The following is a 144179-nucleotide window of genomic DNA, read 5'->3' as shown; positions in this document are numbered from 1 at the left end:
GGATCACACCACGGGAAACAATGGGCATAATGATTTCCACCGTTGAAACCATAATGGGCCCAACAGTGATGTTTGTTTGTTATCAAACCTATTCATAAGATCATACAGACATGGATTAATAGAAAAAACAATTATAAGCTTGATCCGAAACTTCTGTAGCCCCTAAGAAATGATCAACAATAGAAGTTCAATTCAAAATTTCATTTGGTGTGGTCCATTTGAACATTGGATAAATTTAGATTTATCGGCTCAAGCCATAAAAATATCTGTTAAGTTCGCCCCGCTGATTGTCTAGTTTGCCCTGTTGAATTTCATGTTTGCCCCGCTCAATTTCATGTTTGCCCCGCTGATTTCCTAGTTTGCCTCACTGATTTTGTAGTTTGCCCCACTGATTTTCTAGTTTGCCTCGCTGATTTTCTAATTTCCCCTGTTGATTTTCTAGTTTGCCCCCCTTAATTTCATGTACGACTGAAAGTTGGGCGGGCTCAACCCGACCGACCTGTGACCGACCCGACATTGGGTTAGGCTCGGGCAGGATATATCAGGTCCGATCTCAAGCTTGGGCTACACAAACACCAACCCGATAAAACTTAGGTTGGGTTTGGGTTGAGGTCTCAAGTTGCTTGACCCAACCCGAACCCAATCAATATATTAGTTACTTATAAATTATAATTGAGTGTGGATTGTATGTGTAGAAGGTACACTAGTGATGTCGGGTCCCATTTGTCCACGTCATTTCCAAGGACTTAAGCTAACAAGATATGTCGGATTTCTCTCTCCTAAATAGACATGTATACACTCGACCAACCTAATCAACCCGTCGAGCCCTCTTGGGTTGGGCTTGGGTTGAGAATTCCCAACCTAAGATTGGGTTGGGTTAGGTCAAAGTTTAGGTATAAGAACCTTGGGTTGGGTTAGGGTTGAGCACCAACCCGAACCAACCGGCCCGACTTTCAGCCCTAATTTCATCTTTGCTATGCTCAATTTCATGTTTTACCCACTAAATTTGTAGTTTTCCTCACTCAATTTCATTTTTGCCCCGCTAAATTTTTAGTTTCACCGCGAAGTGATTGAAATTGACCACGAACTGAATGAAATGGATTTTCGACCATCGACCCGATGGAATCTTGGGAAATAACTAGGTTGGTTGGCTTAATTAGCTTCTCCTACCCCAAAATTATATGTGGTACGTTAAGTAAATCGTTCAATTTAGGAGATATGCTTGTTAAATAAATAGACAAAGAAATGAATTGAAAGATAGAAATATATATATATATATATATATATATATATATATATGCATATTTGCTTAATTATGTATTAGAGAAAAATGTAAGGAAGAAAAAGTTCTGCATGCAATAAAAAAAATAAAAAAATTCGGACGGCGGCAGTACTGCCCCCCAGCCGGCGGAAGTGCCGCAGTCCGTGACTTTTTTTTCTTTTTTTTTCTGCGATGTTACTTTTGTAGGTCCCATCATGAGGTCTGTGTTATATCCAAACCGTCCATCTATTTGGCGAGCTTATATTAAAGCCTGAGACGAAAAATAAGATAGATCTAACTATCAAGTGGACCACACTGTAAAAGGCAGTGGGGAATTGAACGTCTATCATTGAAACCCTTTTAGGGGTTACACAATTTTGGATCATTATGAAATTTGTTTTTCCTCTTCACAAAGACCTTTGTGACCTTATGAATAGATTGGATGGAAAATAAATGTCATGGTGGGCCCTACAAAATTTTTAACGGTGAAAATCAATTTTCCCGCTGCTCTTTGTGGTGTGGTCCAGTTGAGCTTTGGATATGATTTTTTTTTTACTTTTTTGGGATAATGCTCCGAAATGATCTCGAAATATGGATGAACGTTGTGGATATAATAAATACATAGCTGTGGGGCCATGTAACTTTGATCTCTTTTGAGCCGTTCGTACAACTCTCGGTTGGAGGAGCGTCAGCGCTCGTCTTCGAAAGGAAGGTGGGGGTATATTCGTCCCGAAAGACTCCGTGCGAGGAGGTCCAAGTGCGTATTCTAAGTTTGTTTTGTTTCCAAAAAACCACGGGATAAAAGGTGGGGTCCACAGTCGTAAATTTCTCGAAAAAGAATGGCTATAAAAAAAATAAAAATAAAATTAAAAAAGGCCGAATCTAAGATGGATTTGATAATCAGATCAGTCTTATTTTGCATGGTATCCCTTGAAATATGCTCCAGCTTAATGGATGGTTTAGATCGATCTCTTGTACTGTCCAAGCTGTCCAATGCTAGTAGGAGCGCTATAACTTATGAATTAAAAGTCCTGAGAGGATTGGAGCATTTATCAAATATATATATAAAATACCAATATTTCTTTCTAAATCGAATAATCTGAGCCGTTAGATCTCCCTTACTATTACCACCACCAATCTCCGTAGTTGCCATGCATACACATCCATTGCCTTGTCCTCCACCATCAAATCTCGGAAAAGAATGGCTATAAAAGTTTTGGATGAAGTTGATCTTTGTTTTTTCCCTTCATCTGGGTCTGTATGACCTTATCAACATATTGGATGTCAAATAAACAGTACATTGGTCCTTAGGAAGATTTTAATGGTGGATATCCAATCGCTATTGTTTTCCTATGGTGTGGTCCACCTGAGATTTATATTCCTATAATTTTTGGTATAAACGGATGAATGGACTGGATGAATCACATACATCATGGTGGGGCCACAGGGCACCGCCCACCAGCCCGGGGAGTAGCCAATCCCTTCACGCACACCATGCGCAAGATATCATTAATGCGTAGAAGTACAAACCATGCTGAGTGTGCAGCACATGGGAACAGCAAGTATACGGAAGCGGATTGGCTAGTGTACCTCACACCAGCTTTATAACTGTTGGATTGAGGTTAGCAAATTCTCTGGGTCTAATCATGAGGCATGTATTATATCCAAACCGTCCATACATTTTACTATATCTTCTTAAGGCTTGAGACGAAAAATAAGACAGATATAACTATCAAGTGGACCACACTGAAAAAACCAGTTGGGAATTGAACGTCTACCATTGAAACCCTTTTTGGGGTAACAGAATTTTTAGATCAATATGGAATTTTTTTCCCTATTCATTCAGGTATTTTTTACCTTATGAACAGATTGGATGTAAAATAAACGTTATGGTGGGCCCTAAAAATTGTTTAACGGTGAAAATCATTATCTCCACTGCTATTTATGATGTGGTACAGATGATCTTTCGATATGATTAATATTCTCCAAAATAATGTCTAAGAATAGATGAACGGTGTAGATATAATAAATACGTCACTGTGGAGCCCATGTAACTTTGATCTCCTTTGAACCGTTCGTACAACTCGGAGCTCGAGGAGCGTCGGTGCTCGTCTTCGCACGACACGTACCTACAGCAGCTATATAGCTGGTGTGAGGTACACCAGCCAATCCGCTTCCCACGTATACAATTCCTTGGAAGCGTGTGGAAGATCACACGTGCGCAATGACGAGACTCGCCAAGCTAAAAACCAATGGCCCACCTCATCGACCGGATCGATCTCAGATTCTCAATCACAACGATGCTCGAAGCATGGGCTTCTGTGGGCTCAAACCGGATTTTGTAGCCCTGGCATAGCCCATGGGCTTATGTGGGCTCGAGCATGGGCTTCCAGAGGTGTGTTGCTGGGTAGGCCACCATGCTTTCCGATCGTGGTGAGCCGAGTCAGCAACGGCATCAGATTAACCGGAGAGGATTCCAACGGGTAGATTGAGAGCGGTAACAAGAAGTAGAGGTGACCTGTCTCGAGCTGGGCCTCAAGTTCGAGCCGGAGTTGCAAGCCTGACGAGGACAAGAAGTGCTCAGCGATGTCGAGTCGGTCACGGATAATTTTATGGCTAAGATGGACCAGAGAAGGCCTGATCAGAGGTGGAAGTGATCCGAACCGTCAAAACATTAAAACAGGCATATCTTGCAAATCAGAATGAGTTATTCGGCGTATTATATGTGATTTTGAGACAGTAGAAGCTATTTTAGCCAACCAACCTGGCTATGCTGGGTAAACCCTGCTATGTTGGGTTGCCCACACCAAATTTGCGAGATTCCATCGTATCGATGGTTGAAAATAGTTTTTATTACCGATTTTACTATTTATAGTAAGTTTTAGTTCGATCACCTATTGAGTTTTAGGAATTGTGTCTAACATGAAAAGTACTTAAAAAAATTAAGAGAATAACATGTTAAGCCAAATAGAACTATTACTATTTTTGGCAGAAAATTTATTTCTATTTTATCTCTCTCCTCGTGGATTCAAGGAATCTCTGTGAGGAGCGGAGAGATGCTTTGTGGATTGGGAGTAATTATCCCCTGTGGAAGATGGTGCTCGATCTCATCACGTCCATCCTGCGACACTTAGCCAACTTGCTGGTGACTAGGCTCACCATGGTCGGCTCGGTGAAGTCCTCGACGTAGCCATTGAGGTGGACCATATGGATGGAATCAAAGGACGGTGTTGATCTATCTATATGAGTCAGATAGATTCATGGCAGTGATCTCATGGGCCGATGGACCATGAACCAAAAATCTCCCAGAACGGAAACTCCTATCATTCCAAGCTTTGGCCCTTCCCCACCCCCCCACCCCCCCCACACACATCATTGCTATTTTTCTTAACCGTCTAGGACACTGATCAAACAGTCAAGATCTTACAATTGGTGCATTTCCCAACCATGCAAGGCCCATCAGATCAATGGTTTGGATCGAGTCCCACCTCCATGGAGCTATGCACCACGACACCATTCACATCGATCCCTATGCATTGTAGCAATGAGGGGAGATTGTGTTGGAGCAATGAGTGTAGTGCTAAAATTCAAAATGAAAACAGAAGACAAATTACAAATCATATGTAGTGGTTAGAAACTATATAGACAGATAATGAAAGAAACATCTGCTTCTCTTTCTACAGCATTGACTGAAGAACCTTGACTACTGGCTATAAAAAATCAGACAAATACATCTTATCTGCAGCTCTTCCATCCCTGACGTCATATAATGTGTTGGACATAGGCTGGTAGTTTAACTTATTTTTGTTAATTATTTTTCTTTCTTTCTATTGAAATTAATTACAAATTTAACTTTAAATGAAGATTTAAATGAGGAGATAAAAATAAAACTGGATAATATTTGGTCTTATCCAAAATTTCATCGTTAATAAAACATTTGTCCATCTAATTTGTCATTTGAAAGATTAACATTTGTCCATCTAATTTGTACTTTGAACGATTTAAGTCATAAACCGTAATATAAAGCCATCTATACCGTAGAATCATAGAGGTGATTAGACCCACTTGGTCCAGTAGTGGTTAGGTGGATTGCCAGACTTGGACTGTTCATCCTCGCCTTTGTGGATGTTGTAATAAATATCTTAAATCGAGTCTGTTACAGGGCCTGTCAGTGTAATCGATAGACTGTTCGATGTCATTGTTGATGGTATCGAACAATGCTCGATCCCATCAAGATTTTCCAGATTTCTCCCGTTGGTTGTTGGACTAACTAGGCATCTTTTCGATGCCATCGAAGAACTATTCAATGCCATCGAACATGGCTCGATGCAATTGGAGAAAATCGGAACTTCATGTTATATTGCCAAATAGTTTGGGTGTTAGTTCGATGTCATCGAAGAGTGTTTGATGCCATCGAATTGTTTGTTGCGTATTTGCAGGATTTTGTTTTCTATTTTGATTGCGCTTCCTCCAAAGGCTATATATTGGAGTGCAATCGGAATTGTAAAAAAATTGAAGGGTTATAGGATTTCCAAATTGTCCAAGGGTTTCAAATGGTGCACCAAAGGTGAGATTCAAGGTTGTTTGAATCGAGTAAGCTCTATACTTTGTAATTCTGCTTTTATAATGATCATCTATCACTTTCCCCGAAAAGATTTTTCCATGTTAAATCGCTATGTTCTCTTTGTGTTTGCTTGGTGCTATTTGATCGCTATCCTAGATTCATCTCTGTGTGTTTCCGCGGTTCTCTTGTAGTGGAGGTCCCATATCGTGTAGATTGTCGGATCTTGAGGGCCCACTCTTCTGCACGGACTTTCAGCACGCAGCATCCACAAGCCATGAGACGATCATTGCCTTTCTCGTTAACCATTCTGGAAGAGAGGTTCGTCTCTTTCTTTGGGCCTGCCTGAATGCATGGGAAAAAATCAAAATTTCCTGGGATCTCCACCACGAACGGCTCAGATCAAGAGGACCTCATGGACATTGATTCATCGTTTGCCCTTCTAGTCAGTTTGCTCCGGGCAGTTGTCGTTAGTATGTTGTGCTGCTTCTCTGGACTTGGTCTGTGGGCTGCTGTAGCTGGCTGGCTAGAGGTGTGATTGGAAGCAGATCTGTATGTGGTTAGATTTAGTAAGATGATTCTCTCAAGAAGCTTCGCTACTGTCAGTGCTATGCTGCCTGCCTTGTTCTTCATTCCGGCCGGGCAGATGTTGTGTTGGGGTTGTCACTGAATAATAAGAGCTGCACACGAGCCAAGCAGTCAGCAGCTCGAGCCAAGTTCAAGTCAAGCTTCAGCTCGATGTTTCGAGCTGAGTTCGAGTTCAAGCCTACACGGTTTTAAAGTTTTTAATATATATAATATATAATTTATTTAATATATATTTACAAAATATTTATATTAAGTGAACCTGATCCAAATTCAATCGATTCGCCAAGTCGAGTCGAGCTCAGTCTAGCTCGGACTTGGCTCGAAATTTTTTTGAGCTCAAAAAATTAGTTCGACTCAGCTTGAACTCAGTTTCGAGCCAAGTCAAGTCGAGAGAGTTAACCAGCTAATTCAGTTAGTGTACTATAATTGTTAGGGGTCGTTTGGATGTCTGTAAATGGTTTATGTGGTAAATGATTTATAGGTATAAATCATTTAGCTGCTCCCTTATGCTGGGTAGTGATGGATGCTCGTATAAATCATTTAGCTGCTCCCTTATGCTGGGTAGTGATGGATGCTCTCATGCACGTGTGAATGAGGTTGTGGTGGCTGGGTGCTGTGTGGACGTCTGGTGCATGTAGGCTGCACCATTCTAGAAGAGAGACTTGAATGCTTCAAGTCTAGATCAACAGTACCATCTTCTTTTAGAATTTCAATGGCTCCTACCCTTCTCATTGAAAGAGTTAGACATCTAAACAAAAGCTCGATGATCATCTGGCGCAGGAAAGGATGTGATGAGGTCGATCACCATCTTCCTCAGGGGATAACTACTCCGAACCACAGAACTCTCTGGACTCCCTACAAAACTTCCTTGAATCCGCGAGGGGTAAAAGCAATAATAATTCCTGATAAATTCGAAATAACTTGATTAATGATAAAAACGAAATTAAAACTCTTTAAATAAGGAACTCAAACTTAGGATGGAGTTTTAGACTTAGACTCCAACTCAAACACGTTAAAAACATGACTTACTATAAATAAAACTTACCATTTTATAAACAACCTCTATTCCTACTAGACTTCCTAGTTTTGGGCCAAAAATAGTAAGTGGCCAATGTAGCCCAACCATGTTATTCTCCTAACTTTTCTAAGCCTTTTTCATGTTGGCACAACTTGTACAACTCAAATGATCAAAAGTTATACTCAAACTAAAACTTACTTTGACCATTGATATGATGGAATCTCGTAAATCCGGCATGGGTAACCTAGCATAGTAGGGTTGGTTGGCTTAAGTAGGTTCTTCTACCCAAAATCATGTATACTATATCAAAAAACTCATCAGAGTTATTTAAGGTTTTGACGATCCAAATCGTTTCCACCTTTGATGGGGCCTTTTTTAGTCCATCTTTGCCATGAAAGTGTTTGCGACCTGCTCTACATCACTTGTGCATTGCAAAATATGCAAATTGGTATTCAATACCTGCAAATCAATATTCAAATCCAACGACATTTTTGGTATTCCTGTGGCAGCCAAATCCACTGTCTTTACATTACTGGGCAAGTTTGGTTGGACTTCTTTTCAATGTCCACTAGAAAATGTCCCATATCCCATGCTGCTTATATCCCATTAATGTATTCTCACCACACCTTTTTATAATGGCTACATGGATTCCCACAAGAAATGTATCATATACCATCATCAATGGTTCTGCAAAACATTTGTTGGATTCCATACACTTTCATAATAGCATAGGAAATCATAAAAATGCCTATGAAGAGTAGACAATAATCTAAAATTGCCCATTTTGAAAATACCCCAGGAAAATGCACAAACTAATGCGATTAATGGAGGATTTAAAAATAAATAAATAAATAAATAAAATTAATAAACATTCACTCTTACAACGCAGACTCGTTTATGGGATTAAAAAATTACACTCGAGAAGAGTAACACAGCAAGTAGAAAATGGAAATTGAAAAAAATTATTAATTTGACTTTCCATGAAGTTGCAGAGGGAGGATATCACTCTTATAATGCACAATTTGCTTTCCAAACATATATACAGTTTATGGAATTAAAAATTTTACTCTAGAAGAGTAACACAACAAACATAAAATAAGAATCGAAGAAATTTCTTAATTTGGCTTTTCGGTATTTTGACGGGTCCCACATTTGTGACTGTTCTTGAAATTGTCGTGCTTGTTGAAATATTTAAGATTGAATTTGATGATAGATGTATATAGGTCTAATATAGAAAATGAAAATCGAAAAAAATTATTAATTTGACTTTCCATGAAGTTGCAGAGGGAGGATATTTGAAGGTTTTTTACTAATAAACATCCACCCACTCTTATAATGCACAATTCACTTTCCAAACATATGTATAGTTTATGGAATTAAAAATTGTATTCTAGAAGAGTAACACAACAAAGATAAAATACGAATCGAAGAAATTTCTAAATTTGGCTTTTCGGTATTTTGACAGGTCCCACATTTGTGACTGTTCTTGAAATTGTCTTGTTTGTTGAAATATTTAAGATTGAATTTGATGATAGATATATATAGGCCTAATATAGAAAATGAAAATCAAAAAAAATTATTAATTTGACTTTCCATGAAGTTGCAGAGGGAGGATATTTGAGGATTTTTTACTAATAAACACCCACCCACTCTTATAATGCACAATTCACTTTCCAAACATATGTATAGTTTATGGAGTTAAAAATTGTATTCTAGAAGAGTAACACAACAAACATAAAATAAGAATCAAAGAAATTTCTTAATTTTGGCCTTTCGTTATTTTGATGGGGCCACATTTGTGACAGCTCTTGAAACTGTCGCGTTTGTTGAAATATTTAAGATTGAATTTGATGATAGATATAGGTCTAATATAGATTCTTGAATCCAATTGACATAGTTGGCCACATCTAAGTCCTAAATCAAACTAGTATCTGTCGCTCTATTGGCGGTAACATGGCTACTACCATAGTCGAGCACTACCATAGTCGAGCTTCTGTGGAGTACGCTCGGTAATGGAAGCTCGAGAAAATAAAATAAAACATGTATGAGTAGAGATTATGAGAAGGCAAAATAAATGAAAGAGATGAATTGATGATGACTACACATGCTGAAATATGAAATGCATATGTAAATGCACGTGGGCAGGGCATATGTGTCTGTCATATTGTAATAGGTGACCCATGTCAAGGTGGGTAAAATCGGTTATGCTTCGGCCGTAACACGATACATGTCTGAAGTAGAGAGGGGGAGAAAAAAAAGAGCTGTAACGGCTGTTACGGTCCCCATGTCGGTAGTTACAGGTCATAACAATGATGGCTTTTACATGCTTCTGCCCGTTCTGCAGCTACTACAAGGGCTTTTGTGCCTGCTGCAGCTATTACAAAAGCTGTAGTGTTTGTTGCGGCTGCTACAGGGGCTTTTGTGTCCGCTATCTCCTCTCTTAATCTCTCTCACTTTTTTATTTTTTACTCTGCTAGTTTATGATCCTATGTACTTGCACTATTTCTTGGGGCCCACCCTGATATGTGTTGTATATCCACACCATCTATCAGTTTTTTTAGATCATTTTAGGGCATGGTCCCTGAAATGATGCAAATCTAAAACTCAAATGAACCACACAATAGGGATTGAATGCCTACCCTTAAAAACATATTAGAGCCCACTATAACGTTTATTTGCCATCCAACATATTGATAAGGTCACACAAATCGTCATGAAGGGAGAACACAAATATCAACTTGATTCAAAACTTTTGTGGCCCCCTGTAAACACCCCCCCAGGATGATGAGTTGATGAAATTGGACAGTCCTGATAGATGGATAAATCAAAACTGTAAACCTTGAACCAAAACTTAGGACTTCCAAAACAACGTTTAACTGAGTCAACTAACCGAGTTATTTCAAGCCGACTCGCTGACTCATAACCTAGCCAACTCACCTAGTCAACTCAACTTTAAACAAGCCCAAGACCAAGCTTAAAAGTCCAAACCCATAAGCCCAACAGAGACTCGCAGCTGAGACAATAAGTGAATATCACAACAACCAAAGATCCCTTACACATGTGGGAGACCCCTTGCCAAAAGGAGGAGAAATTATCACAACAGCCAGAGATCCCTTACACATATGGGAGACCCCTTGCCAAAACAAGGAGAAATTCCTGCCTTGAGCGGCAGTCTGACCGCCGCTCAACGCGTCACGGACCCCTGTTTCGGGGTTGGATCTGATCACCTGCTTATTCTTTTCACCCTACTACTACTTATAAGAAGGGCATTAATAATGCAGTTAATAAAAGAAAGTTTTACAACAAAATTTCTCCATGATTCCAATTTTACCAAATAGTAACCCATAATATTTCCTAGTCGTCCTTTTTTTAAGGAGAAATTACACTATCGTCCTTAATTTTATTTTCTTTGCAAATGAAAATCCAAAATTGTTGGGCTCGTCACATCCAACCAATCCAACAAGTGCACACCAACGCTATTATTATGTCAACCGAATGTACTAGGAATTCAGCCACAAGATGGATCAAACCATAAGAGAAAATATACGCCAATCATATCCTAATCCATAGATCAAGTGGCAGAGTGAGTGAAAGATACCTCTTTTCAACACTGAGGTCTTGGCATAGATCCCTAGTAGGGGTGGCTAACAGTGAAGTGTGAACTGACAGTGAGGTGTACTAACAAGCTAACAATACACACACACACACACAGGTCTAAACATCCAAATTCAAATGTAGCTCATCTAATGATTTGATTAGCTTGATTTTGCCCATACCATCACCATGGTGGGGTGCATATATTAGATGGATTGGATGTCTTACACATACCACGTGGGCCCTATAACTCTCAATTTTCATTAATTTTTAAAGAAAAATTCCATAAAAGTATTTTTGTAATTTCCTTCTTCAAAAAACACCTTCCTATGACTTTGAAGCATTATTTGGTAAAATGTTAATTATTGAGGAATTTTGTAGTAAAAATCCCTTATTAAAATGTACATCCCATGCGCTCCACAAATGCGCCATATGGCCTATTGCTCGTCCTCGTGAATATTATACCTCGCCAGACCACCATTTACGTAACGAAATCTTTAAACAATAATAAGAATGTAAGAAAGGGTCTTATGTAAGCAACATTTCAATTCAATTTCACTATCAATGCAAGAATAAAATAAGTTTTTTAAATAGAGCTTCTACATAAAAATTTTAAAAATAATTTAATATAAACGGGCTGATGTATGTAGGAGCCTTGTAATTTATTAGTGTTACGGTAGCATTGGAGCATTTGTCATATATATAAAATACCAATATTTCTATCTAAATTGAATAATCTGAGCCGTTAGATTTCACTTTGCTGTTGTCAGTACCACCAACTTCATAGCTGACATGCTTACACCTCCATTGCCAGGCACTCCACCATCCAATCTCAATATTATATGGGCCATGTTTGGCTGTCCACATGAATAAAAGGAGAGCTTCTTTGTCAGTGATTGAAAGGAGGATAAGGTAGGATATAGAGCAATGGGCCAAGATCATGCGGTCCCGGATAAGGCATGTATCCTGCGAGAAGACCCTTTGCAATTGTATGCATTGTGATGGTGATGGTTCGTCTGTTACAATGGTGGTGAGTCTGTTGACTCGTCTATTTTACACGTGACATGCCTATGTGGAAATCTGGACCGTCCAAATTGTGGTTCTAGTACTGGATGGACCATAGCATGAAAATCGTGCTGATCAGACAATCCTAGCCATTTGAATTTGGACCGCTGAACTAATCGTTTTTAAATCGCTGTTATGACCATTTGGGTCAGTGTGATTTTCGGGACAGGCTCCTTGGCCCTGCCCAATTGTGCCCCCTGATGGATGGTCCAAAATCACCACCCTTAAAAAAAGGCCACGTGTGGAAAGGACAACAGATTCACGTTACTCAACCAGGTGATGAACTAAAGTTAATGGCCTGATCAATGCACACATATACAACCCACGGAACAAAGGGTTGGGATTGCTCAGATGAAATGATGAGTTTAAACTATAGGAGAAGAGCCATCGTGAAAGATTGAGCAATTAGAATTGTGAACAAAGGGTTGGGATTGCTCAGATGAAATTTTTAGTTTAAACTATAGGAGAAGAGCCATCGTGAAAGATTCAGCAATTAGAATTGTTTGCACTCATTTTCGATGCCCAATATGGATTAATGGAAAGCGGCCACATGTTGACATTAGGAGTTCCGTGTTTAGGGAAAGTATAATCGCACTTGGCAGTATTTTCGATTGATCTTTTTTCGGTGATACATATTTTGTTATTAATATGGTGGCATAGAGCTTTACACATGCCTCTAAGGAAGCAAATCGTTGCATGCCACATGGCCACAATTAGTGGGCCAATTAATGCAACAATGTGCCCAGCATGTCTATAAAGACCCACGGAGAGGTAGAATACTATCAAGGATCTAATTATGATATAATCTGTGAGGTCATCTCTTATAATTCTAAAATGAAAGATTTTCCTAGAGATGTTCGCAGAGTTCCCTATACTCATGAAGACCCAGAATATCCAAAGATTGAACTGATATCCAAACAAATCCAGCTATAGGTTGGTCCTAAATTATAAGAGACTAAATGTCAGGAGAATTGGGTCCAATTTTGTGTATCAATTGGAATTAAGAGAATGAGATAGCTTGACGAAAGATCTAATCTGTCCAGTTTGATAACGGATCAGTATCAAGTGGTTACAATTTATCTAATCCCTTAAGCACTCTAAACCACAAGGGAGCAAGACAAATGCAGGAGGTAGGCTACTAGATGAGTGGACATGATTGATTTGAGGTTTGGGATCAACGATCTCCTTATTGATCTCGAATCTAATTAGTGGGCTACGAGCATCTCCTGTAAAGGGATCAACTACAAGAAAAAGATTTGAAAAGCCATCAATTTTGGATATATTTGGAAAGTTTCCTACTCGGAATGCATGCCGTAAACATGGAAAATCCAAGATCGGTGAGGTAAGGCAGTGAAGGTTTAGTTGCCTCGGCAACCTATTAAAGAAGCACGTGAATCCAATTGATCTTGAATTCAATTAGTGGGTCACAAGCATCTCTCGTAAAGGGATCAACTATGAGAAAAAAATTTGAAAAGCCATCAATTCCGGATATATTTGGAAAGTTTCCTACTCGGAATGCATGTCGTAAACATAAAAGATCCAAGATCAGTAAGGAAAGCCAGCGAAGGTTTAATTATCTCGACAACCTATTAAAGAAGCACATGAAGAAGAGATCAAGACCCCACGCCAAACACATCTATTTACTTTTATCGTTTATCTTTTGTCTATCTTTATTTTTATTTTAGCATAGCCTATTTGTAGCTCTAGTATAAATCGTTATTGTCCAACTTTCACTACTACAGTATTATATGATTAGATTAAATGTCCACAATACTAAATTGTTGAATCCCGATCAATTGAGTTGTTACTTAGGCAATCACATCTCTTTGGTCTCCTAACCATTTACCTTGATCACATGTTTTTATTAGCAGATCATGTATCTATCTCTCTTTTATTTATTTATTTGGTTATTATGATACTCTATTAATTGTAATAAGCCATACATTTAAATTTTAATAAAATTAGCATTGTTTAGCTTTCTTTTTATTCATATATTCATTTCTATTCCTTTGAGAAATATAAAATTGAATTACTAGTGAAAGAACAAATCATTGGTATACAAGGCAAAAAGAATCTATTTGAAAGGGCTAACCCCTATCCTTTCACAAGTCACATAATTGTTGGTCATAATAAGTGGTTGATAGGATAATTGGGTTCTGCATCTAGTCTTTAATCAGTTTGAATCATCAAGGGACCGCTGGCATTCAATTAAACGTTGAGTCGAATAAGATTCTAATACACATGCACACCTTAAACCGCATACGAAACCTAAATACAAGCTCTTGACCGCACATGTAGCCTTGTGTTTGATTAAATTCAGTCAATAAGAACTATATATAAAATTAATGTAGCCAACTAAAATTAATGGTCTTGATATCATAAATGGTTTGGATATTGTACATATGTTTGGATGACAAGGAAAACCATGAAAATTCATAAAAATGAAGAAGAAATTCTAAGAAGATGAGTTTCTGTGTTGCTAGGATACCATACTTAACAATCGTTATACTTTTTTCCATAATTGAAGTTTAAAACACAAAATATGAGTTAACTATTATAAGGAAAGTGGATTGAATATTGTCCCGCCTAGACTTCTCCCAGAAAATTAGAGAACTGTTCTTCTTCTTCCTCTCTTTATTTTATTTTTTTTGCATATTATAATGTCGTGACCATGACGATGGCGCACACGCATGCAAGATTGGTATGATGATATATATATATATATATATATATATATATATATATAAAGATTCAGATTTTTCATCATCTTTTCAATGTGAAACTAAACTAAACACAATTAAGCAGGTAACTATGACATAGGACAGAAATATGTTTTTAAAAGTACTCAATTTTTTTTAAAAAAAACAGATATTTGGCCAGGTCTCTTTGGCAGCAACCTGAGTGTCCAATCAAATTCTACTGTACGATCAAGGTAGAGAAAGCTCAATCAAGGTGTCGCAGTACCTAAGTAAATAATCCTTCTCCTATTATAAAAGGAATATTAAATTTTCAATTGCTACCCATGCCATACAAGATCGCAGAAAGTGAGGTCCATGGAAATCCATGATCCTGAATCCATTGTAAATTTATTTCCCTTTTTCACAATTTCTTTTCCACGAATCAATCAAACCATTAGATGTGACGTTGCACTCAACTGCCCACCAATCATCAATCCTCTTTTACCGCGTCTCTTCGAATACCCATGACAAAATGCCAATCCAGACGGTCCAAACCACGATACCTATATGGATGAAACATAGCTGGAGATCACACTGATAAGAAATTTTGGTGGGCCATCTAACGGACGGTTGAAAAAAAAGTGGTCAAAGTTCAGATCCAAAGGGCTAATTGAAGTGGGAAAGATAATCTTATAGCGTGATTTTTGTGACCTGATGCATCCACGATGGGCCCAAGAAATTCAACGGTCTGGATTAACATACATGTATGCCACAAGATCAGTAAATGAACCCTGCACTTGGGAGAGTCTAACGTACGCGTAAGGTTGTGTGCGCTTGACATGGGGCTTTGATGGAAGTGGTATTTGAAGTGCAACCCCATTCAAGGGTGGGCCCACCGAAAGAATGGTCCGGATCTCATGTATCTATGCCACGTGTAAGATGAGAAATGAACATAAAAACATAATCATAACACCATTCTACATTAGATTCTGCTGTACAAAGGTAGATTAAGCCCACTACACACCATGCGCAAGATATCATTAAGGCCCAGAAGTACAAAGCATGCTGAGTGTGCAACAAGTATACAATTCCTTGAAAGCGTGTGGAAACTCACACGTGTGCAACGACGAGATTCCCAGAGTGCCGCTGAACAGGATGCGATATCTGCGTGGAGATAAAAACCAATGGCCCATCTCATCGACCTGATCGATCTCAATCACACCGATTCTCGAACGACCGCTCTTCTATGCTTTCCAAGATCGGTTTCCACGATCGGACGGTCAATAACACGTCTTCTCCACACAAGCCTTCGGTGAAACCAGATTTTGTAGCGTTGATACTGCCCATGGGCTTATGTGGGCTCGAGCATGGGCTTTCAGGGGCCGTGTTGCTAGGTGGGCCACCACGCTTACCGATTGCTGTGAGACGAGTGGCCAACGACACCAGATCAGCTGGAGAAGATTCTAACCGGTAGATCGAGTGTGGCAACAAGAAGTAGAGGCGACCCGGCTCGAGCCGAGCCTCAGGATCAAGCGTCCGTTGCGAGCCCATCGAGAGTAGATGGGACGACGAGCATAAGAAGTGCTTAGCCGGCTTGCCGGTGACTTGGCTTACTGTAGTTGGCTCGGTGAAGTCCTCAACGTAGCCATTGAGGTGGACCACACGTATGGAATCAAAGGACGGTGATGATCTACTGGAGAAAACACAGCCCATCTCTCCCGCACATACACAGAAACTCTGGTGTATCTCTCTCTCTCTCTCTCACGCTCTCTCATAGATACGTCCATATATACCCAATAACCATTGACTTAGATTTTAAAAATCATTTAGTTTTTTTTTTTATGTAATTTATTTGGAGATAAGATAGGTAGCAGCCTCTGATGACGTGGCTCTTTTACACGTCCAACATACGAGGGAGTTTTGTGGGGCCCACCGTGATTTAGGAGTTCCATCCAGCCTTCCATTATATTCTCCCCTTCATGTTGGGTATGCATCGGAAAATTCAGCTTGATCTATGACTTAGGTGGGCCACGGAAGAGGGAACAACGGGGGACATTTGGAAGGGTGACGCCCCACTATAGTGGGGTCCACGGTGTTTTGTATATGCCATCCAATCCATTCATCAGGTAATCAGCACTAACAGGATCAAGAGTCGAAAAGGAATTAAGGTATTCTGACAATCAGGTGGGCCACACGGAGTGAAAATATAGAGGTTGTGGGTGCCTTGGTGTGTCCCACCTGAGTTTTTTTATTAGTATGGTTCTCGGGATATATGGTAAATGTGAAGAGATTCACCAGATGAACGGTTTCCGAAATCATAAAAACAGCATTGGTGGGCCCCACACAGCTAGAACGGGAAGCGGATTGGGTGGTGACGCAGGGCCATCCAGTTAGATGGTGTTGGCCGCTGTGGGGCGCAACGTGATGTATGTCTTTAATCCACGCCGTCCATCCATTTTTACGGCTTATTTTATGACTTGAGCCCAAAAATGAAGCAGTTCCAAATCCAAGGTGGACCACATGGTAGGGATATTTGAATGCCCACCGTTAAAATCTTCTTAGATGGATGGCGTGGATATAAAACAGATACATCATGGTGGGTCCCACAGCGTGGTGTTGGGGTCACCACCCAATCCGCTTCCGCTAGAATGGATGGTACTTACATTCGAACGGATGGTTATCATTCCCCTAATTGAATTTAGGTTAGTGTACAATGTTGTTCTGGCTATCCGTTTGTGCAAGTGGGGTCCATGGTTGAGTGATCCGGGCAATTAATATTATGGGCCTCACTCCTGATGGACCATGCGTCAAAAATCTCACAGATCGAAAATAAACCTATAGTTCGCATTAGGCTGAAAATGTCAATTATTCTACGGATAGGATCTTCCAATATAAGGAAGATGTGGTTCATGGTACACCCACGAAGAGATTTCACATCAACGGTTTGGATCACTAAAGCAGAGTGACGCAAAGAAGGACATGAGGTCGAGCACGGTCGGGTGATAACTGCTCTGACTCCAAGTAACTTATTTGAAATCCACGTGAAAACTTCAGTATATGTTACAAATTGATGTTTGGATACATCGAAAAAAATATATAAAAAATTATTTCAGCAGGCTGAATCATGTATAGAATACGTTTTTCTTAAAGCTTGATTCGCCCCCCTTATCAATTGTAGATGGGTTATAAGCAAATTGCTTTCAGGATAAGATAAGCCTATTATGAATCCAACGTGCAGCAACCACGATGGGTCCACTATGGAACGTTGTAACACAATTTATTTGTTCTGCCAGGATTGGATAGAGAGAAATGTTCACAGTATTTACTAAGGAGATTTGGATGTTTCTGATGGGGGAGATGGTGTGTTAAGATGATGAAATCGGACTGGAATGGTCCAATTTATATAGGCATCAGGTATAACACCGTTGTTGTGTGGTTATTCAATAGTCCAGAACATTTGAAAAACGTTTCTGGCCGTTGACAATTAATCCCAAACGTTTCTAGTCGTCAAATCAGAAGATGTGATCGTTGGATCATCCTGGCCCGTCTGTTTTTAGACTGTTGTCGAAGTATAAAGTATGTCATCTAGCGTTACTAGAACCACAATGCCCCACTGCCCACGCACGTGCCCGAGCCTGAGCGCGCGTGCGTGCATGTGTTCCAGTGCGTCGAGTATCACCTCTTCCAAAAACTCCAAGTAAGAATACTCTTCACAATTTCTCATATAAAACATTAAACTTTTCTTTACATTTCTAATGTGGGACAAAGCACACACATCGCACTTTTGAATTCAAAATTTTTAAAAAGCGTTTTAGCAGGAAATTCTTGAAATTTTGAAAATTCAAATTTCCTTTTTCAAAAAACTACTGATTTTCAACAGTATATGCAGAAAAGAAAATAAAATTAATTTTAAAATAATTTTATTAATTATGAAAAATGAGTTTATAACTCTTTAAATAAGCTACAAACCATACGAAGAAGTTTCGAAATCATACCATGCTATTATCCTAATTATTCTAACTACTTTTCATGTTGGCTCAATTCCTAAATTTCAACGGATGAAGAATTATATTTAAAATAAAACTTACTGTTAGGGGTGTACATGAACCGAGCTAGCTCGGTTAGCTCGCTTGACTTGACTTGAAAAAGCTCGATTTGACTCGGTTCAATGCTGAGTTCGAGCTGAGTTGATATGATTTTTTGAGCTCGAAATTGAGTTCAAGCTGAGTTCGAGCAGGCCCTAGCTCGACTCAACTCGAATCGAATCCAGCTCGAATCGAACTCAGATCGAACCAGTTTGGTGACTTGGTTACTTTGCCATTGATGTTGCTCACCAAGTGTTTGATAAAATGACTCAATGAAGTGTGGCCGGTGACAATGAAGGTTATGAAACAAATACCATTTTTTTTCTTGGTTTTTATATTGCTTAGAAGTTGTTTGATAAAATACCTCTAAAACCATTGCTTCTGTTTCACATAGAGATGAGTTTTGAATCTGTAGTCCAGGTGTTTGTGGAAATGTCTCAATGGCAAACTCGGCCCAAGCTGGCCTAAGCTACTGGCCAAATCGAGCCAAGCCAGCCAGTCAAGCTCGAGGATCAAGTTGAGCTGAGGCTAGCCAGTGGCCTAGCTGAGTCAAGCAGAGGCCCCAGCTTGACCCGCTTCAACTCGATGTACACCCTACTTACTGTAAATTGTTAAAATGAAATTAAAATAGCAATTCGGCCGTTGATATGTTTGATGGCTCATTTCGGTTCACCGAGTAAGTCTATTTTAAGTTCTAAAGGTGTGGATCACTTCTATTATCGACTGGCCTTTTCTTATCCATCTTGGTCATGTAAGTGTCCGCAAACTGCTCCACATCACATGGCCCCACCTGTAAGAACTCTCAGATATCCATCTGATTGTGGCCAAAACAAAACACACCCGTTTTTATAGTGTGGAACACCCAAAGTAAAAGTTCGCTGGGGTTGAATCTTATGCTAACTATTCGTGAATCTACCCAATCGCATCGAGAATGGACGGTTGTGGGCCCACTTGATTCGGTTCGGTTACCGACTTACCGACATCGACATGAAACAGGTGGGGCCCACATCTAAGATTATTCAACCATGTAGGAATGGTTGCCGACCAGACATTTTTGGTAAAGATGAGGGATAGACATTTTTGGTAAAGATAAGGGATATTTTGGTCATTTTACACAAGCTATGATTAAAAAGCACCCGTCGTCACCCTCAATCCATTTTTCCTCCGTCGCGACTGACCATCCAACCTGTACTGCCACTCAATGGACCCACATGATTATATTTATTATGATTTAAACCGTCCATGATACTTTTAATGTCAATATGATCTGGAATTTGATTTTAAGATTTTAATTCAAGCCCTTGAAAATCTTTTTTATTTTCATTGTCCTAAATTCATCTATAGATAAGGAGTCACAATTCAGTTCATGTAAATTTTATTTATACAGTTAATAGGATATATTAAACAACATGGATGGTTCTGATCACAGGAACACTCTTCATGTGGGCTCCAGTGCGCAACGACAAACGCTGAATTCTGAGTCGCGACAGAGGCTAAAACGAACTCAAGTTCATGCAAGTTGCACTGATCGACCCAAAAAGGCCCCGTTCCTTATAATATTAACGGATAGACCTGCGGACACGAGCGGAGAGGTTTGCTCGACCCACAAATGAACGGCCAGAATATAAAACATGGTGGGCTCCACAGTTATTAATCCACCAAGCATGCTGGTTTCCAAATCAATGAATCCAATTTCCTCCATCAGCATTTAATCATCTCTGCCCGAGAAAAAGGAAAGAAAATAAAAAATAGAAATATACTGTTAAGGTACATGAGGGAGCACATACTGAATTTGTGTTCCTATGGTGGGGCATGCACACAGATGATCTGAACCATTCATTCGATCGGATTACAAGTAATTCAAATTTAACCTTTCAAATTCTGGGCCCAAGTTTAGATGCATCGTGATAAGAAAAAACTGTGGCAATTGAATTTCTAATTATTAGATTAGTGGATATCAATTGCACGTTTGAAAATGAAAAAAAAAAATCAAATGGTCTTATGTCAACCAACAAGTATCACGAATCAGAGCCTGGGTTCAGTTCCGCTTAGTTAAAGCCTCACTTAGAAGCTAGTGTCCGTACTCTTGTGGGCCCATTTAGGCCTCTACCTAAAAAATGTGGATTAGGTGATGACTCCACTGTGGGGCCCACCGTGATGTATGTGTTTTATCCATGCCGTCCATCCGTTTTCCAGCTCATTTTAAGGTATGAGCCAATAAGTAAATTAGATCAGAAGATTAATAAGTGGACCACACCACAGGAAACATTGATGATTGAACACTCACCATTAAAAAGTCCTTGGGACCCACAAAAGCTTTGGATTAAGCTGATAATTTTTATTTCCCTTCATCAACGTCTATGTAACCTTATCAACGGGTTGGATGGCAAATAAACATAACAGTGGACCCTAGGAAAGTTTCAATGATAGGGGTCATTATCCCATTGTTTCCTTATGGTGTGGTCCACTTTAGCTTTGAGTCTGTTTCATTTTTTGGCTCATGTGCTCCAAATTAATGGCAACATGGATATAGAACACCTACATTATGATAGGCCCTATGGACCTGGGTATTTCTGGGGCCACCCCCTAATCCGCTTCCCACCTACAATTAAGGTGGGCCCATCACTTTAAGATTCAGTGATTCAGATCGACCCTTCATTCATATAAAGTTGGCCCAGTCAAGCCCACTAGCTCTCTATTTTCAATTCTGATACATGGGGCACGTGGTTCGGTAATCTAGACCGTTGATATATTGATTCACATCTTTGATTGAGTATAGCAAAAAAAAAAAAAAAAAAAATCATCATTGGAAAATTTTAGCCACGTGTATTGTCATTGAGCCTTAACCATCTAGTTGTTAGGTTCTACTTTCCAGATCGGGCTTAAATAGTCGTTGGTCGTTGGTCGTTGGCTTGGTGGGCCATCACAGCTGCACTCGAAAGCTACAGAAAGTGACTTACAGAAAAATAAGATTCCTTCTCTCTCTTTCTCAGATATGAACAATTAGAAAGAAAAGCCAAAGTCCTCACATTCCTTCGGACAAGCCAAAAACTTTGATACTCCGGTGAACTGGATGAATGATACACATGCACTCATCTGGCTGTCTATGCCACGTGTTAGATGAGAAATTAACGTAAAAACATATACATAAGGTTATACTATACAGGTAGGTTACAGGTAGGTTACGCTGGTACACACCATGCGCAAGATATCATTAAAGCCCAGAAGTACAAACCATGATGAGTGTGCAGCACATGGGAACACGTATACAATCCTTGAAAGCGTGTGAAAGTTTACACGTACGCAATGACGAGACCGTCGGTGAACAAGATGCCAGCTCTACGGCGAGTTAAAAACCACAATGGCCCACCACATCGACCGGATCGATCTCAATCACACCGATGCTCGAACGACCGCTCTTCTATGCTATCCAAGATCGGTTTCCACGATCGGACGGTCAATAACACGTCTTCCCCACACAAGCCTCTCCTCAAACCAGATTTTGTAGCGTTGACAGAGACCATGGGCTTATGTGGGCTCGAGCATGGGCTTGCGGGGGGTGTTTTGCTAGGTGGGCCACCACGCTTACCGATTGCTGTGAGACGAGTAGCCAACGACACCAGATCAGCTGGAGAAGATTCTAACCGGTAGATCGAGTGTGGCAACAAGAAGTAGAGACGACCCGGCTCGAGCCGAGCCTCAGGATCAAGCGTCCGTTGCGAGCCCATCGAGAGTAGATGGGACGACGAGCATAAGAAGTGCTTAGCCGGCTTGCCGGTGACTTGGCTCACTGTAGTTGGCTCGGTGAAGTCCTCGACGTAGCCATTGAGGTGGACCACACGTATCGAATCAAAGGACGGTGATGATCTACTAGAGAAAACACAGCCCATCTCTCCCGTACATACACAGAAACTCTGGTGTATCTCTCTCTCTTTCTCTCTCTCTCACGCTCTCTCATGGATACGTCCATATATGCCCAATAACCATTGACTTAGATTTTTAAAATTATTTAATTTTTTAAAAATGTAACTTATTTGTAGATGAGATAAGTAGCAACCTCTGATGACGTGGCTATTTTACACGTTCACATTACGTCAAATACCTTAAGTTCGAGTTTTGTGGGGCCCACCGTGATTTAGGAGTACCAACCAACCTGTCATCATCTTTTCCGGTTAATGTTAGGTGGAAGCGGATTGCCTACTGAGTAAACTCTGTGGGGTCCACCGTGATTTATGTATTTTATCCTGTTTGTCCATCCATTTTACAAGATAATTTTAACACCTTAACTCAAAACCGTAGCATATACATTGTTAAAATGGACCACACTACACGAAACAGTGTGAATTGAATTTATACTGTTGAAAAATTCTCAGGGGTTACAAAAGTTTTTGATCAAAATTACATTTGTTTTTTTTGCCTTCATCTATGTATTTTTTGATCTTATAAACAGTTTGGATGAAAAATAAACAAGGCATAGAAAGGTTTCAACGATGGAAATCATTATTTCCACTGTTTCTGTGATATGGTCCACTTGAGATTTTTATAAGCCTCAATTTTAGTCTCAACGCCTAAAATTAGATGAAAAAGCAGATTGAAGGTGTGAATAAATCACATAATTACGCAGTGTGCCCAACTGAGTTTACTCAGTACGATAAGAACCTGCTGAGTAATTCAGTAGGCATTTCACGTTAAGTATACACTAGAAAATTCGGTTTGATCTGTTCAGAATACGACATGCGGTCGATGGAAATTCATAATTAAAGGAATCGCAGAATTATTCTTCACATCTAGAAAGAAGGTAATCCCTGATCAGCCAATGCATGTTTGAAACAGACACTAAGAGAAACTTAGTCTCATGATCTCTTGAGCAAAACGGATGAGCACCACGGATATACACAAATATCTGAAATGGGGCCCACAGCTACGTTGCGTCCAACCCTGCCTGGACGGAAATCCATCCGGGCGGGGCTCTGTGGGACCCACCATGATGTAAGTGTTTTATTCACATCGTTTATCATTTTTCTCAAATAATTTTAAGGTATGAGCCAAAAAATGAGGCATGTACTGGGCTTAAGTGGACCCCAAGGTGGGGATTGAACGTTTACCATTAAAAACTTCTTGAGAGCTGGATAAGCTTTGGATCAAGCCGATATTTGTGTTTTCACTTCATCCACGTCTACATGAACTTATGAATAGGTTGGATGGTAAAAACAACATCATCGTGGCCCTTAGAAAGGTTTCAAGGGTGGGTGTCATTATCACTGCAGCTTCCTCTGGTGTGGTCCATTGGAGCTGCAGACCTGCTTCATTTTTAGGATCATACCTTAAAATTGTCCGATAAAAGCAAGGAACGGCATGGACAAAATACTTACATCACGGTGGGCCCCACAGAGGGTAGGACGTGCATACCGAAAGTGGTGTTACCCGATCCGGCCGAATCCGCTTCCGGCTTCTGCGTACGCAGATTGCATGGTGAAATTGCGAGTAGTGACTCGCAACGCTCCGTGGGCCCACCATCATGTGTGCGCATCCATTTTTGCTAATATTTCTGGTATCCTTCACACAGATCTGCATGACGAAATCAACAATGTTGGATGGTGAATAAACATTGCAGTGGGCCTTAGAAAGTTTTGAATGGTGCCGTTCAATCACTTGTTTTCGTTTTTTTTTGTAGTGTGGTCCACTTGAAATTTTGATACGGTTAATTTTAGCGTATATGCCCTAAAATAACGATCCAAAATTAATGTAAGGCATGTATAAAACAATTATATCATGATGGGGCCACATATCACCGTCGAGTTGTTACAATGTCACCTCGCTGGCGGTGAAAATATGCAATCCGCGGCCCGTTCCATCAGCGTATCACTCGAATTACGCTGCGTGGCATCCAAAAACGTCGGTACTATGTACTACTGAAAATGGATGGACGGCATGGGTAAAATAAGAATCTGAATCCTCTAATTTAGTAAATAGGAAATTTTTGTTTGTCTTCATTGTAATTGATCTGTGTCATTGGTTACATTACGAGGATTTACTGCTAAAAGCTTTCATAAGAAGTTCATGTGCTGGAAACCTAGGCGGGCCACAGTAATTAGGACGGTACGCGAACCGAGTTAGCTCGCTTAGCTTGCTCGGCTTGGCTCAAAAAAGTTCGATTCGACTGGGTTTGAAACTAAGTTCAAGTAGAGTCGAGCTGATTTTTTGAGTTCAAAAAAATTTTGAACCAAGTTCGAGGTTGCCCAAGCTTGACTCAACTCGGATCGAACCCAACGCAAATCGAACTCGGATTGAACCAATTCGATGACTCGGTTACTTTTGTGTTGATGTTGCTCGCCAAGTGTTTGAAGAAATGACTCATTGAATGCCAGTTGTTGGCAAGGAAAGTATATATATGAAACAAATACCCTTTTTTTTTTCTTGATTTTGATGTTGCCTACAATGTGTTTGATGAAATACATATAAAACCACTTATGCTGTTTTACATACAGTAAGAATTTAAAGGTGCACTCCGTGTGTTTATGTAAATGCTGCACAGGCGAACTCAGCTCGATCTTGTCTCGAACTCAATTCGAACTGGCCCAAGCTGTTGATTGAACTAAGCCGAGCTAGTTAGTCAGGCTCGAGGAGCGAGCAGAACTGAGTTCGAGCTGGGGTTAGCTAGTCGTCGAGCCCAGTCAAGTTGTGTCAAGCTCGACTCGGTTCAACTTGTGTACACTTTTAACTGTAATGTTTGTGAGAAATCTATCCTGTCTATTCATTTTTTGAGATCATTTTAGGACATACTACTAAAAATGAATCAAATCAAAGACTCAAGTGGGCCGAAAACTCAAGGATTGAACGTATACAATTGATATATTCATGGAGCCACATAAGTTTTGAATCAGGCTACTATTTGTGTTTTCAGTTCATGTCAGTAGGATTGACGTCGTGAACAGTGTGGATGGCATGTAAACATCACTGTCAGCCCAGGGAAGTTTCAACAGTAGGAATTTTCCTAACTAACTTTTCCTTTAGTGCTGCCCACTTGAGTCTTTGATCCTTCTAATTTCTAAAATGATCTAGAAAAATGGATGAACGGGATAGATTTCTAATAAACATTACAGTGGGCCCCACCTTGGTTTCCAGCGCAGTAACATTGGTGGTCCATTAAATCCGTTCATGTTGCCGCATTAAATGCATGTGGCCCAATTAAGTTACAATAAACATAAATTTCATGTTTGCAGCAAGTCAAGGGATTGAAATTTATAAAATCAACACATTACGGTGGGGCTCATGTAACTTTTCCAATAGCACACACTACCGGCGTCGGTGACGCGTGCTACACCACGCAATCGAGTCCGGTACGGTGTGCTACAAGGGCTCGGCTTCAATGGATCCGGGATCCATCGAGGTGCGTGAGACCCTGTGGGGCTTACGTTCAAGCATACGACTACATTAATGCTCTTCATCTGTATTGAAAACTCATTTTAGGATATTATTTTAAAAAATAAAGCAGATTCAAATCTTAGATGAACTATGGTATAGTATATAATAATAATTGATCATTAAAAAATTATTATAGGCCACGATAGCTTGTGACCTTATCAACTGGCCTACTACATGAAGTTTTTAATGGCGGGGTAAGACGCAATCCCCGTCACCTGGAAGTAGGGCTGAAAGTCGGGCGGGTTGAGTCAGGTTGGTGCTCAACCTTAGCCCGACCCAAGATTCCTATACCTTAGCCCTAACCCAGGAATTTTCAACCCAAGTGAGCTCGGTTAGGTTGGTCGGGTGGATACATATTAATATTTTCGTTATTACATTAGTCTAAATTATGATTTTATTAATTATATATGTAGTTATTTATCATAAAGAACTTCATTTTTTTCTAAACAAACAAGCTAAAATACAGGACAATTAGTCTTTCAAAAGTTGTGTTGTGTAGCATGCAATCTACTTGGGGAGAGAGAAATCTGGTACATATTGTTAGCTTGAGTCATTGAAAATGACGTGGACCAATGAGACCCGACTGCACTAGAATTTCATGTGCCTTCAACATAGATGATCCGTACTAAATTATAATTTATAAGTAACTAATATATTGATCGGGTTCAAGTTGGATCAGGCAACCGGTGATCTCAACCTGAGTCTAATCCAAGTTTTATCGGGTTGGTGATTATATGGCCCAAGTCCGAATACGATACATCTTGCCCAAGCCCAACCCAATGTTGGGTCGACCGGGTTGAACCTGCCGAACTTTCAACCCTACTTGGAAGTAAAGATGTACACAAGTCGAACCGAGTCGAGCTTGGCACAGCTCAACTCGGCTCGACCACTAGCTGACCCCAACTCAAACTCGGCTCGGTCCTCGAGCCTAACTAGCTAGCTCATCTTGGTTCAGTCAACAGCTCGAGCCAATTCGAGCCAAGTCCGAGCTAAGATTGAGACGAGTTCGCCTATGCAGCATTTTCACAAACACATGGACTGCACCTTCAAATTCTCACTGTATGTAAAACAGCAACAACAGTTTTACGGATGTTTCATCAAACACCTTGTAGGCAACATCAAAATCAACAAAAATGGGTATTTGTTTCATATACATACCTTCATTGCTACCAGCCAACACTTCGTTGAGTCATTTCATTAAACACTTGATAAGCAACATCAATATCAAAGTAACTGAGTCACCAAACTAATTCGATCCGAGTTCAATTCAAGTTGGGTTCAATCCAATTCAAGTCAATATCGAGCATGCTCGAAATTGGATCAAAATTTTTTCCAGTTCAAAAAATCAGCTCGAATTCAGTTTCGAAGTAGTCCATTTGAGCTTTGTTGAGTCGAGACCAACAAGCTAACCGACCTAACTCGGTTCGTGTACAGCCTACTTGGAAGTTGAAAAATGATAATACTAAAGGTTAAGGAGCATTGAAATTACTTAGTTAATGGATGGAAATGATGATATCTAATGGTGACAAATCTGACGTCCGTCATTTAACATATAACGTTAAAAATAAAAATAAAAAAACCAACACATCAGAAGAAGCTTCCACGGCCCGTGATGACAACGATATGGAAAAGCAAATTCAGTGGATCTGGCCAACTACCGAGCTCAATGAATCTGGTCCATCCGTGGTCCACTGTGATGTATGCATTTTATATCCGCGCCGGTCATCTGTTTTTCCAGCTCATTTTTGGGCGTGATCCCAAAAATGAAAATGATCGAAATCTCAAGTATCCCACAATAAATAGTGGTGAGTCAATGCCCACCGTTAAAAACTCGTTGGGGGCCACAGTTTTGGATAACGCTGAAGTTTGTGTTTTCTCTTATTCCATGTATTTCTGACTTCATCAACGGTTTGGATGAAAAGTAAACATTGCAGTGGACCATAGGAAGTTTTTTTTTTTATGGTGGGCATTCAATCACTTCCTGTGGTGTAGTCTACCTTGGATTTGGATCTGATTCATTTTTGGAATCATTTCTAAAATGAACTGGAAAATGGACGGACGGCGTGGATTAAAAAATACATCACAGTGGGTCCCACCGTTGCGGATCCACCAAGGTCGTGGTTCCCGAGGTCCACCCAATCCGCGTCCCACTTATACACAAGCACTCAAGGACAACGAAGTATAAATATATCAGCATCATCCGCATCATACGGAGAGATGTTTCAGTGTTATTGGAGCATGGTAAATTATAGTGCTCTTAGGCGTATTAGGAAACTTGGACAGTCTCATCGATCCATCTGAACTGTCCATTTGGTGAAGGATATATTGTATGGGCCACCGTATAAAAATCACATCAATCAGACAATTCTAAGAAAAGGAGTGATGGGTTATAAAATGAGCCGTTATGATCAGTTCCAGCGGACATTCCTAAATCTCGTCCATGTCTGGAAAATGAATAACTATGAAAGACAACGCCAAAGAATAGATGGATGGAGCAATCTGATGGATGCGATTTTTGTTTGGTAGCCGTTGAAATGTGATTTGCACCAAGTGGAAGGTCTGGATCCATTGATTGGACTGTCCAAGTGTCCAATTGCAACTGGAAACACTATCAACTTACGGTGGAGTGGATTCGGTGGATCCACGGAACTACCTGTGAGGCCCACCGTGATGTATTTATTTTATATCCACTCCGTTTATCCGTTTTAACAGCTAGTTTTAGTAAATGAGTTAAAAAATTATGTAGGTCTAACTCTAAGGCGGACCACATCACAAGAAACAGTAGTGATTGAACATCCACCGTTAGAAATTTTGTAAGCCGGCCCCTGCGCAATGTTTATTTGCCGTCCGAGCTACTAATAAACTCACACAAACCCAGACGAAGGGAAAACACAAATATTAATTTGATACAAAACTTTTGAAGGCTCCCACAAAGTTTTTAATGGTGGGCGTTTAATCACTACTATTTCTCATGGCCTGGTCCATTTGAAACTTCGATCTACTTTATTTTTATAAACTATTTGCTTTAAAATGAAATAGCAAAACAAATGAAAAGATGAATATAAAACACAAACACCAAGGTGGGTTCCACAATTATTGATTTGTGTTTCCTAATCCAATAATCCAATTAGCTCCAGGTCCTTACACTTGCTCCAGTGGTAGACTCCCAGGAGTTTCAACACCGGGTTCGAGTACCCATAGGTAGGGTTGTACACGAGTCAAGCTAGCTCGAAAAACTTGCTCGACTCGGCTCGACTTAGTTTAGATTGACTCAGCTTGAAAGGCTGATTTAAGACGAGTCAAGCTTGTTTACTAAAGCTCGAGTTGAGTTCAAGCCAAGTTCGACCATGATGTATTTTAACTCGACTCGATTCAAAGCTCGAGCTCGAGCTCGTCTCAAGTAATATATTTTAATAATATATATTATATTAATATTAAATATAATATAATATTATATATATATATATAAGTTTTTTTTTTTAAAAAAAGTTAAAACTTAAAATTTTTTACTAAAAAAGCCCTACCTGACCCTACCCGTCCTCATTCCTTCTTTTTCTTTTCCTTACCCTACCAGGATAAACTTGACTCGACTCGAGATAAATTTGACTCGACTCGAACCACTAGCTCAACTCGAACTCGACTCAAAAGTTTTGGCAAATAAGCCAAGCTTCAATGTTGAGCTCGAGCTTGAACTCGAGTATAGCATAGACGAGTCAAGCTGAGCTTGGCCCACCTTGACTCGACTCAGCTCGATGTACAGCCCTACCCATAGGTGGTGAAATCCCACTCGGCGCGAGTGTGTGGTGGTGTGTGTGCATGTGTTAAAAAAAAAAATCCAATTTGCTCCATCAGCATGATATCATCTCTGCCCGAAAAAAATTAAAAATGTAATGCTAAGGTCCATGAGGGAGTAGATATTGAAGTTGTGCTCCCATGACAGCATATGCACAGGTGATCCACGATTTTTTTTTCTTTTCATTTTCAATGTGGGACAAAAGCACACACCGCGCTTTTCGATTTGAAATTTTAAAAAAACATTTTAGTTAGGGGTGTACATCGAGTCGAACCGAGTTGAGCTGGCCTTAGCTCCACTCGGCTCGAACAATGGTTGACCTCAGCTCGAACTCGGCTCGGCTCGGTCCTTGAGCTTGACTGGCCAACTCGGCTTGGTTCAGTCAGCAGCTCGGGCCAGCTCGAGTCAAGTTCGAGCCAAGATCGAGCAAAGTTCGCCATTGAGGCATTTGCACAAACACTTGAACTGCAACTTCAAAATCCAACTGTTTTACAAACAGGGGCAATGGTTTTACATGTATTTTCTCAAACACCTTCTAAGTAACATAAAAAACCAAAAAACACAAGGGGTATTTGTTTCATGTACATACCTTCCTGACTGTAGTGGAATTTCATGTACCTTCAACACAAATGATCCGCACTAAATTATAATTTATAAGTAACTAATATATCGATCGGGTTCAAGTTGGATCGGGCAACCGGAGATCTCAACCTGAGTCTGATCCAAGCTTTATTGGGTTGGTGATTATATAGCCCAAGTCCGAATCCAAATCCAATACATCCTACCCAAGCCCAACCCAATGTTAGGTTGATTGGGTTGAACCCGCCAAACTTTCAGCCCTACTTGGAAGTAGAGGTGTACACGAGTCGAACCAAGTCGAGCTTAGCACGACTCAACTCGGCTCGGCCACTAGCTGACCCTAGCTCGAACTCAGCTCGGTCCTCAAGCCTGACTAGCCAGCTCAGCTCGGTTCGATCAGCAACTCGGGTCAGTTCGAGCCGAGTCCGAGCCAAGTTCGCCTGTACAACATTTTCACAAACACATGGACTGCACATTCAAATTCTCACTGTATGTAAAATAGCAGCAACAGTTTTATAGGTATTTCATCAAACACCTTGTAGGCATCATCAAAATCAAGAAAAATGGGTATTTATTTCATATACATGCCTTCCTTACTACCAGCAGACACTTCATTGAGTCATTTCATTAAACACTTGGTGAGCAACATCAATATCAAAGTAACCGAGTCACCAAACCTCGACCCAAGTTCAATTCAAGTTGGTTTCGATCCAAGCCGAGTCGAGTCGATATCGGGCAAGCTCGAAATCAGTTCGAACGTTGTTCAACCTAAAAAAATCAGCTCCACTCTGCTCAAAATCAGTTTTGAACCAAGTCCAATTGAACTTTTTCGAGTCGAATACAGCGAGTTAACCGAGCTAACTCGGTTCGTATACAGCCGACTTGGAAGTTAAAAATAATAATAAAGGGTAAGGAGCATTGAAATTACTTAGTTGATGGATGGAAATGATGATATCTAATGCTGACAAATCTGCGTCCGTCACTTAACATATACCGTTCAAAAAAAAAACAAAAAAACAACACATCAGAAGAAGCTTCCACGCCTGTGATGACAAACTGTAATGTATGCATTTTATATCCATGCCGTTCATCTGTTTTAACAGCTCATTTTTGGGTGTGATCCCAAAAATGAAAATGATCCAAATCTCAAGTACCCCACAATAAATAGTGGTGATTCAATGCCCACCGTTAAAAACTCGTTGGAGGCTACAGTTTTGGATAACGCTGAAGTTTGTGTTTTCTCTTAATCCATGTATTTCTGACTTCATCAACAGTTTGGATGAAAAGTAAACATTGCATTATGGTGGGCATTCAATCACTTCCTGTGGTGTAGCCTACCTTGGATTTGGGTCTGATTCATTTTTGAAATCATTCCTAAAATGAGCTGGAAAATGGACGGACGGCGTGGATTAAAAAATACATCACAGTGGGTCCCACCGTTGCGGATCCACCAAGGTCGTGGTTCCCGAGATCCACCCAATCCGCGTCCCGCGTATACACAAGCACTCAAGGACAACGAAGTATAAACATATCAGCATCATCCGCATCATACGGAGAGATGTTTCAGTGTTCTTGAAGCATGGTAAATTATAGTGCTCTTAGATGTATTAAGAAAATTGGACAGCCCCATCGATCGATCTGAACTGTCCATTCGGTTTAGGATATATTGTATGGGCCACCGTATAAAAATCACATCAATCAGACATTTCCAAAAATAGGAGTGATAGGTTATAAAATGGACCGTTATGATTAGTTCCGGCGAACATTACTAAATCTCGTCCATGTCTGGAAAATGAATAACTATGAAAGACAAGGCCAAAGAATAGATGGATGGAGCAATCTGATGGATGCGATTTTTGTTTGGCAGCCGCTGAAATGTGGTTTGCACCGAATGGAAGGTCTGGATCCATTGATTGGACTGTCCAAGTATCCAATTGCAACTGGAAACACTATCAACTTATAGTGGAGTGGATTCGGTGGATCCACGGAACTATCTGTGAGGCCCACCTTGATGTAATAATTTTATATCCACACCGTCTATCCGTTTTAACAACTAGTTTTAGATAATGAATTCAAAAATGAAGTAGATCCAACTCTCAGGTGGACCACATCGCAGGAAACAGTAGTGATTGAACATCCACCATTAGAAATTTTGTAAGCCCACCCATTATAATGTTTATTTGCCATCCTTTCCATTAATAAGCTCACACTAACCTAGATGAAGGGAAAACACAAATATCAGTTTCATTCAAAACCTTTGAGGGCTCACGCAAAGTTTTTAATGGTGGGCATTTAATCACTACTGTTTCTCATGGCGTGGTCCACTTTGAGATGCCGATCTGCTTCACGTTTTCGGACCCATGTCCTAAAATAAGCTGGAAAAATAAATGGACGGCTGAATATAAAATACATACATCAAGGTGGGCTCCCCGGTTATTGATTTGCTTTTCCTAATCCATTAATCCAATTTGCTCCGTCAGCATGATATCATATCTGCCCGAAAGAAAATAAAAAAGAAAATTTAAAAATGTAATGTTAAGGTACATGAGGGAGCAGATACTGAAATTGTACTCCCATGACAGCATATGCACGGGTGATCAGAACCGTTCATCCGAATACAAGTAATTCAAATTTAACTTTCCAAATTATGGGGCCCAAGTTTAGATGCATCATGACAAAAGTTGTGGTAATTGGATTAGTGGACATCAATTGGACGGTTGAAAATGAAAAAATAACCAAACGGTCCTATGTCAACCATCAAGTATCACGAATGATAGCCTAGGTTCGCTTACTTTTTTCTTCTGTTTTTTTTTCCTTCCTCAGCTTGTTAGTCCACCCCACTGTCAGTTAACACTTCACTGTTAGCCGCCCCCAATAGGGATCGATACCAGGACCTCAGTGTTGAAACCTAGGTTCGCTTACTTAAAGCCTCACTAGAGCATACTTTGTGGGGCTAATTTAGGCCTACCTAAAAGGAAGCTGATTGGGTAGTGACCCTGCTGTGGGGCCCACAGTGATGTATGTGCTTTATCCACACTGTCCATCTGTTTGCCAACTCATTTTAGGCATAAGCCAAAAAATGAAGCAGATCTAAAGCTCAAGTGGACCACACCACAGAAAACAGTGATGATTGAGCATCCACTTAAAAAATTATTGGAGCCAACAAAAGTTTTGAATCAAGCTGATACTTGTGATCTCCCTTTATCTAGGTCGGTGTGACCTTATCAACAAGTTGGATGGTAAATAAACATTACAGTGGGCCCTAGGAAGGTTTCAATGTTGGGTGTCATTATCCTCATTTTTTTTCAGTGGTGTAGTCCACTTGAGCAGCCAAAGGTGCCCTCTATTTTCAATTCTGTTACATGGGGCACATGGTCCGGTAATCCAGACCATTGATATATTGATTGGCATCTTTGATGGAGTATGCCAAAAATGAAAAAAAAAAAAAATCATCATTGGAAAATTTTAGCTGATACATATGTACTGTCATAGATCCTTAACCATCTATTTCTTAGGTTCTAGTTTGCAGATTGGGCTTGATAGTTGTTGATAGTTGGTTTGGTGGGCCATCGACAGCTGCACTTGAAAACTATAGAAAGTGACTTGAGAGAAAAATAAGCCTCCTCTCTCTTTCTAGCTACCTAGAATGGCTGCTTGACCTAACATTGCCAAAGATGAACAATGCGTAAGTGAAGCAAAAGTCCTCCCCTTCCTCCGGACAAGCAAAAACTTTGATACTCTGGTAAAGTGGATGGATGATACACATGCACTGAAAAGTTACTTAGAAATTAAGGATACAAGTAAATCAAATAAACTGTCCAAATTAAGGTTCTTAACCTAGATGTATTATGAACCAAAAATTACACCTATTTGATTATCCGACTATTGGATTGATGGACATTTAATGAAAGATTAAGAATGAAAAAAATCCAATGGCCTTCTTTCAAAAATCAAGTCTCCATGAATCAGAGGTTGGGATCATTCAACCAATGTGATATTGATGAGACTGTGAATCAGTGGCAACAATGAAATTTAGCCAGTTTAACATCATTTAATGTATGTCATGTATACAATTTTTGAGTGCATAGATCAAATATTGTAGCGATGGGGGTATCTTATTACTCCTTACATGTCCCTCTTTCATGCAGTCAATGAAAGAGAAATGAAAGCATTATCAGGAAGAGCTAGGCTCATTTTTCTCCCAAATCTCTTTCAATAGTTTTCCACGGGTTGGTTGAGCGAGGTTTGTTCAAGCCTAAGCACATTATGTAAAACCTGGACCAGCACCTAACTCGTTGATGTAGGACAAGTTTAGGACAATCTCATGGACGGTTAGATTTAAAAGAAATTGGGCCAGAGAGTTCAATCAAAGAGCTTAGCATGTCCTTTGCTTTCAATAATCGATTATTTGTTTCGCACATATTATATGTAGGTTGGGAAGTTGGGTTCGAGTCCTTGCCTCGATTGTAGATTCTCGGGAGTTTCAACATGAGGTCTTGGGTTCGATGCCCATAGGTGGTGAAATCCCACTACGATGCGCGCGCGTGTGTGTGTGTGTGTGTGTGTGTGTGTGTGTGTGTGTGTAAAAAAAAAAAAAAAAGTTGGAGAGCTATTAGCAGGCTTTTTGCCCTCATACAAAATTTCAAAACAAAGTTGGTTTAAGGGTTAATTTTAGGCTAAAATTGGATTTTACTATTTTATTAAATTATAGTTTTTTTTATATATATATTTTTAGGGTGTTTTAGAATTTAAGTAAATCTAATTGATACTTAAAGTTCTTATTTAAGTCACAAGAAAGAGCTTAAGTTAGTTTAGAAGTTGTTTACTATATATTTTTTTTAATTACTATTTTGTACAAATTATAAAATTCTATTTAGAGCTTATATAAGTTATATGAAAGACTTTATAAGCAGACATTATCATATTTCTCAATAATTCTCTTATAGAAAATTTTCTACCCTGTGAATTCAAAATTTATCTTAGAAGAATGAGACAATAATCTCTTCCTCCCCCTTTCCATCAAGTGCTTACCATGCCAATCTGACCATGAATCTGCCATATGGCCCAAAACATGTCAGGGTAGGCCAAACAGATAGGCTTTTAGACATGGTTTGAGCCAGCTTGATTAATAAACATGTTTAAATCTAAGCCACACACCAAGCTTGAAAGGCCGACAACAAGATAATCAGGCCCATGGAAAACCCTAGATACTTGAGTCTGCACAAATAGAGTGCCCAAAAACTTTTCTTCGACTCTAGGGCCAGTTTTTTTTTATTGAATGTGGTCTGCTATCGTTTTTTCTTCTTCTTTCCTATTTGCCTGTCAATAGGTCACAATTACAAATGTTGAAATTGTCCCATCAAGGATATTTTTGAGCCATTGTTACAGCACACATTGGGTATCTGCAATGAAAAATCATTAGCATTTTTTTTGCTTTAAAAACAAAAGAAGATACACCCACATAAAGCCTTTTTTGAGGTGGGTTCTTTACAACTCAAACTCATATAAAAAGCTTTAATTTATAGTAAATCAAGAGCAGGCTCTTTTCAATATATTTGATTCTTCCTAAATGATGAACAAAGAAATTACAACCAACATAATCAAAAGAAAAATGGAAGGTAGCCGAAGTCGAAAATGTATTACAGACAACTTGTGAGTGGTAAGGATGATCTTGTGTGTCAATCCAGCAGTGTATCGTTTTCACTCCTATTTAAAGGCTCAGATGGACTATTGATGTGGACAAGTACATTACTAAATCAAAAGAGAGTTATATAACTGTCTATCATAGCCAAGATTGGCTGCAACATGCAAAGGGGTGTAAGATGTTTGCAAGTGCCAATTTTCTAGCAAGACTACTTGCTTTTACTATTCTCTTTTGTCACACTATTCTAAAGTTAACACAATGTGGAGACTTTTTTTGTGTACTTTTAAACTCCTGGATTACTTGTTTGGATTGCAAATTACATTCATGATGTCCTGTAAAAGGATGGTCATTACAATTTACTGTAATCGTTAAAACAAGTGATTCTGTGGCCAATTACCTATGTATTAGAAGATAGGTATTGTAATTCGTAATCATTACAATATCATATTGCATTGCATTGCAATGGAAATCTCTTATCCAAACATGTATGTCATTATATTTTTCTCTGTGATTTGTGATTGAAATAATATAAAAGTGTCCAAGCACAGAAATTCTCATTTAAATTACCTGTTTTAAGGAAATCAAGTTGTTCATAATATTATGACAATCTTCATAAATTTGATCTTAATCTAGCTAATTCGACACCTGAGGCCATAAATATTTAGTTTGATTCAAGTTGAACATGGCCATAAATATTTAGTTTGATTCAAGTTGAACATGACCCTAGCAATGCCCGACAACTAATCTAATCGCATATGTTTACTCGAAATCAGGCTATTCATAATATCATAACAATCTTTATAGATCTAATCTTAATCAGGCTAATTCGGCACTTGAGGTTATAAGCATTTACTTTGATTTAAGTTGAACACGACCTTGGAAATGTCCGACAACTAATCTAATAGCATTTGTTTACTTGATATCAGGTTGTTTGTAATACACATGGCCACATGTCCGGATTGAACCACAACGCAACCAAACAGCCTTTATGATGCTATTATTTTAAGTATTTTAATCTTTTTTCCTAACTTGGGTAAAAGAAAAGGATATGGTCAAATAATTTTCTTTAAAAAAAAAAAAAAAAACTGAGAATTGTATTTTCTAAAAGAAAAAAGAAAAGAAAAAGAAACCAAACACACCCTAAATGAAGGGTTGGCAATGGGCTGGGCCAGGCCCCCAGAAAAGTTGATATTTCAAATAGGCTCGTCCTGATAAACCCAACCCAACCAGTTCAAAATGCAGGCCTGAGCCGACCCATTGCCAGGCCTACCTAAATGTTGAAAATGAAAGTGCCCCTTTTTCATTTGATAGAAACCAAACACGCCCAAATGCAGGGTCGACAATGGGCTGGGCGAGGGCCCGAAATTCCATATTTTGAGTAGTCTGGGCCTGATGAACCCGACCCAACCAGTTCAAAATCCAGCCCGAAGGCCGCCCATAGGCAGGCCCACTTAAATGTTGAAAATGAAAATGCTCCCTTTTCTTTTAGTTGATATTTGTACGTTTTTGTTTTTTTTTTTTTTTTCACTGATCATGAAAACTCATATTTGCTTACGTGGAAGACTCTATCCATACAAGTTGGGTCATCTTCCAATTAATCCAAACCGTTCATTTCATGGGTTTTGTCATGGATATGGGAACACCCAAACAGATCACCCAGATTGGAATAATTCCAAATCGTTGATCATTGAACTGTTTCCCAATACGAGCTGTGTCCTTAACCGTCCTTTATTGGGGGGCTGTTGATTGAAGGGTTTGGGATCTTCCAAACATGAAAGTTCTTCTACGCAACCCCATCGACTGCTCTCATCAGATCAACGGTTCCGATAACAGACTCGTGGTCCCAACATGTATGGAATCAAGCATAGCCGATGAAAACTTCTTAGGCCCACCTCAATGTTTATTTGCAAACTGTTCACAAAATCACATAACTCCGGATGAAGTAAACGCAAATATCAGCTTGATCCAAAACTTCTGTGGGCCCAAGAGGTTTTCAACGGTAAGCGTTCAATTCTCACTGTTTCCTGTCGTGTGGTCCAGTTGAACTTTGGATCTGCCTCATTTTTGGGCTCATGCACTAAGATGATCTGGAAAAATGGATGGACGGCGTGGATACAATACATACATTATGATGGGCCAACAGAGCTTGGACACCAGCTCCCTGGTTGATGGTGGGGTCATCAGCCAACCAGCCGAACCAAGTCCCCTGAGAACTCTCTACAGGCTGCAGTCCACCTCTCTTCCCCTCCCCCAACAACACACACCCCTCTCTCTCTCCAATGCCATCTCCTTCCTCCCATCTTCCCAAAATACCCTTCTCTTCTTCTTCTTATTCCAAAAATCTCTCCAAAACCACCATCCAAAACCTTCTCAAAAGCGGTTTCAGTCCCACCATCAAAGCCCTAAACTGCCTCCTCCTCTCCCTCTCTAAAACCCATCGATTCCAATCCATTCTCCACATCTTCTCCCAGTTGTCTTCCAACAACATCAAAGGGAACTACCTTACATATTCAATCATCTCAAAAACCCTCCTCAAGCAGAGCAGATTCGAAGAAACAGAGCATTTCATCGTCCGGATGTCGAAAGACGGCTTCTTTCCTGAAAAGGGTGTATACAGTTCTCTAATTCAGGGATTCTGCAGTGTAGAAAAAGACCCAGAAAGTGCTTTCTCCGTGTTGCATCGATGCCTGAGAAATCACGGTATTTTCCCCTCTCGTTCTGCTTTCTACTCGTTGATTTTCAGCTTCTGCACTCAGGGTAAGATGGATAGAGCAATTGAGGTCTTGGAAATGATGGTAGAGGCCAAAATCAAAAACCCATTTGACGATTTCGTCTGTAGTTCGATAATTTCCGGGTTCTGTAAAATCGGAAAGCCCGAAATTGCATTTGGGTTTTACGAGAATGCAGTGAAAAATGGGTTTTTCCAGCCGAATGTTGTAACTTACACTGCTGTTGTAAATGCGCTCTGCAAGGAAGGTAGAATTGAGGAGGTTTCTGATTTGGTTTGCGAGATGGAGAAGAAAGGCATTGTTTTGGATGCTGTTTTTTACAGCAGTTGGATTTGTGGCTATTTTCGGGAAGGCGTGTTAGACGAGGCGTTCCGGAGGCATAGATTGATGGTTGAAAACGGGATAAAGCCAGATACTGTTAGCTATACGATTCTTGTTGATGGGTTTTCCAAGGAAGGAAATGTGGAGAAGGCGGCCGGGTTCTTGAGTGCGATGGAGAAGGACGGTCTCGTTCCGAATTTGGTTACATATACTTCAATCATGCGGGGTTTTTGCAAGAAGGGGAAGTTGGAAGAAGCGTTTGGCATTTTTCGGAAGGTGGAGGAAATGGGGATTGGTGTGGATGAGATTACATATGCGGTATTGATTGATGGGTTGTGTCAGGAAGGGGATTTGGATCAGGTTTTCTGCTTGCTTGAGGAAATGGAGGCGAAGGGGATTGGAGCTGGCATTGTCACGTACAATACTGTGATTAATGGGTTGTGTAAGCTTGGGAAAACCCATGAGGCGGACAGGATCTCGAGGGGTATTTTGGGCGATAATTTTACTTATAGCTCATTGATGGACGGTTACATTAAGGGAGGGGATATAGCAGGGGTTTTGGAAACAAAGAGGAGATTGGAGGAAGCTGGTGTTTGTATGGATGTTGTTATGTGTAACGTACTTATGAAAGCATTATTTATGATGGGGCAATTTGAAGATGCTTATAAGCTCTATAAGGGAATGGGCGAGATGGGCTTGGTTGCCAATTCCATTACTTTCTGTATTATGATTGATGGGTCGTGTACATTAGGAAGGATTGATGAAGCGCTTGAGATATTCGATGATTGTAGAAGAGCTCCTTCGGTTTGTAGCACCACAACTTATAATTCCATCATTAGAGGACTTTGTAGGGAAGGTATGGTAGATATTGCGATTGAAGCGTTTAATGATCTCACCAGGAGAGGTTTAGATCCTGATGCTACTGCTTACATGACCTTGATCAAGGCAAAGTTTGAGGGAAGTGGCGAAAGAGGTGTTTTGGAGTTTCTAGATGTGCTCTCGGAATTAGAGCCGAAGACGCAAATCTTGATATGCAACAAGGCGATTTGTTTCTTATGTAAGAGGGGTTGTGTTGATGCTGCCTCCGACGTGTACATGTTAATGAGGAGGAAAGGCTTGGTTGTGAGAAGCAAGTCGTACTATCAGATACTCAAAGGGCTTATCTGTAAGGGAAACAAACAGCTGGTTCAAGTGATGCTGAACTCGTATATTAAAGAATATGGCATTTTAGAATATAGGATGAACAAGATTCTAGTTCGGTACTTGTGTAAGAAGGACGTGAAAGAAGCGCTACAGTTTCTTGATGAGGAGGAAAATATATCTGTCAGTGTGTTGACTGAGCTTATCGATGCGCTTACAAAAGAAGGTAGAGTTCGAGATGCACATAAGCTTGTTATGGAAGCTGAAGGAAATGGAATGAGTTTGGATGTAGTCGTTTATTCTATTGTAGTTGATGGGCTATGCAAGGAAGGGTATCTTGAAGAGGCATTAAATCTTTGTGTGAGCATGAGAAAGAAGGGAATCCAGCCGAACATCGTCACTTACAATTCAGTGATCGATGGTTTGTGCCGGCAGGGATGTCTTGTGGAAGCGTTTAGGCTATTTGATTCATTGGAGAAAAATGATATGATCCCTACTATCATAACACATGCTATTCTCATAGGAGCTCTATCTAAAGAAGGTTTTTTAGAAGATGCCGCCAAGCTGTTTGAGAAGATGCTTCTCAAGGGTTTGACTCCAAATACCCACATTTATAACTCGCTGATAAATGGGTATTGCCGATTTGGTTCGATGGAGGAAGCATTGAAGCTTCTTTCCAATTTGGAGAGAAGTTGCCTACAACCGGATGCTTTTACGGTCAGTGCTTTGATTAACGGCTGCTGTCGAAAAGCTGACATGGAAGGTGCCCTTGGGTTCTATGGCGAGTTCAAAAGGAATGGAGTTCTCCCGGACTACTTGGGTTTCCTTAATTTGATAGGAGGCCTCTGCACAAAAGGCAGGATGGAAGAAGCAAGGAGCATTTTGAGAGAGATGCTTCAAAGCCAGTCAGTGGCAGAGCTGATAAACAAAGCAGGTGATGAGATCAATATTGATTCATTAACAAGCTTTCTCAATCTTTTATGTGAGCAAGGAAGCATTCAAGAAGCTGCCCATGTCCTTGGTGAAGTAGGATCTTTGATTTTCCCTTTGAGGACCTCTACTCATAACACTGGACCTAAAAAGCTCAAGAAGCTAAACGAAGGGGAGGCTATGAGTAGGGATAGCCAGAGATTGGACTCTGAAAGTGGCGGTGGTGTTCCTCGATTGGTTGAGAAATTGCCTAGAAATTTTGGTAGTGGTTTAGGCTCAGAGTCTATAACCACAGACATGGATGATTTGGATTTTAAACACCGCAAGGAGGAGAAAGAAGATGGCCGTAGGGAAGATTACGATTTGATGGGAAAATCGAAATTTGGCAACTTCATTGCTTACTATTCCGTCATCACATTGCTCTGTTCGAAAGGAGAGCTACAAAAGGCTAATACAGTAGCAAAAGAAATGCTTTTGGATTTGAAAGAGCTTGGTTGATTCAGCCTCTTTGTTACGGACTGACTCCAGAAGGTAACTGCTTCCTCCATGCTGGGGCGGGACAATAAACCATGCCAACGCAAACCACAGGTATTTAAAATAACAACTTGAATGCTGCTATGGTCTCGTAAGAATGTTGCTCTCATCCCCCCATGTTGTTATGGTATGCTCATTTGATTGGTTTGCTGTTGATGAGCTCCTCAAGCTCGTGCACATCTCTACACATGGCCACATCTGAGGCATGCATCAGGCAGGCCCCACCATATAGACACTGGGCTTGAAAATATTGCCTGTTGACTCATCCAGTGATCTGCACATGTATGGAATGATTGGCAGTTTTGAAAATTGCTAGCTATCCACCAACGGTTAAAATCAGGGTATTTATTAGCTTATCATCCATGACTGAAAACCGATATGTATCAGATGATGCCCACAAATTTCATACCCACGAGTTTTGGTAAGCACCAAACCCAAAATCCCACAGAGAGGGAGGGTGGGAAGTAGGGAACTGGTTTCAGGTTCTATTTCACTTCCCGATGGGGATTCTTTTCACATTTACCTCTACACTATCAATCACCCAAGAGTATTTAACCTTGCAAACTGGTCCTTTCCAATTCACACGGGATTCCACGTGCCCCATGTTACTCGGGTCAAAGCGTAAATCATGCCAATCAACATTTCTGAATACTTAATCCCCTCAAATATGGGCTTGTAATTGGTGAACTGGGAAGTTCTTGGTGTCACCGACTTGTATAGTTGGGCATTGAAATTGAGAAAATTGTTGTCCACATTCAACATACACATGTTGCTCACCCAATGAGTTGACCGGCGTGATTTTGGGCCAGGTCATTGATAAAACAGGCTGCTGGATGCACTGTTCCGATATGTGCTGCTTGTTGGCCATGTGTATAGGGTTTTGGGTGGGTGTGAGAGGTACATTTAGGCTTAGAAAACTATGTTATATATATATAGGAAAAAGAAAGAAGAAAAAAAAAACATTGTTCGACTTTCTTGGACATTTTATTAGGAATTCTATCGCTTCGAGCTTTATAGAGTCCTGAAATACCCAAAAAGAAGATTCATTTTCTTTAAACACTTGATCAATGTCATTCATTTCTTGATTTTCGACCTTTTCATTTCCCATGTTTTAAGTGGGCTTTTTTTGCTCTGAGATTTCGTATATTATTATTAAATTTTTTTTTTTAAAGTTGCATTTTGCATTTGCATACAACCAAAGCGCGCACAAACAGTAGGCTCAGTTTTGCAACTCTCTTTTTAAAAAAATAATAATAATAACGAAACTGCAAGGGGAAAGAATTTCCAATAAAGAGAAACAGGCCATGTTAGCGTTTTAACTGGCAGACTATTGGATGATTGGTGATTAACCTTGGAAATTCTGCTAATTGATCGGCAGGTGTGGGATGACTACTACACATGAGGTTGGGAAGAATGAGATTCAACGCAGCGGATGTGATGAAGGCATCAGTTATGGGACTACATGTAGAGCTGCTGCTTTGTCATGAGCCATGTTGATGTGGAATGAGGAAGAGATGCAAGCAGGCACAGAAACAACAGAGAACAGAATGACACGATCAACAAGACCTGCAATTAGACGGAAATCAAGTCTGATGGCATGCATGTATGAATCTTCTGCAAACTTCGAGTTTCACTGATTCTATACTTACCTTTACGCGTAGCGCATGTGCTAGCGTGTGCGAGATGTGCAAGATCCTAGCTGCCCATCAAATGCGCTCCGTATCTATATGCAATGGCCCATTAATCAGTATGGTCCATTAACTAGGATGGCTACCCTCGCGGATTGGATTGGTCTGTCAGCCCTCTATTTACCTCATCTTTTTAACTATCAATTGTTTGTTGTATGCATCTCCCTCCACCTTGTGGGGCCCATGACAGTCCAAAATTGGCCATTAAACTGTACACTTGGTATATTTTACCATGGAGCAATAAAACTAATGGACTTCTTGAGATTGATTGTTACTAACAGCGTTCGTGCAAAATTGTTGCTCTGAATATCACAACGTTTGTGCTCTCTCATTCCCTCGGCGATCAGGTTCATCATCACCATAACCAAGTTGCCAAAAAAAAATAGAGAGAGAGAGAGAGAGAGAGAGAGAGAGAGAGAGAGAGAGACCTCTACTGCAAAAGAGAGAGAGAGAGAGAGAGAGAGAGACCTCTACCGCAAAATTCCTTATGAACTTATATTTCGCAAATTTTTGCAAAAAAAGAGCCTGGGCGATTAGAAATTTCAGGGAAATGCTTTTTAGGAAATTACCAAAATGTACCTTGTCTTCTTTTTTTTTTTAATTAATTTAGAAGGTAGTAAAGTCAAGATTTATGGGAGCCCACATGATGTATATAATATTGAAATGCATCCCACCGTGGTGAGCACAAGAACTAAAAATCTAGCTGATTGAACATGAAATAGGCTTCACTTGAATTTGGTGCTTTTGAGTGCATATTATTATTTCATGGTTTGGCCAACATTATGATTGGATCAGCCATATTTTTGGTTTGTTTCGAACAGGTGGAGTGCATCTGTTGGATAGATTGAATGGCAGACATACCACATGGACCCCACAATTCTCAATTCTCCACTTTTCAAAGAAAAAATGAGGGCATTCGTGTAATTTCCTTATTCAAAAAGCACCTCTTGGAAATTTTGCTTCCTCTGGGTACCATTTAGTAAAATGTGAATTCCATAGGAATTTTGCAGTAAAAGTTCCCCCCCCCCCCCCAAAAAAAAAAAAAAATCATTTTTATTAAAGAGGGTATTTTAATCATTTAACTTATTTTTTTATCAATAACTTTTAATCAAGAAAAAAAAAAAAAAGTAATGCGTGTAATTAGATGATTGATAGGCGGATAACTGTAACTATAATTAATATAAATACAGGTGTTTGAATTTAAATTTCCCTTGTTTAAGTATCCTTTATTTGGTAATTAAATATAGGGTTGATTCAAGTCTTCTGGTCAACACGATTCAGGGCCAAAGTTAGGTTTTTGAACCATGTTGTACACTGAGAAGCACTTCATGGAGCTTTCAAAAAGTAAATGCTACTAAAATTAAAATTCTCCCGGAGTTTTGCCGTAAAAAAACCACAGGTCATTTTCTTAACAAACTCACCATTTTGCTTCGAAATCATGCCCTACTGGGGCTCACCATTTAGATGGTCCAGATTTTGCGATGTTTAATAAACAATGAGGAAGTTCAAGAGCAATCCCTTTATTTATTTATTTATATTATTAATTTTTAAGATGGCAATGTCTTTAATTTTTAATATCTCCCTAAACTAAAAATTCCATGGTTACTTTGTAAAATACCAGTAATCTGTAGCACCACATGTTGCCGTAGTATTCTTCAGAGCTTCAGCCTTTGTATCTACATCCATCTTCAAATGATCCAAACCATTTATTTGATGGGCCTCATCTTGGGCTGGGAATAGCAGAAAAAATAAAAAATCTTTAACTTTTGATACTTTCCCATTGAATATGGATGGTCTACCTTAACCTTTGATTGATCCCAGTGCTGAAATATTTCAATATGAGAGTTCTTTTGGGTATCCCTGTCCACGGTGCAGCGCATTACATGAACAGAAGGACCCCTGTCCAATGGCCAAAGTCCCATTGTACCATACTGCAACTTCACATGTTTGGTATACAACGCTAAGCCATTCATCGAGTAGAAAGCTTTAAGACATAAAACCGCAGATTACACATCATTTGATCAGAAGTCTCAAAATACAAACAAATACTAACGGATTCAATGTTCTTAGTGTACAATCTAATCAAACAATAAAACAGTTAAAACAGATTACCAAAATTTTCTATTTCTATTTCTATTTAAAAAAAAAAAAAAACAACACAACATAGAGAGAGAGAGCAAAACAATCGCCTCCAATGGGCACTGTAAAGATCAGTGCAGTGAGTTGGTGGCCAGCTCAGCCCTGCTCATCATTCATTGCAGCATAACCCTGATTGCTCGGCTGATCATCGTCTGTTTTTATGCATTTGATTAGGGGGCTTGAGCTATCTAAAAGTTTGCATTTTACAGTGTTTAAGGGACCGAGGATGGAGACCAAAAGCCGAAGATCGACTGAAGAATTATAATCACAGGGTGGTCCGCTCACATACTTGTATAATTCGAGAAATATTGCATCAAGTTGTCAAGTGTTTCGGGGTAGAACTTCCTTGCAAATAAATAGCACGGCCGCTTCAATCCGTTCCACAGGCATGGCTTCCGCTGCACTTCCTTCTGCAGGTGCACATTGCACACCAAAGACCTTTCTTTCAGCAGAATAAATGCATTCAGAAATTAAACATAAGATTTAGATGTCTAAAATCTTTTGGAAGCATGCCAAACATGCCTCTTGTCAAACATGCTCTGACATGATTGGTGGGAGAAAGCTGTAATCATTATTATTATGTATACACACGCGCACAATAAAGCTCATGTACACACCACACGTACCAGCATGGCACCATAGGTCCGAGATTGAATCCATCATCAGAAAGGAACCACTATATTGATGCCCTACCCCAAAAATCAGGTTCACCCCCAGTTTACAAAACAGTGTGTGCCTCTGAAAAACTTGCCTGGAGTTCTCTTACCTGTCTCCTTATTCCCAATATTGGGACCCACATGCTGAGTGGACCAGATTCATTTTTGTGAAAACATGTAGAAAAGGGAATGACCAACCTGATGAATGGATTGGATCTTGCACCCATGGGTGGAGTGTGCATGAGCTTTATTGCATGCATGTGTATGCTTAGCAAAGCTCTGTGTGTGTGTGTGTGTGTGTGTGTCTATATATACATATACCTACCAACCCTGGTGCACGTGTGGCTCAGTGTTACCTGGACACATGGCACTGGTGCCAAGTGTCCGGCAATGCAAATTCCAAAAAATATAGGGACAAGTACACTTCTATACACAAATAAATAATTTTTTAATCAGTTAAATCATCAATCATCATCAATCATCATAGTCATCATCTAAGCCTATCACAACAAATTGGGGTTGGTTCCACGAATCTTGTTCTACCATTCCACTCTATCAAAGACCATATCCTTAAATAAAACAAAAGAACGAAAACAGTACAAATAAAGGAAATTAGTAAAGAATATTCACATAGTAGCTAAGAAAACCAAATAGTAGTAATGTAAACCAATGAATAATCAATTAGCTGGAACATCAGATTAATGTCAGGAAGAAATGTCATAATTTACAGACTTCATGAAAGTGTAGGAACCAAGTTATTCCATAACGATAACGGTGACCATAACAGCTACCACCGTTACCATTATGATACAAGCCGTAATGACCATTACAGCCTCTCTTTTTTTTTTTTTCCTCTTTTTTTGAAAAAAAAAAAAAAATGGTTTTGGCCCCATTACGGGGCCATTACGGGCCTTTTTTTTTCTCTTTTCTAACAGCCACTTTGGCTCCCTAACGCATAACAATTACCACAGTTACTGTTACATAACCATTTTGGTATACCATGTTAGGAACCAGTCCAAGGCATTAGAGATGCAGCTGATTGTAAATTTTGGAAAGGGATAGAATCAGCAATCGAATCGGGTGAGTTTACAGCATTACTTCCAGAAGCTCACAGGTCCAGTGGAGCATCGTTTCCTACCTTCTTGCAGCCTACGGTTGCCTCCCATGCATTGTAGCCTTCATGTGGACGGCAGACAAAGAAAGGATTCTTGATGTTGATCAGCTCAAGAAAAGAGGTTCCTCAATGCCCAACAAGTGTTATATGTAAGAGGGAAGATGCATCCATAAATCACCTTCTGCACAATGGCCCGCAAGATGGTCTGTGGCTTCTTCAAATTGTTTGGGATGTATTGGCCGATTCGGCAAAGGGTGCTGGAAGTGTTGGAGAGTTGGTCCAAATGTCTTTTTAATCAAGGGCAGAATTTTGTAGAAGATCTTGCCCCTAGCTCTGTTGGGAGTTTGGCTCAAAAGAAACAGACAATTTTTTTAGGGTGAAAAGTTGCCTGTCCTTGAGATTGCAGAGAGAATAGCAGCAAGCAAGTTTTTTTTTTTTTTGAAAGATAACAATTTTTTTTTATTAAAACAGGAACCAAACCAAGCTGCAAAGAAGCCAAGCTGAGCCGCTGAGATAGTGGCCCAGCTACACCCCAAGAAAAAGAAGATTACAACCCTTAAGCTTATCGATAGTGGAGGCTCACTCGATAATTAACAACCTCGCCCTTTGAGAAGTAGCCTCCACCGACTTGCTCTCATTACGAAAGCACCTACCATTTCTTTCTTCCCACATGGACCACCATACAGCAAGGACACTCTCCATAATAATGTCCTTTGTTTCCCCAAATTCATTCCGCAAGTTTTCTCATGCATCTACCATTTCTTTCTTCCCACACGGACCACCATATGCAAGCAAGTTTTCTCGTGCCCTAAATCACAAAGACTTCACTGTTATCTCTTTGAGAAAGCTGTGGAGGAATTGGAGGAACATTCTGTGGAGTTCGCTGTAGTTTAGAGCGACCATAGTTGGAGAGGCTGAGGCCAAGAAACACTCGGGGAATTTTCAGTTTGCAGTTAGCTGCAGTTGGCAGAGAATACAAACACAGTTTTCTTTCTTTCCCTTTTTTTTTTTTTTTTTTTTGGGGGGGGGGGGGGGGTTGGGGGCCAATTTACCAATCAACATGTAAAGAGGTCAACCTGAAATTACCGAATGGGCGAAAGGGGAGATTCCTTCCTTTGGTCTTTTCCTTTCCTTTTCAATGAGATTAGTTCCCTGGCTGCCAGGATAAACATTCTGTCTGCCCTGGCAGGGAGTGGAACCAAATCTCTGCTTTTTTATCTTTGGCATTGTATTTGTATTTGTAAAGGCATTCCCTTATTTTGCAAGAAGACCAAGAACTGGACCAGTTAGGAGTTGTACAAGTAGAAGCCTCTAAAAGGGCAAGGAGAAGGCCCAAAGGGACGTAGGTGGAGGCAGTAAGAAAAAACTTGATGACCTATGGTCCAACTGAAGTTATGGCGCTTGATAGACTGGAATGGTGGAAAAGGATACATGTAGCCAATCCCCAATTAATTGGGATAAGGATTAGATGATGACAATGATCCGATAACTTTCTCAAAAAAATTTAAAAAAAAAAAGTTTAAAAAAAAAAAATAGCCAAACATGAAAATCGTGCATAATCATTTCAAAAGACAGTAGTTTGTGTGAACACGACTTGAAATTAGGAAACCACAGTGAAAGAACAAAAGAGCAAGAAGACAACAAAATTTGTGCTGTTTTGCTATATGGGTCATTGTACCTACAAGTCTATAATGAAAAAATGAACTAACATCTACAGAGTGGGGGGGATGTGAGGAAAGCTTCGTGAGAGATGCTTGGACGCCTGAATTTAAGTGTGACGTCACTAGGACATTTGTCATACAGATGACATGCTTTGCTGTGTCCGGGAGTGTCCAAGTGTCTCCAAGTATTGGCCCAGCAAAAACCCAAAGGGTATAAGTGTCCAGTTGGTATAGGTGTCTGGGTGTATGTGTCTGGGCACACACACAATTGGTTGTATCTTTAAATTGCAACCAGTTTTCTATGGGCAAAACTGGAAACAAGATTTACGAAGTAATCTAAGCTATAAAAAATAGTTTGCATGTTAACCTGACCGGAAACTGGTTGTAGGTGATCATTGCTCCTATGTATGTACATAGTTTGCTTGTATTTTGAGGGGAATTTTGCAGGCAATCAGGTCTGAGTGGGCATGGTTGGGATCACTAGAGATCATGTGGCAGGGTAACTCAGTATTTTCAGGTCGAATTGGGATTTGCAATTCCAAGGTGGAGATTAGGGCTCTATGCTTTGGCCATAAAGAGCTTATGAGCAGTTTCTCATGCTTATCACTGGAAGCTGACTTGTCGGCAGTGGCAATTCTCCATGGAAGCTACTGAGATTTTGATTGAACAGATATGTTTACTTGTTCTTTCTGATACTTCCTTGGATGGCTAACATTGATATGGAGAAATGCATGGCTACTTGGTAGAGTGATCTTGAACGCCTACTCTCGCAAGATCTGGTTCATTAATCAGGTGCCGTTGCCCAAAATCAGGTTGTTCTGGTAATCACCACAGGCAACATGTATAAATTAACGGAAAAACAATTGACAGAAGTCCACATTTGACGGCACTGATAACCCATCTGATGACCTGATCAGCCTGATTAATGGGCAGAGCACCACGCATCTGGTGGAACAGCGAGGCCTCACATGCACGTGTAGCATTGGCATGCAAGGAGAGCCAGAGTTGAAATCCAACTTTTGAGAGTAACCATAGGAGGGCTCTCTCAATTTATAATCCTGGTGAAAATACTTTGTATTGGATAAAGGCAATAACAAATGACTCTAAAAGAACATGCATACCTTTGCATCGCTTGTAACATGCATACTCTCATCAATAGACTGCAGATATCATAAAATGAAACATGTGACCCATCCACTTATGCGTAGCCAAAAAAAAAGTAAATCAATAAAAACATCTAAGCAGAAAACAGAATCATACTGTTATATTCTTCAGGAGTTCAAAGGTAACATCCTGAGCCCTATATGCTCTCGGATGCCATTTTCCTTCAGACCAATCCACATGTGTCACTGACCAATTAGCAATTCCACTGGGATCAATCATCTGAAAAGTAGCCCCAGAAAAACTCAGTAATCAGCAATTAAATACAAGACCAGATTGGTAAAAAAAATAACAAATGATTTGTCGAAGTGTATGGTACAAATAGTCTTATGTGCTAACATGGAAAAAGGTAGGCAAATAGTGTTCGTCAGCATAGCAGTTGCGGCCCTCCATACCTGGCTGTGGAAATCGAACATGATCGACATCAGTATGATGCCTCAAGAGACTCAGTTCACTAATTCTATATATCCAGCATCATATACAAGTGATAAATTTTCAACATGCACTGGAATATAATGTAAAATAAAATGGGGAGAAGGGAAATAAAATGCAAATTGAAACATTCTGACAGATGAGTGAAGAATCCTTTGTGAAAGTAATGAGTAAAGGATAAATGATGTGCTCCCAGTAGACAAAGATAGTAGGCTGTGGGACACAAACTACACAGCCTACTAAAAATTCTGACGGTCCAGCAAAGGATCGCAGAGCACAAGTGGGGACTAATTAGATCAGGTGCACAAAATATGATTGTTAATAACAATTTAAGGAACCATGTCTTGCAGTCTCACTAAGGTAATGCATTCCAAAAGGGGCTTCTGATGCAAAGGTTTTCCCACCACACACATGATCCTTGTTTTGATGAGATTGTGAGATTTCCTTAAATTCTTGTTTCTTAAGGCTATTTTGGTCATTTTCTTTTGGTTGCCAGTTGTTGGTTTGGGAGTTACAAACGGTTTTAGAGTTAGTTTCTGTTAGTTGTGATTGGCACACTAATCACCAAGATTAGTTAGAGGTTAAGGTTGTTCTACAAATACTCTATTTGAGAGAACTGTAAAGGACTCTTTGAAATTATGAAATGAAAATTGATTCTATTGTAAGTAGAGATAGAGAGAGAGAGAGAGAGAGAGAGAGAGAGAGAGAGAGAGAAGATGAGGAGAAAGAGAATCTCATTCTCTTGTTGTTGCTCAGATTGAGTTCGATCGACGCTTGAGGTCCTCATTAATTGTCTGATCTTGGAGGATAGTGATGGTCTATGCTAGAGCTGCTCCCTAGATTTGGATTCCTCAAAGGAGGAGGTTGCACCGTGGATTTAGTGCATCCCCTTCCCGCATCAAGTGGTATCAAAGCCCGATTCATTCTCGGAATTGTTGATGGATTGCTAGATCCTTAGCAAGGTCGACATAGAGAAGTCGGCATAAATTCGTCCACAAATATCAATGAATTGCCAGATCCAGGTCTTGCTCATTGGAAGATTCTATTGAAGCTTCAAAGTGCCATCTTGCTCGATCCAAGGTATCATCATCCCTTTTCCTTTTCATCACAAATTTCTACCACACCATCCCTATCTTGGCCATTCTATACCTAATTACAATCATGTCAAGACACCTATAACAACAACAATCTCCCATCACCTATTTCCACTTGATTTCCATTCAATGACCATCCAAAACCACACCCATCACAATCCTCCATCCAAAACTTATCACTCATGTGTTTCTTTGGTTTCCCGAATTCGTTGAAGGCTCAAACCTGTTGCAAAAGACACAGATTGAGTCCCTAAGACAACAGATCAAAGAATTAACACAATGCATCAAACCCCAAGAAATACAATGGCAAAGTATGACATATCATAGAATGCATTGCACATCTTGGTGATCAAAAGTTCGGTATCAATAGAGTGCATTACACATCTTGGTGATCAAAAGGTTGGTATTTTGGGCCTCCATTCCAACAGCTCGCCCCGCAATTCATTGATTGTTATGTGTAAATGGGGAAGAATTCAAACCTGTGGATAACACCACATTGCCCGAAACTTCTGAGATTTTGTGTGTGTGTGTGTGTGTGGGTTAAGATGTGTTCATCATACATGTTGACAAGGTGGGATCCTGACAAGAATCCAATCTTCGAAGATGAACCAGTTGTGTTCCAAAGCATCGTTGGAGACTCAATCTAAAATGGAGAGTCAGTCGCATCTCAAGGCCTCATGGGAGACCTGATCTTTAATGCAAAGATAGTCAAGTTACCAAGAATCTTGGAATCTCCAATTTATGATTATTATGATGAGGATGGGAATGATAAGATCTGGTGATGTCGGCAAGATTTTGGTGCATCGTAAGAGCCTCCCAACACCGGAGCAATCTAAAGCCAAAAAAAGCCTCCCCTGTTGGTGGTCACCTTTGACGAAGAACTGGAGATTAGCATGATCAACAGTGACTGCGGGCAGTTGTTTGCTACTGTGCCAACGTTTGCTTACATAGGCAAGCCTGTGGTGATTGTCTTGATTCATGTCAACAGAATACCAACATTGGACGATTCTCATCCAAGTTACTGTGCCAACATTTGCTGACATAGGCAAGCCTGTGGTGATTGACTTGATCCATGTCAACAGAATACCAACATTGGTCGATTCTCATCCAAGTTATGATGACAGGTGTATCTTTGCTAGTCCATGAACCAATCATCATCATTATCTAAAACCTACCCCAATTACTTGGGGTCAGCGTAGTCCATGCACTAATCATATGTTGGAATTTTTTAGATTTCTATGCTATATGCATGAGCCATGACACATGTGGCTTTGGTCGTGAGGTGTTTGACGCCATGAGACTCAACATCGGTCAATACTCTTCAGGCAATAGCATCCAAGCCACGGCTATATCTCATTGTCCATCTCTACAGAGGTCCTCATCACAATCCATTGAGTGACTAATCTACGGCGATTAGACAGCGGAATGGGGATGGTGGAGCCCTTTACCGCCCCATGGGCCAAATCTGGACACATGGACAAACCTAAGCACCAAACGTTAATGACGAAGAAATTATCAACTCAAGGGCAAGCTCTCTTTAAATGGGGGAGTCTGATGCAGGAGTTTTCCTGCCACACTCAATCCTCTCTTGCTTTGACAAGATTTTGAGATTTCCATAAATTCTTGTTTTCTAATTCTATTTTGGTGGTTAGCTGTTAGTTATAGAGTTTATAATAGTTGTTCGAATTAGTCTCAATTAGCTAAGGGTTAGTTGTGAATAGCACACTAATTGCCAAGGTTTGTTAAAAGTTAGGGTTACTCTATAAACACTCTATTGAGAGAATTGTAAGGGAGTTTTCAGAATTTTGAAATAAAATTGATTTTCTTCTAAATAGAAAGAGAGAATAACAGGAACCCCTTCTCTTGTTCTTGATTAGGTTGGGTTTGACAAACACTCAAGATGCCCGTGGATTATCTGATCTTGGAGGATTCCAGCAATCCGTAATAGAGCTATTCGCCAGATTCAGATTCCTTGTTGTAGGAGGTTGCACCTTGGATTCGGTCTCCTTCCTACACCTTCCAAATTGTGGCTGCAATGAACAAACACTGGACAAAGAGATCCTAGGTCTTTCATTTTAGAAGTCCAAGAAGAAGCCCCATTTTTTGACATCAAACAATCTAAAAATGCTACTAAAGTGTACAACTGGATGGCACATACGGTTACCTTTCTAATGGGACCAAGAACACATGATTCCGAGAAGAATTGAGGAAGTTATGACCTACCTCTACCGACATGAAGAAATTTATTGTTGGCAAAAAGCTAAAGCCATTTGGCCTAAAGATGGAAACAAAAGTATGGCGTTCTTCCATCGATTTGCCAATTCATAGAGAGGTAGAAATTATATAGCTAAGTTATGGGGTGAAAGATAAAGTGAGTGACGAGATGGAGAAGGAGATCATAGATTTATTATGTAGCATATACTAAAAAATATTAAGAGGTCGCTTCTTGATGATGCTTCTTTCAAAACCATCCCCGTGGAAAAAGCATATTGATTTGAAAGGGAATTCCAGCTGGAAGAAGTAAAAAAGGTTGATTGTGGATATTAAGGGGGACAAGGCTCTCGGGCCCAACGTGGCTTTTTATCATAAGTATTGGGATTTAGTCCAAGGAGATGGAGGTAGTCAAAAAAGACTTGATAACCTCTAGTCTGGTCGAAGGTATGGCCCTTTGAGTGGCATAGGGAATGGAAGACCCCAATTAATTGGGATAAGGATTAGATGACGACAACGACAACAATGATTGGGATTTAATTCAAGGAGATATGGTAGCAATTTTCAATGAATTCTGTGCCAGAAGCTAGGGTACAGGGTTGTGATGGGATTTGGGATTCAATGTTGTCATGTCAGATCCGTTGAATGTTGATGGATGGTTAGGATAAAGTTAACTAGTCAGTATTTGCTATAAATTGGATTTCTTAGTTTCCAAGAAGTTCCGCTAGTAAGAGTTGTTTTGAAGTGCAATTCAAGAAAAAAGGAAATTAAAAGAAAGTTGCAAAAGGTTCTCTTCTTAATCAACAAGTCAACGGTGATTGCAACCACAAATTTTTTTATGACGACAAGGTGTCCCCACCCCTTTTTTAAGGCAAGACTCCTTGCAGATGCACGCGATCACCTGAAAACCACGCGCATCAGGTAAATCGAGAGGAGGGGAATTGAACTGGCGTCTGTGGGGAGCAACCATAGTTTATGTCCTAAGTCTGGTCAAAATAGTAAGATTGTGTTGTCTTTTTGATAGATTAGCTCAGTTCATATCCGAGACCTCAATGTTGAACAACAGGTTGTCTATCAATGACCTATTGGGGGGGGGGAGGAACATCTGGTGAACAACATGATAGAACAATTGCAAGGGTTCTCAATCATGTTTTTTACTGCTCATGCTACTATTGACGTCTCACTTTGTGAATTTTTTAAAACATTAGTTCTTCAAGAGATTTAGATAAATATATTTGCAACAATTTTTTTTGGTACTTAGCCTTATAACATTATCTAACCTTTCTCTATCCCTATATTGCTACAGTTTACTCAATGATGGGGACATCTCGCGCACACGCACTCCCTCCCTATACACATAAAAGGAGGAGGAGGGCCCCACCATCGATCCGGATTGATGACGACGTCCAGGGAGGGCGTCCTCATTAGAGGACTGTGTTTTGGTTCCTTTGAGTGGATCCGATCATCATGTGGATCCCACCATTGGATCTCATGATCATAGCCCACTACTCTGGATGATCTAATACTTTAAATTTTGCTTATTATTGTTATTAGGAATATCATGGACAGTTTAAATTATTTTAATTAGTTGTTATTTTTGTTACTTCATCTCTAAGTAATAGGGTGCGCACATGGCGCGGCTTTTAGGGTATAGGTTTTTCTTATAAACAGGCAACCCCTTGTAGGTTTTTTTTAATTGAAAATGATGAATAAAATTCTGCGTTTTCCTGCTTCTCTAATTCTTTGAGTTGTGGAAATCCAATTGGGTGCGAAACTCTCCCTTCTTTGAAAGGCTAACTACCGTGGTGCGAAGCCACACCCATATCAAATCGCCTCCATCTCCTACCATCCATAATCAGCACCTCTTAGAGCCATCCACTCTTCAAATCCACCTTTATTTTGCAGTCAATCCTTCTCTACAGCAGATTTCTAAAATCAGGCCCTGCAGGATGACTGAAACTTCGGCAGAGCATCATGCTCAAACCAATCATCCGTTCGATCTGAAAATTGGTGTGTGGGTGGCCCACCCCTGGCCGACTAACCCTTTGCTGACCCTTTTTGGGTTTGTGGGCCCTACACACGTGCGGGCCACACTCCACGCACGTGCGTCAGGCCCGCTTGCCGCCCACACGCGTGGACTGATCGCAGGTTCTCTCTTTCCTCTCTTTCACTCCTCTCTCACTATATTTCCCTAGCCCTAACCCTAGATTATCCTAAATCCCAATTTTTATTCCCCCTTTTTCAACACTAGGGTTTCCCGAATTGAAACATGTGAACCCCTTTGATTAGGGAAATAATCTTTTACATGTGTGGATGAATCTACTCTCCTTTGATCATTATTTGGTCTATTATTTTAATTGATCCTGCTCTAGCATGTGTAGGCTTGGACCCTTGTAGATTCCCATTGATTGAATGCTTGACTTTATGCGGGATGTGGAAGTTTTGTGAATGTTTCTAAATTAGTATGATCTAAAGTCTGAAATCTTGTAGCTCATGTTTAATTTCCGTGTCCTGCATCACTCAATTGTTGAGATTTGAAGCTTTTGAGGTTTCAAATTGCATCGAAGGTGCCACCTATGTATAGAAATGTTGTTTGTAGTTGTTGTTCCATATCAGGGAGACCTCACTCATGCTACTACTGACGTCTCACTTTGTGAATTTTTTAAAACATTATTTCTTCAAGAGGTTTAGATTAATATATTTATAAAAAAAATTTTGAAGGCACTTATAACATTTGATAACCTTTCTCCATCCCCATATTGCTGCAGTTTACTCAATAGTTGAGATTTGAAGCTTTTGAGGTTTCAAACTGCATCAAAGGTGCCACCCATGTATAGAAATGCCGTTTGTAGTTGTTGTTTCATATCAGGAAGACCTCACTCATAGGTAGTAAAACATATATTGACCAGTGAGATGCAATGCTTTTTTACACGGAAATAGGCAAAGTTGACAAATGTCTTCATTAGCCACTTCATTAATGAATCATTTGGGGCATACTTCATGCTAAAATGGCCCAAATGTCCAGTCACCAGCACTTTCTTAGCAGATTTTCTTGAGAAATGTCATGAAAAACAACCACAGAATGTCTAGCAAAATTTACTTTCACAGCATTTCTAGCATTTAGATGTACCAGTATCTTTCTTGCTAATACTAGAATTGTTTTGCGCCCTTTGTCTGTGCAATACTGAAACCACATCAACGCCTATCACAGTTCTCTGAGAACGTCAGAACAAAGAATTGTTTTGCGCCCTTTGTCTGTGCAACACTGAAACCAAATCAACGCCTATCACAGTTCTCTGAGAACATAATAACAAGTTGTTCAAATGATAACAAAATGGTATATAGTATAAATCATCCATTTTTTCTTGTTACTGGAGCAGCTATTGACACTAGAGTTCGGAAGGAAAAAATAGCAGATCATGTGATTAATTAGCTATAGATCCTATCTGCATCTGCTTAACAAACAGAACATCACAAGAAAGCGAATTGTTACTGGCACCAATTTTGACTGATGAAACACCCATCATTTCTACTTTTGACGATATAGTAGAACACCTTACACTACTGTACTACCAAGAGTAGAAAGGGTGTGTGTATTGATCACTCAGAGAGAATGTCCATAGTTTTTGTCTTCTCAGTGAAAGTAAATAGTGATTCCCAGAGAAAAGGAAAGAAGAATGAACCATATTTAGCCACCAATATACCTTGCAGAAATGCTTGAATTTCAAGTAGTAAAGGGTGTCGGCCAAAACTATCAAAGCATGCTGTCGCTTCATTGAAAACCACTGCCACATAAGTAGGAGTTAAAACCCACTGCCAGGGAGCATACGAAAAGCCTACTAATTACTGCATTTCTATGCATCTGATTGACAAACTATTGAGGGTATAAATATGCTGCAGTAAAATGTATCTTTTGAATAGGATAGTTGACAAAGCAGTGTTAAAATAAAAAAGGAAGTGTGTGCTTAGGAAAGGAAATTTATATCTTATAATTTATATCCAATCAATGGGAAAAGGTAGAGACATTTTAGCTCAATCTATCTGATCGAAGTAACTAACAGCTGGATTATAAAATGGATGTATTACACGTGAAGGAATATTTTCTGGAGATCTTTTTTTTTCCTTTCTTTCTTTTTTAAAGGGGTGTGCAGTGCGTCTGGCCCAAGCAGTAGGGCAATGCAAGGCCAACACTCAAGGGCCCCAGTAGCAAGCTACTGTGGTGGGCCCTCCCCTACGAGAAATTAATTTAATATCACATGAGTCGATGGCCCACTTATTTTTCTGAAGATTGTTGACAGCCTGGGTCACTATGTTAAACACTTTTTTTTTCCTTTATATATATATATATATATATATATATATATATATATATATATATATATATATATATATATATATATATATATATATCATAAAATGTTGAGGACAAATAGGCAGGCACAAAGGTACCTGTGCACCCTTCCTCCAATCCTTCTTTTCAATCTCAGGCAACATATGGTCTGAATACCTGCCCGCTCCATGTGGACCAGGATCCTCGAAGCTGAAAAGAAAGGAATATGCCACAATATGAGGAACATGGAGTTTTTTACCTCGTGGACCCAATAAGAAACTGAATAAGTTTTCTAAACCCAAATAGCATAAAACACAGAAAAATGCAGTTTAACTGATACGAAATAGGGTTGCCAGTTTCATCTTGCACAAGCAAGTTTAGCAATGGACCAGTAAACCAGAAGAGCTACAATATGAGTTCTACGTTATAAGGTACCGCTAGCTTACCAGTCAATAAAGCTGATATTTATATCCATCAGATAGCTATACACATAATCAAAATCATGCAGTGGTACACAACTGCAATGCACGAAAAAGAATCATTCAAAATGACAATCGTAGCACCATACAAGCATTTCAACAAGAAATGAGGAATTCAATGCAATTTTATAAGCTGATTACCTGTCGGAAAGCAAAACGAAATGCTGGTTATCAGTGTCTAGGAGTGCATTTGCCAAAAGCCGCTTCTCTGCATCGACCATGGTAATTTTGCCCCAGCTTACCTGCATGTATTTCAGTTATATCATCCATCTTCCAAACCAACTTCGGTTATCAAATATGCATGAGATATATCCTTGAAACAGCTCACTTACTCCTGAACCTTGTTTTAAATCGGAAAGAAGAAAACACATCATTTCAACAACCATAATTCACAAATATTATGTTAATCCAGAAGTCTTGGTTTGGAAGTCAAGACACTATAACATCTCAAGAATTCTGCCCAATCTTTTCATCTGTATCTGTAAACTTTATGCATGCAATGCAACCTACACTCTTTAAGAATGTGTTGGATCATCTGCAAAGCATGCATTAACTGCATGCATTCAGTGAAATCTGCAAGGATTGAGAATGCTGCACATGCACTGCTATGGTTATTTGAAGCAGACATCACTATGGAATGCCAATCCAGCAAGCTTTATCTTGGGTTTAAACAAGTTTTGTTCAACCAAAAGTGCTTAAAAGTTACAAAAAACACAAACTTTCAAAAAAATTAGAGAAGACCCTCTTTTCTTTTTCTTTTTTTGAAAGATACTGATTTTATTGAGACCACAAGGGGCAAAAAGAAAGGAAAGACAACAAAGGAAAAGAAAAGGGAAAGGAAAAAAAAAAAAATACTAAAAGAAAGCAACCCAAGCGTAAGGAGCCCACTCCCTTAATGATCATAAGAACACATTTTTAAGGATCATAAGAAAAGATATGGCAGAAAGAACCACAGAAGGGTAGTCAGGAACAGCATGAAGCAGCCTAAACCTCACATCAGTGGCATATGCCACACAAGCGTCTATTTTATTTGCAAAAGAAAGTGGCTTGGGAACTGTTGCCTTGAATCGTGTACTTCCAAACTGTAGCTTCAAACACACAGACAGACAAATACCCTGCTGGAAACTTGCTTTCTTTGGGGGTTTTGAATTAGATGCAACTGGAGCCACATATATGAAATATTTGATATATATCAATTTATTTGGGAGAAGATTATTGCCCCCTTTCATGATTGATAAGAAGCAAGCCTGTGACTTCACAGTTTTAACACAATTGCTAATTAGTGATTCGCCAATTAGTAGTGTCTAATTTTTTATGGAACACAAAGAGGTCATTTATCTTTCCAGAATGTTGTATTCCGGAAATTTGTTTAAGACCATTTACGCTTCGACTATCACACCAACAACCATTTTAGGTTCCTAATCTACATCAGAACTAGCCTCACAAATAGTTTATGCATTCAAGGAAAAGCAAATGAATAAAACATGAGTTTCCAGTTTCAGAGAAGCCATATTAAGAATTCGCAAACGTCCATGTAAATATGAAATGAAATTTGTAAAAATACCTTCTCGCTGCGAATGTCTCGATTCATAAATAGAGGACTTTCATGTTCAGGTCTTTCTTTAGATGCATGAACGTAGATGGAGAATCTTCCCTCATGGCCCTGGCCATACATATGGAAACATATCTGCTCAGAATACCTATAAGGAAGGCTTTACCAGTTAAGCAATACCTTTAATCAACCCTGGAAATTGCTATCATTTGTATTCTGTAAGATGGAAAATCAAAGAGTCGATAAGAAGATCTTTACTCGCAAGAAGCATTGCTATACTATGTAATTGATCGCTTGCATGCTTCTGTGCTGCATTTTTGCAGCTTTCACATACTTCTGTTGCATCAACAGACAACCATGTGAAGCATTACACGAGGGGGAAAAAAAAAATCTCAACGTGCAAAAGGGTTTCAGACCAGGAAATTGTTGCCGAATGCTGCTGCTCAATATGTTCTGTAAATAACTTGTTTGTTCTTCCTACAACACTCTACATGCATCTTAAATTGCTTTGCATGAGTTTTCTTTCATGCTTAATGCCCACACCTTTTCCTTCTACTTCATGCTTGTTTCACACACTTTTTTATTGTTAATTGGATTTATGATGGATGTGGACCCTTCTCTTTTTTTTGACTAGACAACTTTGTGTGTTCCATCTCTATTTGAGTCCAAGCTGCCTAAAAGTTTCTTATTGTCTAGTGAAGATTAGAAGTAAGACCTAAAGGCGTGAACAAATTATGTGTGTTGTTGTGTTTCAACGGGAAGATTGAGAATCCAAACAAAAGATTACTCAACCGTCATCATCATAGGCTTGTCCAAGCTATTTGAAGACAATTACACAAAAGATAATCTAATGTGTAACGTTGATGTTCACCTTTTGTGTAATATCTTTAAATCACATTTTATATTTATTGTTAAGTTGGTTTAGTTCCCACTATATATTTTATGGAACCCAAGACTTTTGCCTGTGTACAGGATTACATATTCTCTGGCTTGTGAATCTACTGAATCGAACATAGCAATTACTCATACGAAGAATCATATAAAGACAAAACCTGATAATAAAAATTGGGGGGGGGGGGGTGGAAGAGCCAGGTACAAAAGGATAAGCACATTTTTTGCTAACTAAATAACCAACAAAATATAGTTGAAACGGGAAATCTTACACGAAAGAATTTCTCCCAAAGCTTCTCAAAAGGCAATCGACCTGGAGTCAAGAACATGAATGCAATTTTGGGATTCTTTGACTGAATATTTGGAATGTCCAGAATGTCCTTAATGACGACGCGAGCTGCAATCTCATCATCGGTAAAGACCCTGGCAGGTGCAGGTGGAAGCCATTGCTTAAGAGGACTACAAACGCTCGAAGAAAATAAGTAACAAGGGGTATGTTGGCGGGGTGGATAAACATAAGCCCCAATCAGTGACACACACACCAAAGAAACCAAGATAATAATCCACAACGGCCTCCTCGAAGGAGGTCTGTGGCGCGGCGCCAGCATGACCTGCATCTCTCCAATGCCTAGCCACCACGCCTTAGGTATCTTCATCCAAAGAACCTCATCAGAGCAGTTTCCCAATACACATTCCTTCTTTCTTAAGTTCTCAACTCGCGTGCATCTTAACTACAAAAGGGTTATTATCCAATGACTTCAACCTCCAAGCTTACAACCAAGCGATGTGCAAAAGAAGCTGAAAAAAACAAACAAGAAGGCATCCTTAATTAGTAGCCAAATTACAAAATCTAAGTTTTTTGTAACCCAACGGTGCATTCTTCCAACCAGGGGAACAGAGCTATAGACATCCAAAAAGCAAAGTGCATGTAATACAGTCCGCGAAGGGAAGGATAATGCATGTCCTTCCAATATATGCACAAAGTGTATGCAGCATAGCTGTATTTATGAACTCATATCGCAGTGGATCATCTCTTTATTCATTGTTCTTTTGTTCAAAGGGCTGGAATAGCTTCTTCAGCTTGTTCAGAACAGCACGGGTTTCACCAAGGTCGCCAGGAAGAAAGTTTGGCACGTCTATTTATTAGTTAGGATATGTTTTCTTTGGTTGGAAAGGAATAATAGATGTTTTAGAAAACAGAAGGGGCAAGATATGGAGGTTTTCGATAGGGCCAAATTGCATGTTATGGAATTGGCGATTGCTTCAAAGGCGATTGGCAAATTCCCTGTTAGCTAGATGAATCTGTAATTTGTGTTTTTCTTTTTCTTTTTGTATATTTTGTAAGTCTTTAGGCTTGGCCTTTTGTTAATAAAACTATAGCTGTTCATAAAATATTGCATTTTACATATGAAATGCTGAATGCTACTATTATAGGCCGCAATGCCTACTATTGTAGTAAAACTGAATAAATAAAAATAGAACTTTGCTAATGTCCCCACCTTCATGGGGACTTTTAACAATGTCCCAAATTCTTTTAAGTGACACATGGAGTGTCCAATGACTGATTTGGGATGTTCATTCATTCATACAGTTGGGAGCAAGCAATGGTGAAAAAATCACATGGCTCGGATGATCCTAAACACATGATCAATAGCATGGAAAATGGACATTCAAGATTGAGTAGAGGAAAAAAATAGATCCAAACATCTTTTTTTTAAGAGATAACATCCACTCTATCGAAAAGCTCGTAAGAAGCGAGAAAAGAATACACCTCAAACACTCCCTGCCAATCCAAACTGAGATGGATCTCAAATGAACACCAACTCCCACCTAACTCAAGCCCCAAAAAACAAATCAAGCTTAATAAACAAGCAATTCCTTCATCCTTCAAAAAAAAAAAAAAAACAATCAAGTCCTTCTCACGTATTCTTCAGCTGCTAAACAGCAAAATCCAGCAGAAGTTCTCGACATTCAGATTCAGAATCCCGACCGAAATCAAACTAACCATTTTAAAAATAAATGTATTGGGCTTGAATTCCAACTGCCAAACTGAAAACTTCGAACCAGCTTCTTGGTAACAAGGCATGCCAAATTACAACAACCAAAAACAAAAAACATTGACAGAGAAATCTACCCACAGAAAAAAATAAGTTCAAAAGCCAACGTCATTTCCAGAACTTTCAGCTCTCAAGCCACGGAATCGAACTCAAAATATGGAATCAAAACAAGAAAGACCAAATCCAGCTCACTTTCCTCATAAAAACGAACTCAAAACCAATCCCCCGCTCAAAAACCAAACAAACGATTCGAAACCTACGTATCTCATCAAAGACAGTGAAAATCCTACTGTTCTCAGCTGCAAAGATAATGGAACTCGTTCCCTCACCAAATCAACCACTACAACTCATCAAAAAACAAGAAATTTCTCATTAAAAAAAGCGGAAATTCTGGAAAAAAAAAAAAAAAAGAGGATAATACCAAATAATCCGAGGCGGAGGTCGTCTCAGAGATGAAGAGATTCGAAGATCCAAGGAAAATTGGAGAACTTGTCGAAGATCCTTATCTAAGATTGCAGCTTTTCAAGATCTAGGGCAGGAGAGAAACAGAGAGAGAGAGAGAGTTCTAAAAGAAAAAAGAAGAAAAACACCGTCCTCTCTCTCTCGCTTTCACAGTAGGAGGAAGAGTTTCGCTCGTTCCAGCGATAGAACACATGAGCCGGCGATTTATTATTATTATAATACATATTGTGATGTAATATCTTCTAATAGAATCAGGAATACAGAAATTCTAATACATCCCACCTTCCAACTGTACACGTATTGGGAGGACCATGGATCTTCACCGTCCAAATAGTGGGCCTTGACATAGATTAAACAATAGAATAATCTATTTCTTACTAAAATTGGATAATATGTGGATAAAGATGAATTACAGTATATGCCAGGATTTGCTCCATTTCATGATGGATTCTAATACTAAAAAGTGGGCCCACATTTCAGTAATCCAGACCAAATGTAGGTTTCTTGACACGGTGGATGGACCATTTCTCAAAATATCCAGACATTTTTCAGTTGAATGTCGATTTTTCTATATTTTCATTATTAACGGTACATTTTTAATCCATCTATCAAAGACCTTACCGTTACTTTTTCAAGGAGATTTTTTGGACGTGGTCCATCCATGTTAGGAAATAACAGACACAAGTGACGGATTTCCAAATCATGGACTTAGATTGTCACTCTCCGCAGACGTATTATACTATGCAAGGTCATCCATCGTACAAGGGCTTGTTTGGATTTGCGTTTAGGGTGTATTGTATTGTATTCGGGTATGGTTTATGTATATTTTGAGTGATTTTTAGAATATATCCATCAGAAATATGCCACTAACTAATGTTTGGATAGGAGGTATTGTCCTATCATATATACAGTTTCTTGTATAGATCAATGTTTGGAAACGACGTATAAGGGCCACATATTGTATACACATAAAAATATCGGTAGTCTGTGTAGTATGAAGCGTAATTGTAAACTTTCATACATTATATCCCAGGCGGGGCCCAGTGTTGTTGTTGTGATTAATCATAACCGTCCATCACGTTCTAAGTAAATACTGATGATCATTTATCCATTGTCCTTGACTTGGATTGACGTGTTTAACGGTATGGATGTCATCAAAAATAGCACAGCATCCAAAAAAATTCCACACGGCATAGATAGACAAAATTGCGACTCCAAACACTGTTGGATGAGGAGAAACATTCACGAAAATTTGACCATGGGCCCCACTTGGGTTACCATCCATTTTCAATAATCCCAACCGTTCATCCATTGTCACCCTGTTCGATTGACGTGTTTAACTGCATAGATGTCATCCCAAATGGCTGTTATTGCTGCAAAGGAATAAAATCGCGGCCCAAGGCATATGTTGGAGGGGGGAATCGTTCACTACCAGATTCACCTGTGGGCCCCACTTCAATTTCAAGCCGTAGAATTTGCTGAAATAGGTGGAGCTCACATTCAATGACCTGAGATGTAAGAAGAGGCGAAGTGGGTCCGACGTTAAGATCATCGTTCATCCATGTTGACCATCAAATAACAGTGAATATATTTCAGAAAATGGAAATTTAAAAAATAAATTACAACAAAATTTAAAAACATCATTAGTGAATTTGTGATCGGATTATCCATCCCGATCTGAATGTCTCACAAAAACAAACCATGATACAGTCTTCAATCCCAACCATGATGTTTACAAAAAAAACATAAAAATAATTTTTTTTTTAAAAGAGTTAAGATTCTCCTCAGCCTCACATATACTACAACCGAAAAAACAACCTGATACTTGCATATAAAATCAACAATCCAAGCAGCAAACGAAGAAGCGGAGTCATGCATGGTTCATCTCCAACAGCAACAACAGGCACTCTCTCTGGGTTGCCATCTTCCCAGCCATACCTGGTGCCAATTTGGGTTCGATCGGTGAGAGCAGCTACACAGTTGCCACTGTCTATTGTTGAGAGACGATGAGATGCACGAAAAATGAGATGTCCAGTTGTCTGTCGCGTTGTTCGATCGGGGAAAGTAGTCTAAATGATATAGTAAACATTAAAAAATTCTGTCAATCAAGAAATGGATATGATGTAATCTTCACTGCTTTAACTAAGAAATTTTTTTATCTATGAAAAAAATAGTATCTTACATACCTGGTGCTGATTCCAGGCATTTGTAGCATCTTCAAAAATCATGAACGACTTGTGTTTACATCCACTGAAACCGTTAACTTGAGCATTGCAATCATCCCATGTCGCATAGCTTCCGGGATTCCTCCCCACAAACACCACATAATACCTTTGCTTCATTTCGCTGCAAGCAATAATCAATACCTTAATCAGGAGGATATCATGAAAAAAAATAATAGTCTTCCTTTTGTCTCTAATTCTACTATCTAATCTCCGTATCACCTATCTTTCGAAGATGTGGACACCAAATTTCGATTCTTTGGCAAACAGGTTAGAAATTGATCCTCACAGCCAACCTTGCAAAGAAAATGAATTGATCAAGTCAACCAACATGGAACAAATCGATCACGTCATCGAAAAATTGGGAAATCTCCTTACCACCTCGATATATATCCAAATATAGGAAAGCTTCAGTAAAACCCGGATTTCAGGGCCCCGAATTCAAAATTAATCTGTCAAGATTAATTCAAGAGAAAAGTGTATTGGTTCAAAATTAAATATTCGTATTGACATTCAAACAATATAACCTTCTCAATAGCAGAAACATTACCAGTAATAATCTGAATTTCTTTACAATAAGCCGAAGTAAACCACGTCATTTACACATAAGCAAAAAGCGTATCAGTCCTACATTGAATCATAATCAGCAGAGCATTGTATAATCCAAAAATAAATGATCGAGGTAAAAGTATATCACAAAAATTGGCAGTTTTCAAATACATCTACTCCAGTGACATCATCGCAAGGTTACATTTCAAAATAACAAATATTTAGTTTGTATAAGTAAAACCCTAAATCAAAAGAAGTAATTCAAAAGTAATATGTCAAGATTAGGCCATACAGAAGAGTTCTAATAGAAATAATCACTTCTGTCAACACTAAATATGTCCACTTAAAAATAAAAAAGAGACAAAGTGCATTCTGTATTAGTGAGCTTTAGTAAATCCTCAAACATAATAATCCAGGTGAAATTACTATTGTATAATGAAAACTGTATCAAGTTAGAAACTGAATCAGAATATCAGATATCAGTTAAAGTCAGAACCTGCAACATAAAGAAACATAGCAGATTCAATATACAGCAGTCCATGATTTTTAAGTTTTAATTGCTGCTCCAGCGGCAAACAGATCATCCACAGAGTTGCCAAAAATTTAAACCCCCAGACCGAGCCTTCACAGACTCGAATAAAGTAGTATCCACTACAAACGCCATAGAAAAAAGTATCTCCACAACATAACAGTACACAGATAAAGCACATGGCCAATTTTCATTATGGGCCACTACGAGGAAGGATAACTTTCTTTATCCATTCCTTTCTTCATCCATGTCCCAGCTTCATAAAAAAACCTGCACAGACTAAATCAGTTTACAATACCCTTGCAGCCCGAATTTGGTCTTCATTGGAAAGACCATCCACCTCCTCAAGCATACCCAACAGCCACTGCACACTCGTCATGCTCTTCCCCTACGCCATTGTAATGGTCAGGTTGTTCACGGCTTCCGCGACCTCCCCCATCCTGTCCCCGATGTTTTCACTCGATTTACTCTTCTTACGGCTTATCTCACTCCCATCGGCGTGACTATGGCGAAGACATGAAGTGGCTTCCATTGGGATTTTGTTTGCTCGCTTTACCCGATTTAAGGATCCCTGACCACCACGAACTCGGGAAGTTGCCCTTCGGTCATCCTCATCTGAGGATGAGAGACGTAGTCTGGTAGGGCTCCTCCTCCGAGTCATCATCAGAGTTTATTTCATCACGGCCGCATCGTTTTCCCGATATGGGAGAAGAATATGCCGTACTTGCAAACTCGTCGTGGGCACAGTCATTGCCAAATATGAATGCGAGGTCGTCCCATCTTTGCACATGTTTGCCCGCACCCGTTCGGCATAGGGGTGTGTCTATACGCATAATGACAAAATATTGTAATCATATATAAAAAAATCAAATCGTAAAAATTTGAATTGCAAAAATAAAATCAAGTCTTACCGCGATGTATCCATCCCATACATCTTCAGTAGCAATCACCATCTTATGATCCTCGTCTCATCCGAATCATAAGGCATTGAGCATGTCCTTTATTGCCCAATATATCCCTTTCAAGGTCCCGAGCCAGTTGGAAATATGACGGTTCTCCAACAATGTACCACAAGTATCGTATATCCCCTTAATCTTAGCCTTGTAAGCTTCAGGTTTAAACCCGATGTCACTTTTAAGGTTCAGATTCACCTATTCCACCAATGCATCAACTATTGCGTTATTCATGCTGTCTGTCTATTGAATTCTACTTACTCTATTTGAACCACCTAAAGTACGCCTTCGTTGAGAGTCATTTTTTGGAGATGGTCTGGTCCTTGAGGGCGTATGCTTTTTTTTAGGAGTGTCACTTTTTTCAGTTGGTGAACTGGGGCACTGGTTCAACACAACAACCTTCTTTAGGGGTGATGACTCTACATCTTTCTTTTTCGTATCCTTGAATGTGCTCCTTAAAAAATTCATTGAACCTACAAGCAGAAAATGTTAATAGAAATATGTCAATTATAGCCAAGTGATGCACCAAAGTAATGAGTCATAGATAGACACAATGACATTTATCACAAATAAACAGTAACAATATCATGAAGATTGTAAAAATACGTTAAAATATTTATACTTTTAACAAAGCAGATCATTACATAAATTAGGCAATCTAAGTACGTTGTCTTGTGTGTGGAAGAGTATCATTCCACATTCTCTTAGCTATCTCGTCTCTCTTACGTGTCCAATCATCACGTGCGCGATCTATCACCCGAGTTAACGCTCGTCCTTCTTCTACTGTAATTACATCTACTAGGGATGGCGAAACATCCTCTGTATTGTCTCCACTATCCTCAACTACCTCAGCTAGTCCATCATCACCACAAACACGGATGGACTTATAAAGGACACAACAAGCTATAATAATTTTCACTTGCGTTATAAACTTGAACTGAGGAGGATTACGTATAATAGGAAAGCGACCTTTTAAAAGCCTAAATGAATGCTCTATGACATTTCGCAATTGTGCGTGACGATAATTGAAAAGTTTCTTTTTATTGGCAGGCTTCCTTCCAATATGAAATCGTTTAGGTGATATCGGACACCTTGATATGGTGCTATAAATCCAGGCGAATGTGTATATTTAGCATCAACAACTTAATATTTTCTTACACATTGCAAGATATGTTTCAGTTGAATTTTAGACATAAACACTTATAATGTAAATAATCACCTCCTATAGCCAATTACCATGTGGAATAAGAAAACAATCAAGGCAACGGGTTAGTGCATTTTGTAACACACGAGCATCGGATACGGATCCATTCCAACCAGCAAGCACGTATACAAATTTCATATTAAACGTACATGTGGCCAAAACATTTTGTGACAGAAATCCTTTCATATTTCTGAAAGTTGAGCTTAATTCTTTTGACAAATAAGCCGAAATGTGGGTACCATCTAGGGCCCCGAAGCTATCCTATAATCAAAAGTGTGTCACATGATCAGTTCATTCTCTCAAGTTAAAATTTAGGAATTGCTCCAACATATCTACTCACATTACTTGAAAGTATGGGCTCCATAAAGGGTTGTCGGATATTTCTTTAGGTGTGTGTAATCTAGGAAACTTCACATACTCTTAAAAAGTAGATTTCGATCTCTCAACAGTGAACATAATTCAAAAAAATTGTCTCTGCCCATCCTCAGCTGCGCAAGACACTCACTATCGCTCTTACATATTATTCGGTTGATGAATCTATCCCTCTCAATTTGACCATCATTGGGTTTTGCCTTTATACAGTACCGACAATAGTATTCAACCGCTTCGATTACACATACTGAAGTTGCAATGACTGTTATTACAACAACTATTTCACTCTCAGTCCATTTACTGCCAAATGATTTTTCATCAGAATTTTCCTCACTTTCGGAAGCCATTGCAGTTCAATGGAATACAAAATTGATCTAAATGGGAATTAGAATAAACAGTAAATTTATATCTTCTGAAACATGAAATGATTATACAGCAAACACTTCCATTATAATCGAGATTTTATACGCATTGATAGTCTGTAAATATTTATTTTTCTGACATTGATGATATACAGAAAGTTGAGATGAATACATAATAGTTGAGTATGAACATCAGAAAATCTCAGCAGATAATTTTTTTAACTTGATGATGAACAAATTGATACAACAAACTTGTTAACACGCAACTGTCAGAAGTTGCATTTACAAATTCTCAGTACACACATCAGTCATTAAAGGCATGAAGTTAATTTATAAGCTTATAAGTTCGAAGGTGGAAAGCCATGAGTCTCTGTTAACACACAACAATGTAAGCGGATGAATCTACCAGCACTGACCAATATATGTTCGAAGCTACAAGGCATGAATGTGACATTGAATCTCTCTGATTACGCCACCTATAACCTTGCAGCCTTAATTTAATAGATGCATTATTAAATGTAATCAAGAGACATCATATAGTGAACAACCCATTCAGATAATAGGGAATATGATGCTGAAAATGGATACGATATTATGAAGAGATAATCATCTTTAAAAGCCCCAAGCAAATCAATTTGGGCCTAAAAAAATAGTGCGTTTTGCATATAAAAGGGTTTTGAAAGGGTAATACCTCTATTTCAGATCAACCTAGATGATGCCGAGCCTACTGAGAATAGAAAACTTTCCATTATAATAGATGGTTTTGAAGAGCTTATTCAAGGAACGGTATATTACAAAGAAGAGGGTTTTATATATATAAAAAAAAGTTTCCAAATTCTGAAATCTTACAGCATACAGTCATCTCATCTACCTAATTCAGCAGAGCATGCACCCGTCCTTTCCAAACTTCGACACTTACCAGCAAGATACTGTGAAATCCCAACTTGGATTTGGAGGACATAAGAAATCTGTCCCATCGGGGGCATAGGCATAAAGTTTGCTACAATAGGGTGTAGACAGGCACGGGTGTATATGTCAGACCGTATACACGCCAATAAGGAGGGGCCTCTTGCATCGAAGAGGGCCATGCAAGATAAAACCTCTTTTCGATCATGGTTACAGGTCGTTGGATATAGCCAATCCGATTTCCAGGAGTGAGATGATCGTACCTGATGGATTGACTTTCCGCAACATGAATGAGATGTACGAATGCTCGATTTGCAACAGACAACCTTGCAGAGACTTATAATGCCCACTGTATGTACAGAGGGATACTCAGAAGGGCCGCTTTGGAGTTGGATGGCGACATGAAAGAGGCCAGAGATAACACTCTGACTGTTTTTTAAATTCGCTAGCATGCGAATATGATGCAACGAAGAGAGTGTACAGATGGCAGCGAAGCCGTCTGACAGTACAATACCATCGCAGAGAAGTTTTGGCTCCACATGGTATTTGATCGCCTGATATTCCATGGTCGGCTACTCCGAACCAAACACTGTTCATGTCACATTAGTCCCATTAATACCATACAATACACTCGCAACCGCGAATCCAAACAGACCCTAATTCGAAAGAAAAGAAGAGCTTTTTCCTACCGTAAGCCTTACCTTTAAGCCAACAACCTTATCACGCTCGTCCAAACTTATCATACCAAACTACGCTCATGGTGTACGAGCGACTTTTTACCAGACCAAAAGAGATCATTTCTGGAAGCAGATTGGCTGGTGTGCGAAGACGAGCGCTGACGTTCCTCAAACTCCTAGTTGTATGAACTGTTCAAAAGAGATTAAAGTTACATGGCCCTACTGTTATATATTTATTATATCCACTACGTTCATCCATATTTCGAGATCATTTCAGAGCATTATAAAAAATAAAAAAAGAAAAAAAGAGAGTCATATCCAAAGATCAACTGGACCACACCACAAATAGCAGTGGAAAAATTGATTTTCATTGTTAAAAATTTCGTAGGGCATGCCATAACATTTATTTTCCATCCAATCCATTCATAAGGTCACGAAGACCTGGATGAAGAGGAAAAACAAATTTCATATTGATCCAAAACTTCTGTGAAAGGGTTTCAATGGTAGATGTTAAATCCCCCACTGCCTTTTACTGTGTAGTCCACTTGATAGTTAGATCTGTCTTATTTTTCGTCTCAAGCCTTGTGGTCCACTTGATAGTTAGATTTGTTTTATTTTTCGTCTCAAGCTTTGTGGTCCACTTAATAGTCAGATCTTTCTTATTTTTCGTCACAAGCCTTAATACAAGCCCACCAAATAGATGGACAGTTTGGATATAACACATACCTCGTGATGGGACCCACAAAAGTAGTAGGGGATTGCGCCAGCAAAAATAAAATAAAATTTATTGCATAGTCCACAGTAGTACCGCCGTATCAGCGGTAGTGCCGCGACGTTTTGTGCAATTTTTTTTATTTTTTATTTTTTATTTTTAACAAGGAGAACTATTTTCCCCCTACATTTTTTCTCTAATAAATGTTTATATAAATATGTATATATAAGCATATAAAAAAAAATCTCTTTTTATTCATTTAACAAGCATATCTCCTAAACCAGAATGAGTTACTTGACGTACCATTTATGATTTCGGGGTAGGAGAAGCTACTTTAGCTAACCAACCTAGTTTTTTCTAAGATTATATCAGGTCGATTGTCGAAAATTCATTTCATTCACTTCGCGGTGAATTTCAATCAGTTCGCGGTGAATTTCATTAACTTTGTGATCAATTTCATTCACTTCACGGTCAATTTCACTCACTTCGCGGTCAATTTCGTTCACTTCACGGTGAATTTCGTTCACTTCGCGGTGAATTTCGTTCACTTTGCGGTCAATTTCATTCACTTCGCGGTCAATTTCATTCACTTCATGGTCATTTTCAATCAGTTCGCGGTGAATTTTGTTCACTTCGCAGTTAATTTCATTTACTTTGCGGTCAACTTCAATCAGTTTGCGGTCAATTCCAATCAGTTTGTAGTCAATTTCATTCACTTCGAGGTGAACTTCACTCTTTTCGTGGTCAATTTCATTCACTTCGCAATCAATTTCATTCACTTCGTGGTCAATTTCAATCAGTTCGCGATCAATTTCATTCACTCCATGGTCAATTTCACTCACTTCGCAGTCAATTTCGTTCACTTCGCGGTGAATTCCGTTCACTTCGCTGTCAATTTCATTCACTTCGCGGTCAATTTTACTCACTTCGCAGTGGATTTCATTTGATTCACGATGACAAGGGAAGCAAAGAGTGGACAAGGGAAGGCCATTAGGCGAATCGACCTAGCTGCTAGTAAGGTTTTCAAGGAAGCAAACAAGTGTGTGAAAATTGGCAAGCCAATCTTCGGAAGTATGCCTGGGGTTGAAATTGGCGATGAGTTTCGCTACAGGGTGGTACTTTCCATCATTGGCCTTCATCGACCTTATCAGGCTGGGATAGATTACATAAAGGTAAGGGAAAGGATTCTGGCTACGAAATATCAACATTCCGCCTAGTCAATCATGTAACTCATTAAGGTCCATCAACATTCCTATGAAGTGACTCAAATTTACCGTGAAGTGAGTGAACTTCATCGCGAAGTGAATGAAATTCATCACGTAGTGAGTGAACTTCATCGCAAAGTGAATGAAATTCTAGGTGGACCACACCATAGGAAACAATAATCAATGGCCATTAAAAACTTTTTTATGGGCCACAAAAGTTTTGGGCCAAGCTGATAGTTGTGTTTTGCCTTCATCCATGTCTATGTGACCCTATCAATATGTTGGATGGCTAATAAACTTCGCGGTCAACTTCATTCACTTCGAGGGTAATTTCACTCACTTTGCAGTCAATTTCGTTCACTTCGCAGTCAAATTCGTTCACTTCATTTATTTTGCGGTGAATTCTATTCACTTCGCGGTCAATTACATTCAATTCGCAGTGAATTTCCTTTACTTCTCGGTGAATTCTATTCAATTCATCTACTTTGCAGTGAATTTCATTCACTTCGTAGTCAATTCCATTCACTTCGCGGTCAATTACATTCACTTCATTCAATTTGCGGTGAATTTCCTTCACTTCGCGGTCAATTCCATTTAATTCGCGGTGAATTTTCTTTACTTCGCGGTGAATTTCATTCAATTCATCTACTTTGCAGTGAATTTCATTCACTTCGCGGTCAATTCGATTCACTTCGTGGTGAATTTCCTTCACTTCACGGTTAATTATATTTACTTCATTCAATTCGCGGTGAATTTCCTTCACTTCGCAGTGAATTTTACTCATTTCATGGTGAATTCCATTCAATTCATCTATTTCGCAGTGAATTTCCTTTACTTCGCGGTTAATTTACTTTACTTCGTGGTCAATTCCCTTCAATTCGCGATGAATTTCATTCACTTCACGGTGAATTTCATTTAATTCATCTACTTCGTGGTGAATTTCCTTCACTTCGCGGTCACTTTCATTCACTTTGCAGTCAATTCCATTCAGTTCACTCACTTCATGGTGAATTTCATTCACTTCGTGGTCAATTCCATCTACTTCATTCACTTCGCGGTCAATTCCATTCACTTCGCGGTCAATTTCCTTCACTTCACGATCGATTTTATTCACTTCGTGGTGAATTTCATTCACTTCGCAGTCAAATTTTATTCACTTCGCGGTGAATTTCATTCACTTCGTAGTCGATTTCATTTACCTCGTGGCCAATTTCATTCACTTCGTGGTGAATTTCATTCGCTTTCAATTTCATTCACTTCGTGGTCAATTTCAATGGTTACGATTATAATATGTAACCATATGAAACCTTAGCTTTCAGAAATCATATTTCTAGTTTTAGCATGGGCATTTTGGTCCAATAAATATGTGTCAGTATAGCAGGGAGTATTCTTTGAAGTTAAGTATGGGAGGGCTTATTAAAGTGCTTTGCTTGTAAATGAGTTTACTGTAGAAAAATCTCAAAGAAGTAAACAGGATTTATTTGATACTCTAGCAGAGCAAGACACTTGACACGCAGTCCCTCCGGAATTATACAAACTTTCCTATATTAATTTAAATTGAACCGAATAGACTGTGAAAATACCTGTCACTAACTTACGGTGCTACAATCCGATTGGTTGAAGAATTTTAGCCTCTAATTCATGGCCACTTTTTTGCTGAAATAAGGGCGTGTTTGGGCAGTGGGATTAGAAGGGATTAAGTGGGATGGGATTCATCTGGTCTTATGCCAATTCCACTTCACGTTTGGGAAGAATGGAAAAGCTTGGAATTAGATTAGATGGAATTGCAATGCGTCCCATGCCAATTTCACTCAATGTTAGCAAGTTGTGCAGGTCCCACCATGATGTATGGGCTATATCTACACCGTCCACTCATTTTTTGAGATTATTTTAGAGCATGGGCCAAAAAATCAGGTAAATCTAATGCTCAAGTGGACCCCACCATAGAAAGCAACAGAGATTGAATACTTACTGTTGAAAACTTCTTTGGGGCCACATAAGTTTTGGATCTATCTCATTTTAGGGCCATGCCATAAAATGAGGTTATAAAACAAATAAACGGTTTAGATATAACACATGTTTGTTATCGGTTTGGGTATCCATTCAATATACATCGTATACATACATCACATCACGATCGGCCCACATCACACCGCCACGGAAACGGATTGGCTAATTGGGGCTCTGTGGGCCCCACCATTTTTCATCTGTAATAAATGATTGTGGGTATATCCATTCAACAAAGGAAAAAAATAGTGGGCCCACCCCACTGCCCTATTTATTTGACATCCAACCGTTGAACATAAAGCAGGATGAAGGGAAAAAACAAAGATCAACTTGCTCCAATACTTTGTTATGTGTTCCACTTGAGACTGGATATACCTCATTTTTACATGGTGGGGCCCACAGGCACCGACCATCAGCCACAGCATGCCACGGGTAATAATTATGTTTTTTTTGAATCCCATCCTACCGAATCCCTTCTAATCCCACCGCCCAAACAGGCCCTAAATGTCCACGATCTGATAATCCGATAAACAACTAAATGTGATTTTTGCTTCATGGTGCATTTAAAGTGGAATCCATACACGGACGGTTTATTTTTATAAATATATTATTCTATTGTACGTATGCAATTTATTTAGTAGCTTATAAGAGGCTGCGTATCATACATCCCACTCTGCCAGAGTACGGAAGTTTTTCTTAAGAATAATGGGTCCTGGTGCAGAGGAACTGTATTGTCCTGATGCGACTTGCCAGTAAAAGTGTAGTTTCCTGATGTGCCTAGTACGTACAAGTGGGGGCCACCATTAGCTGATCCAGACCGTTATGATGGTGGGTTTTGATTGGATGAAAGATTTTCTTAAAATTTTCTCAGATCACATGATCCTAACAAGCTCTTCAGTGGCCTAAGAAACTGGATGGAAGGAATTTACAGCAACAGTCCAAAAGGGCCATGGAATGGACAAGATCTTCCCATCTGGAAGGTTTTGGAGAATTCCCGTGGTCCATCTAAGCCGAGGGCCATAATATAAACGGTCTGGATCACTATTCCATGGGTCCCACTCATGAGGACTGGGAGCATCCGCACACTCCAACAGTACAGATGCATCAGATCGTAACAACTGTATGATTCCTCAGCGGAGAAGTGGGTAACGGTCAACATTCGGCGTGGAAAAAGGGCAGAAAAGTCATGGTCATTGGCTGAGCTTGTCGGAAGCGGATTGCATACGACACAGCGAGTGGCGACTCGCTACTGGATGGTGCTCTGTGGGCCCCTTCATGATGTATGCATTTTATCTGCGCCGTCCATACATTTTTCAAGATCATTTTATGAATTATTGAAAAAAATGATGCAGATATAACTCTTTTCTGGAGCACACCACAGGAAAAAGTGATGATTGCACTCCAACCCTTAAAAACTTCTTGGGGGCCACGGAATTTTTGGATCAAAATGATATTTATGTTTTCCCTTCATCCAGGCCTGTGTGTACTAATCAACGGATTGGATGGAAAATAAAAAATACAGTGAGCCCAAGGAAGTTTTTAATGGTGAAGGTTCAATCACCACTTTTTTCATGTGGTGTGGTCCACCTCATATTGGATTTTCATCATTTTTTGGATCATTTACTAAAATAATGATCTAAAATAGATGGACGACGTGGATGAAACACATACATTATAATGGGCCCGCAGACGGTTTAGATTAGCCATTTTCTTTAGAAAGTATGAAACTTGTAGGTACGCGTGCGAGTTTAGATTATGTCTGTTCCGCATATACGATGTGGATTCGGTGAGACCGGGGAATACCGACTTCAGTGAGGACGTGACCGTGCAGCCCACCTTTATTCAAGTGTTGTATATCCACGCCGTCCATCGTGTTTACAGATTGTTTTATGAAAATATGACAAATATTAACTATATAAAAATCTCAGGTGGACCACACCACAGGAAAAAAGTGTGATTGAATGAGCACCATTAAAAAATTTTGAGGACCATCCATAATGTTTATTTTCCGTCAAACCTTTTGATAAGGTCATACAGATTTGGATTAAGGTAAAAAACAAATATCAGTTTGATCCAAAACTTTCGTGACCCACGAGAAGTTTTTAATGGTTGGAATTCAATCAGAACGTTTCCTATGTTGTGGTTCACATTAGATTTGGATATACATTATTTTTAAAATAATGCTATAAAATGAGCTGAAATAACGGATGGACGGCATGGATATATACCATATACATTAAGGTGGGCTCCGCTGTCATGGCTACACTGAAGTTGGTGTTTCCCAAAACCACGAATACACTCTCATAAATAGCCATTTACTACCGTTCACCCACGGTCGCGGATTGGATACTGACAAGGTCAGTAGCCAAATCGCTACTGAGGTGACGTCACCAAGCCCTGTGGACCCCACCATGATGCATGTGTTGTATCCATACCGTCCAACCATTTTTAGAGATCGTTTTATGGCATTCCAAAGAGAATAAAATAGATCTAAATTTTAAATGGACCCACCACAGAAAACCGTGGGAGCAGTCACACCCACCGTTGAAACATTTATAGGGCCCACCGTGATGTATTTTTGAGATCCAACCTATTCATAAGTTAACATAGAGATAGATGAAGTGAAAACAAAAATATCAGCTTGATTGGAAACTACTGTGGCCCCTAAGAAGTTTTGAACGGTGGATGTCACTGTCCCCACTATTTTCTATGGTGGGGTCCGCTTGAACTTTAGATCTATCCCATTCTCTTTGCAATACTATAAAACTATCTCTAAAAATGGTTGGACGGTATGGATATAACACATGCATCGTGGTGGGGTCCACAGAGCTTGGTAACGTCACTTAAGTAGCGATTTGGCTACTGACCTTGTCAGTATCCAATCCGCGCCCTTCACCCACGGCGGGCTGCATGCTAATTTAGCATGCTGAGCAGACCATTGACTATCCTTTGATCTTATTGGTGGGCCATCCAGAGTGGGATCTATATAAAATTTTAACCATATAGTAATGATGGTATGTACCAACGTTTACACGGATCAGATTTCCTGCATAATTGAAATTTTAGTGGAAAAATAGGGTTGCATGCTAAGTTAGCATACAGCCGGCCGTAGGTGATAAGTTACGCCCCACAAAGAAATAGACAGGAATGGAATGCCCCACGCCGGTTTGTTCGGAGAAATTACAAAAAACAACCATCCCTGCGGGGCGCATGAAACTGAGGCTGGTTCCTCATAAACACTTTGAATACGGACCCACCGTGGTGAAGAGAATAAATCCATTCCGTTCATAATATGGGCCCCTTAATATTTGGTACACATAAAAAAATTGAACTACATATCAAACAAATGTGTGTTAAACCACAGGGAAAAGTTGAGATGTGGATATCCACCCTTAAAACCATCCAGATTTTGTGTGGTTTCCATCGTGTTTTCATATACCATCCAATCCATTAAAACAATGATATCTACCAGGATGAACTGATACAAGATAATGCCATTATAAAACTAAGTTGAGCCAAATCACATGATTTTAGAGGTTCTGTGCATGAAATTACATAGTATGGACAACATGAGTTTTTGGATCGGCCTTATTTTCAGGATCAGTGATAAAATGATGGGTATCACATGATGGACGGTTTGGATGCGGTCTATACATAACGGTGAGCCCACACGTACTTGTGGATTTAGCTCAGTCTACAACGTGGCGGAGGAACCGGCCTCAAGAGAGTAACAAAAGAGGATTGGTACAGTGGTCTGCGGACCACTGAAGTGATTTTGTGTTCCCCCACTTGGACCGCGTGTACTAGTGATCAGATCATCCAACATAGGTCCACACCATGAATAAAGTATCCGTTGCTTGCAAATAGCAACCGTCAGATTTTAAATATCCGAATGGTTCAGAATCATGAGTTACAAGATGCTCGGGCTGGAATGGCTCTTGATGAACAGGCACTCAAAGATTGTACGCGTGGCATTAACTCATATAAACCGTCTAAATTGTGCAGACCAATGTGGGCCCAGATAGGGAATTAGTAACCTCTTTCAGTATACGATCGCATGTTGCAACTGGGAGTCCTATTACATCAAAGGCCAACTGAAATTCATCAAACCTAGGTTCATCTCGTGTAGTAATTGTGGACTCGTACAACCATTGTATATTTCATTTTTGGTGGTCCAATAAATGGCCACCAATTCAATACTCAGATAGTAATTTAAGTTTAATTTTATACGCTAAGTGTGCAATCTTTAAGTAATTTAAGTGTTTTCGTACCGTCCATCATACATCTGTCACGTGCTCAGGCCAGGCCTATTCAGAATTTCTATTTTTTCTTGCCCATTGATAGCCATGGATTCTTTAGTTATGATTTTTTTGGACTCTACAGCTCTTTTCTATTCATTTAATTTTAAGTTGAGTTACGGCTAATAGTATAATGCCATTGAAAAAATAATGTTTATATGTTGAGTGTGTGTGTGTGTGTGTGTGTGTATAAAATTTAAGTTTTTTAATTTACCTTTTGAAAATATAAATTTTAATAACATGTGTGATCTATACAAGTTAAGGAGAGGGATAATTCGGACTATTTTTGTAGACTTGAGATTAGACATAGGATCACAAAGTCAAGTTAGAATTGTGGACCATAGATCTCAATATCTTGTTTGATTATAACTAGTTAGCAGATTTTAAAATAAATTTGTGATTATTCTTGATATGCTCTCATATGGGAGAGAACTTATGATAATTCTAGGATGGAAGGTCTCCGCCTTGGGGCACACCAGCGAGTTAGTGCCTCTGCATTACCTGACTTTGGAATGCAAGCATTCACATATATGAGATCTTGTTATTAGACTCCATGGTTACTTCTATTAATGGGTTGCATGGAGTCTCTAAGTCAGGGACCTATTATTCCTAAACCATATGAACTTATATAATTAAGAGTTTTGACTAACCCTTAGACCTGAAGATATATAAGGAATTTACAGCCTTTGCATACCATGCTTTGACTCACTTTACAAGGTTACATAGGTGGTCGATATATGAGTGTGATTGGATGCATACCTAGTTTAGGTTCACATGGAACAATAAAGGATCTACCGCTTATTTGCTGAGGACATGATATTTAGATTTGTTTTGTAGCTTGGACTGTTCATTAAGCATTTTTTAACTTGCCAAATGGTTGACTAAAGTTTTTTAGCAGTTGAATCTTAGTTTTAACCATAGATTTATTTTAATTGCTTTTGAAAAAACATCCATATAATTTGTATCTATTGATCCATTCCTTTGACCTACATGGGATATTGACCAATAATGGTGGCTATGGTGAGTGAATGACTTTGATCAAATTAATGCATGATCACGAACTTTAAATGTAATAAGTTATATCAAAGTGGTGGAGTTAGCTTGTTAGTACACACCCATGTCAGCACACACACTCCTTGGAACCCAAGTTACTCCTTTACAAATATATCATATGTTGATGCCAAGAGGAGTGGTAATATATCTTTTGGCTAGTTGCATTGGAAAGGATTAGGTGGGATGGAATTGCAGGTCCTGTGCCAATTCCACTCCATGTTTGGGAAGAATGGAAAAAACAAATTAAATATTTTTTTTTTGATTGGGTATATTCATTCAACGTTATTACAAACAAAATTAAACTTATCCACAACCCTAGTTCTCCTTTACAAATAGGTCATATGTCGATGCCAAGAGTAGTAGCATATCTTTAGTGTCCCAACCCCTTCAGCGTCACCATATTGAAGAGAGCGAGAAGATCAAAAGAACAAAGAAAAAAGGGAGAAACACATCTCCTTCTCGCATTTTCCATCCACATGTCTAAATGTGTGGGGTTCATCTATCGGACGACTCCCATGCTCACACACTAGTGTTGTTACATGGGGCATACATCGGATTCTTATTTCTTATATGAGTTAGATTAGGAAAAGACCTTATGATTAGATGATGGCATTGGGCAGCGGTGTCCATTCTCACAATGTTGATTAGAAATAATTCTAGCTATAGGTTTATGTAGTTAATAAATATAACTACATCTACCGCTACTATGTTTAAAATCTAAAATTTGAAAATTATATATTTTCATTGTCTTTTTAAAATCTTATAACAATGACTTATATAAGTTTAATAACCAGCCCACTAGCCAAAGTTGGGGGTGAATGGAGGTGACTCGTGGTACCAACTAACTTAGTCACCATTGAACCTGGCTAACTAACCCAAGTTAGGACGTGTCATTGAAGCATGGTTTTAGTCCACTGGCCTGGCATCATAGTCATAGATGATCATCCAAAAGTTGAATGGCATGGGAATCACTCGATGATGCCAACTTTCCCTTTGGCAATGATTGGATGGATGGTAAAATCCAAATTCAATGGATTAGATTAAAGGGTTAAGATGACCACATGCACTTGGACCGTTCAGATCAATAAGCCATGATGTATATACTAACCAGCTTGATTATTGGATTGGGTGCGTACCTACAAGACTTTCAATGCCCAGATTTGTTCGCATGTACGGTAGTGCCGACTTCCATGTAGGTCGTTTTTTTGCCAACATGCCATCTGTGAGATAAGTCATTACAATGCAAACGCTCCGCAGTGAATTTCATACGAGATTCATAGTCTATACTCATACAGAAGTATATAGAATTAGCTAGACCGTTTGAAGCATGAACAAAAGAACCTTTGTTCTGAAGGCCTATCGAGTTAAGCGAGTTCCCTTTTTTATGGTCAAAGGTGGTCTCCTTTTCTTTACCTGGACCAATGACTCGGTTGTTCAGTACTGCTACGACACACAGATCTTAGTGGCCATTCATTAAGTGGGCCGCATATTAGAATAAATAGAGAACAAATTTATTGGCTTGACATAAATGTGTGGCCCATCTCATATAATGAGTGGATTAATATGATATTTGAGATGAATGATCTTTAGAAGGGGCCTACTACTCGCATGACATTGATGTTATACACAGGTTGCACGTTGGTCATCTCAAAAGTGCATGGAATGGAATCCATAAGCATGTTCAGTTCTTTCATTTTTCTCGTGGAGAAATACAATGATTTTTTTTAAAGAATTAATTTCAAGTAAAATAGCTATCTTGATTTCTTTTGAAGTTTCAACCCAAAGCTCAATGGTAGGCATTGTTGGGTCCGTGACAAGCACTGACATAACCTATACGGTACAGAAGCAACCTCATACCAAATCATATAACGTAATAGGAAAAAAAATAAATTCAAGCAATCATAGAATACACAAATATTACATAAAAATTCATTTTAGGAAAAAACCATGGCATCAATCGACAAACAATCCACTATGAGAAATTTGCGGGAGATTGAACAACTTACATAAGAGAAACCCCCGTCTTAATAGACGAACTCTTTTCAAAAACCTTAAAAACATGCTAAGCTCATTTCGTTCTCTTAGAGTAATCTTAATTTCATATTAACACGGTTTATATATAACCCTGTACAAAAAAAAAAAAAAAACTGCACACTCATGCATTTTGCTCGATCGCATCTTCTGTTAGTGCACTTATTTTGTATACCTTGTTTATTAATCACATTAGTCCATGTGTCAGGAAGTCGGTTGAGTCCTTAGAAGTTGAAGAACAAAGATATAATAGGACAACATCAAAGAGTGAAGAACGAGTAAATGAGTTGTTTTGGTGACCCTAATCTTATACCCAAAACAACCTAGCATATAAAATATCATAACCTTTATAGTTAAACCTTGTTTTATCGCCTCATAGCCTAATGAGCCTCAATTGAATATGCTTAGATAGGCTTTTGAGGTCTCGAGTTGTTGCCTAAGCCAGCTAAGTCAGGGTGAGTTTGATCGATTGATCAAACACATCTTCAACCGATCTCGAGTGATCGGGATTGATTAATCGAACATGACGAAAACAGTCCAGCGAGTTCACTAGACTATTTTGGCCTAGCTCGATCGATCGAGAGTTATATTCGATCGATTGAGGCTATCTGTTTATGCTCGTTTCCAACCGTTGGAAACTCATTTCCTTTATATATTGCATTCGGCTCTTAAGTATTTAAATGGATTTTTTGTACAAATAGAGCTTAGGTAATTCCCCACTCATATCCCCCATCCCATTACTTTAAACTTATGAGATTTAAGTCATATTCCTTAAGATTACCACTTTAACGAGGATTCCAATATCACTTATGAAGATGTAATTGATATCTAGTCTGTTTTAGATATTAGATGTGAACCTATAGTCAAATCTAGGGGTGCACATGGGTCGGTTCGGTCTTTAGTAAACCTAAAACCGAATTGGAACTGGACCGTGAAGAATGGTTCGGTCCCGAATCGAATCCATGGTTTTGGGCTTTTACAAATCTAGCCCAGTTACTTGATTTGAAAAAGAAAAAACAAAAAAAAAAAAGAAGATGAAATAGAAGAAAAAGAATAATCTGGGACCGGGATTTGGATGGTGGTGAAATATTGCATTGCAGAAAATAGTGAGTATATCTGGCATTGTTGAGTGGTTTGGATGTAACAGTGAAAGGAGCTGCTGATTTGTTTCAGCATCGTCCAAAGCTTGCTTTTGCTGATTTTGAATTTGATCATTGGAGCTTGTTGATTTGCAAATCTCCCTCATCAAATGATCCTATCTGATTTGCGTTTAGTAAAATGTAGACCGTTGGTTACAACTGCCATTTTTCCCCCCTTTCTTTTTATGATCTTAGTTTTAGGCCCCAAAAGACCAAAGATGTTGCTACCCCAAAACATCACGGCGAGAGAGAGAGAGAGATCTCACACGCACCGCACGGCCTTCCACTCTATTTTAGAGATTAGGCGTGAACCTATAGTCAATCCCATGTAACATCAATATAAGTGAATCCTCTGTTTAACGATCGGGGGATCAATTGAGAAGCCGATTCATGCACGGGAAAGCATGAAAGAAACGTATTAAGTAATCTGCTGCAAAGGGACTCAATCCAATAAGTTGTCGAGTATAAGTCTGTACACTCTTTTATTGTGTGAGATTGAGTATAAGAGTTTGTGACCTAAATTCGAATAAGTTCTTGTGTATAACATATGTCCTGTTTAGGGCTGAATGCAACAGACATGAGTGTATATATGTTAGTATTTATGAGTTGAATTCAACGAGCTTACCCACAGTGACCATCGAGCATCGATGAATGCAGCAACCCTACAATGTTATTAATAGTTTGGATGGCATACCTTCTTCACATTTGGAGTCAGGGTGACGACATTGGCCTTAGTTGTGATTGTCCTTGGGTGATAAGCCATTCTATTAATCTGATTAAGTTATATGTACAATTAAGTGATAAACCCAAATTAAGATCAATAGACACTGGTGATGAGCCGCCTAGTACTGCAACGAGTCATGTGATTTGAACAGAGACCCGCGATACGACAGCAGTATCGCCAACCTATTGTATGGATCAAAAATAATAAAAACTTCGCTAATCATGTATATCATCATGAACAAATATTATTGAATTGTGTTGCAGGCCAACTATTGCACATATCATCATGTAAATTTTTTTTTAGGTTGTGTTGTGGGTCAACCATTGCTTGTAATATCTCATAATGTATTAAATAATCAAATTAGAAATTGTTTGTTTTGTAATGTTATCATTATCTATGCCCGATTGTGTTGATAACATGTTTAACTTATGATAATAGTAACACTGAGCTGATCACTCACTTTTACCTGGGATGGCGTTTTAAAACATTAATCAGGTGATATTATTTATGCAGGTATCACCGAGGTCTCAGATGTGCATGCAAGCATAGATCAGCTCGCTTCATCACCGATGTTTTTAGGGCGTTAGACGATAACAAAAAACCTTAATGTTTATTCATTTGGACATGTATTTATCGGAGTCCCCAACTAAATAGACTCCATAGTTTGATTTTGTTAAATGTATATTGTGAGTTATATAGTTCTCATTTAGGAGGATATCACTTTTGAAATTATACAATTTGAATGTTAGTCATATATTTTTTAGTTTAACTATCTCAACTTAATTTTTGATGTTATTGATTTAAAGCTAATCTAATAATTAATTATCAACCAGTAAATATTAACTGAATTATGTGGGAATGTAGAAACTTACCCATGTATATTTTTACTAAGTTTATGCCCGAGAACTTAGGACAGGAGCCTCCGAACTAGAGTGCAAATTTCGAGGCATGACATTACTCATTTCAATTTTATACTTCAATAAAGACAGATGATACACATGCACCTGGAAATTGCATTAGTGGCATTCAAATTGAACTCTTTAGAACTGGGTCCTAGTTGAGACGTATGGTGAAGCAATAATTAGGATTATATATCTGACCATCATATATTGGTGGACAGTTGATCAATGATTAAAATTAGGCCTATTCAATGGCCCTGTACCAACGAATAGGATTCCGCGAATCAAAGGTCAGGATTATTCAGCTAACCTGATTATTTGACTTTATTTAATGTATGACAGGTGTATCATTCTTGAGCGCCTGTGTACCAAGCCTCGTAATCTTTCTGAGCATCAAATAAGTCAACTATTACGATATAAAGGGACGTGCATGAACTAATACCTCTCACATCGCTTTCCTTGTAAGCGAAAATATCGAACCTGGAATATTCTTCCACTCCTATTTTAGGAAAAACAGCCCCACCTATTTCGGGCCGACCATGATATATATGTATAATCCACTCCGTCCATCCGGTTAAAAACATGATCTAAACGGTACCTACAAAGTATTGTCCTCTAAAACAATTTATATGGACTAACGAGAACAATATAAAATTGCACCTAAAACTACTTATTCACTTGTTGTGGCCCACCCGAGTTTTGGATCAGGATAATTTTTATGGATTTCCTTTTTCCTTTCGAATCACACCCGATGAACAGATTCGATGAAATATGCAGGCCACGACACCACACACAAACCTATGGCTGGCATCCCATCCCAATCGCTCCCTGTGGTGTGGCCCACCCCAGCTGGTTATCTAGCTAATTTTTGATCTATTCACTAAAATAGAGGATCGCATCTGATGGACGGATTGGATTTCACACATCCAACACGTGGGCCACATATTGCTTGGGTGTTTCACGCGCTGCGTTAAACGAAGTGGTACTGAGGATTCAGGTCCGAACTTCATACTAGCCTCGTCCACCTGGCATGTGCACTCTCCAACGCCAACGCAGCTGCGCAGAGGCCGTGACCGTGGGTCCCCCTTGATGTATGTGTTGTATATCCACACCGTTCATCCGTTTTTCCAGCTCATTTTAGTGCATGGGCCCAGAATGAAGCAGATCGAAATCAAAGGTGGACCATACCGTGGTGATTGAACGCCTACCATTAAAAACTTCCCAGTGCCCACCGTAATGTTTATTTGCCATCCAACCGGAGGATAAGTTCAAAAAGACCTTGGTGAAAGGAAAATACAAATATCAGCTTGATCCAAAACTTCCGTTGCCCACGAAAAAGTTTTTAATGGTGGGAACTCAATCAACAGTGCTTCCTATGGTGTGGTCCACATGAGATTTGAAACGGCTTCATTTTTTGGTCCACGCCCTAAAATGATTTGTAAAAACGGATGAACGGCGCGGATATACAACACATATCAAGGTGGGCCAACGGTCACAGCCTCAACGAAGTCCGTGTTTCACCAGCCGTACCGAATCCGCGTTCATCAAACGAGTGGGCCCATCAATGATATTTATGGCCCAAAAATGCGCAGATCGGAAGGGTCTAGTCACAAGATGAATGATTTTTTGCTTTTTAATATTTCAATTCTACCCATTCATTGGTCGGCTTTTCTCTTTCTGGGCCACAAATTCGACGCTTAAGAATGTTCGGTTGTGGGATGTTTACAAACTTACTCTCACGCCTAGATCATGGCACACGTATAAACAGGGGAAACATGTGTAAGATCTAAACCGCTCATCTTATGGAGCCGACCAAGCTACCCACGATCCTCTAAATTTATCATTGAATTTGGACCGCTGATCACTTTTTCCAAGCCATACGCTTTTACTCGGGTACAGGCCATTGTCTTATGTGATCGAGCTTTCTACGTGATCATATCCATGATGGGCCCACTCGATGAACAGTTCGGATCTTATGTAGAGTAAGGTGCGCGTGTACGATCCGCATGCGGATCTCTTATTCTAGTTGGCGTGAGCAATTGCTACCGTGCACCACGTGCGTCCCGCATCCGTCATCAGCGTCGCCTCCGTCCCTACACGTCCGGAGCCGCGAAACCAGGGAAGCGACGAAGGAGAAAAATGAAGAAACTAAGGTACTTCCGTCAGCACAATAGGCTTATATACTTCGCCTTCATTTACTATAATGTATCACGTATGAAGCAATCCGAACCGTTAATAAATTTTCTTTCATTATCAATATACCTTTTCAAGAAAATATGGTCTATGTTATAATCAGGTAGTTCCAAGGTGGGACATCCATTGATTTCGAAGTTATAGCTCACCTGATAATTAGAACATTTTGATCCTCAAAATAAGATAATATTATGATAATAAGAGATTTTTACGGTTCAGATGATCTTCACGCTTGATGAGTTGGCCCAAAGAAAGGCGAAATATGGTAGTTTTATGGTGCTGACTGCAAACGAGATCATTTCCCCTAAAAAAGATTAATTATTATGTCCCTGAAAAGCTGGAAATAATGAGATTTGCGGGAAGGCCCGTGGAGGGGATCTTCGTGGCACACGTGTCGAATGTACGAGCCGTTAATCAGATGAGGCTGACCATAAGGGTCAGTTTGGACGGTGGGATTAGAAGGGATTAGGTGGGATGGGATTCAAAAAATATAATTATAACCCATGGCAGGGATTGCCCTTGTTTGATAATACGGCGGTAAATTGAATGGATATATCCACTATCATTTGAAATTACTGAGAATAACACACATGTGTTATATCTAAACCGTTCATTTGTTTTGTAACCTCATTATATGGCATGGGCCTAAAAATGTATCCAAAGCTTATGTAACCCCTAAGAAGTTTTCAATGATAAATATTCAATCCTTGTTGCTTTCTATGGTGGGGTCCACTTGAGCATTAGATTTACCTTATTTTTTTGGCCCATGCTCTAAAATGATCTCGATAAATGGGTTGACGGTGTGGATATAGCCCACACATCATGTTGGGACCTACACAACTTCCCAAATATTGAGTGAAATTGGCACCGAACCAATGCAATTCATTTAATGTAATTCCAATCTTTTCCATTCTTCCCAAACATGGAGTGGAATTGGCACAGGATCATATGAATCCCATCCCACCTAATCCCTTCTAATCCCAGAAATCTGGTTGAGCCGTTCATTTGGTGGGCAGCAGTTTACATTGATCGTGGAACTCCGATCATTTCCCTAACTATCTACTTTTCTCATGTTGCTGAGAAAACCGACAACTTTTTGAGACCATGCGTTTTCAGGGGCAAGCCCATTTGGATGAACGGATCAGATCATACATTTCATAGACATCTTTCTCAGTCTCATGAGCCTTTTATCTTTTACGTTATTCGCTTTGCCTCCGTCGCCACTAATTAATCTAGCGTGTGTCGCAGTTCACTGGGGCCCACATGTTGAGGGGACCAATGATCGGAACGGTCCATGTAATGACTTATGTTGTACAGGCCACAATAATGGACGGATGACCGTCACTATCTATAAATCAAAGGTTAAGATGGTAACTGAAGCATGATTACGGAAAAATAGCTTATTTACGGTACCAACTAGAATATGAACGGTTCATAACGAACTCGACTTTCCTGTGACAAGCGCTGGTGCCGCTCTAGTTGGAAGCTCTGCGGGACCCGTCGAGATGTCTTTATAATATCCACTCCGTCTATCAGTTTCGTCGGATCATCTTGGGACCCAAACCAAAATCTAGGTCGATTCAAGATTCAAGTGGGCCACACCACAGGAAACAGTGGGGATTGAATGTCCACCATCCAAACTTCCAGGGGTTCACAGAAGTTTCTGATCAAGTTGATATTTTCGTTTTAGGTTCATCCCGTGAGGATAACCTTATGAAAGGTTTGGATGACATATAAAAATTACGGTGGCTCCCTGTAAGGTTTCAACGTGGGTCTTTCCATTCCCTGTTTCGTTTGGCGTAGCATAATTGAGTTTTGAATCTTCCTCATTTTGGACCCTTCACTAAAATGAGCTACGAAACTGATGGTCGGAGCGGATGTCACACGGTAACAGCGGTGGGCCCCAGAGGGGCCCTCTCTGGGTGACAGGAAAGTCGCGTCCAGCATTGCTCACGTGACCACGTGATATACTGATGGGGAATTTGGACCGTTCCTGAGCGGGGACCTTTCCCATTCTAAGCGTGGACTGAAGCTGGTCTACTTATCAGGAGGTATGCTAACGTACGCACCTGCGCACGTGCATACCTTTTCACACGTATCATTTCTGTCTAATCGGAACGGTCCATGTGATGGGGCATCCCATGAAATTTCAAGGGATCAATTTTCAACCTGATCGAAAACTCTGGTGGGCCATAGAAAAGAGAAATACAAATCAAGGGAGGAAAATGTTTTCTTTTTTCATAGCCCACCAAAGTTTTGGATCAAATTAAAAGTTTCTCCCTGAGGTTTCATGGGGTTTTACATCACGTGGACCGTTCAGATTTTGGATTCACGTATGATGAGTTCTCAAAAAGTACGCACGAGTTCCGTGAGAACTGGTGCGCAGCTTAGCATTCGGAACTTGTCAACACGTGCATGAGAATAACCGGAGGAATAGAAAAATCTAACCCCCGATCACGTCCAACATACATGCATGGCCCACCAGATTAGTCGGCCTATGTAGTTTTTACACCAGATTATGTTTTCAAAGTGCCCCAGAAGTCCAGATCCTCTATACACGTGCCAAGCTGTCAGATTTGCTGCGAATCGCCACAAGCATACAAAGCGCGAAGCGCGGTAGGTTTTGTCATAAATATAGATTGATTCGGGGATTCACGGCGCATGTCTGGTGTGGCACGTTCACGAGAGATCCTCTCCACTCATCTTGTGGATCCACCGTGGATTATGCCTCCATCCAAAATCGAGTCCACTCATGTGGCCCACATGAGTACTATAACATATCAACATAGATCGTACAGTCACTTATTTCTACCGGTCCATTTGTCTTGTAAATGTGCGGCCCACCTAATAAAATTTCTAGCCTGAATTTCGTACCAGGTAATTCTTATGGTGGGCCCAGCTCACTAATGGAACAGATCTCACACATCGATTTTTATGTGGGCCCCGAACTCACAGAAATCCCTTCTTGCGCGAATCCCTTTATCATTGGTTATCTTCCAAACGGCCATCTCCTTCGGTCGTTCTCTTGTTTGACTCCTATGTTAGTTAGCACCGTTTTGAAAAAAAATGGTGGTGACTCATCTTCTCACAACTGGCACAATGTACAGCTATCCAGACCACCCAAACTACAATTTCTATTGTGGATGGAGCATATGTTTAATATCACAATGATCAAGTAATCGTAACCATCCAATTAATGCTAATCAAATGGACGGTTAAGATAAAAATAGTGATTGGTCCAAATCGGTATGGCAAAAAAACAGACGATTAATATTGTATTCTCAGTGTAATTTAGCTCTTATGTTCCATCTACAGTTGTTTCGGAGATTTGGAAAGTGTGGATTACCTTATAACACTGCCACGTGTACAATAACGATTCACCACCATTTTAAAACGGTGATAAACGAACACAAGAGTCTGTCTGCCTCTCTCTCAGTCCTGAGTTGAAAAGAAAATATATATAAAAAAGAAAATAAAAAATTGAAAAAAAAAAAAATCCAGATCGCTCTGATACTTCAAAATAGCTGAAGCTCCCTCCCTCCCTTGAATCCCAAAGCCCTAAATAAAAATCACAAATTCGTCGGATCCCAAAGCAAATCAGGAGCAAGAAAAATCCCATTCCGTCCCGAATCCCAATCCCCTCTTTCGGATCTGGACTCCGTTCCCGATCTCTCCTCCTCTTGCTGTGAAATCAGGAGCTGAGATCGGATTGCAGTCTCCAAGGATCAGATCGAGATGCGTTTGGACGGAGTTATTCTTCTTCTTTTCCTTGATTCGAAGTAGATTGAATTGGATTTTTTTTTTTCTTAATTCTTTCTGAAAAAGAAGGAAGAAAATGAGGCGGAGGGAGGGGGTTTTCCGTCGGCCTCCGAAGCGGAGGTTCTCGAAGACGTGGCTGGCATTGGGCGTGGTGGTGATCTTGTTCATCGTCGTGTTGTTGAGTCGGGACAGGCAGCTTGAATTCAGCCCGTCAATCAATCATGTAAGATCTTTGTGTAATTCTTTTCTTTCTTTCTTTTAAGATGTAACTGTTTGTCTGGTTTTGAATTCTGCAGAATTTTTAATGAATTTCTTTTTCATGCCTGGATATTAGTTTCAGACGAAATTTGAGATTTGGAACTGTTTGGGAATCTTTGGGCTTGTGGAATTATTTCTTGGTTGGTTGTTTTTGTTGAGGACTTGTAAGCTGTAATACGGTTGCGAATGTTAGTTATTGAGAGTTTTGGTGTAGTCACATACTCATGTTTGCATATCCAAGCCTCTTGTTGGTTGGGCCTGATATGTGGATTCCCTGGATCAGGATTGTGGTCTGTCCTCTCATCAGGCGGGGCGATGTGTATCTCAAATGTGGACTGTTGGTCAACTCTTTTGAAACCACCTGTTTGTTTTGTACATTTTTGACCCACTTGATGAGTGGGCCGGCTCTTCTAGATTTGTGAATTACTTGCAGATCGTTTGTTGATACAGTGAGAAGAGGTAGGGAAAGAAGCTCAACGATGAATGAATCAGAAGGTAGAAAAATTGGAAGAAGAAACTATTTTTAAGTTATATGTGCAATATTTGAGTGAAAGGTGAAGTGGAAATTTTAGAAATAGAAAAATCTTTATTAGGATTGCAAAGAAGCAGATCTTTGGGGGCATCCTGCTCTTTTGGGAAGGGAAACTTAGAAAGGGGTCAAAAGTGTGCCATCTCCCGATTTGTGGAATTTCCAATTGAACAGAGATTTTGCAAAACCAAACCAGCCAAGAAGTAGCTTATACTGCCTTTTTGGATCCCAAGGTCTTTTTCTCCCAATGTACCCAATGCATCTATTTTTAGCAAATGTAGAACAAGAACGGCTGGTTTTGCACCTAATTTCTTACTCTAGACTACATTCAGCCCATCTAAAAGGGTAGCTTGGATCTCTCATGTGTAATCAAAACCAGCCAAGAAGTAGCTTATGCTACCTTTTCCAATCCCAAAGGTCCTTTGTCCAAATACACCTGAAGCATTTTATTCGAAAAATGCGAACTAGACCAGATAGTTTTGTGTGCCTATTACCATTTCTTCTTCCTAAGTTGGAGGCATCAACACATTCAGCCCTAGCTAAATGGATAGCTTGGATCTCTCACTCATGCTGCCTTGGCTTATGTTGAGGTGTGCTTGGGTGTTGGGCTGACATGCCTGAAGGATCATCAAACTTCTAAGTTACTGATAACTGATACACATTCCTGAAGGCACTTTTGTAGGTTGTTGTGGTTAGGATGGTCGGGGCATGTTTCGGATGAGTAGTGAGGATTTGGCTCTAATTCTTTTGTTGCATTTGAGCTGCTGGCACGTGCTTATTGGGACTGACTTTGCTGAAAGATAACAAATGGCATTATTTTGTAATGATCGGTCCTCTGCTCTGTGTTTGATGAGTAGAAACTTGGGCTTGTAAAAAAGTACTTTGATCTTCACATTAGAAAGAATGCAAAATTTAGTGTTCCATACTCCATAGCATGCTTAAATTTTAAAGTTCTGGTGGTAGGGTTTAAGAAATATGAAATTTGATTTGGACAAATGGGGGCATGAATTTGAGTGGACGTGGAATTTGGATAAGGACCTCAATGCCTCACATTTGTTTGTTTGTTTGTTTTTTTTTGGGTTTTTTTTTTTTGTTTTGTTTTTAAGATCCTCAGTTAATAGGGTGAAAATTCATAGTTTTATGAGTTCAGCCAAATTCACATCACCATGACGACTTGTGGAAGCAAAAGATTGAAGTTCCTTTTCATACAAACTTAGCAAAACTCTGTGACCAAATTTTTTTAGTGGTTTCCATGATCTGTCTGATTAGCATGCTTTTGAGCACTAGATTAACCAAAAGGTTTGTCAAATGTTTGAAATTTGCATTCTTCAAGGGGTTTCTCCATCTTTGGGATGTCTGGATTCTTTGGTTTGGCTGAAGGACAAATCTAGCATATCATGGTGAAGTCGATCTGTTCCCTTATTTCTCAAGAGTTGACTGTGATTTGTGATCTTTCAAAAAAAGAAAAAGAAAAAGAGTTGACTGTGATTTGTTGCAGTCATACTGGCCCTTTGTGGTCTGACAGTGCCCCGCCTAAGGTTGCAGCCTTTGCTTGGCTTCTTGAGAGTAAAAGAGTCCTTAGAGTTGATAATCTCAGGAAATGGCCCATGGTGCTTCCAAATGTGTGCCTTCGTTACATGAATGACATGGAATCAGTGGACCATCTCTTCATCCTTTGCCCTTTTGCAAAGGAAGTGTGTGTTCATATTTTGGAGGTCTACAAAATATCTTGGGTTATGCCAGGATTAATCGAGGCGTTGTTTCCTTCTTAGCATGAAGGTGCCCCTGGGACTTCTCTTAAGCAGAAGTGGAGATTGGCCCTGCTTGGTGGTCTCTGGTGTATTTGGGCTGGAAAAGAATAACCGTCATATAAGCAATCGGAGTGGTCCCATTTTGGCTGTTGTTAGTAGGGTTCTTCTGTATCTTAGGAAGTGGGCCCCTTAAGCAGTTGGGGTGGTTCTTCATGTTGTGTGGGTGTATTTGTAGTCTTCGCCTTCAGACCTTAATAATGTTCTTTATTACATCTAACAAAAAAATTCATCAAATGTGTGCATCCTACAGGTCATATCTAACCCTATCAAATGATGATTTGAATTGGGTTCATGCCCATACTCAATATTGGTCTTTGCTTCAACATTGAGGTCTCAGTACAATCCGATCTTACCTGCCATTATTATTTTATTTTTTAAAATCGATGAATAGCACTTTTCACCTCTTGAAACACTCTAAAAGTTGACAAGGTATCTAACACATCCACATACCCAGGCCACTGTGTAGCCTTATACCAACTAATTGGGGTTGGCTACATGAATCTTTTTCTGCCATTCCGTTCTTTAATCACCAACAAACATGGAAGGATCACATAGTATATTTGTAAGTACAGTTGCATAAGCATCATCTGATTTTATATTGGGGTTATGCAAATTGGTATATTTGTGATGTTTTATGGAAGAAAGGTAAATTCAATGTGACCATGCAAAATCACATTCTGTTCATTCTGGGAATAACTTTCCTTGCCTACTTGGGTACTTCACCCAATTAGAAGAAATTACGGAACTCTGAATAAATTGATTAGGGCATCCCAAAATTGTCATGGAACCATGTTTTGTAAGATGTTTCTATGTATTCATGCATGTTGGCAATATATCATCATTATGAAGAAAAGGAAGGTTACAAGCCTACAAGGAGGTATTATTATTATTATTATTATTATTATTATTATTATTATTATTTTGGTGAGGAAAGAAGATACAAAGAGCATGATTTTGAATACCTGTCACATTACGGCCATATAGGTTTTTACGTAACTATATTGAACACCCCCCGTTACAGATTACGAGGACAAACCGGTTCGTTAATAAGAAATGTCTATATGGGCCTATACAGGCTGATATGTCCCATATCGGCATCGATACAAGGCCATTACAACTGACATGGGCCGATAAAGTCCTAAACAGCCTTTAAAAAAAAATTTCTTCGAAGTTTCTCTCGTTTTTCTGCTTCTTTCTTCATTTCAAACAAGAAGGAAGCTTAGAAATTAATTTTTGGCTAGATCTAGGCCTATTTTGAGGATGAAAACAAAAGATTTGAGTGGGATTTGATGAATCAAAATGGAATGAATCATTTTGGACAATATTGGAGGAAGGGGTGAACCATCACTTCCCTTTTTGTTTCTTCATCTCTGTTTTTGTTTTTTTGGAAAGAAATTGCTATCCTATTTCCCACGCACCTCACTCCCTCTTTACCTTACGCCCAACACTAATACATCTAACATCCCAACCCTTGAAGTCTCTCTCTCTCTCTCTCTCTCTCTCTCTCTCTCTCTCTCTCTCATGTGGCATATATGGACTGGCATAATGCACATGGGCATGGGTTGGGTTGGGCCGGGCTGGTCACGTGTCTGTGTGTGTGTGGGCCAAGCTTGGGCTAGGCCAAATAATTTTGGGCTGGGCTTGGGTACCATGAAGCCTGGGCTGTTGACAACCCCAGAAATGATAGGGCCGATAAACAGGAAAGGCTGGTGAAGCAAGCACGAAGAAGATCTCTCCAGTGACTTGAGCCGGGAGGAGGACATCTTGAGCACCTGAAGCTACACAGGTGTCTTCATCTCAGGTGAGGATGAGAGGAATGCCAAAAGTAGAAGGACAACCATTGTTGGCCAAAAGTCACCGGCAACAAACGGAATTAGGTAAGGAAGAGGTCTGATGGGAAGATCACGGATGTGTATGAAGCTGGGGCCAGCAAGAAGCCAGGGTCCAGGTGGGATTGGGAAAGTTGCTGCTGGCAATAGGGTCCAATGCCTGTGGGGGAGCTACCTGCAAGGGATTTCTTTAACCAAAAATAAAAAATCTTTTGGGGGTTTAGGGTTTAGAAGGCATGAGTTGATGTGTGGTTGAGTATTAGTGAGTCCAGCATGTCAGACAATTACATTCAATTTGTCATTTTTTGTAAAGAAACTGGGTGTTCTTTATGCGGATGACCTAATGCTGTACAGACATGTTGAAACTCTCCAGCAAAAGTCCTGGTTATGCCAAATTCCCTCGCTACTTGGTTTTTCTATGAGGAGGTTTTCTTGAGGTTGGAGACAAGTAGAATAGTGTGATGTGACTCATCCATTTCTTCATGTTGGCAAGTGTGGGGTACCTCAGCTCTGACACTGTGGCCTAGAACTCACCAGCCAGCAATCCAGCCAATCTTCCACAATCATTTCTCAGCGTCATGAAATGTGGTTGGACCTTAAATTGCAAAATTTGAGAGGAGGCATCTGTTTCAAAATCATAGGCAGTTTGTACTCTGGTGGACCTTTTGGGAGATTGGATTGGGACATAGAAATTGAAATTGGAGTTTAAACCTTTCAAAAAAGAAAAAAGAAAAAGAAAAAAAGAAATGAAAAAAGAAAACAGATCTTTGAGTTTAGTTCTTGGTGTGGGGTCTTTGGGATTACCCTTGATGTGTTCTTTCGCTTTCTTTGATTCTTAGCTTGAAGAGTGATGAGAGGATACTTGTGACTGGCCATCTCTCTTTCTTTTCTCAGCTTTAGCAATACATTTTGTCATCTTTGGCGAGAATTGGTGGTATCATAAGAAATAGCAATGGGCAAGCCTTTGCTGCAAATTTCAGGCCTTGTGAGAATACCATGCAGAAGCAGTGCCTTCTTGCAATGGCTAAAGTTGCTCTCTCTCTCTCTCTCTCTCTCTCTCTCTCTCTCTCTCTCTCTCTCTCTCTCTCAGCTAACGAAAGTATAGATAATTCTACTAAGGGTAGGCCAGGTGTTTGGTACCTGTGTCCCATTAGTTGGGCCATCAATATGCCATCTATGCCACCATAAACATCCGCAAAAATATGAAAACCATGCTGCAGGGTAGGACAGCATAACCCATTACAGATAATTGACTCATGGTCACAACTTAACGAGAATTGTTTGGATGTGGCATGGAAGCGGCAACACGGTCAGATAATAAGCTATTTTATGAATCAGGGTGAGCATCGAAGAATTTTGAGATTCATAAACAGGAGTAGCATCTGCATCTTCACCAAAAGGCTTTGTATGCTTGACCCCGAAAAGGCTTATGACCACGTCGATTAGTCTTTCCTGGATTACCTATTGATCATAATGGGTTTTGGAGAAAGGTGGAGGGCTTGGATTTGATCATGTGTATCATCAACTAGGTTCTTAGTCCTTGTGAATGGTTCGCCCTTTGTCTTCTTTAGGGCCTAATCTGGCCTTTGCTAGGGGGATCATTTATCCTTGCTTCTCTTGGTTATCATTTCTAAAGCTCTTAGCCATTTGCTCTCTAGGGGCCAGATCTTGGGCCTTTTTAGGGGCTTTTGGGTGGAGAATTTTCCTCACTGTATCTGTCATTTACAATTTGCTAATGATTCCTTGTTGTTCTGTGAAGCTGAAGATTCACTGATGGATTTTTTTAGAATGACCATTTTCTGGTTTGAGGTGGTTTTGGGACTAAAGGTGAATCTATCCAAGAGTATGTTCTTTGGAATCCATCTAGCCTCGGAAGTCACTTCTCGCCTATCTAACTCTTGGGTTGTTAGGTGGGATCTTTGCCTACTACTTATCTTGGCCTCCCTTTATGTATTGGAAAACCTCCGCTTCAGCTCTGGGATAAAATAGTTGAGTAGATGGAAAGAAAATTATCTACCTGGAAAGCCAAAACGTTTCTGGGGGGGGGGGGGGGGACTTTAGCCTATGGGATGCAGATACACACTCGGGGTGCGGGTGGCTCGTGTGAGGCGGTACCCATGTGATGTGGGGCCTGTGGTATGAGATAAAGGGATTAATTCGCTATGCTCTATCAATTCGAGCTTTTATAGTAAGTTGTTAATTGTCGTGTTCGAGACTCTTTACCGGGGGTGATTAATGCAGGGGCATTTTCACACCGGGCTTGAGTGAGATAGCCTGTGGGATGCAAGGATATACTCGGGGTGGGCAGCTCGTGTGAGGTGGGTGGCTCGTATGAAGCAGTACCCATGTTATGTGGGGCCCACGAGGGGGGTTCAGCCGAGGTCGTAACGCATGCGATGTGGGGCCTGTGCTATGAGATAAATGGATTAATTCGCTATGCTCTATCAGCTCGAGCTTTTAGAGCAAGTGATTAATTGTCTTGGTTAATTGTCCTACACTAAGTTTCAGGAAGATTTCCTTTGGCAAGGTGACTCTTCCTCTAGAAAATTTCCACTTAATTGGAAGGAAGTCTACTCCACATTTTTGGAAGGTGGAGCAAGGATCAAAAGGTTGGATTTGGTCATTGAGGCTTTATTAGGCAAGTGAGCTTGGAGGTTTGGTCGAGAGAAGGAAAGTCTTAGGCGGTTGGTTATTTTTGCTAAATATGGGACAACCCCCCAGGGATGGTGGACTAAATCTTCTTCTTTGTATAGAGCCTCCTTTCTTTGGAAAGGGTTTGCTATGGTTGTCCCTAAAGTTTTTCAAGAAATAAGGTTTGTTTTGGGTAACGGTCTGAGGATTGGATTTTGAGTGTAAGCCTGGTGTGGTAACCTTTCCCTTCCCTCTCCTCAACCTTTCCTGCTTTGGCTGTTGTATGTCCAGATTTAGACATCTCGGTTGCCGACTGCTTCTCGAGTGAGGATGAGGATGGTGTTTGGCTTCCTTCTTTTAGGAAGAACCTTTTTTACCCTGAAATTCAGGATCTTATGGCTCTCTTGTCTCGTTACAGGGTTTGACCCCTTTCCCTGATTTGGAAGACTCTGATTTGGATGTCTTCTAGCTCAGGATCTTTTTCCAGTGTGTTCCTTCTACAAGTTCCTCGCCTCTCCTTCTCCAGCAGAGCAACTTAGTTCTATGGACCCCAAAGATTGCAGCCTTTGCATGGTTGGTGGAGAAGAATTTGGTGCTTACTGTTGAAATCAACCTCGCCTGTCAGTTTTTCCCTTTGATTTCAATTGTTTTTCTGCAATGCTGTCCTGCACCTTTTTTTTTTTCTTTCCCCTTTTATTTTTGTGGTGAGCTACCATATAGATATTTGAAGAGATCGGTTCTAAGGCAGCGAAAATACAGTTTTTGGACACCGTTGGGACATTGCTTGTTTATTTGTAATAGGAAAAATTGGCTGTTGGTGAGTACACTACAAAATTGTTATACATCTTCGTAGTTTAACTTTACTAACCATAATATTTAAAATGTCAATGCATCCGAATATGACTAATGTATACTTCTCTAACATTGCACAGTCATCGAAGAAAAGGGTCATGATGCATCAGGACCGGAATAGTGCATTATCCTGTACCAATTGATCGAGTGGGCCTCTCTGTGGATTATAGATGCCCTGAAATTTTCAGAAGGGGAGTTCCTAGCCTTCCTTCCTGAACATGGCTGTATTTATTTTGTTTTCTTAACTGTCTATCTTAAGGCATCTGATTGGAAGTTTAAAATCTACCAGCCTGGGAGATTTTTGGGTCACCCCCCTCCACGGTTGCATTAGGTGAATGGCATGGATCGCCAAATGATGGCCCCCCTTGTACAGACTATTGCATCAGGACATCATTGGTGTCATGATGTATTGGGATTCTACAATTCCTTAGATTTTCATCTCTTGAAAATATTGTTATCGTTACATGTAGTAGATACCTGGGATATGGAAACATGTATTGATATTGTCAATAATGTCTCAGATATTGGGGATCATATCAGTAGTCTTTGAAGAAACTTTGGGAAAACGTTAGGAAAAAAGTGGAATTTTTCGGTGAAACGTAAGGAGAAGTTAAAAAAGACGAATGGTTTTCTTTTAGTAGGTAAGCTGGGCTCGAACCCGAGACCTCAATCTGGAAACATGCCATCTAGCACTGAGTTATGAGCTCGAACCTGTTAAAAGACACATGATTACACACTTAGGACTCAAAATATTACAAAAAAAAAGAAAAAAAAGGGAGGATAAAAACAATAGATAAATTGGTTTCCATTGTATAGGGGCCCAAACCATGGGCTGTTGGACAAAAATATATTTAATTAATAAATATGATTTTAATGCACTAGTTTTTAAGATATATAATGCAATATGCACTAGTTTGAAACAGCCGTAGGAAGAGATTCCCCAAGTTTTTTTTTTTTTGGAATTTTGCAATTATTAGTGCTCATAGCATCGATACTATTGATAATATTGGCAATAGAGTATTTATTTCAAAGGGTTGTCCCCAGTATCTTGTGATATTGGCGTGTTATTATCAATAGTATCAACCGATACAATGTATTTTTATATTACACCCTGTATCGCTAACCTTTGAAATAGATAATATAGGCCGATGTTACCTATATTATCAGCAATACCATGAACACACTGGCTAGAACCATGCAACATGTTCTGCAAGTCATTCTTCTTGCAATATTCCTTTTATTCCAAAATGTTATTGTTGCACTTGCTGTATTTTTCTACCCTAATTCCATGCGGAATGTGGATAAATCTTTTTCATTATCAATTAAATGTGAGTAATAAACCCTGCATCCCTTATTGTACAGAAATCATACAGGCAAGACGACTTGACCGAAGGTTACAATGTCACTGAAGAAATGCTGAGCCCTCACTCCGCTGCAAGGCAATTGGGAGATCAGATCTCTCTTGCAAAAGCCTTACTCATCGTTGCCAAAGAAAGTAACAACCTCCAGTTTGCTTGGGAACTAAGTGCCAAGATCCGCAACTCGCAGATCCTCCTCTCGAAGGCCGCCACCAGGCCAGTGCCATTGACCATCGAAGAATCTGAGACGGAGATCCACGATATGGCCCTCCTGATCTACCAAGCCCAACAGCAGCACTATGACAGTGCGACCATGATCATGAAGCTGAAAGGCAAGATCCAATCTCTTGAAGAACAGGTGAGTTCTGTGAACGAGAAGAGCTCAAAGTACGGGCAGATAGCTGCGGAAGAAGTTCCGAAAAGCCTATACTGCCTGGGTGTCACACTTGCTGTCCACTGGTACCAAAACCTCGCTCGGCAGGGGAATCTCAATGAAGATGGGTGGGAAACGAAGAAGCTCCAGGACAACAGTCTCTATCATTTTTGTGTCTTCTCCGACAACGTCCTCGCCACTTCCGTCGTCGTCAATTCAACCGCAACGAATGCACGCCACCCGGATCTGATCGTCTTCCACTTGGTCACTGACGAAGTGAACTATGCTCCGATGAAGGCCTGGTATTCGATGAACAGATTCCGAGGAGTGACGGTTGAGGTCCAGAAGATTGAAGATTTCAGCTGGCTAAATGCCTCCTACGTCCCTGTTCTAAAGCAGCTACAAGATGCCGACACCAAGAACTACTACTTCTCCGGCAACAATGACGATGGGCGGACACCAATCAAATTCCGGAACCCAAAATACCTATCAATGCTAAACCACCTGCGGTTCTACCTCCCCGAAGTCTACCCTGCTTTGAAGAAGGTGGTATTCCTAGACGACGATGTCGTGGTCCAAAAGGATCTGTCCCCCCTGTTCTCCATAGATCTGAATGGGAACGTGAACGGGGCCGTTGAGACGTGCATGGAGACGTTCCATAGATTCCACAAGTACCTGAACTACTCACACCCGCTGATAATGGCCCACTTTGACCCAGATGCTTGCGGATGGGCCTTTGGCATGAATGTGTTTGATCTGGTTGCGTGGAGGAAGAGGAATGTGACCGGCATTTACCACTACTGGCAGGAGCGGAACATTGACCGGACACTGTGGAAGCTCGGGACGCTACCGCCTGGGCTATTGACTTTCTACGGGTTGGTTGAGCCATTGGATCCGAAGTGGCACGTGTTGGGGCTGGGGTACACAAACATCGATGCGAAAACAATTGCGGAGGGGGCCGTGGTGCATTTCAACGGCAACATGAAGCCTTGGTTGAAGATTGGTATGGAGAAGTATAAAGGGTTGTGGGATAGGTACATTGATTACTCGCATCCATTGTTGCAGCATTGCAATGTGCATTGAATTTTGGGACTCAGACGGTATGCGGCTATTTGGTGGTTTTTTCTTCTCCGGTAGTGGGCCGGCAGGTGTCGATCCGGAATTTTGTGATTAGAACGGCTGTGTAAGATTTTGCCGGGAAGGTCCACATGAGGTGTATGGTGGGGATGGGCAGATGATTATTTGGTAGATGGTGTTCTATTCTTCACTGTGACATATGATTTTGTTCTGGAATTTATTTTTTAATCATTCCAAATTCATGTTTCGATCCTTCTCCATGCATCTGCTTGGGGGTCCATCTTTGTGTGGCCCATTTGGCGGTAATCTCAATCGTTCATCTAGTCAGAGTATACCTTGTATTGGCCACAATCCAACACTGGACGGGACAGATTATACATTCTGTGCACAAATAGTTTTGGCCGATTACGAAAGAGGAGAGATGAGAACAGGTTCCATTCCAAATGGTCCGGTGCCGGGGCTTGCCTCGTGTGTGGCCTACAAGCCATTCATTGGGGATTAGATGGGCCCTACTGCCTACTGCTTGTGTTCGGCCCAGATGTCGGACCAGCCAAAGCATGCATATGGCTGGACACAACTGATGAGTGGCCCTGCAATATTGTGAGCACTAGTTTCGGATTAGGCATCGTTTTTGCTTGTAGCAAGGTTGGCACAGACACAATGGATAGTAGACTGCTGTTGGAATGGGAGCTATTCGAGTGGGTATTAGATTGAACAACTTTCATACATATGCTTTGCTCTGGGCCGTCTCAGACAACCGCCCGCCTCAATCAAATCCTGCCATGTTGAGCTTGTGCCTAGGTCAGTACAGGCAAGGAGAGGACCCACCCAATCCAATCCATGATTTCGTAACCAGTCTGATGTGTCCCATCATCCACAAACTCTGCGTCCAAGATATCTTAGTAAGACAATCTCAATCTGGGATTTGTTTGGGATCATGTGGCATTCACATCTGTACCAATATATCAACGGTTGGAATGACAGGATTGTGGGCCTACTGGAAGCGGACTGCATCCTGTCCCAGCCCAGCCAGGGGTTTCATCGAGAGATTGAGTTGGGAGCAGCAGATCCAAACTATAAGGTAGATTCTGTTTGTTCATCTAGTTGTTCAAGGAAGTATATGTATTGTTTTGTGCAAAGGATGGCAGTTCTGGGTTACTGCTGTTACGGGTAGCACACCTGACCTCGGTGTACAGGGAGGGAAGGAATGATAGCTGAATGATCATTATTGATTTCATTCTCATTATTTTATATTATTTTATATTGATGTAATTATCACTATTATCATTATTTCATTTTCATTATTCCGTATTGACAATAATCCATCTAAGAAGGGCTCTGTAGGCCCCCCGTGATATATGGGATTTATCCACACCGTCCATCTGTTTTACCAGATAATTTTAGGGGGTAAACCCAAAAATTAGCCATATCCAAGGCTCAAGTGGACCACTCAGTGGGGATTTAACGCCCACCATTAAAAAACTTCTTGGGAGCCACAAAAATTTTGGATCAAGATGATATTTGTGTTTTCCCTTCGTCTAGGTCCATATGACCTTATGAACAGGTTGGATGGCAAATAAAAATCACGATGGCCCCTATGAAGGTTTTGGGGGTTGGTTGTCCCTACACTGATGCTTCCTGTGGTGTGATCTACTTGACCTTTTCCTCTGCCTAATTTTTTGATCTCATAAGATAAAATTATATAGAAAACTAACTGATGCACTGGATAAAACCCATATATCATGGTAGGCCCCACAGAAATTTGACCCGCCTAACTATATCATTTATATATGACATACAGAAAACAACTAACAACAAGGTCGTTGTAGTATAGTGGTGAGTATTCCCGCCTGTCACGCGGGTGACCCGGGTTCGATCCCCGGCAACGGCGTTTTTTTTTCCCCTGATTGAATCCATGACCGTTGGAATGAAATGGCCACTGATTTCTCACCGCCTGATTGAATCCGTTTGATATACCATCCTAACATTTTTTCTTCTATTTCTAAAGATCTAAACGTACCCCCAAGGGACACCTGCATTGATGCATACTCCCATCCACTGGAGCTCCTTCCTGGTGAGTGGCCCCACCATCCAGGCCCCACAAATTGAAGAGAAATCATCCACTCGATTGGTAGTTGACAATTTATCCAACGTGGATGAATGATCATTGTTTGCAAGCGACTCCCTTGACGGCGTTGATGGAAAGTTTATGATCTGCCGACCTTGAATATCCCATCTTATGTATTATTACATCACAATTCAACGGCTATTGTTCCCACATATTCTATCTCAGCAAGCTGAGATATCTGCCTTGGTCTTGCTGACGCTCAATGCTGCTACAAGTCCCTATCACTCAAGGCCACTTCATGTAAGAGTTCTATAAGGTGGACTTGATTGATCAACGGTCTAGATCTACCAAAGGGTTGATATTGTGATCGTTTGAAATTCCCATCCATGATAGCCTTTTTGACATCCACACCCTTCATTTGATTTGTAAGCAAATGAAACAGTGGGGAATCAGAAAAGTAAGTAGATCCAATGTTATGGTGGGCCACCACGTAGGTAAGAGTGGACGACAACGTTTTCAAAGGTTTGCCTTAAAGTCAGATCCCACGGTTTCCTGTCCTTCTGTATGGGGCAACTTTGGTGGGGCCCACTGCAGTGTCCATGTGACATTCACTCCATTCATCCTTTTCTAAAGCTTGCCAAAAACTTAGGTGGGCCATACCATAGGAACGGTGAGATTTAACATAAACAAGTGAAAATCACGTTGCCTATTGTGCCAGTGTGGTAGCCCACCTGAGTATTTGAAATGCTAGTTTTGTGGTGTCAATCAGGTCGAGCCGAGTATGAGTCGATTTAGTCAAGTAAGCCGCATGGGGCTCTTCCCAGTCTCACAACCATGCATCTACCTCTTTCACTAGTTAAAAATCTAGATATATGCTAATACCATTCACCTAGGATTGATGGACAGCCATAGCTTCCTTTTCAAGAAATACTTAATAGCCACCTATCAGATTACTAAAATCACCCAATCCATGTAACTTTTGGGCCATGGCATAAGCTATATCCATATTCCGTAGTGAGGCCTACAGTTAAAATAGCTTAGGTTGCCATGAACGTACTATGCATGTATTCTGTAAGCATGATCCATCAGAGAGTGGATTAGTGGGACCCCGGCCTCACCCAAGACAGTGCAAAATATATTTGTGTTTTCCCTTCATTAATGTTTAAGAGACCTTATGAACCAGTTAGATGGAAAAAAAACATAGTAGGCCTAGGAGCATTAGTCTATCTGGAGCTCGGAACTGGCAGGGCAATACCTAATCCACCATTAGGATTTCTTAACATGTCAGCGCCTCAAATGATCGCATGTTGTGCCGGAGAGGGAAGCTGATTGGCTGGTGTACAACTGCTGTAGGTACATGTCGTTGGAAGAGGAGCACTGACACTCCTCGATCTCCAAGTTGTACGAACGGTTCAAAGGAGATCAAGGTTATATAGTCACACAATGATGTATTTATTATATCTAGATTATTTTAGAGCATTAGAGCATTATCCAAAAACTGAATCATATCCAAAGATCATCTGAACCACACCATAAATAGTAGCAGCAATAATGATTTTCACCGTTAAACAATTTGTAGGGCCCACCGTAATGTTTATTTTATGTTCGATCTTTTTATAAGGTTACAAACACCTGAATGAAGAGTAAAAATAAATTTCATATTGATCCAAAACTTTTGTGACCCCAAAAAGGGTTTCAATGGTAGACGTTCAATCCTCTACTGGTTTTTGCAGTGTGGTCCACTTGATAGTTAGATCTGTCTTATTTTTCATCTCAAGCCTTAAGACAAGCTCCCCAAATGAATTTACGAACTGGATATAACACATACGGAGTGATAAGACCCACAAAACTCTCTCCCATAGTCACTCCCCTATATAAAATGCATTTGGTCCCTAACACAGACCTCATGTTTGCCCCGCTCAATTTCATGTTTGCCCCGTTGAATTTTATGTTTGCCCCACTCAATTTCTAGTTTGCCCCGCTCAATTTCTAGTTTGCCTCGCTTAATTTTATGTTTGCCCTGCTGAATTTCTAGTTTGTCTCGCTGAATTTCGTGTTTGCCCCGCTCAATTTCATGTTTGCCCCACTGAATTTCTCGTTGGTCCCGCTCAATTCGTGTTTGCCCCGCTCAATTTCTAGTTTGCCCCGCTCAATTTCGTGTTTGCCCCGCTTAATTTTATGTTTGCCCCGCTCAATTTCTAGTTTGCCCTGCTGATTTTCGACTATCGACCTGATGGAATCTTGAAAAATAGCCAGGTTGGTTGGCTAAAGTAGCTTCTCCTACCCCAAAATCATATGGGTACATCAAGTAACTAATTTTGGTTTAGATGATATTCTTGTTAAATGAAAAAAAAAAGAAATGAAAAAAAAGAGAGAAATATTTTTTTATATGCTTATATATAGATATTTATATAAATACGTATTAGAGAAAATTGTAGGTAGAATAAAGTTCTCCATGTAAAAAAATAACAATAAAATAAAATAAATAAATTTTTTTGCTTATACTAGTTATGGCTACGGTTATAATCCGTAGCTATAGGTAAAATCACCTTCTGTACGTATTAAATACTCTTTGATATGTATTGAAAATTGCAGGATTTTTGAGCAAAACTCGCTCTACAATTCTGGACCTTTTTCGATAAAATCGAAAGACCTTTGATATATCGAAATACATATATCGAAGGACATATTGAAAAAGCAGGGGCTACGATTATGGCTACGGTTATAATCCGTAGCAATAGGGAAACCCAGCTTTCCGAAATCACATTTCTTTTGTGGGTCCCATCATGAAGTATGTGTTATATCCAAACCGTCCATCTATTTGGCGAGCTCATATTAAGGCTTGAGACGAAAAATAAGATAGATGTAATTATCAAGTAGACCACACTGTAAAAGGCAATGGGGAATTGAACGTCTACCATTGAAACCCTTCTAGGGGTTATGGAAGTTTTAGATCATTATTAAATTTGTTTTTCCTCTTCATCCAGGACTTTGTGACCCTATGAATGAACTTAGACGGGGAGGATTTCTCACAAACATCACAGTGGGCCCCCAAAAAGTTTTCAATGGTCGGCGCTCATTCAACATTGTGTCCTATAATGTGGTACACTTGAGATTTGGATATACGTCATTTTTGGTCTCATACCATAAAATGATGTGGAAAAATATATGGACGACATGGATGAAAAGCATACATCATGGTGGGGCCCATAGACCACCGACCATCCGCCATTGGCTGGTGGCAGAGGAGTACCCAATCCGTTTTCGTGAAAGGAGGGGTATTTTCGTCCTCAAATTCGCTGTCCGTACGAGCAGGTCTAAGTTCCTAAATGAAGTTTGTATTGCTTCATAAAACCTACTAGATAGAAGTGGGGTCCATAGTCCCAAATTTCTCTAGAATATAAACAACCCAACTTTTAATCGTGTGACACTATTTTGGGCCCGCCATGATTTATGTGTTACATCCACACCATCCATCAACTTTTTCATATCATTCTAAAGCATGATCCCCAAGAATATGCACATCCAAAGTTCTAGTCGGCCACAACACAAAAGTAGTGGGAATGGAAGGACTACCGTTAAAACCTTCCTGAGGCCCACCATGAGGTTATTTGCCGTCTAACCTCTTCGTAAGGTCACACAGACCTGAATGAAGGGAAAACACAAAAATCATCTTGATCAGAGCTTTCTGTGGCCTAAGAAGTTTTCAACAGTAGTCACCCAATTCCCTCTGTTTCTCGTAGTGTTGATTGCATGAGCCTTAGATCTGCCTGGATTTTAGTATTATTCCCTAAAATGAAATGGAAAAATGGAAGGACGGTGTTGATAAAACATATAAATCACGGTAGAATCCTCCTCTAACCAATCCATTTGCCAAATGAGATTTGTACCAGGATTACCCAAAAATATCCCAGATTGGAAGATCTGAACCACCAGTTTGCACCTTTTTAATGCATTTCCTGATGGATTTTTTGACCCGTCGTCGACCGGTCGTGAGCCCTGCTCAACCGGTCGTGGACTAGTGTACGACTAGTCGTGGGTTCGTGCCCTGACACGATTCAAAGTCTAGCGAGTGCGTACTATTTTTCTCCGGGGTGCTCGACCGGTCGTGGGTGGTGCCCGACCGGCCGTAGGGTTGGCCCGACCGGTCGTAGGGTTGGCTGACCAGTCATAGTTACGCAGATTCGTTCCACGATTTTGCATAGATTTCGTATCACAAGTCCTTTCGCAACTGGGATGCGAAAATGAGTTTCCTAAAACTATAAAAAGGGGCCCCTAGGGTTTTTTTAAGTGATGATGTGTGAAGAAAAAAGCACAAGAGGGTTTCCTAAAGGGTTTAGGGCTATCAAAGGTGTGTGTGTGTGTGTGTGTGTGTGAGAGAGAGAGAGAGAGAGAGAGAGAGAGAGAGAGAGAGAGAAGAAGCTTGTAGAAGGGAGGCTATGGTCGTAGAGGTGATCTACCATATCTCAGTGCTTTCACGTCCTTGTAATCGATGAGATCTTTCTGTTTTCTTTATTTTTCTTATTGTTTATCCACTCCTGTGCGAGTGAAGAAGGTTGTAACGTTCTACTTCATAGTGGATTGTTGATCTGGACGAGATCCCGTGGTTTTTACCTCTTTGAGGGTTTTCCACGTAAAAATCTCTTGTGTGGTGTGTGATTGATGCTTTGATTTATTTCATTGCTTTATTATCCATAATTCTGGTTTGTTCTGGAGGGCTAGATCTTAAGGTTTTGTCCAAGGCCCCCAACAAAGTAGTATCAGAGCTAAGTTCATTGAATGGGTAGGATCGGTTTTGAATTATGGAAGGTGGCTCATCAAGAATGATCAGCCTCAATGGTTCTAACTGGACCATATGGAAGGCTAAGTGGAGGACTTGCTTTATTGCAAGGAGTTATATTATCCAATTTTAGGCATATCAGCAAAATTCAAGGATATGTCTGATGATGATTGGAAGAAGATGGACCGAAAGGCGGTGGGGTTTATTAGACAATGGCTGGATGATTCTGTGTTCCACCATGTGTCTACGGAAACCTTATCCACTAGCTTATGGTTGAAATTACAAGGGCTGTATGAGAGGAAAATAGCCGGCAATAAGATTTTTCTGATAAGGAGACTTGTGAATCTCAAGTTCAAAGATGGTGGTTCTGTGGCCGCGCACATGAATGAGGTCAACAATATAGTGAACCAACTCTCTTCTATGAAGATGGTCCTGTATGATGAATTGCAGGCTTTACTATTACTTAGTTCATTACTTGACAGTTGGGAGACATTGGTGGTGTCTCTAAGTAACTCCGCGCCAGACGGAAAGATATCCATGAAACATGTAACCAGTTGTCTCTTCAATGAGGAGACAAGGAGGAAGTCTCAGGGGTCTACTTAGCAAGAGGCTCTTGTGACACAGGAACGAGGGAGAGGAAAGAACAGGAAGGGTGGGAAGGCCCGAGATAAATCAAGAGGCAAGTCAAGTAACAGAAAAAATATTGAATGCTGGAATTGTAACAAGAAGGGTCACTATAAGCATGAATGTCGTAAGGCTAAGAACGACAAGAAAGGAAAAAAGAAGGAAGATGAATCAGATTCCATTGCGGTACAGATGGTGACGTTGTTATTACTCTTTCAGCAGATCATGATGTTTGTCTCACGGCTACGAGTCAGGACACCGACTGGGTGATTGACTCGGGAGCTTCTTTTCATGCGACTCCATGCAAGGACTTCTTCACAAACTACAAGTCAGGTGACTATGGGACTGTAAAGATGGAAAATTCTGACGTATTGAAGATCGTGGGAGTCGATGATATTTATGTGAAGACCGATGTGGGCTGCACATTGGTTCTTAGGGATGTGAGGCATATCCTAGACCTTCGGGAGCTTCTTTTCATGCGACTCCATGCAGGGACTTCTTCACAAACTACAAGTCAGGTGACTATGGGACTGTAAAGATGGAAAATTCTGACGTATCAAAGATCGTGGGAGTCGATGATATTTATGTGAAGACCGATGTGGGCTGCACATTGGTTCTCAGGGATGTAAGGCATATCCTAGACCTTCGCCTCAACTTGATGTCGACGGGAAGGTTGGATGATGATGGCTATGAAAGCCGGTTTGCTGGTGGGCGTTGAAAGCTCATCAAGGGTTCATTGATCGTGGCCAGAGGAAAGAAGTGTCGCACCCTTTACAAGACAAGCGTCAGTATGTGCAAGGGTGGGTTGAACGCAGCGAAAGATTCAGCTATTAACATGTGGCACAGGTGTCTAGGCCACATGAGTGAAAAAGGGCTTCAGTTACTAGCGAGGAAGTAACTCCTTCCAGACGCGACAAGTACACCTCTCAAAACCTGTCTTGATTGTTTATCAGAGAAACAACATAGAGTTTCATTTGTTAAAACTGTTTCTCATGTTAATAAAGTGCATGTATTAGATTTGATTTATTCTGATGTTTGTGGTCCTATGAGGACAAAAACCTTGGGTGGGGCATTGTATTTTGTTACTTTTATATATGATGCATCTAGGAGGGTTTGGGTGTATGCTTTGAAATCCAAGGACGAGGTCTTTGGTGTGTTTAAATTGTTTCATGCTATGGTCGAGAGAGAGACATGTAGATCATTGAAGTGCATCCGCACTGACAATGGTGGTGAATACATTGGCTACTTCCATGAGTATTGTAAGTCCCTGGGTATACGGCATGAACAGACAGTTCCCAAGACCCCCCAACATAATGGTGTAGCTGAGCGAATGAATCGCACCATCGTAGAGAGAATCAGATGCATGTTATCCTATACAAAATTGCCCAAGACGTTCTGGGGAGAAGCAATGCACACGGCGGTGTATTTGATAAACAGGTCTTCATCAGCCCTGTTGAATAGAGAAGTACCTGAGAAGGTGTGGACTGGACCTGATCCATCGTACAATCATCTCAGGGTGTTTGGATGCAGGGCATCCGTTCACGTACTAGAGGACGAGAGGTCCAAGCTCGATATGAAGATCAGACAGTGTGTATTCTTGGGGTACAGTGATGAAAAATTCAGTTACAGATTGTGGGATCCGACCGAAAAGAAGCTCGTCAGGAGCAGAGATGTGGTATTCTTTGAAGATCAGTGCATATAAGACATTGGTAAGCCAGAGAAGAACCAGCCTAGTTCAGGTGAGCTAGAGGACATGGATCCGATTACTCCTCCCGTGGTGCCTGATGACGGGGGAGTACAGCAAGGTGCAAAGGATGAGAGAGTTCCTTGAGAAGATGGACCAGGGGAGCAGCCTCCACTTGATCCACCTGTTGAGCCATAGGTGAGGAGGTCATCTAGGACAGACAGCCGTCGAAGAGGTACTCGCCACATGAGTACATTATGTTGACTGATGGGGGAGAGCTAGAAGATTATTCTGAGGCCCTAGCCGACGAGCATAAGGGGGAGTGGTTGAAAGCTAGGCAAAAGGAGATGGAATCCTTGCATAAGAACCACACCTACGACATGGTGAAACTACCTAAGGGCAAGAAAGCTTTGAGCAATAAGTGGGTGTTCAGAAAGAAGGTTGAGCAGAAGAATTCACAGACGAGGTTCAAGGCCAGACTTGTGATGAAAGAGTTTGGTCAGAGGAAAGGCATAGACTTCGAGGAGATTTTCTCACCGGTGGTGAAGATGACATCCGTACGGGTGTTGCTTGGGTTGACTGCTAGCATGGATCTGGAGATAGAGTAGTTAGATGTTAAAACTGTCTTTCTCCATGGTGACCTAGAAGAAGAGATATACATGCACCAACCAGAGGGGTTCGAAGTCAAAAGTAAAGAGCATATGGTGTGTAGGCTGAGGAAGAACTTGTATGGGCTGAAACAAGCTCCACGGCAATGGTACAAGAAGTTTGACTCGTTTATGTTGAAGCATGGGTATGACAGAACGAAGTCGGACCACTGTGTGTTCACGCGCAAGTTCTCAAATGGTGATTTTTTAATTCTGCTGTTATACGTTAATGACATGCTCATCATGGGAAAAGACATCAAGAAGATCAATAGGCTGAAATAGGAGTTGAGCAAGTTTTTTCGATGAAAGACTTGGGCCCAGCTAAACAGATCCTAGGAATGGAGATAACCCGTGACAGAAGCAGCAAGAAGCTTTGGCTGTCACAAGAGCGATATATTGAGAAAGTCCCAGAGCGGTTCAATATGAATGCAGCGAAGCCGGTCAGTACTCCACTAGATGGTCACTTCAGATTGAGCGACAGGCAGTGTCCCAAGACGAAGACAGAGGTGGAAGAGATGCAGAAGATACCCTACACGTCAGCTGTAGGAAGTTTGATGTATGCTATGGTGTATACATGCTCAGACATAGCATATGCGGTTGATGTTGTCAGCTGGTATCTTGCCAATCCTGACAAAGAAAATTGGGCAGCGGTGAAATAGATACTGCGGTATCTAAGAGGCTCATCCAGGTTGAGCCTATGCTATGGTGACGGTAAACCTGTGTTAGAGGGCTACATAGATGTAGATATGGCAGGTGACATAGATTCCAGGAAGTATATATCGGGGTTCATGTTCACGTTTACAGGGGAAGTGGTTTCTTGGCAGAGCAAGCTACAGAAGGTCGTAGCATTGTCGACGACAGAGGCCGAGTACATTGCAGTCACAGAGGCATGTAAAGAGATGCTTTGGATGAAGAGGTTCTTACAGGAACTTAGCCTGAAGCAGGAGGAGCACGTGGTCTATTGCGATAGTCAGAGTGCTATACACTTGAGTAAGAATCCAAGTCAGCATTCCAAGTCAAAGCAGATAGAGATTCGGTATCACTGGATCATGGATATTTTGGGACAGAAGGTGTTATAGCTTGAGAAGGTACACACAGACAATAATGGGTCAGACATGATGACCAAGGCTTTGCTTAAGGGCAAGTTTGAGGTTTGTAGAAACCTGTCTGACTTAAAGAATGTGAATCCCTCCTGGGTCAAAAAGGGAGAGATTTGATGGGTTTTTTGACCCATCATCGACCGGTCGTGAGCCCTGCTCGACCGGTCGTGGACTGGTGTACGACCAGTCGTGGGTTCGTGCCCTGACACGACTGGTCGTGGGTGGTTCACAACCGGTCGTGGGTGGTGCTCGACCGGTCGTAAGGTTGGCTCGACCAGTCGTAGTGGAAGGGAGGTTATGCTCGTAGATGTGATCTACCATATCTCAGTGCATTCACGTCCTCGTAATCGGTGAGATCTCTCCATTTTCTTTGGTTTTCTTATTGTTTATTCACTCCTGCATGAGTGAAGAAGGTTGTAACGTTTTACTTCATAGAGAATTGTTGATCTGGATGAGGTCCCGTGGTTTTTACTTCTTTGAGGGTTTTCCATGTAAAAATCTCTTGTTTAGTGTGTGATTGATGCTTTGATTTATTTCATTGCTTTATTATCCATAATTCTGGTTTGTTCTGGAGGGCTAGATCCTAAGGTTTTGTGCAAGGCCCCCAACATTTCCCTTCATAACCATCTACTTGTAGGCCACAAATCTAGAGATTAAGATTGCCTTATCATGTAGATTTTTCAGCTGCAGGCCATCCACGCCGTGAACAACAGAGCAACGGCCTGGATTACCAACCACAGTCTTCATAGACAAAAATTAGTTTATACTGACAAGGTTATTCCCAGCACAGGCACTGAGGGTGCAAAATCCTAAATCCAATACAACCAACTGTACTATGCCAACCATGGGTAAAAGGAAAAAAAGATAGGACCTTGCTGAGTTAGCAGAGAACCTAACAGCCAAGAAACAAAAGATTGTCCTGAGCCAGCCCATTAACATTGCCCGCCTATTCGAATATAAGATTTTTAGCCCTCAGCCAGACATCTTTGACCGAAGTGATCTGCCATTGAAACATCTATTATTCCTCTCCTCCCAAACTGACCACCAAATTGCTAGGATTGCCAGTTCTCCAAATGCTTCTTCTAACTTTGCTGAATCTAACCCCGTGCCAAGTGGGTCCTTTTTTCCAGTACTCTGTTTGAAACACAGGCAAATAAGTAATTATTACATACGCCACCTGTTTGAAATTAATCGGGAATTACATTTCGAAAAGCGGTCCATACAATACCTGTTATTACTGATTTAAATATGTAGGCCCCACCATGATATATGTGAGTTATCCACACCATTTATTCTTTAAAAAAAAAATACATTTTAAGGCATGAAACCAAAAAAGAGACAGATCCAAAGCTCAAGTGGACCACACCTTAGGAAACAATGATCATTAAGACGTCAACGGTTGAAAGTTGTTTTCTCCCTAGGGCCCACATTGATGTTTATTTGTCATCCAACCTGTTCATAAGATCACAGAGTCATCGATAAAGGGGAAACAAAAATATCAACTTGAACCAAAACTTTTGGGGTCCTCAGGAAGCTTTCAATGGTAGGAGTTCAATTCCCATTTTTTTCCTGTGTTGTGGTCCACTTGATCTCTGGATCTGCCTCGTTTTTTGCTCATGCCCTAAAATGAGTTGGCTAAAGGAATGGACGATGTGGATAAAACACACACATCATGATGGGACCCGAGATTTAACAATTTTCTCCTCAAATGATGTGAGGAGTGCTGTAAATGAAAGGGGGCGGTCAACATCACCTTGTAAATCTAACCGGAAATACACAGGTAAATAATTATTACCCATTTACCTGGAATTACCTATGTAATTAGAAAATCAAACAGGCCCTAAAATGAAATGGAAAATTGGAAGGACGGTGTTCATAAAACATATAAATCACGGTAGAATCCTCCTCTAACCAATCCATTTGCCAAACGAGATCTGTACCAGGATTACCCAAAAATATCCCAGATTGGAAGATCTGAACCACCAGTTTGTGCCTTTTTAATGCATTTCCCTTCATAACCATCTACTTGCAGGCCACAAATCCCGAGATTAAGATTGCCTCATCATGTAGATTTTTCAGCTGCAGGCCATCCACGCCGTGAACAACAGAGCAACGGTCTGGATTCCCAACCACAGCCTTCATAAACAAAAATCAGTTTATACTGACAAGGTTATTCCCAGCACAGGCACTGAGGGTGCAAAATCCTAAATCCAATACAACCAGCTGTACCATGCCAACCATGGGTCCTTTTTTCCAGTACTCTTTTTTACCATTAACTGAAAATTTGGGGCAGAGTCCATCCTCTGTAGGTCCCAACACATCAGTGATATGGACCACTGAAAAATGGGCCCCACTAACACCCACCAAAATCCTCAGTATGGGCATCATATGATTCCTCATCACAAACACTATGGCCATTGTATCATCTATTTTTGGTACACAAACCAGAAGAATTTTGAATGAATAATGAACAAATGAAATTCTACAAAAGAGTGAATATTCGACAAATAACTACAGCATTCCGTCCTAGTAAATGAAAGATAACATCTGGGCCAGCGATAGGGCATTCTCCGACTGAGAGAGCTTACATCTCTAGGAAACAAGCTCAGTTTCAACTGTAAAGTCTGTTTGTGTGAGAATATCAAGCTTTGTTTTTTTTTCTTTCTTTCTAAAGGGTTCCAATTCAAAACCCACTGTTGGTATTATGAGTGTGTGGGTCCCACATGCGGGGCCTACATGCACGAAGAACTAGGCTGAAAAGCAACACCCACTATCTGATTCTACCACAAACCTGAATTATCGCATCTCTGGAAGTACATCTTGACGCCAGCAAGCACGCAATCTCCCTCTCCAGAGAAAGATTAATCCCTGTCACAGCAATAAGACAAGTGATGTGAGTTATGTGGGTCTCGCCAAGTTGCATCAGTCCATTTCTCTACATGTGGCATGAAGGTATGCATGGGCTTCCGGTGTGAAAAGTTTGGCACCTTGCTTTGTTGGCGGGGTTATGGCTCTTATGGTTGGAAAGAAATGATAGAACTTTCAGAAATCGGTCGGGTCGAGCTGAGGAAGTGTTTTCCAAGGCAAAATTTCATGTAATAGAATGGGCAGTTGCCACGAAGATCGTAGATCGTTTTCCAGCCAGTTGGGTAGAGCCATAAAGGCTCTTTGGGTGGATGTCTAGTTTTTGTTTTTTTGTATATTATGGCCTTGGCCTTTCATACAATAAATTTTATTTCTAGTCGCTCAAAAAAAGAGTTGAGGTTTAGGATTAGGGCTCATGGAATGTAAGTTGTAGGATTGGGCTTTAGGGTTTTAGGCTTAGGGTTATGGGTTTTAGAGAGAAGAGCAAGGAGCAAAGATCAAGGAGGGAAACTGGGAGGAGGTGGGTTAGCCATACAGATGGACGTACGGTCGTATGGTCAAGGTGGAGTCCATACGGTTGTATGGCTAGGGTAGGTTTAGGTTTAGGTTTAGATGGATTTTGGAGATGATGGGGATGGGTTTAAAGGGAAGCAAAAGGAAAATAAAGAAAAAGAGAGAGAGAGAGAGAGAGAGAGAGAGAGAGAGAGAGAGAGAGAGATATGTAATATTTCCTTGAAAGAAGAGAAAAGAGAGAGATAAGATGGATTCACTCCATGGCTTCACACCACTCCAATCACAGGAGGTTTCCTTTGCTCAAGCAAAAAGAGAAGTTTTTATTCAATGCATGTCAACCCTAGAGCATTCACACGCCCCAGGCTTTATAGTCTTTTGAGGGTATTTTTATCAAAACACCCTTATTATTCTAAAACATTCAAAATACCCCATGTTGCTAAAATATGTCCAAAATACCTCCTAAATCAACTAAAACATAAAAACACCCACAAAATAAATAAAATAACTAAGAAAACAACTAAACTAATGTCCCATGATGTCCGTAGCCAAGATGGCCCAATGATCAAGATGAGCCAACGGGCGGGATGATCCAATGCGAGAAATCCAACAATCCAACGAAAACATCCACTCAATCGAATAGTCTAGATGTGTTCAATAAGCTCCTAATGCAGCTCATATGCATCTTTCCAGTGTAGGGTTTTCAAAGATGCATAAACATGCATGTGAGGTCTTCCAACATGGCTAAGTACTTGATCCGGACCCCATATGATGAACATCCAACCATAGATATGCTGGAACTAGGGCCAAAGCTCTCTTCCACTGGTATACTCTAAATGGTGCTCGAATGTCCTCATCACTTCGTTTTAAGGTGTCATTTTTTGAGGCATTAGGGTAAGGCGTACGATGGCATTAGCATCATTATATATGGTTTTCTATTTTGGGTATGCTCAAATGGTTTTGATTGTAAGAGCCCTTGTCTAGGATATGTTTTCCTGAAGCTGGAAGAAATAGAGCTGCTAGAGCAGTCTACAAATAACCAATTTCATGTATAGTTTTGTTCATCCACACAAGTCTCCAGCCTCTTGTGGGATCTTTCACAACAATATAAACAGTTAAATTCTACATCCAAGATCCAAATGAGGTTGCTAAATCTTCAATATCAATCTCTGAATTCCAGCAAGTACAATCCCTCCCTAAAAAAATTCAATTATTACAACAACATTTAAGGTTGACAATGGGCTGGGCCTGCACCCAGGGAAAACAATTGAATAGAGCCAGTCAGAAGGCCAGGCCCAACCAGTTCAAAACCAGGCCAGGGCCCAGCCCATTGCCAGGCCTCATAACATTATGCTAATTGTTTTCCCACCATATCCATGTCTCGTCAGCATGTCTGAAGCATTCACCAAATATTCTGGGTTTCCTAGAAGTCAGTTGATGTCTATACCCACCCTGGTTAATGATGGCATCCTTTTCTTTTGACTTTTGGTAATACAACGGTACAGTACTATTGTATTGACAATAGTAGAAAGGGAAGCACCCAATTACAAGGTTTAAATCGGTGTATTACGTAACGTATTATTCACTGCTGATACTTCTATGTAGCACTGTGTATCACCCTGTATCGGACTGTTTTGGGCCTAAACAGGGCTGACACACCAGTATTGTTCATGGGCGATACCAGTATGTATCAGGCAATTTCAGACGATTCTTTAAATGTTGATCCCGTATCAATCAGGGTGGGTGTAGATAGTGGCTCACTCAAAAACAGCTGGATGAAGATGTCAATTACAACAACAACAACAAAATAATTATCAAACATTCACAATGTTCATTTGCAAATTTAAATTATGTTATGTATAAAAACAATATTAAAAATTAAAAATTAAAAAAAAAAAACAAGAGAGAGAAAAAAAAAAACACTATGAAATTAGAGATGCTCACAATCATTGGGAATGTTTCCTGAAGGTAGAAATTACATACCTTCAATTTAAATACAACAAAGCCTAAATCCAAATACGTCAAGGCACTCTACTTGTCAGCATGCCTGCGCTTGTGCCTGCGAGGTGCATGATTCACATCGGCATTCTGGGTAGGTTTCCCTGGCTTTTTACTGCAACAAAGGGGGAAAAAAAGACCAAATGAAAAGGATGCAACCGTGATCTTAGTGTACAAACCACAACCAAAGGTACAGGAGAGGAGTGAGAATGAAACATGATCATGATTTCCCAATGAGAACAAACAGAAAACATTCAGAAAGTACTAAGAAAAAAAGAAAAGAGGTGAGGACTAACCAGAAAATGGCTGATAACACCCTATAAAGAAATACAATGGGTAGAGCCAATAAAGCAGAGGCCTACAGTGATTGAAATACAGGTGTGTTATGATAAAACGTGAACAAACTAATGGAGGCACAATTAAAAGGCAAGATCAATGCAGAAACCATGGTAACTGATACATACGATAAACCATACTAGTTCTGTAGTTGCTAGAGGTTCTGTTACCTCATGTTCTTCAGAGTATCCTGGACAATTGCCTGGACCTATAGCAAAATCAAAGAAATCCTGTGAGGCTATAAGAAATCTCAATGATACCAAATCCAAGTCCACTGAAATAAAAGAAAATTTTCCGGATTGATATTCTCACAATGTAGCAAATAGAAAGACATGGAGTTCCCCATTCTCCTATGGACATTATCAATATCAAAAGAACTTGTTAATCAGATAAGTTCAAGAACATGTCACATTAGGTCTTATCATGTATACTTCTAGTGACTTGTCAACCCTAATATTTAAGAGGTATTATAAAATGCTTACACAAAAGGTTCATAAATTACCCTTTGGTTTTTCAGTTTGCACATGTAGGGCCCACGGTTCAGTGATCCAAAATGTTTGATGGGCCTCACTTTGGATGGTCCTTGCAACAAATCCACAGGTTGAATGATCATAGCTGTCGGTGTTTTGCTGTTGAATTTCCTTTGTTGACCATCTCCTTATTGGCCACTAATTGAAGAAATAGATAAGACACATAAAGTTGACTTGGTTAACGAGGCAGTAACGTCTAAAGGAACCGATTAAGGTCCGAAAGCTATAAGTCACCTGACCGACCATAAAATCGACCCTTATTAGATCGGTTATAGTGTCGGCTATCAGATAAAGAAAGATATTAGTCATAGATTGATTCCGTTTCGTTTGACATAAGGCAAAAGGCCCCATCCTTGTAGCCAACCGAAACTTGTGTATTATTAGAGTTGGTTAAGGCCGAGCCATGCAAGGGAAAGGCGGTGTAAACTTAAATGCCATCCCGAAAATCTTGTATAAAGATCTCTGATCCCGAGAATCTCGGGATCGGGTGATATCTGGAAATGAGATCTAATCAAATCTCCTGAAAACAGGGAAGAGAATCCCCGCACGCCGGGACTTCTCGCTCCTAGAAAAGAAAGACTCTCCAAGATCAAAGGTATGCAGAAAATACCTCAAAACAATCCTCTTCCTGTCCAGTCGCTGACTTAAGCATCGGAGGTTCCCCAGCTCTAGCCAGGGTCTCCTTTACCTTGTTATTGTGCAGGTTACGACACAAGGAGGAGGCGCTACGGGTTTTTTACATCAACAGTTTGGCGTCGTCTGTGGGATCGATATAAAAAGTTGTTTTCTACACTCTACCCAAGAGCTGTACAAAGTGTTCCAATGGCAAGGACTAGAAGAACGGTCCAGGAAGAGCCAGATGATGCCGCTGTTACTGGACTGCCGGGTGCTAGTGCTACCCAAGGAGCTCAGAATTAGCCTGATAATCTCCAAGACTCTGCCACTCGCCTAGCAGCCTCTGCCGCAACAAGAAATACCCAACGGAACCAAGGCAATGGGTGATTGGACAAGGAGGTTCAAGACCTCAGATCCGACATAAATTTTATAAAGCAACTGTTGGAACAGATGCATTGTCACCAAGTGCGACAAGTTCAATAGTCCCATCTCGGTCAGACAACGAACGTCCCGCAACAATGTGAACACCCCCAGCCTGTTGCTCCTCGATCTATCCCTCAGTCGGGTCAGCCCCATGTCTCGTCCGAGCCAGCGCCCGCTCATTCCGCGACAGTTGTGCTACCCCCTACCGATCTCCGACACGAAATAGATTGACGAAGGCGCAGCCGGCCTCCGGTTGAGGGTATGTCAGAAAGCAATGAACCCTGGAAAGCTAATCTGCAAGACATCAGGAGGGAAGTACAGGAAGAAATCGCTGACATAAAACAAGGTTGAGATACACGTCAGATAAGTTCCAAAACGAGAGCGTCCCCCTTTGTAGAAGAGATAATGCAAGCTCAGCTACCAGAATGATTCCGTCTTCGTCAAATTACACTTTTCACTGGTAAAACCGATCCAACTGAGCACATTGAATGTTTTCGAACGTCCATGGAACGACACGATGCCTCGGATGCGGTGATGTGCCAAGCCTTTTCCCTCACTTTAGCCGATGTAGCTCGGCTTTAGTTCAAACAGCAGAAACCAAAGTCCATGAGTTCATCTGCGGAGCTCAGTAGTGCGTTTCTCACTAACTTCATTGGTGGGAAGAAGAAATTGAAGCCCCCTACACATCTGAACAATATAGTTCAGAAAGAAGGAGAACTACTGAAAGATTACATCAAGCGATTCAATTTTGAATCGCTCCAAGTCCAGAAACATTCAGAGGAAATGACACTCAACTCAATCATGCGAGGTGTGAAGAATAAGCCATTTCTGGCATCCCTAGACAAAAATCCACCTATGACTCTAGCCGAGTTCATTACTCGGTCGGATAAGTATGCAGATGCCGAGGAAACATAGAATTTGCGTGAAGCTACCCAGAATACAAAAGCCCCAGCCAAAGAGTCAGCCAAAAAAGAAGTTGACTCGACTGGAGGCAAAAAGCGCAAGGACGACCGAACGCGCGATGAACGTAAGTCGGAAAAGCGACCCGACCGAAAGTTTTTGACATACACCCCACTCAACAAACCTCAAGAGTAGGTTTTGATGGAGATCAAAAGTAAGGGATTCGTGAATTGGCCAGATAAGCTTCGGAGTAATCCTAACCGACGAAGCAAAAGTAAGTATTGCCATTATCATCGTGATCACGGGCATAATACGAGTAACTGTTTCCATCTGAAAGAAGAGATTGAAAGGCTCATCCGAGATGACCGACTCAAGAAGCACATCGAAAGAACCGGGACAACGGAAGAACGCCCAGGGGATAACCGACCTACGGAAGAAATCCGAACGATAGTCGGTGGCCCCCAAGGCGGAGGCGACTCAAACAACGCTCGAAAAAATTATGCCAGGAGCATCAGTCGGCCCGAGTCCGAGATCCTGATTATAGCCCGACCTTCGAAGGAAAAGAAGAGAAGGAAAAGAAGAGAGAAAAATGCTGCATCTTTTTCACCGATGAAGATGCCTGAGGCATTTACCATCCCCACGATGATGCGGTGGTCATCACTCTTACCATCGCGAACCGAAGGGTGTTCCGCATACTCGTCGACACAGGATCGTCTACTGATGTGTTGTTCACTTAAGCGTTCAACAAAATGGGTGTTGAACGATCAGAACTATGGCCGGTTCGTACCCCATTAATCGAATTCTCAGTGGGACAGATACTCTAAGAAGGAATCATCTCACTGCCACTTACGCCAGGAAACCCTCTGCATCAGATGACAGTAATAGTCGACTTTCTGATAGTCAATCAATCATCCGTTTACAACGCAATACTCGGCCGACCCTCTCTGAGTCTCCTTCAAGCTGTGGTATCTACATACCATCTTTCCATGAAATTTCCGACCGAGTCAGGAGTAGGAATCGTCAAAGGAGTCAGCAAGATGCACGACGCTGTTATGTGACAACCGTAAAAGCTCCAGCCGAGGTGTCTATGATCAAATTATTGGACCCCAGGGTCGGGACGCATGAACGAGGGCAACCGGTGGAAGACCTTATCTCGATACCTTTGGTCGAGACAGATGAATCCAAAACGGTGTAAATTGGCTCGTTTCTGCGATCGCCATTGAAAGATAACTTGATAGCTCTTCTCCGACACTATGCCGATGTATTTGCATGGAGCCACGAAGACATGCTAGGAATCGATCCATCGGTGATTACTCATCGACTCAACATCGATCCGACCTATCGGCCGATCCGACAGAAGCAACGTCCGCTTGACCCTGAAAGGTACGCAGTCATTGAAGAAGAGGTCAGCAAGCTCCTCCAGGCAAAATTCATAGAAGAGATATACTACCCAGAATGGGTAGCTAATGTCGTACTTGTGAAGAAAGCCAATGTGAAGTGGCGAGTCTATATTGACTATACCGACCTAAACAAAGCTTGCCCAAAAGACGGCTTTCCTCTCCCGAGGATCGATCAGTTGGTAGATAGCACTGCAGGACATGAACTTCTTAGTTTTATGGATGTTTATTGAGAGTATAATCAAATTGTAATGCATCATTCTGATAAATCTAAAACTACATTTATCACCGACAAAGGCCTTTATTGTTACCAAGAGATGTCATTTGGTTTGAAAAATGCTGGAGCGACTTATCAAATATTAGTCAACAAAATATTTGCTCGGCAAATCGGCCGAACCATGGAAGTATACATTGATGACATGCTCGTCAAAAGTATACACGCGGCCGATCATACAGCCGACCTAAAGGAGATGTTCTTGATCTTACGTAAGTTCCAGATGAAGTTGAATCCGAACAAATGCGCCTTTGGCGTAAGCTCAAAAAAGTTCCACGGATTCCTAGTTAGTCAGTGAGGGATCGAGGCAAACCCGGAGAAGATCAAGGCATTGCTTGATATGGAATCTCCGAAAATAATAAAAGACATACAACGGCTGACCAGACGAATAGCCGCACTCAACTGTTTCCTTTTCTGAGCCACTGATAAATGTCTCCCATTCTTCAAACAACTGAAGGGACGACAAACGGTGTATTGGATGGAAGAGTGCGAAGCAGCATTTCAACAATTGAAGTCTTATCTCGGATCTCTGTCTCTCTTATCAAAACCCGAGCCCGGAGAAGCTCTACTTTTGTATCTTACAGTGTCCGAGGCAGCAGTTAAATCGGCTTTGATACGAGAGCATGAAGGAAAATAACTACCAGTCTATTATGTCAGCAAAACATTATTACTGGCAGAAACAAGATATCCTCTTCTGGAAAAAGTGGCTTTAGTCCTAGTAGGTTCTTCGCGATGACTTCGGCCATACTTCCAAGCTCATACCATTGTTGTGACGACCGACCTACCACTGCGTTAGATTCTACAGAAGCCAGAAGCTTCCGGCCGACTTACGAAATGGGTGATTGAACTTAGTGAATTCGACATTCAATATAAGCCGAGAGTAGAGATCAAAGGGCAAGCCATAGCCGACTTCATTGCTGAAGTAACACCGCAAGCTGATTCAATGATTGAGTTGGCTATCGAGCCCATTGAGGAATAGATGATCACTTCTCCCGAATTCGCACCCGACCTAAAACCCTAGAAGCTGTATGTCGATGGCTCTTCCAACTCAAAGGCAAGCGGGGCAGGAGTGGTTTTGGAAACTCCCGATCAAACCTACATGCAGTATGCCTTACGACTTGGATTTCAAGCCTCGAACAATACAACAGAATATTAAGCTTTATTACTCGGACTCCGACTCGCAGTGAGGCTTGGCGTCACACATCTCAACGTCTTTAGCGATTCACAGCTAGTCATCAATCAAGTTACCAGTGTGTATCAAACACGAAAGGAACAATTGAAAGCGTACATAGAGAAAGCTAAAGAACTGATCGGCAGCTTTCAGCTTTGTGTCGTCACTCGGATCCCTCGGATAGGAAATGTCAAAGCCGACCTATTAGCAAGACTCGCCTCTGCTGATGAAGACGACATACCTAAGTCCGTTCCGATTGAGTACGTCGCTAAGCCAAGTATTAATGAACCAGCTAGCCCGACTGTGCTCACTATTGATTCAGAACCTACCTGGTTTGACCCAATCGTCCGATATCTCGACAACAAAGAGTTGCCCGAAGATCGTGTCGAGGCTCGACGATTGAAAATTCGAGCTTCCCGTTATACTATACTTAACGGGACCTTATATAAAAAGGGTTACTATGCTCCGCTGCTACGTTGTTTAAATCTTAGTGAAGCTGAGTACGTACTGAGGGAAATTCATGAAGGAATTTACGAAAACCACTCAGGAGTACGATCACTCGCACACAAGGTCTTACGTCAGGGATATTACTGGCCGACTATCCAACACGACGCTAGTAAGCTGGTCCAGAGGTGCGACAAATGTCAGCTATTCGCGATCGTCCTGAGACAACTTCCTGAAGAACGAACTCCCATGACCAGTCCTTAGCCCTTTACGCAATGGGGCATTGACATTATTGGCCCACGCCCTATAGGGAAGGGCTAGACCAAGTTTGTTGTTGTAGCAGTGGACTACTTCACAAAATGGGCCGAGGCAAAGCCATTGGCAAGGATAACTAAACAGAAGATCACGAACTTTGTATGGAAAAAGATTGTCTGTCGGTTCAGTATACCTCGGATTATTATTACCGATAATGAGAAGCAGTTCGATAACAGGAGCTATCGAGAGATGCGCGATAATCTCGGAATCAGAAATGTGTATTCATCACCCCATCATCCTCAGACGAACAGACAGGTCAAGGCAGTCAATAAGATCATCAAGCAGCATCTCTGAACCAAGCTTGACCGAGCCAAAGGAGCATGGGCCAAAGAAATCCCGAAGATATTATGGGTGTACCGAACCACGGCTCGAACTGCTACCGGAGAAACCCCTTTCTCCCTTACTTATGGCTCGGAAGCAGTCACCCCAGTTGAGATCGGGTTGCCTTCAACCGAGTCAGTTCATTCAACGAGGAGGATAATGAAGAACGCTTATCTCTCGGACTCGATTTTGTAGACGAACAGAGAAAAAAAGCTCGACTACGAATGATGGATCGGCAACAGCAAGTGACTCAATTCTACAATACCCGAGTCAAAGTCAGGCATTTTCGAGTTGGGGACATGGTCCTTCGAAAAACATTCCTTAATACCAAGGAGGTTGGCGCGGGCACACTGGGACCTAATCGGGAAGGGCTGTCTCAAGCATCATCCGACTGGGAACGTATCGGCTGGAAGACCTAATCGGGTAGTTACTGCCTCATCCGTGGAATGCCGAGCATCTAAAAATTTATTATCCTTAGATCGGATTAGTCAAGTACTGAAAAAGACTCAAAGATGACAAGCATGTAAACTAAATTAAAATGAATAAAAACATCAAGTATATTCATTCATCAGTGTGTTTGTTACATCGGGTTACATCTTGACTCGGCGCTACATTGATAGAGTAAAAGTGCTAAAAGCAAAAGGAAACGTTGGCCATGACAGGTGAGGTTCTTTCTCGGCTGTAAATACTCTCAAGCCTACCCTGGAGCTCGATCTGCTTGAAGAGCTGGTGTGAGTGCTAAAAGTGGAGTTGATGAGGGTACCAAAATGGAGCTGATGAGGGTACCAAAAATCGAGCTCTAAGGAAGCTGACTCGGGAGATAGCTCGGACTCAGTTGGCACCATCACTCGGAGCAACCCTTGGAGCTGCCTCGGGCTCGCCCTCGACACCAGCCGCGGCATCAGTAGGCCCGACAACTTCATCTTCCGGAGCTTCAGACCCTGAAGCACCTTCTTCAAACCTCGAGAGATCAAGGTTGGGAAAGGATCGCTTCATCACCAGGATACAGGCAATGTATCCACTCTGATACAAGCGGTCCCTCTCATCCGTGAACTCTGGGGATTCAAGAAAGGCTTGTACAGCCTTCTCCCCGGCCTCTTTCTTGGCGACCTCTAGGATGCCCTTTGTCTCGATTGTTAGCCGAGCCAACTTCTCCTCGGCAGAATCGCGAGCCAAGCGGTGTAACCGACTTTCTTCCTGAGCCTCCTTCAACTGCAAGGCCATGTGGGCATACTCAGCTTTGGCGTCCTCAGCCACCTTCCGAGCAATCCCCAGCTCGCCAGTCAGTCAACCAACCCGAGCCAAATTGAACTCAGCCTGAGCTTCCGCCTCCGCTGCCCATTTCTGAGCTGCTTCGACGTCCGCCACTTCTTTCTCGGCTTCTGTCAGATCAATACTGGCCCTCAGCAAGCAAGGGGTGAGCTGCGAAGGAAAACGACAAAGTCAAATCAAGACAGGAGAAGGTAATAAGCTAAGAAGATAAGTTCGGGTTTTACCTTTAGCAGGATCTTCACAGCATGAGAGAGTATTCGACTTCCAGGGGCTTCGAAGATGGAAGCGAACTCTTTCTCGCTCTCGTGAGAAATAGCCCAAGGGATCAGGTCGGTCACAGCCCACCTAAAGGCCGACGTGTCCTATTGAGCCGTCTCCCCCCTTGAAGTCTCTCCTCTCTGCTCCTTTCTCGGTTCCGGGACCCACTCCACAACAGGTCCTGGCTCAGAAGCCGCTTGGGGATCGGTAGGGACTGCGTTCGCATCTTCTGCCCTTTCTTCAGGGTCAGAAAGTACCATGACGGTCGGGACGATCGGGGCAGAGGTAACAGGGGTGAATGGCTCCTTAGCCTTTGAAGCTGTCTTCGCCTTCTTTGAGGGCCGAGGTTCCAACATAAGAACTGACCTCGAAGGAGCCTTCATTTTTATGCTGGTTTCAGAAGAGGCCGAGCTTCAACCATATCTGTATTAGACGAGGTAAAAAAGTTAAGCAAAATCCAGGAGAAATGCGTCAGAACGACTAGAGAATATCTGTCACAGAAGAATCTAGACCTGAGAGAAGGAGACGCTCTGGTTGCAAAAGATTCTTACAAGATCGATCCTCTGGACTTAGCGCCCTTAGTTTCCTGATCCGAGCTAGAACGTTGGCTCCCAACTTCGCCCTTCTACTGGGGATCTCTGTAGAAGACATCCAGTCAGAATCCAAGGCAATATAGCAAGAAAAGACACAGAAAGGATACACTGAGTCACCTGCTTCAGAGAATGCCGGAGGAACGCGAGCTTCAAAGAGCCCAGACTCGGCAGTCTCCCAGCGACCGCACACCCAGAACCATCTCTCTCTCTCCAGTGCTTATTGGAGATGGGAGGGTCAGTTATCAAAGAGCTGCCCTTATTTCGCCAAACACTTAAAAAGTACCAACCGAGCTGTTGGGGGTTTGGTCGCACCTGATACAGATAGAGAAACTCATCAATGGTCAGTAGAGGCTACTCTGCCTCAGCCCATAACACTGAACATCTGAACAAGTTCCTCCACCTGTTCGGAACTATTTGCCCGAGAGCAATACGAAGCCTGAAAAGAAAATCCCGAACAACGGGTTGAAGGGCCAGACGTAACCCGCATTGCAAGGCAACTTGAAAAATCGCGACCATCCCAGGAGGAGGATGGTCAGGCAATTCACTTGGGAGAGAAAGGCAGAGAATCACTGAGTCGGGGACATGATACCCTACTCGAATTCTATCCAAATCTCCCTCAGTTAAAACTGAGGGAACCAGACCCTTTTGTTCGTCTCCAGTCTCCCCTCCCTCGGTAACCTCTTCCTCTTCAGCTGCCGATTCAACAACCCGAGCCAATCTCCGCAGAGGAACCGACCCAGTGGTTCCCCCAAACTCTGTCCTCGTTGGTCTCCTAAGAGGAACCGACTCAACAGGTTCCTCAAATTCTTCTTCTTCCTCTTCTTCCAAGTCATCCCCAGGAAAATGGGGAGTGGATCTGCCAGGGGCATGCCTTAAGCCAAAAGGACCTGCTGGAGCAGGACGTTCCGCTGAAGTCCCACCAGACATCCTAGCAGTAAGTTAGAAAGCTTCATTGGCGCTAATCGCCTTCTCCGCCAGTAAAGAGGGCGATTCTGAGACATTCCAAAGATGCTTCGTTTCGCCCTCATCACTGAAAATCTCCTCTCGGGGACTTGAAGAATACATTGCCATTAAAAGTTTAAAGAGAAAGGGAGGGAGAGAACTCACTGGAGATGCGAAAAATACGCAAACAAGGAAGCAAAGGGGAAAATGAAGATGAAAATGGTAAAGGAAGAGTAGACAGTGGAGGGAAATCGAATGCAGGAGCGGACGCGAAAATGAAAAAAATGATCCTGCTCCTCCTTTTATAGCCGAGCCACGTGGCACCAGCATTTAAGGAAGAGTCGAATCAACGCCAGTCTCGACTCCCCCGCCCGACACGTGGCGCATGCCGACTAACGCCATAACCGCCCTTGCCACATGTCCGACGCTGATAAGCGGGAAAAGCATTCTGACGGCTGTCTGCTCGTGTGACCTCGAGTAACGAACCAACGTACGTTGGGGACGACACAAGAAGCATTAATTGCTCCATCATAACCTCGGCCTCCGGGGTGCATCGACTTAAAGACGTAATACTCCTTAGTGCCGACATAGCTAACACAAGGAGTAGGGGGCTTACTGTTGGGGAAAAATATGATAAGTCCGAAGACCCGGTTATGGAATGGACCGATTATACCGACACTGCTCAAGGGTTCGAGGTAACAGGCCAGTCCGAGATAAGATAAAGCCTAAAGGAGAGACTTAGCTCGGTTTGTGGGGAATAAATCTCGACCGAGACTTAGAGAGTCAAGATCCGTAGGCCAAATAGATAAGACACATAAAGTTAACTCGGTTAACGAGACAGCAACGTCTAAAGGAACTGATTAAGGTTTGAAAGCTATAAGTCACCTGACCGACCATAAAACCGACCCTTATTAGATCGGTTATAGTGTCGGCTAACGGATAAAGAAAGATATCGGTCATAGACCGATTCTGTTTCGTTCGACAGAAGGTAAAAGGCCCCATCCTTGTAGCCAGCCGAGACTCGTGTATTTTTAGAGTTGGTTAAGGCCGAGCCATGCAAGGGGAAGGCGGTGTAAACTTAAATGCCATCCCGAAAATCTTGTATAAAGATCTCTGATCCCGAGAATCTCGAGATCGGGTGATATCTAGAAATGAGATCTAATCAAATCTCCTAAAAATGGGGAAGAGAATCCCTACACGCCGGGACCTCTCGCTCCTATAAAAGGACTCTCCAAGATCAAAGGTACACAGAAAATACTTCAAAACAATCCTCTTCTTGTCCAGTCGCTGACTTAAGCATCGGATGTCCACGGTTGAACCCTTCACCCACAGTGATGTTCATTTGTCATCCAACCTGTTGATGAGGCCACGAAGACCTTCATGAAAACACAAATAATCCCTAAACCAAACCTCCCAAACTGTTTCGGGGGAACACCATGTTGTATGTGTGCCATATAATGATTAGATGCCCCAGGGACACCGAAAAATCAGACTATTCAAAAACTCAATTGGGCCACACACGCCACACCGTGTCTCTCTCTCTCTCTCTCTCTCTCTCTCTCTCTCTCTATATATATATATATATATATATATATATATATATAAAGGTTTTAGGTGTGATTTTTCACTTCTTCCTTTTCTTTGGTGTGGCCTACTCGAATGTCTGATTGAGCTAATTTGTGGGCTCCAGTTGAACTTGAGGTGGCCCCACACAATGGAGGGAATAGATGTCATGTAAGCATCACACCCAAGGATGCAGTTTCGCTGGATCCTAAGGAACCACTGAAGTTGGATCTGTTCATTTTTGGGCTCCTACCTTAAAATGATCTGAGAAAATGAATGGACGGTGTGGATAAACAGATACACACGATGGGCCCCACAAGAGCTCTGGTCGGACGGCTTACTGTCCGACTCGGGTTCGGACGCAATTTGCTTCCAAAGCAAAGCAGACGCCCGCAACGGTTCTGGCCGTTGGCCGTTATGGCCGCAGCTCGGCTATGAAAACTGGCAGGTTAGAGCATCAGGTGCCGAATAACCCTTCCGAAATGTTGGTTTTCACACCGCTACAAAGTGTAACGGCTTTTGCACCGTCCCGCAAGCAGTATCACCTCTTTCCACCCTCAATCCCTCTATCGCTGGTAAAATACGAAAGATCTTTGATCATCGGCAAATCCATGCAACCAAACTGCAAATCATCAGATTCCGAAGAAACCCATTTCAAGAATTCAGAGATCTTGAATAAACGTACTAGATTTTTCGACATCGAAGGTGGGAATTCGAAGAAATTTGGGTTTTTGAAGAACCCGGCATTGGTAGCGGATGTTTCTTCAATGGGTTCAGTGATCAGAGAGTGGACTGAGATCGGATTGTACGAGGATGCAATTGGGCTTTATTCAGAAATTTTGAGTTTTGGCGTTCCGGCTGATGAGTTCTCATGTTTTCCGTGTTTGATCAAGGCGTTTGGCAAGCTCCGAGATTTGGGAAAGGCGAAACAGATTCATGGGCATGTTTTAAAGATTGGGGTTGCGAAGGATGTTTACATCCATAATTCCTTGTTCGTGATGTATTGGGAATGTGGTGCGGTTGATGATGCAGTGGACATGTTTGATAGAATGCCTGAACTAGATACAGTCTCGTGGAATATAATGATATTGGGTTTTAACCGATCAATGAGGCCTTTGGCCAGGCTCAAATTTTTTTCTCAGATGCGAGATTCAGGTATGAAGCCGAAGCGGGTGACTTGTCTTTCAGCTCTGTCGGCATGTGCTTCTTGTGGGTCTTTGGCTACTGGGCGGGAGATACATGCCTTTGTTGTGAAAAATGGGTTGGATTCCGACGTTGCTTTGGTCAGTGGGATTGTCGATATGTACATGAAATGTGGGGATTTAACGAATGCGGAGCACGCTTTCACAAGAACAAGGATAGGAAGTAACACGGTTGCTTGGAATGCGATGATTTCAGGTTATGTTTACAACAGGTGTCCAGTCGAGGCATTGATATTGTTTCACAAAATGCTCATATTGGGCGTAGAATCTGATTTCTCAACAATGGTATCCATTCTAGTATCATGTTCACATTTATCACTAATGGGTTGCGGAATGATGCAAGGGTTGAAACAGCGGTTTTGGACATGTATTTTAAGTGTGGCGATATTGAAGCTGGTCTGAAAATATTCAAACAGATCCCGAATAAGAATTCTGTTACGTGGGGTGCTATAATCTCTGGTTGTGCTCAAAATTCCCATCCTGCTAAGGCCTTGGAACTGTTTTCTCAGTTCATTTCTGTAGGAGGCAGAGCAGATTTTCTCACTGTTATTTCTGTTCTTCGAGCATGTTCATCCATGACCCTTAAGCTCAATGGCATGGAAATCCATGGATTTTCGATCAAAATGGGATTTGATTCCGATGTTTTTGTTGGTGGTGCACTGACCGATATGTACGCAAAGTGCGGAGATATCAGGTCTGCTCGAAAGATGTTGCTTAGATTACCAAAGAGGGATGTGGTGGCATGGAATGCTTGGATAGCTGGGTATACTCAGAATGATTATACAGACAATGCTCTGATGGGATTTCGAGATATGCAGCTTGAACATGTGAGACCCAATACTGTAACCGTCGCATGCATTCTCACCGTCTGTTCACGGCTATCGGCATTTGTCCTTTGTAAACAGATCCATTGTTACATTTTACGAAACAGTTTGGAATTGAATGTTCCTGTTAGCAATTCCCTTCTAGCTACTGATGCTCGATGTGGGGATATAAACGGTGCCCTTTATTTGTTCTGGAAGATGCCTGAAAAGGATGAAATTTCATGGAATTCGATGATATCTGGGCTTGGAATGCATGGCTGTACAGATGAAGTGTTTGCATTGTTCTATGAGATGAAAGCCGTGGGCATGAAGCCTGACCACATAACGTATACTTCTGTTCTTTCTGCATGCAGCCATACAGGGAGGGTGAATGAAGGGTGGCAACATTTTAGAAGCATGAGTGATGAATATGGGATTCTCCCAACACTTGAACGGTATACTTGCATGGTAGATCTGTTGGGCCGAGCGGGCCATCTAGATGGAGCATATGATCTGATCATGCACATGCCTTGTGAGCCTGATGCCTATGTCTGGGGTTCATTGCTCGGGTCTTGCAAAATCCATGGGGATAAACTGTTAGCAGAACGAGCGGTGAGCCAAATTTTCAGATTCAATGCAAGAAGTACTGGATACCACGTGCTCCTGTCTAATCTGTATGAAGATTTTGGGGAATGGGACGGCGATTCAAGGATTAGAGCAGGCATGAAAGACAAAGGCCTGAAGAAAAGGCCTGGGTGCAGTTGGATTGAAGTGAATAATGAGGTTCATGTATTCCTTGCTGGTGATCCCTCACATTCTCAATCAGAGGACATATATGCCGTCCTTGAAATATTGACAGAAAAAGATCAAAGAGGAAGGATGCAGCCCATAGATACATTCAGCAAGCAAAGGACATGACAAAGCTACCTAGAGAAGCGATCTTCCATTATAAGTTGTTGGAAACCTTGCTGCAGGACCTGTGCTTGCTTAGGCCAAGGAATGTGAACTTGCAAAGGACGGTCTCAGAAAAAACACAAGCACCCCACACGTGCCAATTCAGCACACATATGTGAGATCTGGACTGTTCTTTCTAGCTGTCTGTGGTGAATGTGCTCAAATCTTTGGGTGGGCCACACATGAAAAAAAATGGACGGTTAAATGATATGTACTAGAAAATTTCCCTGATCAGGTGTTATCAGTCTCATCGGCTTAAGAATTTCGCATGGTTCACATTCAGCTCCTTTTGTCGCCCACTGGATGAGTAGATAGGCCTGGTCTTTGGAATTGGAAGCATTCGCCAAGGGGGCCTCTGCGTGCATTTCTTGCATTTGGAATTTACATTTGTACAACATAGGTAGGTATGATTCAGAGACATCCAAGATACAGGGACAAGGGATTGTATCATGTTGCACCAATGTGCATGGGTAATACAAGCTTATATGTATCGGCCGAAGGAATGAGGACATTGACAAGAATGAGCAAATCTACAAAGCGATAGTTCTGCCCAGTGCCAGAATGGGAAAATGAAGAAGCTGATGAGGAATTCAAATAACTATTTGATGTTGGTTCTTCTAGGACTCATATGATGCATGAGAGTCCTAGAAATGGTAGGATTGGTGCCTGTAGGCCAAAAGTTCTTGAAGCAGATGTGTAGTGGATGGAGATGAGAAGTCTTGTTTCGAACATGGTTGGCAAGATAGGATTTGTGAAGCTGACCCAAAATACCTATGATGACAATGATATGGTGGAGTCTATGAAGTTCCTCCGATGCCAGAATGGAGGACTAAGTCGATGATGAAGAATTCATAGAGCTGTTTCATGTTGTTTTTTTTCTCTAGAAGAGCCTAGAAGAGCGTGTGGTGCTTGAGAGTCCTGGAAATGGTAGCATTGGTGCCTGTAGCCTGAAAATTCTTTAAGCAGATTTGTAGCCTATGGTGATGAGAAGTCTTTTTTTCTGAATAGGATTGACAAATAGGATTCATGTAGCTGACCAAGAATGGCTATGAAGACAATGTGATGCTGCATTGGAGTGTATGAAGTTCCTCCAATTCCATAATGGAAGATGAAGAAGCTGATGAAGATTTCAAATAGCTGTTTCATGTTGGTTCTTCTTAAAGGACATGTGATGCATGATGGCCCTAAAACCCGTAGCTTTGATGGCCATGGCCCAAAACTTTCTGAAGCAGATGTGTAGTCTACCGTGATGAGGAGTCTTGCGTTAGATATATGATTGACAAAATAGGATTCTTTTAGTTGACCCAAAACTGCGATGATATGGAGTAGTCTATCTATGAAGTTGTTCTTAGACTAATTTGCGAATTATTGAATACTTGATGAATTATTTATGACTTGTGCCTTATTTTCTGAAATATCAACAAAGAGAAAAGAATTGACACAAAGATGAACGTGATGAGGTTGATCACCGTCTTTCTCAAGGATAACTACTCCAAATCCACGGAGCTTCTCCGGACTCCTCACGGAGACGTTTCGAATCCATGAGGAAAAAGCAAGGAAAATAGAAAATAAATTTTATAAAATTCATAATTTGATTGATGATTGAAATAAACAAGTTCACAACCCTTTAAATAGGGATACTAAGCCATGGGAGAAGTTTCGGAATCAAACTACAACTAAAACTCCTAGAAATCGCAACTTACTATAAATGGTAAACTTACTATTTATAAACAGTAACTTACTATAAATGGTAAACTCACTATTTATATACGGTCGTGATGTACACTAGTGCGCATGGTTTTCGGCTAAAAATAGTAAGTGTCCTATTTGGCCAAACCATGATGTTCTCCTAATCATTCTAAGCATTTTTCATGTTGGGCGCAACTCCTAAAGCCCAACGGATGAATAGTTGTACTCAAACTAAAACTTATTATAAATAGTAAAAACAAGAATAAAATGGGAATTCGACCGTCGATCTGATGGTATTTCGCAAATTCGGCATGGGCAATCCGGCATAGTGGGGTTGGGTGGCTAAAGTAGCTCGTCCTACCCCAAAATCATATATGGTACATCGAATAAATCATTCCAAATTGCGAGATACACTCGATTTAAGGTTTAACAGTTTGGATCACTTCTGTTGTCGACTGGGCCTTTTTTTATCCAACTTGGCCATGAAACTGTCCACAACCCACTTTACATAAAGAATTTTCAGATTTTTTTACTGAATTCACCACTAAATGATTGCAATTAATTGCCTTCAAAATTCTTACAACTTTATAATGTAAGTGAAAAGGAAAATGCCAGATTTAAAATTTATAGGAGTAAAATTACCTCTCATGCTCAACCATGATCATCTTCTCCACTACACGAAAACATGGATGGAGATGAAGGAAGCCCACCAGAGTAGATTCTCAACCATGGAAGAGAACATTGTGCACACTATGATATCTCTAGATTTAGTGGATTGGGATTTCTCTAAGATTAGGGTTGGAGAGGAGAAGAAAAGTAATCTCAAACCAAGGCTCTACACTTATATTTATAAACCTCAATTCTAGAGAAATCTCAATTACAAATTAATTTTGATATCTTGTAAGTTATGTTGGCAACGAAGTATTACAAAATTACCATGTTCCCTCCCAGAACCCAAACTACACCCTCAACTAGATTTCATGTGAGACCTCTGAGACTATAGTCTTCTGTAGGAGATGACATCGTACTTAATCCGCGAGAGGACTAGAAACGTTGTCCCAATCTCCAACTGCTTATCCTAGACTGTTGATTTAATCACACTCGATCAGATGCATTTAATTCCATATGTGTGTGTGCACAAATGCCAATGTTACAATCATAATGTACACTTATCTTCTTTTGAGATAGAACATGCTTTGTCTTTGCCAACTTAATCTATCAAAACCTATTAAAAATATTAATATTTGACTAACGAAGCCGTGCTTTGTCTTTGCCAACTTAATCTATCAAAACCTATTAAAAATATTAATATCTGTCTAGGTACGAAGCTGATAGTGCTGATCCATATAATATCTCATTTTGATCATCCCATAAATTAGAGCGAAAGTACATCTCATATGTACTAGCATTTCAATATGCACAACTCTTGTTTGGCATTCTTATAGAATGATCTGCATTGTGCGGGAAGCGAACTCAACCTTTATTCAACAAATGTTGGCCACACCTTATGTTAAAGGCTAATTTAGATATCTATGTCCTTACATCATCATAAACACCATCACAACCATATATATAAACTCGAACTTCAAAAAATCACAATACAATCCAATAAATAAATTTATACCCGTGTCAACACAATGGACGAATGAGTTGTATACAATCTAACAAATTCACCTCCCCTGTTTCCCACCATTTGTAGATCATGGGAGATTGGAGAGGAGAAGGCTACCACCATTTTTAAAAATTGCGATGACACTTTAACTACATGCATGACATTGAAGGGGTCATTTAGGAGTAGAGCTAGGCATCGAGTCGAGTCGGATCAAGTTAGAGCTGACCCGACTTGATCCGATTTTGCAATAGCCTTGACTCGACTCGGTATCGAGTCCAGCATGCTTGAACCGATCCGAATATGGGTCTAGCCTAGACTAATCCGGACCGAGTCCGATTCGATAAAAAGTATCGAGTCGGTTCGAGTTGGCACCGATTCGGATCAAGATGAGGGAGGGAGGGAGGGAGGGAGTGGAGAGGAGAGAAAGGGGGACGATGGTGAATCCAATGATAGTGGTGGGTGGCTGTCGAGCTTGGAAGAGGAGGGTGGGAGGGAGTGTAGAGGAGAGAGAGAGAGAGAGAGAGAGAGAGAGAGAGAGAGAGTGGTGATGGTGGTGGGTGGTTGTCGGGCTCAGAAGAGGAGGATGAGGAAGGAAGAGAGTTTGGGATCGGGTCGGGTGCGGTGCATAGGGTTAGAGATATTTAAAAATTAGGATTATTATTATTATTATATATATACCCAAATTCGAGTCGAGTATGATCGGATCGAGTTTCGGATCAAGTCGGGTTAAGTTACTAGGTAACTCGAACTCGACATGGTTTGAATTCGGATTGGGCAAAGCCTACTCGGTTGAGACCGACTCACCCATTCGGTTCAGGTCGAGTCAGGTCCGAACGAATCGAAAGAGTTGAGTTAGGTGAGTCAAGTCAAGTCAGTTCGTGCCCAACTCTATTTGGGAGCTTGTAAATGGAGGTAAATGAAATCCATTTCATAGTTACTCTAATTTCAAGTGTAAAAAACTTGGTTGTGTTTGAATGAGTGCAAATGAAATGCATTGAAATCCAAATGTCCTGTTTGGACGGGAGTAAATGAGAAGAATTGGCATGCATATATATATGCAAGATTGGATAGAATAATGATAATAAGTCCATTGAATATATATAATTTAGTAAAACATTGAAAAAACTTCCAAGCCTCGGGTGGGCCACAAACATGAGGGTTACAAACAAGTAACTTGTGTTTCACCCCAACCGTTGATTTTAGTGAGTTTGCATATAATTAGATTGTTTTGGAGCATCAACAGTGATACCTTCGTTTACCCGTGCCACTCTCCAAGGGAGCCCAAAAAGGCATTTCTCCCTCCCCAAATTTTTTTTCTGGACCGCTCACTGTCTTACTTTTCACAGTACATTTGATACCTGTCAATTGGATGGTTCACATCGTGACCACGACAATTCCAGCGGTCCAGATAGCTGTAAGCCTCCTGAATGTGGGCCTAGCTCCATTGCTCAGTGGTAGATAGGCTGTGAAGACCATGGGATCGGGTGCCCATGAAGTATGGGTGCGGTTGTTAAAAATAAAAAAACTCAACCGTAAGGAGATAGTCAGCGCATTGTAAAGTGACGGTGGGTAACCATCGAAGGAGCGCAGCTCTCGTTTTTTGACAGAGATTAGAGAGCTGAAGGTGGTCCATCTCATTATTTGGACGGTTTAATACGAGGATGAAGAACTTTGTTAATCTGGCAGCGTCTGATGGATGATACACTGGCACTTTGAAATTGCAAACATGGCATAAAATTAGTCAAGTTTGCTGTCCAAATTATGGTACCGAGTACAAATGTATCACGGATCAAAAGTTAAGCTTATTTGATTATCTGATTATTAGATTGGTGGACATTTATTGGACGGTTAAAAATTTAAAAATTCATCCGTCCTATTCCATAAACAAGTCCAGGATTCAGAGGTTATGATTGTTCAACCAATCCGATATTGGGCTTTTGTCTGGGCGCCAATGGGTGCACAATCTAGTCCTAGATTTTGAGTTAAAGGTGTGTACCATTTCTAAGTGCCTGCGTATCAAGCGGCGTAAGCAGACGGAGTATCATATAACTCCTTTTAATGTGAGCCCGGATTTTTTTCCACGCGGTTTGGCTGGTGACCCCAACAGCAGCCAGCTAGCTGATGTCAAAGCTCTGTGGGCCCCACTATGATGTATGTGTTTTAACCACTCCGTTCATCCATTTTTCCAGCTCATTTTAGGGCATGACTTGAGAATTGAAGCTTATCCAAATCTTAAGTAGACCACATCAGAGGAAATGGTGGATATTGAAAGCTTACTGTTGGTAACTTCTTAGGGGCCACATAAGTTTTGGATCGAGCTGATATTTGTGTTTTCTCTTCATCCAATTTCCGTGACTTTATAAACAGGTTGGATGGCAGATAAATATTGCGGTGGGCTCGCAAGAAATTTTCAATGGTAAGCGTTCAATACCCGCTGTTTCCTGTGGTGTGGTCCACTTGAGCTCTGGATCTGCTTCATTTTTTTGGCTTATGCCCTAAAATGATCTGAAAAAATGGATGGATGGTATGGATAAAACACATACACCATGGTGGGGTCCACAGAGCTTTGAGATCAGCTAGCTAGGCCTGTTCTGTGGGCCCAGTTTGTGAGCAGCAAGGATCCGTGACGCGTGTGCCAATTTGGCACGGCGACAGGATGGCCTCTTCATTTCTGGCTCGCATCTGCCAACGTCCTTTTGAACGTGTCTTCGAAAGAGAGAAAAGCGAGGGAGGAGGAGAGAGAGACTTCTCGGCTTTCAGTTCCATCCTCTCGGGAATCCGAACGAGAGAGAGAGAGATAGAGAGAGAGATGGGGAACTTGTTCGACAAGGAACCACCACCACCAATGGTATTGGTGCCGCCTCTGTTCGATTTCCCTCCTCTTACTGCTCGCACCAGGTCTTTCTGTCTCTCTCTCTCTCCCCCTCTCCAATAATCCCCTTTTATTTTCTACCTTCTCTCTTAGTTTCAATCCTTTCCTCGTTTTGGGTCGTTCTTATTCTTTCAAATGGAAGAACCCATGTGCGGTTTTCGCATTGTCATTGAGAATCCATGCCCCATCTCATTAGATTACTATTCCTTCTCCAATTCCTACTCAATTTTCATTTTTCTTCATATTGGGTTTTCTTGATTAACGCCCACATTTCTTGGATTTCGATATTTTCTCATTTCATTGCATCCCGTTGGTTTTCTAACGAAGAACACATGTTGGTTTTTCAGCTTGTCGTGGAAAATCTAATGCTGTTCTATCGGATTTCTTTGTTTTTCAATTTTCCCAACTTGGGTTCTTGCATCTTTTTCTTTTTCATGAATTCTCTTTCTATTGATTGACAAAAATGCGGTCTTTTTGTTATCAGAATAGTTTCAATTAGCTGACCCCAATTAGTTAGAATAAGGCTTTGATGATGATGATGGTTTATCGTTAGAAAATTGTGCATGAACGTAATGTAGTGAACGAACACCAAAAGATCTAAGCAATCATTTTCTCCCAGCTTCCGCATCATTTGTGGATCGTAGCTCCATGTCTGACATCCAAGAACCGTGAACATGGGTGTGCAGACGGATCTGGACTAGACTGTTCATCAGCTGGGTGCTACTATCAAGGATCTGTGGTTTATTTAATTATACTGAACGGACGATCCTACCATCCAATTGGCAGCGTGCACATGGGCGCTTAAGGCAAGAAAGTAAGATTATAGGCCCAATTCACACTCCATGGGTGGAAACAGGAAGGGTTGGAAATGTCTGATCAGTGTGGTTATTAAGCTACAGACCAACCGCTGCAGGGCTCAGCTGATTAACGGCATGGATCCCATGCCCATGTACGAGGTGTATGTTTCTCTTACATCATGATAGAATTGTATACTTGTATGTCCTTGATGGACACAAAATCATACAATTTTCATGGTTTTAAGACTCGTCCAAGTCAGGTGCGACTTGGATGGGTTGACTCGTATTCAGCACTACCTGATCCGGCTTGGTACCATGAGTCATCCCCGACTCGGGCCAGTCAGACTGATACACCCCTCCTACTTGGGCGATTCACAACTCGACTTGAGTGCGAATGAGTCAATCCAAGTCTTTGTCTAAAAACCATGACAAGTTATGTTTGCAGATTGAAAATATGTTGCTCATATATGTTTTGTTGGTCCACACTCATTCATATTTCTGTCTATTTCCTAGAAGGTGATGAATTGCTGTGGCTGGGAAGCAGTAGATTCTAATGTGCATTTTTTGTAAGACATTGCAGAATGTTGGAGCCAGCATACGATTTGTTATTTGGAAAGCTTGCTCTACGATGCCTTTTCGAGGATTACTTCGAACAAGCAAGGCATTTTAGCACAAGGATTATGCTAAAGCCGATCGACGATCCTCACGTGGATTTGGTCGCAACTGTATCTGATGAATTTATATATATATAATTTTTTTCCACCAGATCTTGCTTCTCTTTTCTATATCTTTGTGTTCTTCTTTTTGGAGTTGCTTGCACATGTGCTAATGTTGGCATCGATTGTTTAATGATTTTCCACACATGCTATATCCAACATTGGTCTCTTTCTCATGTTATTTATATCTTATAACCCATCTTGGAAGGTAATTTCCAATCAGCATATTAAAGCTTTCATGTTGTGTCTTGAAAGGGAAGTATTCTAATTTTCAAAAACTGAGGACTATAATTCAAAAGACAAGCTATTTTGTGCAAAAAATCTTTGCATTCTGCTAGACTAATTTTCTCATAGTGGTCTGCACATGCACGAAGCAAGGGACTTTTAACCATCCTTGAGGTTGTAGTGGCATAGACTTAGCAAATAACAATTCTATAAAGACAGAAATAGACCTTTTCCTGTTTAAGAGGAGAGTGCAATCACTGCGCAAGGACTATAAAGTTATACCAAGTGAATTGTTGACCATGCAACATAGGTAAAGTGGTTTTACACTTTTACTTGTATGCATTAAGAGATGGAAAAGGGGATGTGAGAGTAAAAGTTGGTAGAGAATAAGATGGTGGAACTTAGAAGGGGAATGATTGGTTTTATCTAGAGAAAAGGTGATTCAAGGCAAGTGTTAAAGTTGAGGCTGAGGAGATGTTGACAAATATGGCTGATTGTATAAAAAAAGAGTGGCAAAAGAAGTGATTGGGGAATTTAGAGGCAACAAAGGCACACATGAAAAAATGTGGCAGTGGAGAGATGGTGCAGAATGCAATCAACAAAAAGAGGTCCAGTTATAAAAGAGCGATAAAGTAGAAATGTGGAGAAACTTGAAATATATAAATTGATAAAGGGATTGCAAAGAAAGTAGTAAGATCAAATATAAAAGAGATGAAGAATTATAAGATAGGATAGGTTGGTGCAAACTATCAGAAGTGGGGAGAGTATAGGGGCATTGGAACTAGAGGTCGAGAGCTCATGTGTATTACCAAAGAATTTGTGTAGAAGTAAAATTATCCTTAAAAAGAATTGAGGAAAGGAAAGGCTATGGGGAATATGATATTCGTTTCAGCTGGATTTTGATTTTTCTGCATGGTTTTAAGAGTCTAAGACTTGTCTGAGTCGGGTGCGACTTCGGTGAGTCGGCTTGGACTCGGTAGGACCTGATCCGGTTCAACACCATGAGACACCCCCAGAGTCAACACCAGCTCTCATAATTTGGGCCTATTCAGCCATGACTTGGATGAGTCGCAACTCAATTCATGGCTGATTCCGATTCATTGAGTCTTCTGACCATGCTTTTCTGGGTTTTCTTTCTCTGTCTTGTGAGAAATTTGCAAAGAGAAAAATTGTGAATGTAGAGAATTTCCATCCAAGAACTTCCAAGAAGAAATTCTTCCATAATCTTCTCAAAATTTCATAATATTCTTGCCTTGGTAAAATAAGATGGCGTTTTGGGCAGTGGGGAGGAGATGTTTCCTTCTGTCACTTCTATGGCATTGTGAAACAGCCTTGGCTGCACGTTCATTGATAAGGGGTCTTTCTAGTCTTGTGTTGGTAGAATTGCTTGTGAGTTATTGTACTTCCAGAATTGGTTAGGAGTTCCTGATCATGCCACCTGAAAGTGGCCACAATTTTATTTTAGCATTCGCAAAGCTACAGAATCTTTTTCATCTTAACTTCTTCAGGTATCAGGTCCACTCAACAACAAGGCTGGGGAGAATCTTGTAGGAAATGCTATATTTCGCTGGCAGAGGTGGAGACAGATTACTTTCTTCAGTTGCTATTCTAGTGCAAAATATTAGGCCGTGTTTGTATGCACCATTGAATTGAATTGCAAATGTTAGTTGACTAGAAATGTCCAGATTTTAATTGCTTTTCTTGCTATTTTAATGAGGAGTACCCCTAAAAAATGGCAGTTAAATACTTTTCATATCCAACTTGAATTGGTATAAATTCAATTTTGAGCCTAATTCCTCCATATGAATTCTAAGGAAGGGAGTTGCAATTCGGCCATTTTCCACTTTTTAAGCTAATTTTGCAATTAAATTCGATAGTGCGCCCAAATACAGCCTTTCAAAAGAGAGTTGGTTTACCTTATCACTATGACTTCTTTATATGAGCAGGGACTTAGATGATCCCCATACATTCATGGATCTTTCCGTATCGAATTTGGATGAGTAAGTAGCTCTCTCTTTATAAAGAGCTAGTCTTTTGTTATTTCTGACAAATGTGCATCTTCACTTCAATGTAATGTTCATGCTAACATGTTTCTTCATTTTCTGCTTTCTTATCTTTGTTCTGTAGGATTTTGCGCCTGAGGTCATGTGCTTACTATCCTAAATATGGAATTGGAGCATTTGGAGTTTTCCCCCTGCTAAGAAAGAAAAGGTATGTTCCTTGTCTTTGAATTAAAGTTCGCATGAGCGCATTGCATATGAGGCAATTATTGTCAATCATCCGCGAGAGAGGTACTGGCCTTTAGAAGATCTTTAAAGCCTCTAGTGGAGACATGGCATTGTGACCATAATGCTTGGGTACTTCTGAAAACTAGTGTGTGTTTTGTATAATAGGATGTATTTCTTGGCTCACCTTTTTTCTGCAAAGCCATTGGAAGTTTGGTTATAATTATCTTAAGTTAAATTTGTTTATTTGTTGATCTTGTGTTTATTACTTTGTTGGATTTCCTACTTATTTTTTCTTTGAAATCTATAGTGTTGATTTGTGCTATATATAACGTGGCTAGCTTTTGGACATTTTTGCCCCTATAATTAGTTTCCCTATGGCAGAGAACTTTGACTATTGAAAGGGCATGGGAAGACATTTTACATAAAGTCAGGGGCTATTTTGGGAACTGGAATATGTAGTTGTTGTCTAATGTACGGCTTAAATTTTATCCACAAAAAGCCTTTAAATGGTTATACGCAAAAAGCAACAAAGGTATTTTTGTAATTTCATATTGTTTCATGCGAGTAGTCTGCTCTCCGCTTTTGTGTGTAGCCTACCTCAACAGTAATACTAGGGAGCCGTGCAACAAAAGCTTTGTGGGTCCATATGACTATATGAAATCCACTCCATATAACTATTGCACCACCTCACGTCACGCTAGGACATTTGCGTGAAAACAAGCCAGATATAAAATTCAAGTGGGCTGCAACAACTGAAAAAGTGGAGATTGGTCGCCCATAGTTGAAAACATACCTCTTTCTCTCTTTATGTATGTCTAGCGTGTTGCTACACCCTTTCCCTCCATCTCTCTCTCATTTTTCTCTATACCCAACTCTCCCTCCACGTGCGTTTCATGTGGCTCTAGTTATTAATAAATTCAAAACAACAACGGAAAATTTGTTGCTTAGGTAAAAGATCCAAATGGATTATGTTTTTCTCTTTTCTTTCTGTACAACACACAAGATCGACTCTTGCCTGGTTATTTTGTTGAATGTGTGTTGCAGATTAGTCATATTTCATTCAATGC

At 40.7% G+C, this 144179-nt stretch overlaps 5 protein-coding genes, 3 long non-coding RNA genes and 1 other non-coding gene across 16 annotated transcripts in view; 5 read left to right on the top strand and 4 right to left on the bottom strand.

Annotated features, from left to right (window-relative positions):
- Nucleotides 1–15700: 15700 nt before the first annotated feature.
- Nucleotides 15701–22840, bottom strand: LOC131256639 (uncharacterized). Its single transcript, XR_009176900.1, has 2 exons — nucleotides 22230–22840; nucleotides 15701–15967 (listed from the first exon to the last, which is right to left on the bottom strand). It is a non-coding gene; the product is annotated as an uncharacterized LOC131256639 (long non-coding RNA).
- Nucleotides 22841–38554: 15714 nt separating this feature from the next.
- Nucleotides 38555–43895, top strand: LOC131256637 (pentatricopeptide repeat-containing protein At5g57250, mitochondrial). 2 transcript variants are annotated; one of them, XR_009176899.1, is made up of 2 exons: nucleotides 38555–41999; nucleotides 43324–43895. XR_009176899.1 is itself a non-coding variant. In XM_058257580.1 (2 exons), the coding sequence occupies exon 1, from the start codon at nucleotides 38571–38573 to the stop codon at nucleotides 41907–41909; it is 3339 nt and encodes a 1112-aa protein (XP_058113563.1). In that variant the 5' UTR covers nucleotides 38555–38570; the 3' UTR covers nucleotides 41910–41942; nucleotides 43324–43895. The 2 variants fall into 2 exon arrangements, 1 of the variants encoding a protein (XP_058113563.1); XM_058257580.1 differs by having other exon boundaries at nucleotides 38555–41942.
- A 1754-nt stretch (nucleotides 43896–45649) lies between these two features.
- LOC131256635 (glycosyltransferase BC10-like) lies at nucleotides 45650–64051 on the bottom strand. 6 transcript variants are annotated; one of them, XM_058257576.1, is made up of 11 exons: nucleotides 63832–64051; nucleotides 61626–62151; nucleotides 60475–60573; nucleotides 59052–59152; nucleotides 58878–58949; nucleotides 58551–58641; nucleotides 57806–57886; nucleotides 50704–50763; nucleotides 50464–50586; nucleotides 50325–50363; nucleotides 45650–46210 (listed from the first exon to the last, which is right to left on the bottom strand). In XM_058257576.1, the coding sequence occupies exons 2-11, from the start codon at nucleotides 62007–62009 to the stop codon at nucleotides 46094–46096; spliced, it is 1167 nt and encodes a 388-aa protein (XP_058113559.1). In that variant the 5' UTR covers nucleotides 62010–62151; nucleotides 63832–64051; the 3' UTR covers nucleotides 45650–46093. The 6 variants fall into 6 exon arrangements, with proteins under 6 accessions (XP_058113559.1, XP_058113557.1, XP_058113558.1 ...); XM_058257574.1 differs by having other exon boundaries at nucleotides 45650–46182; nucleotides 63832–64048; XM_058257575.1 differs by having other exon boundaries at nucleotides 45650–46182; nucleotides 61626–62084; nucleotides 63832–64048.
- Nucleotides 47091–50318, bottom strand: LOC131256636 (uncharacterized). The gene is made up of 2 exons (XR_009176898.1): nucleotides 48814–50318; nucleotides 47091–48499 (listed from the first exon to the last, which is right to left on the bottom strand). It is a non-coding gene; the product is annotated as an uncharacterized LOC131256636 (long non-coding RNA).
- Nucleotides 64052–91155: 27104 nt separating the features above from the next.
- Nucleotides 91156–102632, top strand: LOC131256634 (probable galacturonosyltransferase 10). Its single transcript, XM_058257573.1, has 2 exons — nucleotides 91156–91889; nucleotides 100939–102632. The coding sequence occupies exons 1-2, from the start codon at nucleotides 91743–91745 to the stop codon at nucleotides 102388–102390; spliced, it is 1599 nt and encodes a 532-aa protein (XP_058113556.1). The 5' UTR covers nucleotides 91156–91742; the 3' UTR covers nucleotides 102391–102632.
- Nucleotides 102633–104203: 1571 nt separating this feature from the next.
- Nucleotides 104204–104275, top strand: TRNAD-GUC (transfer RNA aspartic acid (anticodon GUC)). The gene has a single exon. It is a non-coding gene; the product is annotated as a tRNA-Asp (tRNA).
- An 11465-nt stretch (nucleotides 104276–115740) lies between these two features.
- Nucleotides 115741–119199, bottom strand: LOC131256633 (uncharacterized). 2 transcript variants are annotated; one of them, XR_009176896.1, is made up of 4 exons: nucleotides 119125–119199; nucleotides 118957–119018; nucleotides 118646–118775; nucleotides 115741–116155 (listed from the first exon to the last, which is right to left on the bottom strand). It is a non-coding gene; the product is annotated as an uncharacterized LOC131256633 (long non-coding RNA). The 2 variants fall into 2 exon arrangements; XR_009176897.1 differs by lacking the exon at nucleotides 115741–116155 and adding an exon at nucleotides 116200–118433.
- An 11249-nt stretch (nucleotides 119200–130448) lies between these two features.
- On the top strand, nucleotides 130449–132937 carry LOC131256272 (pentatricopeptide repeat-containing protein At5g16860-like). The gene is made up of 2 exons (XM_058257258.1): nucleotides 130449–131428; nucleotides 131515–132937. The coding sequence occupies exons 1-2, from the start codon at nucleotides 130449–130451 to the stop codon at nucleotides 132935–132937; spliced, it is 2403 nt and encodes an 800-aa protein (XP_058113241.1).
- A 6034-nt stretch (nucleotides 132938–138971) lies between these two features.
- The window catches only part of LOC131256632 (uncharacterized), a 19477-nt gene continuing 14269 nt past the window's right edge, over nucleotides 138972–144179 (top strand). Inside the window, exons 1-5 of the mRNA XM_058257571.1 lie at nucleotides 138972–139172; nucleotides 140524–140668; nucleotides 142393–142460; nucleotides 142831–142884; nucleotides 143012–143095. Coding sequence (XP_058113554.1) covers nucleotides 139084–139172; nucleotides 140524–140668; nucleotides 142393–142460; nucleotides 142831–142884; nucleotides 143012–143095 — 440 coding nt within the window. The 5' untranslated portion in view covers nucleotides 138972–139083. The remainder of the gene's footprint in view (nucleotides 139173–140523; nucleotides 140669–142392; nucleotides 142461–142830; nucleotides 142885–143011; nucleotides 143096–144179) is intronic.

This window comes from Magnolia sinica, chromosome 9 (assembly GCF_029962835.1).
Source record: "Magnolia sinica isolate HGM2019 chromosome 9, MsV1, whole genome shotgun sequence".
Classification (NCBI taxonomy): domain Eukaryota; kingdom Viridiplantae; phylum Streptophyta; class Magnoliopsida; order Magnoliales; family Magnoliaceae; genus Magnolia; species Magnolia sinica.
Note: the sequence above shows the minus strand (reverse complement) of the source record. Positions and strands in the feature narration are given on the sequence as shown.

Bases quoted from the DNA above. Each gene is read 5' to 3' on its own strand.
- LOC131256634 (XM_058257573.1), top strand. From the start codon at position 91,743: ATGAGGCGGAGGGAGGGGGTTTTCCGTCGGCCTCCGAAGCGGAGGTTC. The intron at 91,890-100,938 runs GTAAGATCTTTG...CTTATTGTACAG, and splicing joins TCAGCCCGTCAATCAATCAT to AAATCATACAGGCAAGACGA.
- LOC131256635 (XM_058257574.1), bottom strand. From the start codon at position 62,009: ATGAAGATACCTAAGGCGTGGTGGCTAGGCATTGGAGAGATGCAGGTC. The intron at 57,887-58,550 runs GTACCTTTGTGC...CTTATGTGGCAG, and splicing joins ATTGGAGGAAGGGTGCACAG to TGGTTTTCAATGAAGCGACA. The intron at 50,764-57,805 runs GTATATTGGTGG...CGATTTCCACAG, and splicing joins AATTCAAGCATTTCTGCAAG to CCAGGTATGGAGGGCCGCAA.
- LOC131256272 (XM_058257258.1), top strand. From the start codon at position 130,449: ATGAAAACTGGCAGGTTAGAGCATCAGGTGCCGAATAACCCTTCCGAA. The intron at 131,429-131,514 runs GTGTCCAGTCGA...TATCCATTCTAG, and splicing joins TCAGGTTATGTTTACAACAG to TATCATGTTCACATTTATCA.
- LOC131256637 (XM_058257580.1), top strand. From the start codon at position 38,571: ATGCCATCTCCTTCCTCCCATCTTCCCAAAATACCCTTCTCTTCTTCT.